We start from the raw sequence: 116,985 nt of genomic DNA, 5'->3' as shown, positions 1-116,985 counted from the left end.
TTGAATTGTAAACTAAACTATAAGTTTTTATTTTAGGGATTAAATTGAAATAAATTCGAAATTATGAAAATATGATAAAAATTAGATAGTTACATATGAGTTTGGCAAGAAATTGAGTAGCAAGAAGGTATGAATTGAGAAAGAAAAATATATAGATTTAGTTAGGATTAAATTGAAATTAAAGTAAAAGTTAGATAAAATTTTCAGCAAGTAAATTGTGTTGTGCTAATGATTATGAAAATTATCTTAATTTTTTTTTGTAGCTAATATCGCACCCGAGGCATCCACGAGGAAAGGAAAAGAAAAAGTGGACGAGGAATAGACACGGGAATTACGGTTTGTATCACTATAATTCAAATTTTATTATTATTAAGTGTTTAATTTGCTAATGATGTGTGGTAAGTATTTTAAGGTAAGTGTTTAATAAATCATAATTTATAACGTGGTATTGAAATTGAAACTAATACTGAACTGAGTTATGGAATATTGGATATTGTTTTGAGTACTGAGTGAATTGTGAAAATACTGAATATTGTTATGTATATTGCATTGAATTGTGAAATTACTGGAATAATAAATTACTGTAATACTGTGAAACTGATTGAAATAAGGATTTTATAATTGATACTGAACTAAAATGGAAATTGTACTGAAGAGTGAATTAAATACCCTATTAACTAGTCGGGCTAGTCGGATATAGTTGGCATGCCATAGGATATGGAATAGTACGGGGTATTTGCCGGCTTACTGATCAGGTACTTATGTGCCGACTCATCATTATCATATCGATTTGGCACTTTGTGTGTCGAATCATCATTATCATATCTTTATTAACTAACTCGGCACTTTGTGTGTCGAATCGTTATCACATTACTTACAGTGTTCAAGACTTTGTGTGTTGAATATCTTTATCATATATCGACATCGATATCTTGGTGTGTTTGGTTGGAATCCGTGTATCCGTCGAGTCCGAGTCAAGTTAATAGGGGTGAATGAAATAAGTTTACTTCTTGAATGATATAGTATAATGTATGTGAAAGGTGAAATTTGAAATAAAGAAATAAGAATGATGCTTATATATATATATATATATATAATTAATTGATAATATTAAATGATTGAATTGTTTATTAGTAGTGATAATTGTAATAAAAAGTATGTGTGTGATTTAATGTATTTAATTATAAATTGAATTATAGTGATACCATCGAGTATATGCATACTCAATGACGGTTGTTTCCGTCATGCAGTTGTAGAATTCAAATCTTGAACCAAAGATCCAAAGCCGGACCGACTCAAAGAAACATTTTGGTGATGTATATTTTCTTTTGGTAATGTGGCATGTACATAGGATGTGTATAAAGGTTATTATGTTTTAATATAAACGGTTGAAAATATTAGTATTATAAGTTTATGAATTATAATGAAAGAAGTTTATCTATATTTATTTAATTTAGTATATTGTTAAATTTAAATTGATATTATGTTGATTAAGTTGATTAGAAAGTAATTGGGATAGAAATCGAGAATGTGAAATGAATTGATTGAATTGGTTGAATTGGTTGTGATTTGAAAATGAAATGGTTTTTAATTGCAGGGGGTTTTATGTAAAAACAAGAAGAAATGTTGCCGAAATAAAAAAAAATGAATGAAGTCAATTACTAAAATATTATATGAATTTATGATTTTATCTTAATGTGTTTAATATTTATTTAAGAATTATTGTAAATTATCTGATATGTCCGGTAATGCCTCGTAACTCTATTTCGGCGACGGTTTGGGGTTAAGGGGTGTTACAGGATTAGCGTAAAAATTATTAGACGTTGTGAGAGAAGGATCTCGAAACTTTTCTATAAGTTTCCAGTTTCGACAAATCCCATCAAATTCACCGAAATGAAACTTGTAGACGATGAAGGTGTGGAGGCAATGATCGCTCTATATTGTGGGAATTAGAGTGACGAAAATGCACCAATTTAGTTATTTGCTGAGTTAGTTGGTGTGAAGCCAACTGAAGATCTCACTGCATCTAATGAAGAACATGGAGCTAAAGAACTATGTATGGTGGCTCCAATATCATACGTTGATAGTGAATTGACTATACACGGGATCAATATCGATCTTAATGTTGCACCCGATATTGATGTGATTGGTGATGATGGATAGGATGGTAGTGATCATTGTGATCAAGAGGTCGATAGTGATAGTGATCCCGATGTGGACGAGGTCCCCAATGATATTGACGACGAATGCGTGAATGACAATGAAAATGTTAACTCGTTTTCAATAGGGAACTAGATTCGACGTATTGTGATACACAATAATCATGGGCCACACATGTCGCTCATAGACCCCGACGCGGCACATGTAGCTGAGTTTTCAGAGTACCCTGGAATACTACCTGCTCACTGGCTAGCCGTAGATTCCGATCCTGAGGAGTTGTTTGTAGGCCAGAGATTCGAAAGTAAGGAAGAGTGCGTATTTGTTATTAAGCGTATAACATGAATATATCAGTAGACTATAAAGTCACAATGTCTAACTTGACATTATATATTGAGGAGTGTTGGAAGTCAGCGGAAGGCTGCAATTGGCGGGTACGAGCTGCATTTATTAAAAATTCGTAGATGTGGGATATACGAAAATTTATTGAGCCTTACACATGCACATCAACACATATGATAGAAAATCATCGAAAACTTATTCCAAAACTATCTGTACGTATATCATGCCAATGGTAAAGGACATGTTGACCACTAAAGTTTCAGTACTGATTGTGGAAATGCAGGCACAATTCCAGTATCGAGTATCATACCGAAAGGCGTGGAAAGCTAAATAGATGGTAATGGAGCAATTGTACGGGGATTTTGATACGTCATATAATGATTTACAGGGATGGATAGCCGCTATGCGAGAGTACGTATCGGGGACTGTCATTGAGTTATAGACACAACCTTATTACAGCCTGGATGACCAACTACAACCGGGAAAAAGAATTTTCCATCGGATGTTCTGGACGTCACTGCAAGCCATTTGTGCTAGTAGATGGGACCTGACTATACAGAAAATATACACATATCCTACTTCTTGCGGTTACTCAAGACGGTAACAAGAACGTGCTCCCGATAGCATTTTTCATCGTAGATAAAGAGAACATGGAATCGTGGGAATTCTTATTTACCAACCTACGGAAGTATGTTATTTGCATCATCTCCGATAGAGAGAAATGATTAATTGCTGCCATTAGGCGTTCTGGTGTGCCATGGAGATCCGTTTACTGTATCCGGCACATCACTGCTAACTTCCATCGAGATTATAAGAATGCAGACTAGTAGATATAAGTTGTGAGAATGGGTAAATGATAACCTTATCTTTTCAATATAAGTTTTAATGTTTTAGGTAAATACTGTAACTTATATTTTCTTAATACATATACATCGCACGAGCTAGAGCCACACATTTTCCGCCAAAGAATTACTCGACTTGAGATTGACATGGAGGGTCAAACGAACACATCTTTCCGGCAATGGTTGGGTACCATGAAGCCATGGGCTCAAAGTTTTAACGAAGGTTTTCGTTATGGTCAAATGACCACAAACTTGGTGGAGGGGATCAACGATGTGTTGTTGGAAACACAACATCTTCCGATTTCATCTGTCTTCTCGGCTACATTCTATAGGTTGGCTACCTTGATGCCAAGAATAAGTCATCAGCAACAAGTAAACCAGATGGATGCTGGACATGTGTTTGTCGAAGATGTCAGGGATGCAAATAAACTGTCAGATGGCGAGGTTGTTGAATGTAGAAGTATATTCACGATGCCTTGAAACGTTTCAAGTTACGAAGACCATCAATCGTCGACCCGGTATACCTCCTAGGTCCTATGGAGTTGATCTCCGAAACAGATGGTGCGATTGCAGGAGGTTCCAATGACTTTATTATCCATGTACGCATGTCATGGCAGCATGTGCTAAAGTCTCGCTCAATGTTGAACAATTTGTCAATGATGTGTACACCCTCAAGCGCACGTTGTGTGTCTGGGAGAATGAGTTCCCCGTCCTGCCTGACCTGTCAACATGGGAGGTGCTTCCGACGATTTTCGAGCTTATCTCAGACAAAGGGTTGCGTAGGAATCTGAAAGGTCGTCCGCAATCATCTAGCCATAATGAAATGAACACTAGTGAGAAATCTGACGGTAAGCGTTGTGGATTATGCAAATTAGCTGGTCATAATTAGAGTAAATGCCCACAACGAAACTACCATATTGGACAATCGTCACGATCGGGTAGGAATTGAGTTTATGTAATCCAATGTATCTAATTTACATTACAAAGTTTGTTCCAATTTTTAATATTGTAATGCATTTAATTTATATTACACAATTTTTATTACAAAGTTTATTCCAAGTTTTAATGTTGTAATGTTGCAATTAATCTAATTTATGACCACAAAGTTTGTTCCAAGTTTTAATGTTGAAATTAGTCTAATTAAATAAATACAATGATTATTTTGTTATTATTTATATTTCATTAGAATAAAAAAGTACAAACTTTGTAATATTTAAATTACAAGAAACCCTTAAAATTGATGGTTTGATGATGTGGTCCTAGGGGTATATTCCTGCGATGGTCGACGTTCATGTTGTGGGTGATCGCGGCGACCAACATCCTCTTCAGCCTCAGGTGAGGGTGTGCGAAACATGGAGGAAAATTTATATGCCCCGAAAGCCATCGATGAGCTAGAGCCGGGAGGAGTGCTGTACTGCGGTGGATACGACCCAGGAAGAGTGGAGCAATATGGTGGATATGGGCTGGGAGGAGTGCTGTACTGCAATTATATTAGAATAAAGATATCAAACCTGGAATGATATCCGTGTCCTGACGAGCCAGGGAAATAGTCATTAACCCACAACTCTGGATGATAAAAACTATTAACGGAATGTGTATACAACCGCTCGGGCTCGAACTCTGGCTGATGTTCTGACTCTGGCTCGGCCTTTATATCGGGCACTGGCTCGTATACCCTAAGTCGATACATGTGCGGGGGGACTATAGTCGACTGCTCACCAAGTAAATATGGTTTCCATTACTAGAGTACCATTGTATGTACGTTAACGATGGTTGCAAATCGGAAGAAATATCTATTTGAGGTCTTTGCACCATCCGATTATCTCACACTGCAATATATTTTTGGTGCACAACCCCCCAATTATTTCATTGTTTTCCTCTCTTGTTAATCCCGTGAATCTTCCCCAACTGCATTGGCGGAGCTGGGATATACTGGATGCAACCAAACTGTCAGAGCACTCGATCTCCGTGGTACCATTCGACCGTCTGAAAATTGATAATTTGTGTGTTAATGCACCACATGTGATAATGAATGTGGCCAGACGATGGTATAACAGTTGCAATTTATGGTATCCGATACGGCATCTAGATAAACTGCACGATTAATAAAATGGTTAAAATTTATCACGGTTCGAGTAAGATATACAAAGTAATTACATGTCACGAATATTGAAATAGCATACCCCTTCCCCGACATGTTGTTCAATCATCAAACGATATATCGGGACAGTGTACGACCTCCCAATACCCGGATAAAAACTCCATCTATGAAAACAAATTACATGTTAGAATAGTATCGTTAGATAGTATCGTTAGAAAAAAAAATGTCAATTAATTGATATAACAAGTTAAATTTTATCACTTGTTCACTAGTGGAAATATGTATGCTTGGTGCCTAACCGATGCCAAGAATGGCATCTGATAAAGAGCCCATGATTGTAGCAATAAAAGGCATCAGGCTTTGTCGCCCAACAAAGCTCACGATACAACATAGCCAGCACTGCAAAACCCCAACTATACGAGCGAACATTCTGCAAATCAGTTAATAGGGGTAAATACATCAAATGAACCTTGTTGTTGTTTCCATCCGGCATCAGTACATCCCTTATAATATGCATAATGTACGCTCGAGTTACACACATCACCTCATGCTCAGTGGCATTAATTGATAAATATTCAAAATTGGCTTTTCAGCCATGAAAATTTTAAACCCGTAAAATTGGACTCAGCATCGTTGGGCGAGATTCCTAGTAGGCTATAACAAAGGATAGTCGGCTCAGCTATCGTACTTACGCATGTTACGGCACTCCCGTCGATTGGGAGCCTAAGTTATAATGTAATATCCTCTAGAGTGACAGTGCACTCCCCACACGGCAAATGAAAAGTGTGGGTTTTCGGGCGCCAACGCTCGACCAATTCGGATATTAAATTGTACCGCAAATCAAACGTTTGGATCACCCGAATCTAGCTAACTCCAAGTACGACATCAGTCGTTCATCCGGGGAATATCCTATACCATTCACCCGACCCCTTAATACGCGGTACGGGCCCTGACACAATTAAATTACAGAAAATAGTTATAATAACATAATTTATTTCTGTAAATGACGTAGAACTTTTTTTAAGGGAACCCGTGATTAACAAATAACAATATATTACCATATTATTAACTGTGTTTGATATGTGACCATCGTTCTTAATCAATGAACCCATTGCAATACCTGCAATTCCAAAACAAATTTCAGTTATTAATTTCAAAGTTTGATACATTTTAAATATTTATCAAAATACCTAAATTTTATATATTGCTTTTAATTACAAAAAAAAAACCAAATAGTTTTGTCCACATCATATTTTTTGCTATACTACATTAACACAATAAATATATCTTAAAAATTGGAACTCAAATTCCAACTTAATGGTCCCATTCACAAATTCCATCTCAATGGATTAATCTTAGATTTTTCCTACATAAAAAACAAAAATTTATATTAAAATAATAAAAACGACATGCCAATGAAAAATATAACAAAAACATAACATAAACTATCTCAACATAATAAATACGAATATTATTATTATTATTTTAAAATGATAATAAGTAAAATGTATTGATTTAAAATATAATATATATAATAACATGCCAACTTAATTATTGTCAAAAATATAATTTTTTTTTGCATAGAGGATTCAAAAAATTTTCATTTATAATATTTACAAAAACATAAAATAAAATTTAAAAACATAAACTCTTAAAAATTAGAACATATAAACTAATTCCTAATTTATCTCATAAATTCCAACTTAATGGTTCTATTCACAAATTCCATGTACACATAATTTTGAAAGATACCATTTTGGTTTTTTAATATTATTTTAATTAAAACGCTTAATATAATAATATATGTGTATATATATTATTATATATTTGAAACTTACACAAACAAAACACTTACCCTTTTGTGGATATATAAATTTAACATGAGTTGAACCCAAAATTTTAACATATAAAATTCTAACAGTGTCATATTTACTTTAATTTAAGTATATCCATCATTATTTTATAAGTATTCTTTTATCATATTTAATATAAAAATTTTAATAATCCCTTATGTTAAAATAGATGTGTACAAGTCGACTTAAGCATAATATTAACATATTATAATTACACAATCTCAATTTGACTTGAAATATGAACTTAAATTTTTGTCATTCGATCATATTTATAAATGGCTACCCAAACCCATTTTAGGTTCAATCATTTTCTAATATATTATATTATTTTTAATTTAAATTGAATAATGATATTTTTCCATTTATTATAAATTTATATATAGATAATTTAACCTTTTTAATGTTTACATTATATAGTATTATATATAACTATAGATTTATTTTTTTTATTATGAATTATATAATTTATAAAAAATAATATAATATAATATATTATAAAATTAAAAAACGAGTCAAGCTTGGCTCGGGCATTAAGTGTTCAAATCTAAACTGGACCCATATTTTAAATGGGCCTAATTTTTTTGTTCAAACCTATTTTAGGTGCATATTTTTTTCTCCAAACGGTGTTATGTTATATTTTAGTTAACATAGATTTAATGTTATGTTTTAGTCACTTACATTATCGTATTGTAACATCGTAGTCATTGAGTGTGAATTGTTATTAATGGTGTAACGGTAAACTGGTGTGGCACATTAAATTATCATTTCAAACGAAAATTTTTGGTTAAATCATACAATTGGTCACTATATTTTTGGTTAAATTATCTTAATAGTTTACACTTATTTATTTCTTAAATTCTATATGTGAAGGATAATCAATACATAAGGGAAAATATTGAAATATAATTCTCTCTCAAAATTATTATCCTGTTAAAGAAGACCGCGTTAAGGCAGTGTCCTTAAGAGAGAACGAGAAGTAGCAAGACTTTGCTCACACGCTATTTATAATAGCGGCACTGTAATCATTGTCAAAGAACTTTGACCAAAGCATAACACCACCATACTTGCCTGAACTTTTGATCGTCGGAAGAATTTGAGAAGTTAATACATCCGGTGGAATATATCCACTTCCAGCCGCCTCCGGTGATGCCGGCAACCCTAAAAATATACTTCCTGCATTTATAGAAGTCCATTGGTTCCACGAATTCAAAATGTCTTTGGTGTTGCCCGAAGCGTATTGGCATTGAGCCAGGGGATTGTTATAAAACTGAATCCATACGTAGTCAAAGAGACCTGTATTAATGGCAGTTCCCAAGTGAGCATCAGGAAATGGACACTGAGGAGCTGCTGTTAAATACACCTTTCTTCCTTGGCTACTATAAGCTGATAAAGAACGAGCAAGGTCATCCCAATATTGACCTGACCCAGCCTCAATATCAAAATCAATTCCGTCCAACACAGCATCACCCAACGGACGAGAAGACGAGGTACCGCCCAAGAAGTTGTTCCATAGATAATCAGCTACGCTTTTGGCGTCTTCTTGAGAAGCGAGTGAGTAGCTTCCCGCGCCACCTCCAAGGGAGAGCATGACCTTGATTCCTTGGTTTTGACAACTTTTTATTTCACCGCTAAGAGAGGTGCAACCGTTGGATGCTGGACTACAGTGACCGGCCAAGTTGAGTCCAGGAGTGGCACCATTGCCGAAGGTGTTAAGGAAACCTATGTTAACGTATTTATATCTGCCGGTGGCACATGTATCACTCAGGGTACCCTCGTTACCATTTTGGCCCCAATAGATGGCGATGTCACCGGCGTAGGAAGTTTCGATTAGTGCCGAAACTAAAACAAAGAAGAAGAGAATTGGTTTGGCTTGAGATTTTCTCTCCATTTTTTTTTCTTCAAAAGATGAGCTTACTGAATGTGGTTTCTGAATGTACTAATGGGGTTCATATTTATAGTGACTTAAAATGCCGCCGCTCGGACCATTGGAACCAAAGTCTTCTCAAGTCTACGTAGAAACTTCAACGAAATATATTCATTATGGCCATGCCTGTCAAGTCTACCGTAATCTTAGCTCCTACGGCAGCGGGTCATGTGGGATATGGAATTTTTACGAGTTTACACTTTCCCCAAGATATTATTGGCAATTGTCAAATAAACATACCTCATCGCATTAGGGTTTGGATGACTGAATCATTGCAGACACCATAATTTCTGAGAAAAACCCGATCATATATATAGATGAAAAATTGAATTTGCATATTTGTTATGCAAATTATTACAATAAAGTGTATATATTACGTGGAAAAAAGTTAAATTTATAGATATTTTAAATTTATAAATTTCACCAAAAATCACTTACTTTTATTTTATTTTCACTTAAAAAATTGTACACTCTAGTTAAAAAAATGACTATTTTGTTTCGAGGAAGAAAGTTTTATTTAAAACTTCAGGTTAAAAAGAAACTTGGTTTCTTCCAATTTTGATATTAATTTAGTTATAGTTTAATAAATTTAGCCTAACATTGACATATTTGGTCAATATTTACACATATTATGTAAAGATTGATGGCTAAACTTATTATACTAATCAAAATTATATACAAAAACATTAACTGTATTGTTAATTATCTTTAATTTCCCACTTTTAAAATTAACAGGAATTAAATTATTCTGATTTTTTATAAACATCAATTTACTGAAATTGAAAGAGAACATAAAGGGTTTTTTTACCAAAACTTTATATATACATCTCACCAAGATTTTTGATAGTCTTTACTCTTTATGTATAGACTTCTCCACGGTTGAATTAGACCGCAATTCAAAACTTTTTGCCAGCCCATACTCAGTTTTGGGCCAAGTTAAGACCGGTCTGTAAATCTAATTTGCTATTCATTAAAAAAAAAAACTATGGATTTATAACTATTTTTAAAAAAATATTTGTGTATTTTTTATAACTAATTTTTAAAGAATTATTATTACATAATAATTCGACTTGATCGTACAAGTTTTCATTGGTTGTGCTAGATCGAGACATAAGAAAATTTTTTAGGTTTGACTTAGCTCACCTAAATAATCTATTTCACTGTTTAGAAAATAAGAAAATATTTAAAATATAATAATTATTTGATTCATTAACATTAAGAAATTTTAACTCCACAAGCGATATTAAGATTTTATCACGTCTTATAAAATTTTTTTAATTTTTAAACCGTGATTGTGACTCAAAAATTTCTAAACAAGATATTTGTCCAATTAATTATCATTCAAAATATATAATTTTATATTAATATTAATATTAATATAATTAAATTTAAATATGGGCCGGACGACATCTAATCTAAGGCCCAATTTAAAAGGTAGTTTTACTTCTTGTTTAAATCCTAATTCTAAATAGAATAATGAATGAGAAACAACATTAACACCAAATGAAACTGGTTCATGCTAAATTCCTTAATTATTTATTTGATAATCTTATTATCTCTTAGTTTTATCATATTATTTTATAGAAGACCAAGTTAAGCGTAGGCCTTTTTAAGAGAGTACAACAAGGACTTTGCTCACACACTACTTACAACGGACTTACTATAACCATTTTTATCATCAAAGAACTTAGACCAAAGCATAATCCCACCATACTTGGATGACCTCTTGATAACAGGAAGAATCTGAGAAGTCAACACATTAGGTGGAATATACCCACTACCGGCCGCCGCTGGTGCCGCCGGCAACCCTAAAAATATATTCCCTGCTTTTATAGATGAAGTCCACCGGTTCCATGAGTTGACAAGGTTGTTTATGTTCCCCGATGTGTATTGGCATGGTGGATTGTTATAAAACTGAACCCAAACGTAGTCAAAGAGACCTGTATTAAGGGCAGTCCCTAAGAAACTATCGGGAAATGGACACTGTGGAGCTGCTGTTAAATACACCTTTCGTCCATTATTACTGTAAGCTGATAGATAACGAGCAAGGTCATCCCAGTATTGAGTTGACCCCAGCTCTATATCAAAATCAATACCGTCCAACACAGCATTGCCGAGAGGACGGGAACGTGAATTGCCACCCAAGAAATTGTTCCATAGATAATCAGCTACGTTCTTAGCGTCTGCTTTAGAAGCTAAAGAGTAGCTTCCGACGCCGCCTCCGATAGAAAGCATGACCTTGATTCCTCGGCTTTGACAATTTCTTATGCCTTGGCTGACGGTAGTGCAACCGCTGGAAGCTGGATTACAGTGACCGGCCAAGTTGATTTCAGGGGTACGACCATTGCCGAACTTGTTAAGGAAAGCTATGTTAACGTAAGCATATCTTCCCGTGGCACAGGTTGCGGTTAGGGTGCCCTCGTTGCCGTTTTGGCCCCAATAAATGGCGATGCCACCAGCATGGGAAGTTTCAATCAGCGCTGAAACTAAAACGAGTAAGAAGAGCATTGGTTTGGCCTGAAATTTTCTTATCATTTTTGCTGTGCTTCTAAATGTGCTAATAAGCTTGAGCTTTATAGAGACTTAAAAGGCAGCTCCATCCAATAGAATCAAAGTCTTCTCTAAGCCAAAAAGAAAACAAATATCTGCAAAAATGGAATAAACAATAGCATAATTTTATGCATCTGTATTATTTTATGGATTTTATCATGATATTTAAATATATTAATGGCTTTTTTTTATTATAGATTCTATGTTATTGGTACCATATTCGTTTTATTATTTTATTTTATAACATAGTTTACGTATTTTTTTATTATATAGACGACAAATCTAGCATGGAGTAGAAAAAGAAATTTGACCAAAAAGCCTAACCAATTTCTGTTTAAAGCAAGCTTAGCTTGTGGGATTGAAGCTGATTTAGCTGACTACTTTTTTGGGTTTTATACTTGTATTGCTTTCATGGAATTTTTTTTTAATTTATAAAATAATAATTTTGAAGTAAGGAATTTTTAATTTCCTAAATATAATTAAAATTATGATGGAAAAAATAGGGACAAGTGAAAATCTGTCTTGAAGATAGGAAAAGAATGGTATGAAACAATAACGTCACGTTTTCTGTATTCTTTCTTCTAATAATTTTATGCCATATTAATATTTTCATCCTGAATTCCAGCGTTTTAATCTTGAAAAAATTAAATCCAAATTAAAATATTAAAATTCAGAATAAAATTATTAATGTAACATAAAATTATTGGAAACGATTCTATTAAAATTGTAAGAAAGATCGCTTAAGCAACATATACCCTGAAAACGAAAGAACTTAAACTTATGGTTATTGATATGCAAACCATGATATTGCAATAATCTTTCACTAATTTTTTTACGGTGCCTGCTTTCTGGGTTAAATCAATTTAAATCAAATTATTATTTTTATTCTTTTTATGATATATGAAGATCTATTATTTCGAAATTCGTGATTTTTTTTTCTGTCTTTTTTAGATTTGAAATCTAAATAACGTGTCAGCTCGTTAAAACGAGCTAAAGTCACTTGTTGATAAGCTCACCAAAAAGTTACAAAAGTTAATGCTCCACTATTTATTTATTTTTTCATTCAACTTTCATGATTATTGACTTACAGAGTCAACAAAATTAGATGGTCTAAGTCAATGGCCAATACGAAAATGTAGAGGTGGAGATTATTTAATAATAAAATTTTAAATTATTTGAGGAGAACTATAAAAGATTTAAGTTATATCGATTTTTACCAGAATGTGTAACATTTTCCCCCAAAAAATTATCTTTACACCCCACTAACAATGATATTTAGATGGATAAGTACTAAGTTAGCCTCTTACCTTTTTAAGGTTTTTCTTAAAGATTATAATTATAAGTAGAATTGTTATTTTAAATATAAATAATACACATATGAATTAGGTTGATCGATAAATTAAAATTTAAATTGGTTGAAGTGAAAACTATTGCAACAGTAACATTGGTCAATGAGTTTTCATCCCTAGGGTTGAAATATCTCCGGCCGATACAAAATGGCCTTTCACATTCTCTGTAAAGGTTTATTTTGCCATGATTATAAACAAAATTCAAGGTTAAACATTTGAAAATGTTGGGGAAAATTCTCTAACCAAAATTGCTTAAATAATTACAAAATTCTCTATAAAAGTCTGTTTTGCGATGACTATAAATACAAGTTATTTGCGATCACCATTACAATGAAGTACCGGAGGAAAATCCTCTATAAAAGTCCGTTTTGCAATGACTATAAACAAACGTCAACGTTAAACATTTGTAACGGCCGGTGATTCAATTGATATTACATTTTAGGTTTAGTTGTGTATCACATATACGATGAAATATTGGAGGAAAATTCTGAAACTATTGTTGTTATGGTCACATCAACTGCTATCAAACAATTTAAAATTTAGGGTTTAGGAATGTAACAAAGTAATAAATAAAGTAAAAAATTGTGATGAAGGACAAAATAAAATTAAAAAAAATTAAAGAGACGAAAGCTTTTTGTGTCTTCTTTTGTGGAACCCGCATTATTAAGCAAAACTTCTTATTTAAAACTAAATGAGTACCAAACAACATAACACCAAAGGTAACTCGTTCATGCTCAATTATTTGTTTCCTTCTTTAATTCATTATCAAAATCACTTCCATCCAAGCTCTCTATTCATTCGTAGAAATGCTCAATAATTTTAATATAATAAAATTCAATTTTTAGTTTTCTTTTCATGCTTTAAAAGAAACATATCGATAGAAGTCTGTGTATTAAAAGTTAAATTGTATTTTGTTCTTTTATTAAAAATAGATAAATTAGTCTTTTCATGTTAGATCAAAGAGCAAACTAGTTATTCCTTAAAATTTTCATCAATTTCTACCATGTAGTATGTCATGCTATCTTGTTTGGTTATTCCGTCACCTATGCCAACTTTATAATAGCACAAATAGATATTTTTTTTACAAAAAGACTGATTTATTTTTAATTTAGCGTGTACAGAGATCAATTTATCTATTTTTAAATAAAAAAGTAAAATGTAATTTGATACCCATATCAATATATTAAACTTAGAATATTTGTGTTGAGAAGAGCTCCGAATCCGGTAATTAATGGAAAATAATGGAACGAAATCCATATATATATATCGATTTTATTATTATTGTACATTTAACTTTTACAAGAATGAGGCTCCAACTTAGCAAAATTTTAATCAATTAAATTAAATGCTCCAAATTTCTCCACCCTCTTCCTATATCATACTCTTATGTTTAAGCGAGCTTGTTTGATTATTGACTTACATAGTCAACGAAAGCAGTCGGTCAAGTCAATGGACATAACCATTATGTATAACCAGAAGTAGAGATTATTAACACTCGAAAACCTTGAATTTTTAATTTCAATAATTAAAATCTTTTAAGTATTAAAACTTTTGAATAATTTTTTAGAGTGGTTTTTGGGTATATTTTTAAAATATTTATTGGTAAATTATTGAGAGGGAATTTAATAATAAAATATAATTTCACCCTTTTAATATCTCTATTGCTATAATTTTAAAAGATTAAATTAAATTATTATTATTTTTAAGAGAATTAAAGTGTAATTTTATTTTTATTAATTTAAATTTTATAAATTAAAAAGAACTAAATATAAATTTAGGGAAAAATTTCTATTTTTCAATAAGTAATTAGATATTTTATTGATTAAAATTTTGAATTAATATAAAATACATTAGTAAAATTTCTTAATAATCACCGATCTTCTAGAAATTCATTTGACAAAGTAGCAAACGTATATGTACGACCACAAAATTAGTCAGTGTTTCCAGCTGGTACTGATTACCAACTTAACTAAAGTTTAATAACTTCATTGCACGAATAATTAAAATACAAACTGGTGTAAAAATAATATAATTATGAAATAAATATGAATTTACTAAATTTTACATAAACATTGAAAATATATATATATATATTTTATTTCACAAATGTACTTTATTATTATTATTTTACTATACCTCTATAGACATTTGTCATTCCTTAACATTATTTATACAGTTTAAAAACTCCATTGACAAACAGTATCAAATATATTTTTAAAACTAATTAGTAATATGTAATCATTTTAAATAGATTTAAAAAATTTCAAATCCTTGGAAAAAAATGAAAACAACATAAAAATAAATTAGCACAATATGAAAATGTGAATGTGCGAAATATATCTAAAATCCTTACTTTTGTTTCGACAAAAAAGCTATTCACTTTCTCTCTTCTAACTTAAGTATCTAAGAGCATCCCAAAACACAAGCTCTGACACTCTTAATGGCCCTTTTTATTTTGCAGGTCATTCTCCTCTCAGCCCAAAACCATTCTAAAGTGATTGAAACAAACATTAAATCAAGTGACATTAATTCAACTAGAAAATGTAATAGAAAAAGGGTAAAATAACGGGTTTGGGTGAGTTTTTCTGACAATTTTCAAATTTGAATAATTTTAAATTTGGATTACCTTAATCTCAAATCAATTTAGGCTTAGATATTTTCAGATTAGGATTAACTAGAAATTGGATATTTCCATATTTTGAATAATTTTAGGCTTGAACTTTCTTCGACTTAGATCATTTTAAATTTGAGTTTTTGAGTTTAAATTATTTCAATTTAAACTGAATTGGTTATGTGTGCTTAAAAAATTCAAATAATTTTGAAGATTTATAAGTCATAAATATTTATAATTAATTACTCTTTTGCCTTAAATTTGAATATTTTTCAGTTTTGGATCAAATCTTTCTAGGGTTATGAACAAATCCATCTTAAGCTAATATATTTATTATATAATTATTAAGACTTATTTATTAATTTTAGATTAAAATATAGTGTTAAGTTCTATACAATAATTAAGCTTGAGATTTAATCTTTATACCTAAAATGTTAAAGATTATTATTATTATTATTATTGAACTTCAAAAGTCTAATAAAATTGTTGATGTTATTAGTAATTATTATTTTCCGTCGAAATTTATTAAAAGTAAAACATTTTTATAGAATGGAAATTTAATGGTATCTACTATTATATTAAAAATTAAAAAACGTATTTTTTAACTTTTAAGTACGAAATTAAATGTCAAACATGGCTACATATATTTTTATTTTTAGTAACAAAATAACCTCCAGCGTTGCCTTCTTTTCCTTTGTAAGTAGGGTGTAATCTAATAAAGTCGAAATTGAATATTGATAAGTTGAAGTTTAAGATTAATCTGAAATTGGGTATTTGATATTTAACTCGCATTTAGATTAAATATTTATTTTAAGTTTGAACTCAAGTTTGATTAAGTTGTTTATCAAATTTAATACTTTAGCTCATCAATTTTCATAGTTAAGCTCCAATTCGAGCTTAATTATGTTTATATGTATTCAAATTTGAGGTTATCTCGATAATTCAGTTTAAAGATAATAATATATATTAAGAGCAATAATACAATTTATTAATATATATCAAATGAAAAGCTTGCAAACCATTTGAGTTTAGTATTACAAAGCTCGAATTCAACTCGATTAATAGCTGAAGCTATTCGAGCTCGAACACGGCTCGATAATTATTAAATCGAATTCAAAAATAAAATTAATCGAACTCGAATAGCTTACGAGTATAAGTATCTCATTAATACACCGAAAAAAAACATACCAACAGTTTTTTGTCTCAACAAAAATGAAGTTGGTTCCCAACGAAGTTTATGAAACCCTTATTATAGTTCCCTCTACCACTACTCCATAACCGTACTTAACAAATTTTCAACTCTTAAAATTTGGTAATTTTTTTCTGTATAAATCTACCAATAACCTCTCTATATTCCCCCATCTTCCAAAATAAGAAATCAAAGAAAAAAGAGTTGAACAATGGCTACAATATTATCATGGTGCTTCGCATTGGCCCTATTCATGTCCATTCTAATGGAAAGTTTTAGTTCGAGTTTGGCTATGATGAATGTGATCGATAAATGCTGGAGAGGGAACCCTCTTTGGCGGAGTCAGCGACAACATTTGGCCAAATGCTCCGTCGGTTTTGCTGGCAAAATGATCAACAATATTGGCAAAGATATCGTGAAGTACAAGGTCACTGATCCTTTTGATGACCCTTTGAGTCCTAAACTGGGAACCCTTCGTTACGGAGCCACAATGATCAAAAGCAAAGTATGGATCACATTCAAAAATAGCATGAGCATTGCGCTCCAAAGGCCACTTCTCTTAAGTAGCTTCACAGCCATCGACGGTCGTGGCGTCGACGTCCACATAACAGGCGCTGGGTGCCTGTTGGTGTACCAAGCGACTGATATAATCATCCACGGGCTTCGCATCCACCACTGCAAGTCCCAACCACCTAGCACTGTCATGGGTCCAAATGCGAAGGTGATCCCTTTAGGCCAAATGGATGGAGATGCTATAAGATTGGTCACCGCAAGAAAAGTGTGGATCGATCATAATACGTTGTATGAGTGCCAAGATGGCCTCCTAGATGTCACTCGCGGTTCCACCGACGTCACCGTCTCGAACAACTGGTTCAGGAACCAAGACAAAGTTATGCTCCTCGGACACGATGATGGTCATTTGAGAGACAAAAACATGAAGGTCACCGTTATTTTCAACCATTTCGGACCTAACTACAACCAAAGAATGCCAAGGTAAATAATGATGATGGATCGATGAGCTTCATGTTTTTTTAATGCATATTTACATGAATTATCTAAAATTGTTATATATTAAATTACATTACAGAGTCCGCCATGGATATGCACATGTAGCAAACAATTTCTACCAAGGGTGGGAACAATACGCCATTGGTGGTAGCATGAGCCCCAGCATCAAGAGTGAAGCAAATTTTTTCGTCGCTCCGAATGATGCTGGAAACAAAGAGGTAACGTGGAGAAAAGGGGAGAAAGGTTTATGGAAATTTTATTCAATTGGGGATGCTTTCAAAAATGGAGCATCTTTTAGTAAGCAAACAGGTGTAGGTGGGGCGAAACCTAATTATGACCAGGAACAATATTTTAAGGTTGAAATTGCCGGGTCTGTTAAAGAATTGACAAGTGAATCCGGTATTTTACGATGCTCCAGGAGTTTAACATGCTAAAAGTTGTTGTCTGTATTGACCTTTTAAGATCCAAGATTTGAGTCTTGATCTTAATACCCTCTTTAAATTGTAATGTAAACTTTAATTAAAAAATTACTAAAAAACCTATATGAGAAGAAAAAAATTAATAATTACTTCAAACCGATTATTTGACTCAAATGAACAAAGAGATTCTTCGCTTATATTTTATTTTACGTAAAAACAAGATGGATATTTATACAAGAGAAAGGGAATATTATTATTCTAGATATAAACTTTTATTGTACAATAGATAATGTACCAAAAAAGGTTGGTAGAAGATTGTGTTTGGGCGGGCTTGAATCTAGTTATTTTTGAATTTGGATATTTTGGATTTCGGTTTGTAGATTTGTAATGTTTTATACAATAATAATTTTAACAATCCAGTAAGTTAAATGAAAACTTTCAAATAATTTAACGACCATTTTGTAACATTTTGAAGTTGAGTGACCATAATATAAATTTACTAATAGTTTAGTAACCTTGAGTGTAATTCATCCAAAACATTTTGTCAAAAAAATCCAATTATGTTACTACTCCTTATACTATGCATAAGTTTAAATTTTGAAATTGTTGACACAAACATTTAAATCCATTAGGTCTAATATTATTATTGGTCTCATAATATGTGTAAGTTATAGATTACCCAATTTAATCATTTTAGTCTTTATATTTTATAAATTTTAAATTTCAATTATGATTCAAACAAGAGTCGCTAAGTCCATTTGTGACATGTTTATGAGTATTATGTGAAAATAATAAATTGATATGACATTATACTTATGATAATCCATTTGTCACATAAAATTTTTAGAAATATAACTTAATGAATGTAACGTTTACCATTTGGTTCATAATTGAAATTTAAAATTCTAAAATCACATGACCAAATTAGAATGCACTCACTATAGGAATTAAATATGCAACTTATACATAGTATGATGACCACTAGTAAAATTTCACTAAAATAAACAAATGAACACTTTTTTGTCTTAACAAAAAAGTAGTTACTAACAAAAAACTATTGGCATCCTATAAAAACAACAATAACATTCACCTCGTAACATTATGAACAAATTTTTTAACTTTCAAATTTGGCAAAATTTTTGGCTGTATATATCCATCAATAATCTCTCCTCATTCTCCCATCTTCCAAACAAGAAAAAAAGAGTTGAACAATGGCTACAACATTATCATGGTGCTTCACATTGGCCCTTTTCATGGTCAGTCTAATGGCAAGTCCTAGTTCGAGTTTGGCTAATATGAATGTAATCGATAAATGTTGGAGAGGGAACCCTCTTTGGCGGAGTCAACGACAACAATTGGCCAAATGTTCCGTCGATTTTGCCGGCAAAATGATCAACAACATTGGCAAAGATGTCGTGAAGTACAAGGTTATTGATCTTTCTGACCACCCTTTGAGTCCTAAATCAGGGACCCTTCGTTACGGAACCACAATGATCAAAGGAAAAGTATGGATCACATTCAAAACAGCATGACCATCACACGTAGCAAACAATTTTTACCAAGGGTGGGAACAATACGCCATTGGTGGCAGCATGAGCCCCAGCATCAAGAGCGAAGCAAATTTTTTCATCGCTCCGAATGATGCTGGAAATAAAGAGGTAACATGGAGAAAAAGGGAGAAAGGTTTATGGAAATTTTATTCGGTGGGGGATGTTTTAAAAAATGGAGCATCTTTTATTAAGCAAACAGGAGTAGGTGGAGCGAAGCCTAATTATAACCAAGAACAAGATTTTAAGGTTGAAATTGTTGTGTTTGTTAAAGAATTGATAAGTGCATCTGGTATTTTACGATGCTCCAAAAGTTTAACATGCTAAAAATTGTTGTCTGTATTGACATTTTAAGATCCAAAATTTGAGTCTCGATGTTAATACCTTTTTTAAATTGTAATGTAAGGTTTAATTAAAAAATTGCTAAAAAGCCTATATGAGAAGGAAAAAATCAACAATTACTTCGATCTTGATTATTTGAATTAAGCTTGGCTTGTATTTTGTTTTATGTAAATGCAAGATGGATATTTATAGAAGAGAAGGGGAATATTATTATTCTAGATATCAACTTTTATTCTACAATAGAAAATGTACCCAAAAAAAGTTGGTAGAAATTGGGTTTCGGGGCTTGAATCTAGTTATTTTTGAATTTGGATATTTTGGATTTTGATTTATAGATTGTAATGTTTAAAGTCATACAACAATGATTTTAATAACCCAATAACTTAAATTGTAACTTTCAAATAGTTTAGTGATCATTTTGTGACATTTTGAAGTTGGGTGACCAAAACATAAACTTACTAATAGTTTAGTGACCTTGAGTGTAATTCATCCAAAACAATGTAAAAAATCCAATTATGTCACTACTCCTTATACTATGCATAAGTTACAAATTAGTCCTTATTTTGGTCAATTTTAATTCTATACTTTTTGAATTTTGAAATTTTAGTCCTAACACAAACGGTAACATTTAAATCCATTAGTTCTAATTTTGCTATTAGTCTCATACTATGTGTAAGTTGTGGATTTAGTCTTTATTATCCAATTTAATTATTTTAGTTTCTATACATTTTGAATTTTTAAATTTCAATCTTGATTCAAATGGTAGCCGTTAAGTCCATTAACTAAAATAATGTGGCATTTTTATGAGTATTATGTGAAAATAGCGAGTTGACATAATATTACACATGTGATAATATTTATTATCGCGTAAGATTTCTAAAATAGCAAAATATAACATAACAAATTTAGCGTCCAATGTTCGGTTCATGATTGAAACTAAGGTTGATAAAATGTTAAAAAAACCAATCAACAGAAAATTAATTTTAAATAGGTTTGATAACCCATAATGAAAACTAGTAGATAGATTTTCTTCCTACAAAAAGTATAGAAAATGATAAGTAGATAGGGACCTACTTATTAGTTAATAGAGAAATAAATTGAATGTTTTATTTTATTTTATATTATCATTTATCAAACAATTTAATTATATAAAATATTTAATTTTAAATAAAATACTAAACATATTTTATAACTTAAATTCAACACTTATTTTTCAACATTTAATTTTTTAGCACTTAATTTTTTCAACTTAGCTTAAGGGTATGTTTGATAAACCATTGAAAATGAAAATTTTAAATTTAATATTTTAATGTGTTTGATAATCATTTTAATTATTTAATTAATATAAAATTCTCAAAAAAATAAGTTTTGAATTAGATAAGTAGGTAGATATCTATCACTTAATATAGAAAATATTACGTTTATTTTATTTTATTAAAAACGACATATATTATTCTTTTAAAATATATATTTAAATTAGCATATTTATCTTTTATCCAAAAATATACAAAATATTATAAAATATTATATTAATAATATTAAAATTTAAAATTTAATATTTAGTAGTTATATTTACTAATTTACCAAACAATTTTCTAATATAAATTCAAAACTTATAAAATTTAACAGTAAAAAACCCAACACTTAATTTTTCAGCACTTAAATTTTTTAATTTATCAAACACACCTTAAATTAGAATACACTCAGTACAAGATTAAATATGCAATTTATGCAAAGTATAAGGATTAATAGCAGAATTTTACCAAAAATAAACAAACGAACACTTTTTTTGTCTCCATAAAAATGAAGTAAGTTACTAACAAAGCAGCCCAAACTATTGGTATCCGATAAAAACAGCAATGACATTCACCTTGTAACATTATGAACAAATTTTTTAACCTAAATTTGGCAATTTTTTTGCTGTATAAATCCATCAATAATTTCTCCTTATTCTCTCATCTTCCACTCAAGAAAAAAAAGAGTACAACAATGGCTACAACATTATCAAGGTGCTTCACATTGGCCCTTTTCATGGTCATTCTAATGGCAAGTATTAGTTCGAGTTTGGCTAATATGGCTAATATGAATGTAGTCGATAAATGCTGGGGAGGGAACCCTCTTTGGCGGAGTCAACGACAACAATTGGCCAAATGCTCCGTCGGTTTTGCCGGCAAAATGATCAACAACATTGGCAAAGATGTCGTGAAGTACAAGGTTACCGATCCTTCCGATGACCCTTTGAGTCCTAAATCAGGGACCCTTCGTTATGGAACCACAATGATCAAAGGAAAAGTATGGATCACATTCAAAAACAGCATGACCATCACACTCCAAAGACCACTTCTCTTAAGTAGCTTCACCGCCATCGACGGTCGTGGCGTCGACGTCCACATAACTGGCGCGGGGTGCCTGTTGGTGTACCAAGTGACCGGTATAATCATCCATGGGCTTCGCATCCACCATTGCAAGGCCCAACCACCTAGCACTCTGATGGGTCCAAACGCAAAGGTGATCCCCTTAGGCCAAATGGACGGAGATGCTATAAGATTAGTCACTGCGAGAAAAGTGTGGATCGATCATAACACATTGTACGAGTGTCAAGACGGTCTCCTTGATGTCACTCGTGGTTCCACCAATGTCACCGTGTCGAACAATTGGTTTAGGAACCAAGATAAAGTCATGCTCCTCGGACACGATGACGGTCATTTGAGAGACAGAAACATGATGGTCACCGTCATTTTCAACCATTTCGGACCTAATTGCAACCAAAGAATGCCAAGGTAAATAATAGTTCTGGATCCATGAGCTCCATATTTTTTAATGCATATTTACTTGAATTATCTGAAATTATTATATATTAAATTACACTGCAGAGTTCGTCATGGATATGCACACGTAGCGAACAATTTCTACCAAGGATGGGAGCAATACGCCATTGGTGGAAGCATGAGCCCCAGCATAAAGAGCGAAGCCAATTTTTTTGTCGCTCCGAATGATGTTGGGAACAAAGAGGTAACGTGGAGAAAAGGAGAGAAAGGTTTATGGAAATTTTATTCAGTAGGGGATGTATTAAAAAATGGAGCATCTTTCAACAAGCAAACTGGTGTAGATGGGGCGAAGCCTAACTATAGCCAAGAACAGAATTTTAAGGTTGTCAATGCTATGTTTGTTAAAGAATTGACGAGTGAATCTGGTGTTTTACAATGCTCTAGGGGTTTAATATGCTAAAAGTCGTCAATGTTGGTATCTCAAGATCCAAGATTTGAATTCTAATATTAACACCTTACCTCAAAATTGTAATGTAAATGCCAATGCTTTACTTATATTTTGTTTGACGTAAAAACAGGGTAAATATTTGTACAAGAGTAGGGGAATATTATTAACAATTTTAGCTAATAAATTAGCAAAAAAAAAGCCATTCAATTTTACATATTTATCAATAATTTTCAATTTTCGTAAAGTAAAAAAAATCAAATTATATCAAAATAAAGAGGATTGATTTCTCCATTTTAGTAAAATAAAATGATGAAATTCAATATTAGACCTAAAATAATATAGTTTATATGCTACAAACCTAATAGAAAAGCTTTTGGCAGAGCATTGCCTCATTAAAATTTTGTTAGACATCCTTCTTCAATTATTACCTTGCTTTCTTTATATCAAATTTGGTTTTACAAATTAAGTGAAATTAACTCAATTAGAGGAAGTAATAAAATTAAATAAAATAAAACTGTAGCTCAAACACACACACACACAGATATATATATATATATATATATATATTGAGTTCTACTGAATAACTCAGCTTTAGCTATTCAAAATTACATATTGTTTCAAAATGAAAAGACAAGGCAAAATTAACAATCATTGCCTTGAGAAACAAGGAATAATGATGCTAAAAGACCCATAATTGATCTCTTGAAATGTCATCTTCTCTTCTGCTTGCTCCAGCTTCCCCTTGTCTCGTATTGTGGTTCCTCTGAAACAAGAACTTACGCTCCCCCTAAAACCCAATAACATATTTGATCCACACATCCTACTTATTTTCCCTTCTTTCAACCAAGCAAAGGGAGGGAGGGGGTGAAAGCGAGTTTCGGTTACGGGGAAATTGCAAACTTCAATGCGACTCTGCAGAATGATAATGGGACCAGTATTCCTGCACGAGTTGCCCGAACAATGAGCCTTCTCTCTGTATCAATTTTGTTGGCTCGTCATATTCCACGAGTTTGCCTGAAATACAAAAAAGGAAAAAACATTCATTCGCTTAAAAGCCGATTCTCAGAGCTGCATGCAGTGCAAAGTAATTGATATGTAAAGGTCACTTCTCAGGTCAGCATTTTAATGAAACTCACCATCGCTGATCGCCAATACCATTGTGCAATCCATAACTGTCGGTATCCTGTGTGCAACTGTAATGACAGTACAATCTGCGAATTCGGTGCGAATGGTTTTCTGTAAAATCAAGTCCGTTGCGTTATCAATTGATGCAGTAGCTTCATCGAGCACCAATACTCGACTTCTCCTCAAGAGAGCACGCCCCAAACAAAATAATTGCCTTTGCCCCATGCTCCAATTCAATCCATCTTCCACAACTGAATGACCAATTGGTTTTTTTTTCAGTAAATAGTATCGCTATAAAGTGAATAAGCAAGCATACAAAAATAATCAGGTTTCAGATAGTTTACCTAAGGAGTCCAGTCCATCTTCTTTTTCCTGAACGGCTTCTCGAAGTTGGCACTTGTCAAGAACCTTCAAATGCAGCAGATGAAAAATCAGTTAATCTAGAATACTTTAGCATCAACAGGAAGGAATTCTTGACAAAAAAAAAAAAAAACGGGGGATGAAATTTACCTCCCATATCTCCTGGTCAGTATGTTGGGATAGAGGATCCAAATTGTATCTCACAGTTCCATTAAAAAGGGTAGGATCCTGAGGTATTATTCCGAAACGTGACCTCAGATCGTGTAGGCCAATAGTACAGATGTCAATGCCATCAACTAAAATCTTCCCTCTGGCAGGCTCAACCAGACGGAATAAAGCACTGATAAGAGTTGTCTTCCCACTGCCAGTTCGACCAACAATACCGATTTTGTGCCCTCCTTGAAATGTGCAACTGATTCCTCGAAGAACTAATGGTGCATCCGGTCGATATCTGATCTGTTCAAATGAATTTTTCTAAGTATTACTGATGCAAGTAGATGATGTTATGTATATGCAAAGAAAAATTATACCTGCAAATCACGGATCTCAACTTTACCCACAGCAGGCCAACTGGATGGAGGACGATTCTCCTCTATCACTTCAGGGGCTTCACTTGGTATATCCATGTATTGGTTAAGCCTTTCTACAGAAATGATATAATTCGCTATGGTGCACTGGTTTTGAATTGAAAACACAAGAGACATATTCAACGAAAGGCCATAAGAAAGAGCCATGCCGATGAATCCTGCAATAACACGAGTATTTTTCACTGATTTTTATGGAAAAACAGTAGCTTAATATTACTAAATGAATGTTTCTCCTAAAAGTATTTATCTATGTGAGATTCTTGAATCAGTATAAGCAAGTAAGAGTTCCTTATACTAACCGGAACTGAAAGTCCCAGGAGGAAGCAAAACCATGCAGAGTGCAGCAGAGGCCAGAACAAACGCACTAAGTGTCTCTAACCGCTGAATCAACCATTCATTTGCTGTAAAACTGTGGAAGAAAGGACTAGCATTAGTGTCAATGAGGTCAAGGCTCGTAGCAAAGAACCGTTCTTCCTCTTCAAAAGCCCTTATTGTGACGGCTCCTGCTATTGACTCAGCCAGATGGTTTGCAACCAAGGATTTAGTTGTGCCATTTATCCTCATCAACTCTTTTGCAGTGGAAAAGTAATAGTTCTGCATACAACCATGAAACTTTTTGAATTTAAGCAACAACGACTTGAATTTGTCATATTCCAACACAGATAATTGTCGAGTTACCTGTAAGCGAATCGTTAAATAGATCATTGGTACCGAAACAAATAGGACTTGCCAGGTAACAACAGCCAGGACTCCAAGATTGCTATAAGTATTTAAGGTAGCCACAAAAGCAAATATTAAGCTGAATGGTACATCAAGATCAACAATGCTCAGATCAACAGAAACCTGATTGAAAATCAAAAGGTATAAATATGAGTTACACCTATCATTTTCAGTTAACTGTTATATCAATATTCAGCAAGTGAGAAGCTTACCCGACTTAATATTCTTCCAAGAGGAGTGGAGTCATAAAATGACATAGGAGCACGGAAAAGGGAATTTAGTAGCTGCGAAAATAGAGATCTTGAAGATCTCATACCCAAGGTAACTGTGAAAAGAGATCTAGATAGCAACAATAGAGTTGAGAAAACTCCAATTGCCAAGTAAACCGTGATCAATTTCAACGAGCTAACATTAGGATTATCAACATTGGCAGCCATCCAAGAGTTCTGTGCTATTTGACCACACACAAACAAAAGGTGAAAGAAAGTAGAAAGGAAGAAGAACACAAAGCCTTTGTTTTGATTGAGGTACTGTAAGTACGGCTTAAGTCCCGTATCTCCTTTTTCCCTTTCTTCTTGCTTGATCAGTTGGTCGCCCACCGGTTCTTTAAACTCTTTTTCCACATAACTCTTCTTGATCTCTGTAGTGGATGTTCCATGTCCCTTGGCAGGGTTGACTTCAGCAGCTCTTCCACCCCCGGCAGTTTCTTTGTGTGCATGAACAAGGTCCTGAAATTCTTGACTAGAAGCTAATAAATGGTGATAAGAAGCTGCTTGAAGGATCTCCCCGTCTGACATTAACTGAGAATAAAATCAACATTAGAAGAAAAAAGATTGTTGAGAAAAAGAGATGATAGAATGTTCACAGAGAGCACAGAAAAGATAATCCTACATAGTCTAGGAATATATACTAACCAAAACAGAATCAAAAGCAGGTAGGAAATCAACTTGATGAGTCACAAGTAAAACTGCCTTTGACGCAAGTGCTTCCATAACATATTCCTGAAACAGTCTAAGTCAGCTTTGACATAAGTTGATAACAAAAAAGAATTGCTAGGTAATGGTAGATTTTGGTTACATTAAATAAACTTGTAGCAGTGTGAGCGTCCACAGCACTGAATGGATCATCCAAGAGATATATATCAGCATCCTGATAGAGAGCGCGAGCAAGTTGAATTCGTTGCTTCTGGCCACCACTAAGATTGACTCCTCTTTCACCAATTTCAGTTTGATCACCATACGGAAATAATTCAAGGTCCTTCACCAAGGAACACCTTTCAAGCGTTTCTTCATATCGTTGCTTATCCATGGCAGATCCAAATAATATGTTATCTTGTATCGTTCCTGTCTGGATCCAGGCTGTTTGAGAAACATAGGCAATCTTTCCAAATACTTGAATCTGTACGTTGGACAATGGAGAAAATTACAAGCAGAAAAACTATACACTCTTAAGCTACAATGAAAAGAAATGATATTCTACAAGAAAAGGCTAAAGTTTTATGACTTACAGATCCTTGGACGTTAGGAACTTCTCCAAGTATTGCGGCCAACAAGGTTGATTTACCGGAGCCAACTTCTCCACATACAGCCACTTTTTCCCCCATCCTAACCTCTAAAGTTATGTCCCTTAGAGTGGGTTTTGAAGCATTCTCTTCCCAGGAAAACCCTCCTGATTTAATAGAAATGGCTAAGTCGCCATTCTCCATATGGCGTTTTTTCCGGACATTTCCACTCTGCAGCTCTGGTGCCTCAAGGAACTTCAAAACACGAGCAAATGCCACCTTTGCTTGAATAACTATCCCAATAACATCAGGTATAGCTCTAATAGGATCCTGGACAAGACGAAGTGTGGCCACAAAAGTGAAGACATTACTAGCATGCAGAGGAATATTCAAGAAATAACATGCCCCAAAGGTAGCAGCAGAGACCAAAACAGGGGAAGACCAAAACAGAAAACTATTATATGCTTTTCGCAACTGCACTGCTTGTAACCACTTGTATTCCACAGCCCTAAATTTTTCTATAACTTTCTTAAAATGGCTCTCCCATGCATATAGCTTCAGCACCTTCATGTTTATAAGAGCCTCAGAACTAGCCTTAAGTCTCTCATCTTGTGAAACCATCAAGTTTCTTTGAAACTTGTGCTGTAACTTGGCCAGTGGAGCATTGCATATGACAGTGAGGATGATAACAATTAGGGCCGCAAACGTGGCTAGTCCCACTGCACGGAAGAGAATCACTAGAGCGATGCACAGCTGAAGGCTTGTTGTCCATGTCTGATGGAACCAGAAAGGAAATTCACCGATCCTATAAGCATCCACAGTAACATAATTTGTTATCTCACCACTCGAGTGCATTGACCTTGCAGCATTGGATAATCTCAGTTGCTTCTTATATATAGCTGCTGTGAGTAAAGACCTTATTTTTAGACCAATTAGTCTGACTCGAAAATACCACTGTCTTTGTGACAGGGATTCAATACATTTTGCACAGAAGAGTGATATGGCCAATAGATAGCCTTCATATTCAAAACTTTCATGTCCCTCAGCTACCAAAATGAAAGAGTTAAGGATCAGAGGACCTGCGGACAGCGTGAGTATCTTAAGAAAAGCAAAAAATCCAGACACAAGAATCTCTCTCCAGTGGCATATTATTATGGTCTTCAAAATGGATGGCTGTGATGATGGGTTGGCTTGCTTTTGCTTGTTCAATAGCTCCAAGAACAACAAGTAGCAGCTGTCAGCTCTCTCCGCCTCACTTAACTTGGGCATATCTTCTTCGGTCAAAGTTTTCTCCCTACCTTTCTTCATCAAAGGATTCAACCACCAAAAGGAGAATTTGCTAAAGCATCCAGCCGTAGCAAATGGGGTAACCTGCACGGTTTTATCATCTTTGGTACTACCATTGGCCTCTGCAACTAAATGGTCATAAAGGTCACTTTCATCTGTTTTCTGATCACCATCTCCATACTTATATCCCTTGTAAGCACAAAACAGCAACAATATGGCTCCAGGTAATGACAGAGCATCCAAAAATATTTTTGTCTTCACTATTCCGCTCAGAATAACAGCAAAAAGGGACAACACACAAACTATTACTGCATATATGATAGCGAGAATTGACAGTAATTGAATCGGTGTCCTACGAAACTGGTTACCCCTGAGGCTCACAGTTAAACCCACCAATAACCATGTGGAACCCTGAAACAGTGCCAGCACCCACCAATTCAAAGGCAAAACAGTTTGTGTTTTCCTCAACTTCTCTTCCAAAATCCAAATGCCAAAGCACAAGTACACCAATCCAATACCACCGTTAACAATAGCAGAAGCTATTTGCAAAGAACGGTTTCGAAAGCGCGCAGGGATGCCAACTGTTTTCGGTGATGGTTTCTGAACCATGTTGAACAAGAGCATTAGTAATAGGAGGATATCGAAACAAATTATCATGGACTGATTAATGCAGGAAAAAGGATTAATGAAATGCCACAAAGCCGAATCACAGGGCTTTCCATATCTATCTGAACAATCAGATTCCCCACAAAACATAGTCCATAAATCCTCCATCTTGCTCTTGTATTCAAACCTGAATATTGCTCAAAAACTCCATATGTTATTATCAGAACTATAACAATACATAAGATCATCAAAACATCAATCATATAAAAGGGAAAAAAAACTTTATTCCATATAAAAGGTTAATTACTTTGTCAAATAAAATTCTAAAAAGTTAAACAAGCAATTCAGTCCAACTGTCCCACTAAAGCAGAAAGTGAAGGTAAAAAAATAAAGGGTCTTTAAAGTTTCAAGAGAAAATGGAGCAATCTTTAGCAGTGGAAAGAGGTTTGAAGGACATTCAAACCCCATAAAATATAATTTAATTTAAAGTAAAAACCTACACGACCCTTTAGAAAAAAAAAACACCCAAGACATCGAAAAGAATATAAACTGTTCGTTAAAATAAATGTAAGGCAAATACTCAACGTGGGATAAGTAAAAGATGCATTAGAAACAAATGATGAATGAAGTAAATGCACCCAAAAAAACACCCATTTTTGTCTTCCCAATGATATAAACATAAAACATTAAAAAAAAACTAACCAGTGAACTGGTGAAGTGATCAGAAGAAACCCAGAATCGAGTCAGAAAAAATGCCTTGTCGAAATGCAAAACAAGTTTATTTAGGATTTGGTTTCTAAGCTTCGTTTTTCTCACTAGAAAAGTAAGAGGGAGAAGAAGAAGAAAAGAAAGATTAAAATTGTTGATTAGTTTATTTGCATATGACTTGCAGTTTGAAGGGTACGTGTTAGGAACGAACAAATAGCAAGCACAAAGAAGAAGAAGACATCATGTCAATATATATTGACACAGAAAAGTTGTTTCTGCGACTCCAGTTTATAAAAATTTTATGAAATTATTTCAGATAATTTAAACGAATTTCAGATCGCAACAAGTAATATTTAATGATTGAGTAAATAAAAAAGTATAATTTAGATATCAGTTTGAAAAATAATATAATTTAAGTACCACATAAAAATAATACAATTTACCAAAAGAGTTTATAACGTGAGCCATGAAAATTAATTTTCTTATTTCCTCCGTTGATAATATTATAATTCAAAATGAAACGTGGAATTAAAATAATCCCAATAGATTTTACGTCACTTCATATGTAATTCGATTGACTTGTAAAAATTATTAAAATAAATATATTATACAACAACATAAATACACAAAATGCAACGGCAAAGTTAAAAAAAAAATTGAAGGACTAAAATTAAATTGTAATTTTTATAATAATAAAAATATAATTTTTAAAAGATTAAATTATTTTTTTTTATTTTTATGAGCTAAAATATAATTTTAAACTTTAAAAAATTTGAAGGGTTAAAATGAATTTTAGGTGGGCCAGGGATCTTACTGGCCCCCTAGATTCGCTCCTGACAGAATAAACACTATATGATAACTTGATGATTCGGGCGTTCACCACCTCAGATGTGACTTAAGTTTAAGTCGAGTTAATCGTGTTTGTTGATCGAGATTTATCCTGTTATTGTAATTTATCAAAATAAATAAATACATATAATTTAGTTTTCATATGATGTATTTTTCAAATCTCATTATCTCATTTAAAGTTCATATGATTTTTTATAAATATTTTAATATGTTTATTTCTTTTTTCACGCGCATGGTAAGCTTTATGATATGATGATCGGTACGGGAGATAAATCGAATTTTGATGACGCCATGGCTCACGTCTCTTCGAAATTTGGGTGCGTGTGGCTTTGTCTTTCTATTACGTTCAGAAATTTGTACTATTTTATTGTTTACTTTTTTTTTTATAAACTATACAAATTCCAACTGTTCAAAATTTTTATTTTTGAAACTCAAAATAAAAAATTTGTATTTTAAGTAACCCCTTATCACTTTGGCAATTCCTATTAAAATCATAAATGAAAAGTTTACGTGAAAGTTAAAAATTTATATAATAATAAATTTGACTCGATTTAATCATAAATTTAAAATATTAATCCTTAAAATTTATAAATATTCTCAATCTAATCCTAATTCTAAAAATTCAAAAAATATATAAAATACATAAATATTTTTTAAAGTATATAAAATATATATTTTTCAAGAAAATATAATAATAAATTTTAAAATACTAGACTTAAACTTAAGATTTTAAAGTTCTCAATACCTCAAACTTGATATTGAACCAAGTCCTCCGTGGCTTCAAGATCTAAATCATGTTTATAAAAACATTTAATCATTAAACTTATCAACTTTTCCCAACTTGATCTCTGTTTCTTTTTCATGTTCATGTTCTTTTTAAAATTGACATTTTTTCTAATTTGGTCATTAAACTTAGATTCCATTAAAGTATGACGATATGATATAATCTTAGAGTATCATGTCATCCTCTAAAAATACACAAAATGACAATATATCACAATTTTAAAATATTACATTATTTTATCTTAACAAAATTCAAGTTCAAGAACTATCAAATTCGAAATTAATATGAGAAAAAATTAAAAGCAATATTTTTATTAATTTAATTTTAATTCGAAACATTGTTACTTACCTCTATATTTTGGTTACGTGTGTGGAACGTTTTTATAAGAAAAAACCCAGCAACTTTTTTATTTATTCTCTTGTCGAGTAGCTACGATTAGACAATTAGGTCTCTTAGACAAGTGAAACCCGCTTTTCGGCATATATTTTATTTTATTAAAATATTAATTAGGTAATTAACTATCATTACACCACATGCTTTTCAACGTTATAAAATTTACACTTTTTCGGAGTTTTTTTATTTAATCATTATTTTTCTATATCTCGAATTTAGAGTTTAATTTCGAAATTCAAGCAGTGGTGGATTTCAGAGGCGGATACAGGTGCTGGGAGGTGCTTATTTTTTTTAAAAAAAATTTAAATTAATAAAGATAAAATTATATTTTGACCCATTAAAATTATAAAATTTTAATTTAATCCTTTAAAAATTATAAATATATAGATTATAAAAAATTAAAATTTCACTCGACTCCTCTAAAAATTTGTTTTGACTTCGCCCCCGGATCTAGAAATACAACATAGAGAAATAAGGTAAAGTCATAATTTTTTTGGAGGCAGAATTAATTTATATATTTTTATAATAGTAAAAATATAATTACGTTATTTTAATAATCTATACCTTTATGATTTTTAAATAATTAAATTAATATTTTATTATTTTTAAGGAGACAAACATACAATTTTATTAATATTAATTTAAAATTTTATAAATTATAAATAATCTAAATAAAAAAAATTTTATTTTAAGGCACGAGCCCTGGTAGCCACCTAAATTCAAGGACCTGGAATTGACCTTGTTCTTTTCTAAATACAGTCTGGTCATGTAAATTATAATTTATATTATTTAATTAGCATAATTTAATATTTAATTATTTTAAATTTTAACATGAGTAATTGTCTTTATTATAGTGTTAATGTGGTAAGTTGGTTGAATCTAAGTTTTTGATTGATTAAGTTCCTTCTAAAAATATTATATTATCTCACATTATTTAAAATAATTAACTGTATTAATAAATTAAATTAACTAATAATATTTTAAAAACATTATGATAAAGTTATAATAAAATAAAGTATAGAAGTTAATTTGTAAATTTTAACAAATCAGATAATTCACAATAAATTAAAAAAATTAGACGCCCATAATATTTTAGCACTGGTGTGTGTTTTTCTTATCTCGACATCTATAACTCTTAAAGAATTAAAAAAATTAATAATTTTTAATAAATAATATTGAAAATCCTTATTTTGAGAAATTATATATATGATATTCAAATAAACACAGGATCTCTCCTACCTTAATTAGTGGTCAAGGGTTCAATCATCACCCTAGATATGGAGCAGCTTTAAAATTTGTGGCCAGTATCTATCATTTAATGCCCCTACAAAATGTGGATGATTAGTTAATAGGCTCGCTCAAGTAAATACCTTAACAAAAATAATTTATATGTGATTTTTTGAAAAAATAATATATATTTTTAAATTTTTTAAATATGCAAGGTGCCCTTTTACTACGATAAAATAATACCAGCTCCCATCTATGATTTCTTTTATCCTTTGCCTGTTTCGATTCCCTTCTGCTTTCATCAGAATATTTACAAATTATTCTGCTCTCAATTGGCTACATAAAGCACCCAAAAGCCACTGTATAATTCTAAAAAAGATAATATATTTTTATAAAAATATTTAAAAAATGTAAATAAAAAAAAACTATATGATTAAATGCTAAAGTTACATATTTTATGTAATTAATTTGGTTAATTTATGAGAATGCACCACTAATTTTGCCATATTTATTGAATTTTGTGCAGGAATACAATTTGGGGCTAAATAGAAGAAAAAGAAAACAATTGGGCTAGATTGAAGAAAGAAGCAAAAAAGGAGGGCCAAAGCAGAATTTTTCCAAGATTAATTAGCTGAAATTTTTGACTTAGTGGGGGAGATTATTTTGGGATTTATTTTATTATGGGATATTTTTTCCTTAATTTCCTATGACTAGTTGGCTCCTAATTTAGTAAATCCACTAGTATAAATAGAGCTCGTATTGTTCATTTATTCATCAATCAAAAATATCAAGTTCTTGTCTTTCAATACATTCTCTCTTTTCTCATGTAGCATTGTTGTTTCTTTAGTTTACTTTCCTTCAATTTTTAATTTCCAGTAGCTAATCACCAAATCAAGCCATTTGCAATTCCTTTTTCATTTTTTTTCCAAATAGTCAACCACCCCACTTTAATATATTCCAACCCGCATACTCAATCACATCACCCATCTTTTCACAATTTTTACCTTATTTAATTTATCAAATACCAACATGCTTTAAACCTTAGCCAACTAAACCCATTTTCAGCTTTAGGCCGAAATTATCCTCGTCAAAACCCGTGAGTTACGAACCCGAGCCATTTAACTCCTAAAATTCCAGTACTTATTACTTCTCCGGATTAAGAGTATGATTTTGTCAACTCATAAAGTCAGATCAACACTAAGTCAAAAAAGACGTCGTTTGATTTAGTGAGGTTAGACGTACAGTTGGAATTCCGAAAGGAACGTTTCTAATCGGTTTTCTGTGAACACATTGGCGTGCCAAGTGGAGATTGCTATTTGGTTCCGTCAAGGAAAGTAGTAACTGGATTTAAATGTCCCACGCGGTTGAGGGCATTGGTTCGAGCTAGGCTCTTCTAGAACGCAAAGCTACCGGAGTTCTAAATCACGAACGTTTCGTGGTTGTTCGGTCGGTAAGAATTAGTTATTGGACGTTCCATAACTAATTTACACAAGGAAGAGTTGGTGTCCGAGGCGTCCTTGGTAGCTATAACTAGCTTATTGGAAAAGAGGAGTTCATCCAATTTCGAGGATCGGTTCAAAGACGAGGAAAATTCGCGCCTAAAGCTGAGCTCATTCTAATTAATTATTCTTAATATTTATTTCACGATTTTTATTATTTTGTTTTCAACTTTTACTTTTGACGTTATTTTTCTGTTAATTTCAGGTTTTCAAATTTTTATCCCCCAGAACGTCTTGGGCACGACAGCTGGCCCGACATAAATCTGGTCAAGCGAGCAACAATTTACAGTAAACCAGTCTCTGAGGGATCGACCCTACTCCCTATACTGCATAATTTGCAAACTAAGGCGTAGGTTTATATTGGTGGATTCGACACCCATCACTATCCCATACTAATATTTTTATTTTATAAAATTAATCATCTTTGAATTGAGTTGATAATATTAATTCAATCATAAGTTTAAATATTAAAATACAAATTAAGGATGGAGTATTCACATTATTGAGAAAAAAAAACATGTACATTCTCGTCCATATCACTTCACCATAACTTACTAAATACTGAATCATTTCTGATCACTAATCTAATTATTTTAATTTAATTATAAATTTTTAAATAAAATTTTAACTTTTCATTTGGAATTTGAGAGAGCATCCAAATTCCTTTTCAATAATATTTCTAGTATCAAACATTAATTTTTGCCCTATTTTTGTGTATACTTCTATGGAGAAGAATATAAACTTTTAATTTTCATAAAATCAGATAAGGTGGAGTTTGGTTAGATTGGTAGGTTTGGAGGGCAATTATGATTTGATTGTTAATTTTATTTTACGGTAAACTCTACTTAAGGTCACTAAATTATTAATAAGTTTATGTTTTGGTTGGTCAATTTTAAAAAGTTACAAAATGATCGTTAAATTATTTAAAAGTTTTCATTCAAGTCACAAAACCATTGGAGAATTTTTACTTAAGTCATTGGGTTATTTTTATGTGGCTCAAATAGCGAGCTTCAAGCGACGATTCGATGATCAATATAGCAGATAAGTCGATTTGACGGTCATATCAGAGATAGGAGAAGAAATTAAAATATGGTTGACGTGAAGTAAAAGTAAGTGTTATAAACTCAGGTAATTGCTTCAATTAAATATTATATATTAACTTTGAAATAAATTGGCAAAAATAGATAAATTCATTTTTTATATGAATTATATTGAAAGAAATTAATCTGAAAGATTGCACAAGTAGGTCGACTCCATATATTTACTTACATATTTTACAACTCTTTTTATTTTAAATTTCATTTTTTTAAATGTCCATATATATTAACATTTTATAATATTTAAATAAGTTAATCAGTAGAGCCTAACACTAAAAACAGCAATGAAAGGTCAAATTGATTTTAATGTAGTATAAATATTCCTAAAATTTTAGTACATTTCGTTGTACTATTTCAACTTTGTTATGAATATAAAGAAACCACAAACTATCAACATCATTGTCCTTTTGTAAGCCGACAAAACATAGGTATTAAAACTTAATTAAATTAGCAGGTAGATCTAACGACAATGGATACCTTATAATTATAAAATGCAATATATATAAATATATATATATAATAAAAAGTACCGGAGGATAAAAAATTAAAAGGTAACTACACTTAATGTCATTAAATTGTTGATAAGTTTATGTTTTGATTACTTAATTTTAAAAAAGGTACAAAATAGTCATTAAATCATTCAAAAATTTTCATTTAAGTCACTAGATTGTTAAAATAGTTTATGTATTGTCTTTTCTGTTTGCATCTCCTACACCAACCGAAAGCTCTTCTTCCCATTCTCTTCTATAGTTTGGGTTTTTTTTCGTTAAACAACTTTGAACGTCATGAGTCTACGAACCAAAATTCAAACAGTTTTCTTCTCTGATCTCCAAACATTGATCGTTAGGTCAACTTGTTATTCTACTTGTCAATAGGTATTGATCCATTGTACCAATAGTCGAATTGTCTGCTTGAAGCTCACTAGTTGGACTTTGGGGGAAAAAAAACTTAATAGCCTAGTGACTTAAATGAAAACTTTCGAATAGTTCAGTGATCACTTTGTAACTTTTTGAAGTTGAGTGAACAAAAGATTAACTTACTAATAATTTAGTGATCTTGGGAGTAGTTTACCCGAAATTAAAATATACCATAAGTTCCTATATACTTTGTAAATTTAGAATTTAATCCTCGTACTTTTATTTCTAGGATTTTAGTCCATTTACTTTTCAGATTTCAAAATTCATGTCCAATTGTTAATGTTATTAAGATTATTTTGTTAAACTCATGTTCATTATAATATCCTTTTTTTGTTAAAATGCTACAAAGTGAGTTTTCTTTTTCAAAACGTTGCACCAACAAATCTAAAAAAAATTTAACAATGTTAATATTTGAACTTGAATTTTAAAAATTGAAAAGTAGAAAGACTAAATTATTAGAAACAAAAATATAGGGACTAAAATTTTAATTTGTGAAGAGTAAAGGAACCTATGACATATTTAACCATAGAAAATAACACTACCAAAAATATTTAAACAAGTTAAATAGAATTTGTGATATGAATTTTTTCTCACATATATAATATAAATAATTAATGTATAAAATATTTAATATATTTTTGAATAAAAAATATCTAATATCTTAAACATATATAAAAGTTCAAACTCGATTATTGGATTTAATAATATAACTATATTTTTATGCATATAAATTTTTATTTTTGATTTTATCAATAAAAATATTATTCTATATATTTAATGATAAAAGTTTTTTATATCAATTAATAATTAAATATTTTAATTTAATCAAAACTTGACATGCATATCTAGCTAAATTATAAAATTATTAATTTTATAAAAAATTTAAAAATATCAACAAATAAAGATCACTGTCATTGCTACCAAACACAACAGATGTGATTTGTTTGCACTGCTTCGTCACTGTTTACGACATTCCAAATTTTTTTTAATTTCTAATTTTCTATTATCTTTCAACGGTATTAGGATTTAATTTTTGTTTTACTGTCTATAAAATTTAATTCAAAACAATCTATCAAATACTAAAAATATTAAATATAAATTTTATAATATCATATAGACCAACTTAATTAAATGCTAGAATCATCAATACCAGTTGCTTATTAAAATATTATTTAAATCAAATCTATAAAGAAAATAATAGAAAAAAAGGGCACATACTCCTCTCTAAAATAATAAAAATGAAATACGTGACAATACTTAAAATTTAATTATGAGTTTAAAATTTTTAAAAATCTGATAATTTATCGATTTTATTTGCAAAACTAAAAAAAACTCAATAATTCATTAATGAAATAATTATTTCTAAAAAATACGTAATCATTGCTCTATCTTTCTAATGAAAATAATTATTAAAAGTTCCTTTTGAAAATAAATTAGTATTATAATATAACATAAATTCAATCCATAGTTGAATTTTAAATTCGATTTTAGAAATTAAAAATTACTAGTTGATCAACTATTTTATAAATTAAACTAATTGATGTGACCAGTCATGCTCTATTGTGTTTTTTTCTTAGATCGTAACAATAATTTAGAAATTAATTAAATATGACATGACACGTGGTTTACGGTCTGGCCAGTAGTATGAGTAGCTACCGTCCTCAGAATCTGATTACTGATTAGCCCACTTAATTTGATTAAAATTATAATTAAGCTAATTGAATTTTAATTTTTTTTGTTTATTAACGTAAATTACTTTAGGAAAAAACTTTAACGGGTCCAAAATATTTGGATTAATTTATTCTTACAATAAAATTATTCAAATTTTAATTGTTCTACCATGTTGTAAAACTTTAATTTCTAATTTTTTCATTAAACATAAAAGATAAATAAAATTGATTCTATAATAAAATAAAATTTAACCACACTAAAACTTAAAAAGTTTTGTAAACTCTGAAAAAAATGTTAAAAAAAAGGATGTGACAAACATGAATTTTTTTGGTTTAAATTAGACTCTGAATTTGATAATTGTTCCCACATTAAGGTCTAAGTTTTTTTTAATCCAAATTAAGATATAAACTTGGCGATTATTCTCACATTAGGGTTTAAACCTTCTCTTGTTCTAAAAACTCTAAAATTCAAGTCCCAACATTAGAAAAATTGTCAAGTTCGTACCCCAATATGATACCAATTGTCAAGTTTGAAGACTAACTTCAACAAAAAAGATTAAGTCCTAATGTGAGAACAATGATTTAGTTTAAGCTTCAATGTGAAAATATGGTTTAAAATTTACATATATATCATATCTTATTTTGTAAATACATATACATATACATATATCATTTAAATTGAAGTAATGGTTTCATGTCATGCATTAACATTTTTTTAAGAAAACATCTTGGTTTCGTTAAAGTGCCAAAATCATCATATTTTATAAATTTTCAAAATATTTGGCATTCTTGATTCTCGAGAAGGATAGTGTCCTAACTTACTGGATTGCGATTATTTTTCGATGAATTTAGAAAACCAAGTATTTATTTTGCAATAAATTCACACAAATTTCAAACAAAAACTTATTCTCGGGAATCAAAAAATGTCAGGTCCTAACTTATTGGTCATGACATTTTACTATCTCGAAATAAGAATTTCTAAAGCAAAAGGTCATATTCGGTAATTGGAATTTTGAGAAATTGTGCCTTAATTTACTGGACTTCGATTTTCTTCATTTGACCTAAATAACCGAATATTCTTAGATTTAACTGTGTGAGTTTTAAAATTAAAAGACAAGCTTAATTTTGAGGATTAAAAATGTTCGCACTAACTTACTAGGTGTGGAGTTTTATTTCTTTGAAATTAGAATGTCATATTTTTAAATTCATTCAAAGTAAAAAGGTTATCTTTTAAACATTTTTCAAATTTGTCGACACCAAGACATTAAACAATTAATTCGGTACTGATTTTGGGTGTTAAGAGGGTGCTAACCCTTCCTCGTGCGTAACTGACTCCCGAACCTGTTTTCTCAAATTTCGCAGACCAAAATCGTTTTTAAGGTGAGCCGATCACACCTCAATCAAGGATAGGTGGCGACTCCAATTTTTGTTTTTAAAGTCTACAACTAAATTTTTGTTTTTCAAAAAATGGTTTCGACAACTACAGTATCTAATCTGACCACCACCGCTATTTTTATACTAACCGCAGGTAAACGTACCGCTCATCCAAACTTATCCTAAGTTATAATTATGATTCTTATTTAAAATTGATCCTTAAATTTTAAAAAGTTTAATTATATCTCAAACAATCAATGTTATATTAATCAGGTCTTTCCATTACTGAAACCATTAAATGTCATGTAAAATCTTATGAAATATAATTTAAAATAAAAACTTTAAAGAAGAATAAAATGTTGCCACATAAATTTTAAAATTAAAGTAAAACTGAAAAAAAGAGTGAGAATGATAGTTTTTGTAAAAGCTTCAAGAACTTCATAGCCAAGACTTTCACTTTGAATCATGTCACATAAGATTTGGCATCTCAGTTAAATTAACGATTTTAATAACGAGAGGACCTTATTGACGTAACATCAATAATTTAAGGATATAATTAGAATATTTTAAAATCTAAGGACCAATTTAAAATAAAATCATAATTTGAAGTTATTTGGTGCAATTAACTCAATAAATTAAACCAAAGATCAAAGGTTCCTTCCAATCAAAATTTTTTAAGTATATGAAATTCTAATTTGTTTTCATTAATTTAAATATATAATATATTTTTATATTTGTAGGAAATTTAAAATTAATTTTAAATTAAGTTCAATCCAAATACTTGCAATTTTTAACTTATAAATTTAAAATAAAATGGAATAGAATAAATTTAAATAATAATCTAATCAAACTGAAATCAAATCAAAGATTATACTTTGAATCTATTTTTTATTTTCTCTGATTTTTTTTTTATATCAGCCCTAACTCAAATAATTTCTATTAGTATGTTCATCGTCAAATCCAGTCCTATGTTATGGCCAAAAGAACCCAATTTAAACATTGATGGGACTTGGGAGGCAAATGAATGATTAATTGGGCTCTATTCCCCATACATTCTTTTTGTTAAAAGGTAAAGCCGTAGGTGATTGAGGTATCTATGGGCCAAATTGGGCCGAGTTCATATATGGTATTAATAACGATAAGTTATAGTAGAGGTTATTTTACTATGATTTTTTTTATTAAATTATAAAAGGTTATAAAATAATTATTAAATTATGATTTTTTATTTTTAGTCAAAAGTTACAAAATAATTATTCAACTATTCAATTTTATCTTTTCGTCATCTGCTGGCTAATGTAAAATGTAAACATCTAAAGATTCAAGATACTTGAGTGGCTAAAAAATACAAAATTAAATAATTAAGTGATCATTTGAAATTTTTCATAGTTGGATGACCAAAAAAAAAACATAGTTAGGTCTCTACTAATGTAGTTTACTCTATTATATATTGTTATTCATATTTGGTTTGGTAAAAGAAAATTTTAAAATTTCTATTCAAACTCATCATTGTATATAAATGATTAATCCAAGCGCGTTTAATTCCGTCCATATATCTTTAAAATTGTTATAAAATATATTAGATTACGGCATGCTCGTAATGTGGGTAAATTTTTTAATAGTTATTATAAAAATATGGTTAAATTTAAAATTTTAATGATTTTATTTAATTTTATATTTAGAACGACACAGTTTAATAGTTATGATTTTTCATAATAATTAATTATTAATATTATTAATTAATTATAAATTTTCATTAAATTAATTTTAAAATACTTAAAAATAAATTAAACTATATAACTTAGAGAGGCCAACAAAGCAAAATAATAAATATTTAAGAGCAGGCGTGTAGGTGGTCGTGCTGTCATCTCAGCTGTGTCACCGTCGGCAAACTCATTGGGCATTGCCCGCGCTTAAATGGTTCCCGCATTGTCCGTTTTTAATAATAATAAATAATAAATAACAGGCATAGCCCACAACACCGAATCTTTAAAGTCAACGTCTATAACCTAGAGCGTGCCGCTAACGTCCCTTTCTCTAATAATTTTATATTATGTTTATTGTTAGGTCACCGGCGCGCGTGTGTTTTCAATTCCCACCTTCTGTCTTTATTTTTTTTCTTTGGGTAAATACCCTAATTAGTCACTAAACTTTTACCATATTTTTGTTTTTGGCTATCTATCTATGAAAATTTTCAATTTAATCACTAAATTATCCAAATTTGGCTTTTTAAGTTACTATGCCATTAAGTTTGAGATGGTTCAATGATGTGGCTGTTTATTTATCGGATAAGTTACATGAATAGTGACTGAACTATAAGAGTTTTTTTTTTGTTTGTTTTGGTCACTTGACTATACTTTTATGTCTCGAGACAAACCTTCCTTATTTTCCTATTTTAGTTTCGATATTTGGATGTCTTGAGATATAGGGTAGTTTATCCATGGAATAAATAGCCACATCATCAACCCGTTCCAAACATACTTGCATAGTGACTATAAAACCGAATTTAGATAATTTAATGATTAAATTAAAATTTTCATAATTATGTGACTAAAGTGGAATCACAATAAAAAATTATTAACTAGTTAGATTGTTTACTTATTTTTTTAGGTCTAATTTATGCCCATGTTTTCTATTTTAACATGTTATTTTCTATTTTATAATGTTATTATTATGAAATTAAAATTGTTAACACCGTTAGTTCAAAATTAAAGTAATAATATAAATTTTTTATCATTATTCAATCAAACAATAAGAAAATTCAATTAATAATAAATTTATGTTTGCTAAATGCTTAAATCTATTGTTGTTTAAACTAGGTTGACCTGATTGGTCAAATTGGGAACCAATTGGCATATGACATTAAGAGAAGGATTAGATTAATTGAACCACGAACCATTTTGAATTGTAGATTGAAAACTAGTTGAATCGATAAAAAAAGGAAAAATTTAATTTTTATTTTTTTATGTTGTTGGCCCAAGCTGAAAAGAAAAATCAACCCTAAACATACTAACCAACTTAACCAAGCCCATCCCAAATAAAAAAAAAATTGGTCAAAATCAATGTTTATGTCATTATTTTTATTTAAATGTGTTTATAATTTTTAATGCTTTATTGCTTTTTTCATTTTTTCCTGAAATGTTTATTTTAATATATTTATTTTTAACAATGAATACTGAAAATCGATGATTTCATCCATTTGACCATCGATTCGATTGTGAAAACAATGCTTAAAACTATTTTACGGAATTTTTTCAACTCCTCACTTTAATGACAACAAAATAAAATTAGAGGACTAAATTATATCAAATAAAAATAAAAATTAAATCCAAACTTTTAAAATAGTCAAGGGACTAAAACCGTAATTAAATGTTTTTAATTTTCCTCATAAAAAAGGCTTTCGTAAGAATTTACTAAAGTCAAGTTAAAAAGAGTTTCAAAGAATGGAATTAATTTGATTGATTTGCTCAAATTCACTAAGTTTATATCACATTCTTCACAATAAATTAAAAAGAAGAAGTCATCATCATCATTTGTCAAGAAAATAAAAGTAAATGGCAAATGGTCTAATATTTCATTTTTCTGAATCTATAGCCGTAACAATGAAAGGGGCAAAGCATGTTTTTTGTTGAAATCTTTGGCCACAAATGTAATCATTAATTTTCATAAATTTTAACTCACAATGACAACCTTATCACCGTCCCTCCAATTAATTCTTCCCTGACTTCTGTTCTTTAATTCATTTATTATTATTATTTTGTAATATTAATTCATTGATCATCCAAAAACCAGCTCCAGCTTCATAAAGCAATCATCAATGGCAGAAAAAAACAAGCAAAAAATCCCATGCATGGATTGGTACGTATTCTACCCCACACTCACAGCATCTCCTTTAATCTTTTTTTCTTCTTAGCTCAAATGAATACAAAAATTTAAAAATAAGCTTCTGTTTTGTATCAGATTTTCTTACCCTTTTTTTTGGCTTCACATGGTTTTTCCTGGTCCTGCGGTATTTATTTAAAAGAGTACTTAATATTTGCATGTGGGGACTGTGGTTTTTGTTTCTTTTTTCTTTTTTTCTTCTCGAATGATTATCTAATGGATGGTAGCTTATTTTATAATTATTATTATCATTTTTTTTGCATGTGATGCTGTTTTCTCAAGCAAGAACAGCTCATAATTCATAAATATCTCTCAAATGATTTTCTAATGGATTAGTTTCATTTGATTATTGTATAGTGTGCTTTGCTTCCTTTTAATTGTTTCACAGGGATTAATCTGCCAAATTCTTCAATTTTTCTGGGCTTTTCTCTGCAAGTAAGTTCTTGGTCTTTTTTTCTTCTTTGGTGTTTGCATATTAGCTGTTTGGTTGCCGAGAAAATTTTGAATGTTAGTATTGAACTTTCAGTCATGTTTGGGTTGCTAAGTGGACAACAGTTAATGGGTTTCAATTTCTTTTAAGTTTTAACTTTTAGATTGGCTAAATTAGATTCCTTATCTTGTTAGTTTTTTGTTTAAACATTTTTTTCTCAGTAACCAAACAGGGGAAAAAGTTAAAAAGAATGAAAAGTCAACAAATAAACAGACCTAACTCACCTAAAACTACTGCTTTTGAAGCAATTCCGCCTAAAATCAAGTGATTTAAGTCAATCTTCTTTTATACAAGTTTTGAAAACAAACGTCTCTATTGTTTAACTACTGATTATAGCCCACCAACAGATTCTTTAATGATTATACTTTTTGACTCTAGGTTAATTAATCAAGTTCATATAGATATATATACCCTTTTTTACAGAGAATCTTTTGGTTTGAATTATTGGGATTTTGAAGCAGCTGGGAAAAATGGGCAAGAAAATGAAAATGAACCCATTGTTCATATTCTTATTGGGGACAATTTTCACATCCATAGTTGCTGAACCAGTTAAAGACAAACAAGCATTGTTAGATTTCATTCAACATATTCATCATTCAAGGTCTCTCAAATGGAGCAAACAAGACTCTGTTTGCAACACTTGGGTTGGTGTGGCATGTAACAATGATCATTCCAGGGTTATAGGTCTGCATTTACCAGGAATGGGGTTTCATGGTCCTATCCCACGTAACACTTTGAGTAGGTTATCAGCTCTTGAGGTGTTGAGCCTTAGATCCAATGCTATTTCAGGTTCATTCCCTTCTGATTTTGCCCAACTCAAGAACTTAACCACACTTTACCTTCAATTCAACAATTTTTCTGGTCCATTACCTGATTTTTCCATTTGGAATAATCTTACAATTCTAAACCTTTCAAACAATGGCTTCAATGGAAGCATTAATCCTTCAGTGACAAAATCCAGTCACCTTACAGCTTTGGATCTTTCTTATAACTCACTTTCAGGTGATATTCCTGATATCAATATCCCTAGCTTACAACAGCTTGATTTATCCAATAATAATCTCACTGGGATCATCCCAAACTCCCTCGAAAGATTCCCAAGTTGGGCATTTTCTGGTAATACCAACCTTTCATCAGCAAATAGTACCCTTTCTCCTATTCCAAGCCAGCCACCTAATGGTCAACCATCAAAGAAAGGAAAAAACCTCAGTGAACCTGCATTGTTGGGGATAATAATAGGAAGTTGCTGTGTGCTGTTCATATTAGTTGCCCTTTTGATCATTTGTTGTCAATCCAAGAAACAAAAGGAACAAGGAGTCCCTGAAAATACCCCAAAGAAAGAAATCCCTTTGAAGAGAAAGGCTTCTGCGAATCACGATAACAACAACAGGCTTATCTTTTTTGAGGGTTGTAATCTTGCATTTGATCTTGAGGATTTGTTGAGTGCATCAGCTGAGGTGCTTGGGAAAGGTACATTTGGTGTAACATACAAAGCAGCCTTGGAGGATGCTACCACTGTGGCAGTGAAGAGGTTGAAAGAAGTAACCTCAGCTAAACGGGAGTTTGAGCAGCACATGGAGGTGATCGGTCATATTAGGCACGAGAATGTGTCTGCACTTAGAGCATATTATTATTCGAAAGACGAGAAGCTTGTGGTTCATGATTACTATGAACTTGGAAGTATCTCTGCTTTGCTACATGGTAATATGCTTACCTTGTATACAGTTGAGCTGCACAATGATGAATTTGGGTCCGTTTTGTTTACTGTAATTTGTTTTTTGATCCTCAATCTCAGGTAAAAGGGGCGAAGACCGGACACCGTTGGACTGGGAAACTAGGCTTAAAATTGCTATTGGTGCTGCTAGAGGCATTGCCTATATCCACAGACAAAACAATGGCAAGCTTGTTCATGGAAACATAAAAGCCTCCAACATTTTCCTTAACTCAGAACGGTACGGTTGTGTCTCAGATATCGGTTTAGCAGCAGTGATGAGCCCGATGCCTCTGCCTGTAATGCGTGCTGCAGGTTACCGTGCACCGGAGGTAACTGATACAAGGAAAGCAACTCAAGCATCCGATGTATACAGTTTCGGGGTCTTTTTACTCGAGCTATTAACCGGTAAATCTCCAATACATGCCACCGGTGGGGAGGAGATCGTTCATTTGGTGAGATGGGTGCATTCGGTAGTTCGAGAAGAGTGGACCGCCGAAGTGTTTGATGTAGAACTCCTACGGTATCCGAATATAGAGGAGGAAATGGTGGAGATGCTACAAATTGCAATGAGTTGTGTGGCAAGGGTAGCGGAGCAGAGACCGAAAATGGCCGGACTAGTGAAAATGGTGGAGGAAATTCGGCGAGTTAACAATGGAAACCAATTGTCTTTCGAAGCAAAATCGGAAACCTCTGCTTCAACATCAATCCCACATGCAGTAGCTGAAACAGCTTCCTCTTCTACTGTTCCACTGTGAGATTCTTTTGGCTTATGAATCACAATAAAGAAGAGAAATTATCATTTGCTTATGAAACAGGGAGAAGGGAAAAGGGGTTTTGATTATTTAAGTTAATGAATTAGTTTAGCTAGCCTCTGATATAGCTATGATCAAAGGCCAATACTTTGGCTACTGTATCATTTAAACAGTATGGTTTTGCTCACTGAATGTCTTATTAGATCTCTTTTATCTCTTGGTTTGTAGTTTCACACTGTTTTTACAGAACCCAAAATCAACCATTATGGGGTTTTGATGGTGCGGAACACCACACAAATCGAGTATTGTTCTCTTTGAATATCATTGCATTGAAAAACGATCATTGAGGAGTGGAGCACTCGCAGAGTTTTGTTCTCCGGCTCTAAAGAGAGCTTAAAGGCGCCTTTTGATGCCCGAATATAGAGCTTTGTGTATGGATATAGAGGTCATGTATTGTCCTACTTGCGCAAAGCACTTTTTAACGGTCATGGTTTAGTATGTTCATGTATCAAGAGGTGCCGTTTAGTGTCGAGAGACAACTTTGAGAGTGATGTTTTGCACTCAAATAGAATATTGTCCTCTTCCAAGTAGACTTGTTTAAGAGTTGGGCTACTTGTCCAAGCTTACCATCACTACAATGAATGTTATTTTGACTATCTGGCTTTGTGAGGAACTCCCACTGGATCATCATGACCCCTACGTTCCGGCTTCCAAAGGCGATCCTAAGGGAAGAATCATTTTGAAAAGGGATAAGGCTGCAAGAAGAACAACGAGAGGAAGCTCAGCCTAAAAATAGGATGGTTTAGGCAAAAATAAAAGTTTGAAAACTGGGTTTCAAGAAAAGAAATTAGGCTTTAGTTTACCCTCAAGCATTCAATGTGCAATTCTGACCCAATTCGACTTATTTTTTAAGTTTGTAATATATTATATTTTGTTATTAAACATATGTAATTTTAACATGTAAAAAAATAAATTTTTAGTAATATATAATACCATAATATAAACATAATAAAATGTTATATTTTAATATATAAAATGACTGAATATTAAATATAAATAAATTAAAATTAATATGGATAGGCTTAAAATCAGCCTAAATTAACTATTTATAAATATCAGTGAATTTTGATAAAATTTTAAACTTAGGTCTGCATTTGATTGCCAAGTAAAATGTTTTCCGTAAAATGATTTACGAAAAATGTTTTACTTTTACGTAAAATGATTTCTTGGAAAATATTTTACGGTGTTTGATTGAATCATGTAAAATATTTTCATTGTTTGATGATTTCTGAAAATATTTTTCGGAAAAGTTGTTTTACATATATTAATAAATTTTATATTTTAAATTATTTTTACATATATTGCAATGATTTATTTATAATAATATTCAATTATTAAGCTACAATATTAATCGTTATAAATTGAAAAAAACTAATATCAAATAAATTATTTGTAATTGTGTTAAAAAAAAGTATTGAATAATTAAAAAAACAAGTTACTGGAAAATTGATAAATAGAAGCAGTTTTCTACCGGAAATGAAGGAAGGAATGAAGGAGGCGATAGAGAGGAGAGCGCGGAAAATGTCTTACGGAAATTGAAAGGGTAAGACATTTTCCCTAAAACGTAACCCATTTTCCCTTGTTTTGGAGTTCATTTTCCAAATAGAAAATGTTTTCCGCCAATCAAACGCTAGAAAAGTTAGAAATGATTTTCCGGAAAATCAATTTCGTCAATCAAACAGACTCTTATATTTTAAATAAAATCAAGCTTAAACTAATATTATATATATATCATATTTAAACTTTGACTGAAACCTATAAACACCTCCACTCGAGAATTGCCATTACTTGGAAGATTTATTCCATGTACAACCGATGTACTAGAAAACATAACCAAATATAGGTTTCAGAATCTTATGGCCCGGCAAGAAGGCCAGCACAACACCATTTATTTTGCTTCTGAGTGTGTTTTCTCTCGCAAATGAACTTCAGCATCAAGCCGAATTGTCCTGCCGACTCTCTTAAAACTTGGACGCATTCCAATTTTTACAGGTATGTTCTCAACAAGAATAATCAAGTAATTGATGGGATTGTCAAATTAACTTTTAATATTAAGGAAGGTGTCCAGATTTTTTAGGAAATTTGTAAGGAGATCTTTTAAGATTTATATTCAAACAAAACACCTAATGTATTTTACTTCTACTAGTTTAATATAAGCACTTAAGAGTTTCTTATGAGCATTCCAGTTTTACCCCATTCAAATATTTTATCCTACATTTTATATTTCTGAAAAACAATACATAATAATAAAAATCATACCTTTAGGATGTTTGAATTTTAAAAAAATATTTGAATCTAATATTTGAATTTTTTAAAAATCATACCCTAACTGGTTCAATTTGATATTTATAATTTTTTATCCACTTTGGCCCTTAAACTTGACAATTAAATTCATTTTGGTCTCTAAATTTTTAAAATATATAAAATTGATTTTGTGACAATTTTTAAATTTCGGTGATGATGTGGTAAAATCTCAAAGTTACATTCAATGTTTTAATAACTAGATCAAAACATTAGAAATATAAAAAAATAAAAAAATATTTTTATTAAATGGTTCAAATGTTAATTTTATCTTCTTTTTAAAAATTTTCTTTTACTAGTTTTGAAGTAAATCAATTCCACCCTTTATTTGAACTATTATATAGATTAATTTTCAGTCCATCTGATCCGATCTTATTTTAGTAACACAGATTACATCATCAAATCTTAATAGAATCTAAATTTTGAGATAAAAAATGAATCTAATTACTAAATTCAAGGACTGAGGCAGACCAAAAATACAATTATAAAAATGACCCTAATTACCAAATTTAAGAGTTAAAAATTATATCATCCCTGTATTCGATATATTTGTTGAAAAATACAAAAAAATTTGCAAGTAGAATAATGAAATATTCTTAAATAATAATGCGTCTCGGAATTTTTTCAAATACTTTTTCGCACAAAAATTAATTTTAAATACCTTCCGGAGAAATAGTGGCGGAAAATGGATGATGTTGTTGGACATTTTCAGCCATGTGCTTTGACCAACAAAAAGAAAAAAGGCCGGCAATGATTTATTTTGTTTCATAGTAACAACCCTTTACTCTTCAAAGTTTTCTGCCTTTATTTTTTACGTTGACCAAGTCAAATATTAATATATTATTTGGTATTTAATTTTCTTTATTTAGTTATACTAGAGTTTTTTCTATTTGACACTTAATTTTTTTTGTGTATCTAGGTTTGACTTTAATTTTCAATTTAGTAGTTCAATTTTTTTTCTTCTAATTAAGTATCAATGTTTCTCTGAGAGTATAGGTATCAAATATTCATTGGATCACATTTTGCCATTTGGTCTGAATTTCAAATTGAACATTGAAACCAAACTCAGGTATCAAATTGAGAAAAAAAAAACTTAAATATCAAATTGAATATTGAAACTAAACTTAGGTACCAAATAATATATTGATAGGTGAAAGCGCCATGAAGGCCCCTATACTAGGGGTAAAATTGCCTTTTGCCCTCTATACTAAAAAAATTGGCAAATTAGTCCTTACATTAAATTAAAGAGAAAATTGGTTTTTTTCATTAAAATTTTCTTCTATATGTACTGTTAAAAATTGACACGACTAATGAAATAACCATATAGCGAGACGTGGCATGCCATGTGTACTTTAAGCTTATAGGACCAATTTTTAACAGGAAAAATAAATGAAATTTTAAACATAAACATTTATGAACTAATTTGTCTATCCTTTTAATAGAAAAGACAAAATACAATCCGAAATCTCCATAATACTTTTACTATATTAACCCCATAAAGTTATATATAATGTGGGAGTCAATAACATCAAGTGCTCATCATACTTGACCGCACACTTTAATTTAATGCCAAGTTTTTTATTAATCTTTCTTTAAACGTGGACGGCCATTTTTGCCGGTCTCTATAACAGTGGGATATATATATATATAGGTATAGGTACATATAGAGAGATAAGGAGCTGAGACGGATAAGGCAAATGGGAAACAAGAGGGATTTGCTGTTGTGCTTGCTGGTACTAATGGTAGCCATGGATGGGGCAATAGCAAGTCATAAATGGAGGCCATTTAACCGAAGCTGTTTTCCACCTGGTTTTATTTTCGGTGCCGGATCAGCTGCTTACCAGGTAGCTTACCTACTCCTATTAATATATACACTATATTTAAGATTTAGAATCGTATAAGATAATTTAGTCGGATTGATTGAATCGATAATTAGACTAGAAATTATTTGGATATCGGTTCAAGATAAGTTAGGTCAGGGGTTAATATTGTAATTAAACTATATGATTATTATTAATTTCTTGCTTGCAGATTGAAGGAGCAGCTCTTGAAGATGGAAAAGGAGCAAGTGTATGGGACATTCTCGTTAGACAACATCCAGGTTCACTATTTTTTCATATTACGACTTAAAAACTTAAAATAAATTATTAATTATTTGAAAATAATAAATTAATAAAATTCAATTGAAAAAATATATATGCGCAATGACATTGAAAACACTATCAAGATTTTCAATAATAATATCCCTTTCGTTACCAAACAATTATGTATAAAATATGCCCTTTGTTTTTACGGGAATAACATATGCGAAATAAATTTCATAAAATAAATGTCCATTATAATTAATTACAATTTATTTTATTGAAAATTCAAATTTGGCTAATTATGACAGAAAGAATTGTTGATAGAAGTACAGGAGATGTTGCAGTTGATTTCTATCATCGTTACAAGGTTTGTTGTCCAATAAAATTTTATTTAATTATTTAGATTCATAATAACATTTTTGATCATTATATAATCTAACAAAAATCACTTCATTTAATGTTCTACAGGAAGATATCATGCTTATGAAAAAAATTGGTTTGGATTCCTTCAGGTTCTCCATTTCATGGACTAGAATTTTACCCAGTAAGATCATTCCTTTTAATCTACCCATTTTAATTTTAATTATTTAATATTAAAATTGAAATTTATGGTCTTTATTTTGCAGAGGGGAAACTTAGTGGCGGGGTAAACCCATTGGGTGTCCAATTTTACAGCAATCTCATAGACGATCTTCTTGCCAATGGTTTAAAGCCCTTTGTCACTTTACTCCATTTTGATCATCCCCAAGCTCTTGAAGATGAATATGGTGGATTTTCAAGTCCCAAAATTGTGTAAGTAAAGTTGACTCTATCTGAAAAAGTTAAAGAAGTAGTTCACTGAGAATTGATAGATTTTTTAACAGATTGATATTATTCTCGATGGGGGTTTTGTCTCTTGTCTTTGATGAGGGCCTGAATGCTTCAAGAGGCAAGGCTTGAAGAGGTGATGGGTTTGTAGAATAGGAGTGTCTTGTCAAATGCTTGAATTGGCGGATTATGCATGTTTTGACTCGAACTCATACCCTAAAACTTATAAAGCATGGTAGGGTGGGTATGCTACCACATGAATTTTGTTTCTCATCTTTGTTGCTAAGAGCCCGAGTGCTTAAAGAGGAGGTAAGTTCATAGAGTGTGAGCGTCTCGTCGGATACTTAATAAGGTGAATACGCATAGGTTTAAATCCTACCAAGCACTAATATTATAAGAATTTTTTGGTGGGGAATGATGTGCAACACACATGGATCACCTTATTAGACACTCAACTAGGTGATCTCACTTTACAAACCCACCTCCTTTTCATGCTGCTTCTTCAAACACTCGAACTCTTAAGCTTTTGGCTGAGTTAGAAGACAAATTTCTCACTCTATGAACCCACCGTTTTTTCACACACTTGGGCTCTCAGGCTCTCTGTAAAGTCGAAAGACAAAACCCCTTACTGATAACAATATTGGACGTGTTAAAGGGTTTACCAACTTCATATAGACCACACTTCGCAAACGTCTATTGAAAGAGTAAAAATAAACCTAAAAAAAGGTTTAATTTATATTTTTCCTTGACAGGGATGACTTTGTAGATTATGCTGATTTTTGCTTTAAAACATTTGGGGATCGAGTCAAGCATTGGGTGACCATGAATGAACCTAATGGGTGGAGCTTAGGCTTCGGCCAGGGCTTACCTCCCTCTTCAACCCGGCCTTATATCTTAGCCCATCATTTTCTTCTTTCCCATGCAGCTGCCGTCAATCTCTACAGGAAGAAATACCAGGTTCGCATCCGATTTTAAATAAATAAACATGAAGGACAAAAGTGAATCATCAACAAATAATAGAACAACCCTAATAGTGATAGAAAGTGCAGGCATCTCAAAAGGGAAAAATTGGAATCACCTTAGTAACCACTTGGTTTGAACCAAAATTTGATACAACCGCGGACCACAAGGCAGCTTCCAGGGCTCGGGATTTCCTTTTTGGATGGTGAGTCGAAAAGAATACCAGACCCGTTATTCATGTTACTTTTCGTGTTATAATCGTATTTAAGGTGTTGCATATGAAAAATTCGACTCGCTGATAACTCTTGGCAAATTTTGTGTAGGTTTATGGATCCAATAATATATGGTGAGTATCCAAAGAGCATGCAACCATTGGTAGGAAACAGACTGCCCAAATTCACTGAAGCAGAGTCCAAGCTGTTAAAAGGGTCAATTGATTTCCTTGGTGCAAATTACTACACCACTAATTACGCAGAAAATGGTCCATCGAATACTCCCTTCCTACCCACTGATGCCAGAGTAAATCTCACAAGTATGCTAATGACTTTCCAATCCACAGCTTATTATCTTATTATATTTGAACCCTAAAATAAAACACTTCCATCATCATTAACATACCTTTTGGTTCTTGCAGCCGAGAAGAACGGAGTTCCCATCGGCACAACCGTAAGTTCTTGCAGCCGAGAAAAAAAACTTTCCCCCCTGTTTCTGCCTTCTTCAAACAGCCATTTTGATGACCAAAATATTGGTGTCAATAATTTTGCAGACTGATGTGAGCTGGCTTTTCAATTATCCAAAGGGTTTGAGAGACCTCCTGCTATATTTAAAGAAGAAATATAACAATCCGACCATTTACATTACAGAAAATGGTTAGCCACATTGCCTGAGTCTTCAATCTTGAGTTAAGATATGCTTTTTATACATTTGAAATTTAATCTTCCTTACTTTTTTTTTATTATTTTGAAAATGTAAGTCCAATTATTAAAATCATTAAAATTCTTATGTTAAATTCGTTGATATGATGTTTTGAAATAAAAAAAATATTATAATAAATATGAATTTAACAAAAGAATTTTAATGGTAGTAACAATTAGACCTAAATTTTGAAATCTGAAAAGAAAGAGAGACTAAATTCCAAATGTGAGTACAAGGACTTGGAGCATATTTTAATCTAATTTTTTTTCATGCATTTTAACCAATAACCTATTTTATTTTATTGATTATTTGGTGCAGGGGTGGCTGAAGCAAATAATGCTTCATTGACAGTAAAAGAAGCACTCAAAGATAGCACCAGGATTCGATACCTTGGCGGACACTTAAAGTACCTTCTAAAAGCAATCCAGTGAGTACTTGGAACAAAAGTTACTGAATTCATAGATCAACTTTAGCTTTTAGATTCAACTTAATGCTGAAATCAATGTTTTTTTTAACTCTTTGACAGGGAGGGTGTTAACATAAAGGGTTACTACATGTGGGCCTTTTTGGATGACTTCGAATGGAATTCTGGATATACACTTCGGTTCGGGTTCACATACATTGATTACAAGAACAACTTGAGAAGATACCTTAAGTATTCAGCTTATTGGTTCAAGAAATTCCTCCTTAATTAACAACAACAATGTCACAATGGATTACAACACAATAGAATAATAGTATTACTTCATTAATGTTACACAAAGGAGACCATCTTCTATTGTGACAATTTCTACCTAGTACGGAGATGTCACACATGCAAAGAGTTTTACAAACCATTTTCTCACATAAAATGTACAAAACATACATTAAAGTTTTAGGTGCCTCTTAACTTCTAAGGCATATATTGTTAATAGTTTATAATGTTGGTAGCAGACTTGATTATGGGTCGGGCTGATACAAAATTTTAGGCCCGTTTTTTAGGTTTAGTTCTGGCTCAACCCAAAAAATGGGCTTAAAATTTTGTCTAAACTCGTCTCAGATAAAAAAAATGTTAAACCCGAGCTCAACCCAGCCAATCCGTATTATTTTTTATATAAAAATAAATTTTAAAAAATATAATACATAAATTACATTAACAACATTAAAATAAATGTTTCTCAACAAATTAAAAATACATAAAAAAGAATCTTTATACTTAAATAGTTGCAACTTAGCAATTAAATAATAAAATGACATTAAAACAACAACAAAACAGTAGTAGAAAAACTTTTTAGCTAGATTCGAGCCGGGCGCAGACCAAAAAATCTTACTTGAGGCTTGACCCATTGAGAGATCAGGTCTTATTTTTTTTTATCTTTACTTATTTTTTGGGCCTATATTTTTGCTTAAACTCTCCCACTTTTCGAACTAGCCTTCAGGCCTGGACGAGTGGCTCAGCCCATGATCAGATCTCGTTGGTAGGTAATAATATTTTATTATCTACAAAGGCCTAATAAATTATAATTATTAATGAATAGTTGTGCTGTAAAGATGTAACTTTTGTACGTAAAATTGTTTTATAAAGACATAACTTTATGTAGAGTTATCTTGTAAAATAACAAAATATTATGAAAGAGTACCCCATCAAAAGATACGTCTCTATGAAAGGATATCTTATGAAAAGATGCAGTTATTGGATGCTTATGCAAAGAACTTTTCTATTAATTATTTTGATAGTTACGCTTAAAGTAATGTGAATTTTGTTTTTCTGTATCTTGAAATTATTTTAAAACCATATTTTAGTAATTTCATTTTTTTCTTGTTTTAATTTTATTATTTTATTTTTCTAACAGGCTTTAAAACGTGTCTTTCATATGATGATTTTATATATGGTGGACAAAGGAAGGATAATAATTTATCACCATGATGCTTGCTTTAAGATGACAGTTGAACCAAGAATTATTCTATAGCTACAAAAAGTGTTGTTTGGTCTTTGATTACGACATAAGGAAGTAAACTAATTGTTTAATTTTGATTTTTATATTATTTGGAATATAATTTATAAATTGATAATTCCACGAAATTAGTTAAATTAATGCATAATTTTTTTATAATTTTAAAATGTAAAATTTAGATTTTCTATCATAAATTTTAGGATAAAAAGTACATCGGTCAATGATTGTCACGGTAAAGAAATCATCGGTAAAAGGTATTAAAATAATGAATAAAAATTGTCGGCAAAAGTTTTACTAACCAAAAGGCCGTTAGTATAAATCAGAAGATGTATACTGGTGAAAATTTACCGTTGCTAAAATTTTATATCGGCACACTACTATAGCATTGATGTATACTTCGTCACAATATCCCATTTGACAATATATGTTTTTTTTTGTTTTATATCGACGATTTTTATATTTACAGTGATAATATTTTACCCATTAATAAATATTTTTTATTTTGTAAAGTAATTTTTATAAAATAAAATAAATTTGAAAATGCAAGTTATATGATAAAATAACTCTCAAACTAAAATTTTAAATTGTTCGTAAGTTATGTCTTTAAAGATAAGAGAGGTAATTACCATAAGATGTGATTATATTAGAGAATTCATCTCTAGTAAGGTAATTACTATTACTTATGTCAAATCATTTAGTAATTTGACAAATCCTTTAATCATTTAGTTATAAATAAAGATTATGTGTGGTGTATCTTCAATTTTAATACACGAAATTAAAATTCTAAGTTAACATCAGATGGTTTTTCTATTAACCATTTTCACTTGTTCTGTTTGGAATGTTGAGGGTTTTATTCTACACGCCTTAAAAGAAAAAGTGTTCTACACGCTTCAAAAGTAACTTTGTTTTTATTTTTTTTAATTCTAACAACTTCAACCAAGACAGTAACAATTTCAGTTTTGCGAGTACCAGCCATTCAACGTTTCAAAACCATTATATTTTAGTAAGTTCAGCCAAGATGGTAACCATCATAATCGTGAAAAAATTATCACTTAGTTCTCTCAAACATGTCTTATCTACCGTTGCTAAAGCTATCCAACGATTAGGTGTAATTTAAATATATTTATCATTCGCTTCTTATTTGACTAAAAAGGAAAATCCATTCAATATAAAAAATAGTTAAATATTTAAATTTTGCAAGTAATAACACTTAATTCTTTTATACAACTATTCATAATTTCTTCCACCATCAAAATCCGTAAATCAAAGCATAACATGCACTTAAGCATACTCGAATTTACGTTTTCTTTATTAGTACCGTAATATCAGTATTGAGAATAATAAATTATTCTTAAATAATGGGTTATAATTCAAATAACTCATTTGGTTGGACCATGCACTTTGACTGGCAAAAAGCAAGGGGTATTTTTCTTATCAAATAGCAAAAAAATAATAGATTAATTTTGTTTTATAGTAACAACACTTTACTCTTCAAAGTTTTCTTATCGAATATCAAAGCGGTCCTCATAATTGATTCCACACATTAATTTAATGCCAAATCCTTTTTTATTTAACGCAAAGGACGGCCATTTTTGGCCATCCCACTAGGGATGTTTATATTTTATATTTTGATATAAAATAATTTTTAATTTTTTTAAAATATTTAGAATAATTTATATTAATGTTACTTAATTTTAAAATATTTAATATATTTCAATATTAATATATTATAATTTAAATAATATTATTAATAATTTATTACATGTTTTTTATTTTATATATATTTTAAATTAATTTATTTTAATGTTAGTACTGCTAATATTATATATTTTAGTAATTTTATATTTATTTTTGCTCTACTTTAATCAATGAATATAATTAATTTTTATTATATTCGAAATTTATAAATTTAATTTGATAAATGTTATTAATATGTGTGTTTTGACTATACTTTAAGCTTAACAATTTAATATTGATTAATTTTAATATTATAACATTAAAAGTTGATTCAATTAAGTAAAATATTAAAATAAAAAGATAATTTATTTAAAATCAACTTTATATTTAACATATAAAAATTTATAAAGGAAAATTTTAAACAAAATGCATGAATAACATAAAATTAAAAGACAAGGAGTAAAAGAGTAATTTATTTAAATTATCAATAATTACTTCAAATGTATAGTACCATGTGTCAAAAAATTATAATGGGAACATTATTATTTATTTCCTTTTTTAATTAACACCATGTTGCTATATATATATATATATATATATATATATATATGATTAGTAGCATTTAGTAGTTGAGAGGGGTAAGACAAATGGGAAAGAAGGGGGCTTTGTTGCTGTGCTTGCTGGTGTTAATGGTAGTCATGGATGGTGCAATAGCAAGTCATAAATGGAGGCCATTTAACCGAAGCTGTTTTCCACCTGGTTTTATTTTCGGTGCTGGATCGGCTGCTTACCAGGTGCCTTTCCTACTCCTATTAGTTAATTAGTTATATATATTAAGATTAACAATCGAACTGGATCAGTGGATTGGAATGGTTAGATCGAAAATCAATTGACGTATAGGTTCAAAATAAGGGGTTGAACTAGTTGAATAGATGGCTTTCTATATATTTTTAAATAATTTATTTAATTAAACTGGACAGACCAATCAGATTGAGAATTGATATTTTGACCGGTTTGATCATCAATCTGGTTTTGAAAACCTTGATTTTAGTCTTTAATTGAGTTCGTATAACAAGTTAATCATATGGTTATTAGAACCGAGCTCACTGGTTGAATTGAGGATTTTAAAGGGAGAATAAACCGGTACAAAATCGATTGAACCAAGTAAAAAGCCAGTTAAAAACACTTTGAACTAAATTTATGGTAATTTAAATATTTAATTTTGTTATAATTTGTAAAACTAATGTTTATAAATGAGATGAAATTGATGATTTAAAGAAAATTAGATACCTAAGTTGAAAAAGTGGTACAGGGGTTATTATTATTAATTCCTTGCTCATTTCGTTATTGCAGATTGAAGGAGCAGCTCTTGAAGATGGAAAAGGAGCAAGTGTATGGGACATTCTCGTTAGACAACATCCAGGTTCACTATTTTTTCATGTTACGACTTAAAAACTTAAAATAAATTATTAATTATTTGAAAATAATAAATTAATAAAATTCAATTGAAAAAATATATATGCGCAATGACATTGAAAACACTATCAAGATTTTCAATAATAATATCCCTTTCGTTACCAAAAAACTATCTATAAAATATGTCCTTTGTTTTACGGGAATAATATATGCCAAATAAATGTCCACTATAATTAATTACAATTTATTTTATTGAAAATTCTAAATTTGGCTAATTATGACAGAAAGAATTGTTGATAGAAGTACAGGAGATGTTGCAGTTGATTTCTATCATCGTTACAAGGTTTGTTGTCCAATAAAATTTTATTTAATTATTTAGATTCATAATAACATTTTTGATCATTATATAATCTAACAAAAATCACTTCATTTAATGTTCTACAGGAAGATATTATGCTTATGAAAAAAATTGGTTTGGATTCCTTCAGGTTCTCCATTTCATGGACTAGAATTTTACCCAGTAAGATCATTCCTTTTAACCTACCCATTTTAATTTTAATTATTTTAATATTAAAATTGAAATTTATGGTCTTTATTTTGCAGAGGCGAAACTTAGTGGCGGGGTAAACCCATTGGGTGTCCAATTTTACAACAATCTCATAGATGATCTTCTTGCCAATGGTTTAAAGCCCTTTGTCACTTTACTCCATTTTGATCATCCCCAAGCTCTTGAAGATGAATATGGTGGATTTTCAAGTCCAAAAATTATGTAAGTTCTTTAATCTCCTTCAAAATATATCGAGAATTGATGGATTTTTTTTTTGAGTCCACAAAGCACAAATATTGTGTTTTTTTGTGGGTAACCATGAGTAAGTAACACACTGTTCGTCTTATCTCATACTTAACAAGGTGCTCTCACATTTTAAATCTGCCACCTCTTTAGGCTACTTTTTTATACACTTGGGCTCTCAAATTCTCAGCAAAGTTGAAAGACAACTCCTACCGAAAACAATCTCATATATCTTAAGTAGCCTATTGGCTCCAAACAATCAACAGTTTTTTGAAGTCAAAATCCCTTAACAAAATGCATTCTCTTAATCATTTCAAATAAAATGGTGGATATTTCATTTAGTCTAAAATATTTTAGTTCAACATCTATATATTAAAAAGAGAGATTACTTTGTTTTTTTTTCCTTTGACAGGGATGACTTTGTAGATTATGCTGATTTTTGCTTTAAAACATTTGGGGATCGAGTCAAGCACTGGGTGACTATGAATGAACCCAATGGGTGGAGCTTAGGCCTTGCCACTGGCTTGCCTCCCTCTTCAACCCAGTCTTATATCTTAACCCATCATTTTCTTCTTTCCCATGCAGCTGCCGTCAATCTCTATAGAAAGAAATACCAGGTTCGAATCCGATTTTAAATAAATAAAAATGAAGGGCAAAAGTGAATCATCAACATATAATAGAACAACCCTAATAGTGATAGAAAGTGCAGGCATCTCAAAAGGGAAAAATTGGAATCACCTTAGTAACCACTTGGTTTGAACCAAAATTTGATACAACCGCGGACCGCAAGGCAGCTTCCAGGGCTCGGGATTTCCTTTTTGGATGGTGAGTCGAAAAGAATACTAGACCCGTTATTCATGTTACTTTTCGTGTTATAATCGTATTTAAGGTGTTGCATATGAAAATTTCGACTCGCTGATAACTCGTGCCAAATTTTGTGTAGGTTTATGGATCCAGTAATATATGGTGAGTATCCAAAGAGCATGCAATCATTGGTAGGAAATAGACTGCCCAAATTCACTGAAGCAGAGTCCAAGCTGTTAAAAGGGTCAATTGATTTCCTTGGTGCAAATTACTACACCACTAACTATGCAGAAAATGGTCCATCGAATACTCCCTTCCTACCCACTGATGCCAGAGTAAATCTCACAAGTATGCTAATGACTTTCCAATCCACAGCTTATTATCTTATTATATTTGAACCCTAAAAGAAAACACTTCCATCATCATTAACATACCTTTTGGTTCTTGCAGCTGAGAAGAATGGAGTTCCGATCGGCACACCCGTAAGTTCTTGCAGCTGAGAAAAAAAAAAAAACTTTTCCCCCTGTTTCTGCCTTCTTCAAACAGCCATTTTGATGACCAAAATATTGGTGTCAATAATTTTGCAGACCGATGTGAGCTGGCTTTTCAATTATCCAAAGGGTTTGAGAGACCTTCTGCTATATTTAAAGAAGAAATATAACAGTCCGACCATTTACATTACAGAGAATGGTTAGCCACATTGCCTGAGTCTTTAATCTTGAGTTAAGATATACTCTAAGTCCCTATACTTTTATACATTTGGAATTTAATCCCTCTACTTTTTGGATTTTAAAATGCAAGTTTGATTATTAACATCATTAAAATTCTTATGTTAAATTCGTTGGTATGATGTTTTGAAATAAAAAAAGACATTACAATGAACATGAATTTAACAAAAGAATTTTAACAGTGTTAACAATTGAACCCAAATTTTGAAATCTGAAAAGAAGAGGGACTAAATTCCAAATGTTTGAGTACAGGGACTTGGAGTACATTTTAACCTAATTGTTTTTCATGCATTTGAACCAATAAGCTATTTTATTTATTGATTATTCGGTGCAGGGGTGGCTGAAGCAAATAATGCTTCATTGACGGTAAAAGAGGCACTCAAAGATAGCACCAGGATTAGATACCTTGACGGCCACTTAAAGTACCTTCTAAAAGCAATTCAGTGAGTACTTAGAACAAAAGTTACTCAATTCATAAATCAACTTTAGCTTTACCTTAACTTATTGCTGAATCCAATGTTTTTTTAACTTTTTGGCAGGGAGGGTGTGAACATAAAGGGTCACTACATGTGGGCGTTTTTGGATGACTTCGAATGGACTTCTGGATATACTCTTAGGTTCGGGTTCACATACATTGATTACAAGAACAACTTGAGAAGATACCTTAAATATTCAGCTTATTGGTTCAAGAAGTTTCTCCTTAATTAACAACAAAAATGTCACAATGGATTGCAACACAACAGAATAATAGTATTACTTCATTAATGTTACGCAGCAAAGGAGACCATCTTCTATTGTGACAATTTCTACCTAGTATAGAGATATCACACATGCAAAGAGTTTATACAACCATTTTTCTCACATAAAAATTACAAAACAATACATTAAAGTGGACAAGAATATGGTACATACTTTTGGGGGTGACCTCCATGCTGAGCAGAACCTGCCACAAAGTGCGATGAGTCCATTTCACCTTTAGATTTTGACGAGTGCAATTTCTACTTATTTCTTCACAATTCTTGTCCTAACACTCCCTGAGATTTGCATAAATGTGCATGTTTCAGTGACACATAAAACCAGTATACTACAAGTGTTAAGTGCATCATGTCACGTACCTTCGGCTTCCTCAAACTGAACTTCCTTAACGAGGTCAGCTGAAGCACTATATTCAAACCTAACAAAAGAATATAACATTTAATAAAACCAGGGAAATGTTACCTTCAAATGGAAGATTAAAAGATCCAATTGCAAAAAAGAAAAGATTCCCCTTCTTAACAAGTAAACCAACTATTATTATGCAGGATATTTTTCGCCAACTAGAAGCCTGATGTAAATGAAATTTAGGCCACTAACTCATGCTATCTATAAATTGCATCTATAAGCAAAAATATAGCAGATATCTAACAACTATAAAGGGTCTTAGGCTAAATTATATCTTGTAGAGGTAAAACATCCCTCTCTTTGTTAGTAAAGTTCTGGGTGCCTCTTTGCTTCTAAAGCAGATATGCTCTATCTTCTCTATTTCCTCTTCAACAAGAACATTGATTCTTGTCAGTGAATGATCTCAACAACTAATATTTAACCATTTTCAACATGATTCATAGACATGGAAGCTTTGGAGATACCAATGCACATATCAAGAAATGAATGAAATAACAAATAAAAGACCCCGAATTGAAAGCCCCAATCAACCAGTTATACTAGAATACAAAGGTGTTTGCATAATGTTAATAAAATTTATCTACATTGGGCACAATCATGTTAGTTCAAAACAAAGCTTAACGATTGAATCAAAGCAACAAACAAACTGAAACATGCCAATGGCAGTTGAATCGATAACTAATACCTATTTGAAAAATCCACCTCGAGTTCATATTCAGAAGCATTCTTGGTAGCATCGACCAAGACGGTAACAATTTCAGTTTTGCGAGTACTAGCCATTAGCAAATCATACTCCGTCGGAACGATAATTGCAAAGAAATTATCGCTTAGTTCACTCAAACATATCTTATCTACAGCGGCTAAAGCTATCCGGCGCTTAAGCGTACCAGTGTCAGGGTCAACCAAGTAAACCGCAAAATCAGTCACCATAAGAATCCGCCGTTTCATCTTTCCCGTTGAAGTGAACTTCAGAACTTTATCAGCAAAGAAAACTTGCTTGTCACCTGCAGGTTTTATATCATTTTATTATTAGATCGAAGCGCTAAAATCAAATAAGAATAAGAAACAGCCTTCCTCAAATTATGATCTAGATTTTAAGTTGATTCGAACTTCAACACAGTCCAATAAAATCCTAAAAGATCCTATCAAATCAGTCAAGCTATTAGACTAAATTCTTGTGTGCCTTAGCTTAGATCTTACATATTTAAAAAAAAAAAGTATTAACAATGTGTTTCAAGCAAGAACAGGCATTTACAATCTGATCATATCAAATCCGAACTGAGATTTAACGTTTAAATTGAACAATAGCACCTGACTGATATGAGATTTAACGCTGCAAATAACAAAATGAGTTAAATAACCTTGTTTTTGCAAAATCTTCATTAAGTAAGGACGGGAGGGGATATCCATGTAGTCTCCTTTATATTCATGCCGGCGGGAGGCTTTCCGTCGGACTTTAACTCCCATAAAGGGCTCCTGATCTTCAGTCACGTTGCTATCCGACGGCCTCAATCGCATCCTCATGTCTTCTTGTCGTTCATCGTTGTCGAACTTGGGGGCATCGGAATCGTTCATTTGGACTCGCCGTTGCAGGTTGTGGTGATTCTTTTTCGGTCAGGTCGAGTCCAAATCCGGAGCGATGTTTGGCTTTTGGGAAAGGGAGAGAAGTGGTGGCGGTCCTGGCGGAGCTAGAGGCTAGCTTTGTTCGGGTGTGCTTATTACCGATTCCGCATTTGAGGGAATGTCTCGGTAGAAATGGCATTGAATCAGAGCCGTCAGATGTTCAGATTCTTTATTATCGACGGTCTAATTTACTTTTAATGAATAAATCTTAAAATTATTAGTCCTACGTTGGTAAAAATACTTAATTATCTGATTGTATTTTATTTATTTTATTAAAAAATAAATTAATCCCCATAAATTACATTAAAAAATAAATTGATCATTTATCTATATCCCTGTTTGTTTACTTTACTCAGAAATAACCAATTTACTCACTCTACAATACTTATGTGTTCAGTAAAATTATGTTCATGGATTTAGATTTTATTTATTACGTAAATTGTAGAAATAAAATGCATAAGTTGTAGATAAAATTCTTGAGATTCAATATAATATATATCAGAAAAAGTATAAAAACATGGATTTACCAAATCTAATTTCTTTTAAGAACTTCAAATTTGTTATTAAATAGATATCTAATAAATCCTTGGATTTGAGAAATTATCATTGTGGCATTTTCAACTAGTTCACTATTTAAGGTGGGTTTAGATGGGCGGTGCGTTTACCTGCGTTTAGTGTAAAAACAGCGATGGCGGTGAGATTAGATACTGTAGCGATATTGTAGCGTGAGACAAAAAGTAAGCTAAACGCACCGCACCGCACTCAATCGCCCATCCAAACTCACCCTCAATTTACACTATTTTTAAAAACCAAATTCAAATTCTAGAATCTTACTTCTCAAACATTGCCTTAAAAAATTCATTTAATTATACTATTAAAAATTGGCATGTCTAAAGGAATAATCAAACAGTGACACGTGGGATGCCACATATATTTCATGCTATTGTATAGAGACAAATTTTTAATTATAGAAATGAATACTTTTTTTAACAAAATAACCAATTTGCTATCTAATCTAACGTGTATGGACTAATTTATCTATTTTTTTAGTAAAAGAGACTAAATGCAATCCAACTTCTAGTATAAGGATCTCTACGATATTTTTATTGTCTATAACATGCACTGACATTTGGGTGCAATAAAGAATATAATAAAAATATTTAAGAAATAAATTTATCTTAAAAATTATAAATAATTTTATTAATTAAGACAAAAATAATATCAATCCAAGACAAAAACAAAACATATTAACTATTTTGATATGAACCGATAGTCTGTTCACGAGGTCGTTTTGATCATACGATAGATGCTACCATGAGGCTTTATTCTCTCATCGCTCACTTTCTTGGCATTATGACATCGACTTTTGAATTATCCATTTTGTTTCGTCAAGGAAAATCTTGATTTCATCGTGATTATGCTCGTGATGCTCCTAATTCGTCTTTTTATCGTGTGATCCCCGTGATTTGTAGATGGTTTTGTCCCTTCAGCTCTGTATGTTCAGTCTTCATATTTGTTCTTTAGGAGTGAGTTTATGATTAGGGGCGGGATTAGGGTGAACTCAAAATTTTTTAATTGAGTTTGAAATTAAATTATGAAATTTTGAGAGACATTTCTTAATTTACGATCTCAAGAGTTTAGACTTTTTATTTTCATTTTAAGGATTAAAATATAATTTTACTTTATACTAATTTATAATTTCATTATTTATTTAAATTTAAAATTTTCCACTTTCCCGGCTGGCCCTTGAATTCGTCTGGTGGGACTTGTATTGTGCTAGAAGATCTTTTGTAATTTCTATCAAGCATTTTCAACGGAAAAAAATGATTCCAAGTTCCTAATGGTCCAATATCTCCACTCTCTAAATAAAAACGGTCCAATATAAATACATGCATATATTCTTCTTCTTTTTTAAGTCGAAATCCAATATTCTTCCAATTCTACTTTTGGTATTTTCTTTGCTATAAAAAATGCTTTTCTTTTTATTTTTTTAAACAAAAATATGTTGAATTGAGTAATTTAACTCAGTACTTTCAAACTCGGTTAGTGATTTTGTAAATAGTAAAGTAATATAAATAACTTTAAAAAGCATAAAGAGTTCAATAAATTTATTAAATAAATAAAAATATAATGAATAGAAATAGCAAAGTTGATTAAATCTTGGCTAAGTTCATGTTGTTGTAATTGTAATAAATTATAAGAATGTGGTTTAAACGTGTTTGTTTAAGCTTGTATTTTTCTAGATTTAAATAATTAGAGAGTTATTTATAAAAGTAAGCATTGTATAAATAAAAAGGGTAAATTACATTTAATGTCACTAAACTATTAGTAAGTTTATATTTTGATCATCGAACTTAAAAAAGTTATAAAATAGTTATTGGACTATTCGAAAGTTTTTATTTAAGTTACTATGTTGTAATTTTTTTAAAAAAAGTTTGGCTAACGAGCTCCAAGTAATGATTCGATTATTGATACAACGGATTAGTGTTTATTGATGAGTAGAAGAACATATCTTAGATCCAAGTCGATGGAACGGTCAATGTCGGAGATTAGAAAAGAAAGTTGTTTGGATTTTGGTTCAAAAATTCGTAACATTCAAAGTTATTTCATGAAAAAAAAATAAACTATAGAAGAGGAGGGGAATGAGAGCTTTCGATTAGTGGAGACGATGTGAATAGAGAATGCTATACAATAACGATTTTTACAACACAATAACTTAAATAAAAACTTTTGGATAGTTTAATAATCATTTTGTAATTTTTTAAAAATAAGTGACCAAAACATAAACTTACTAATTGTCTAGTGACCTTGGATGTAGTTTACCCATAAAAATAATAATCATTTTGGAAAATTATTGACTTCATTGATAATTATCCTTTGAGCCACAGGGTCTTACTCTTTCCCACACAATACTCACGGGTTTTGACCCAGACGGCCAGACCAAGCCAACTCAATCGACAAAACGCGTTCGAGACCGGATCCAATCACAAATCGAGGAACCCGAAAGCCACACTCAAGTTTAAAAACGACTCGTGCCTGTTTCGTATTTTCCCCGAACGACCACGGGCAACGCGTTTAGTCAGTTTAAAGAATCTCATTTTCCAACGTAAAAAAAAAAAAAAGAGAGAGAAAAAAGAATAAAAGAAAAAGGAAACAGAGAAAACCAGAATAATAAATAAACGGACTTAATTCACTGGCAACTTTCGGCGAAGATGGTGTGATATTTCATTTTTCTTACATATTAAAAGTATGGGACCCACGCATAAAGCCAATCAGAGACTATCAATAGAGGTCGGTCCACCCGTTTAAAATATACCGCCACTACACCTTATTATAAATTCTCCTCTCATTTGTTTTTGTTTTTCTGTTCTTCCCCACATTAAAAGCCTGCCTTCTTCTTCTTCGATTAATATTTCTCTTCTCTAATCCACCTATAGCTCCTTCAAGTTTTTGAAAAACGCAATATATTAAAAAAAGGATAACTAAAAACACCTTTTTGAGGTTCGATCTGTTCGATTTCTTGCTTTTGATTGTTTATTTTTTGCGTTGTTTTGATTTTTAATTTTTTTGTCTATGGTGAATGGACCGTAGGTTTTGCGATGGCATCGAAGCGGATCTTGAAGGAATTGAAGGATTTGCAGAAGGACCCTCCTACATCATGCAGTGCTGGTATAACATATATATACGCCAATAAACTCATTCTTTTCGTTGTGGCTTTTAATTATCTTTTTTCTTGTATTGATGTGTTTAATCTTTGTGTAAGACGACAGATTTCTAGAGGTATATATGTTTTTTTATTTGAATGGATGATTAAAAATGACCGGTTTGATATAATTATCAGTTATTTTTACAGCGGAAAATGATAGATTATTAGTAATGTTTGTTTGTGATTATATTGAAAGGATCTAATTTTGATGTCTTCTTGTTATAATTCTCGTGTTAGAAGACAGTTCTTGGTATTTATGTTTCGGGATTTAAATCGAGGATTCAAATTCTATAATTATCAGTAATTTTTTACTCAAAAGATGTTAAATTATCTATAATGTTTATTTGTGATTATTGGAACTGATTGTAATTTCATGTTTTTGATATAATTTTTAGTGATTTTCTTTTTGCAACAAAAATGTTATATTATTAGTTATGTTTATTGGTGATTATTTAGAACATGGTTGTAACTTTGTCAGCCAACATATGGATTTGGACGGCCGAGTTAAGTTTGTATTCTGCCTCGTAGTGGCTTCTATTCGTCAAATTGTGTTCTTTTTAGAACCAATAAATTGTAGCATCGAAAAAGAACCAAAATAGTTGTAAAATTTTAAGCATTTATAAGAATAGTTTACATTAAAGTATGCTCAAATGAAACTTTTCATGAATTAAATGTGTGTTGAACTTGGAATTGCTCATTTTTCATATTCGGTCTTAAGAGTCATTGTTTATAACATGTCTAATCTATGGTTGTGTTCTAAACTTGTATAAAGATAGCACTTCATCATGCGGCGGCATTATCAATTGAAGTCTTTTACTTTGGAGTTCAGTAGTGGAAGGAAGGAAAAAGACTTCATTCGGATTTTCCATGTTTGGTATTTTTCCCCTTTTGGTATATTAAGAGATTAAGAGGAAAGAACATGAAAACCATAATATTCATTATTGTGTCAGCTAATTCTTGACCGTATCTGTGCAAGATAGGCATGACGGGGTAAACTATGAAGGAGACCCTTACTTCATTTAAATGTAGTATATGATCATATTCGAGTGCAAATGTTTTAATTTTTGGAGTGTAAATCAATTTGATGAACTGTAGTTCCAAAACCAGGTCTGTTGTCTAATTGATTGGGACTATCCTTCCTGAGGAATCCCAAGGTTTTTTTGACTGTTTTGTTACGTGCCTTCAAAGTAGCATAAATATTTTTTTTTCTGATTTTATGAATTTATACAGTTTTCTAGGTATGCACTTATCACCATTTTGCTTGTAATTACATATTCGACATTGAGTCCCTTATCTGCATGTTCATGATATTTCTTATTGCTCTCGTATGCTCTGCTTATGCTGATGTTTTTCGGTAATTGGTTGTAGTATCTACAAGATCTACAAGTGCTCAAGGAGTATCATTGAGCTTTATTACTTATATATCGATCATTGTTTATATGACAATTTGCAGGTCCTGTTGCTGAAGACATGTTTCATTGGCAGGCAACAATCATGGGTCCACCAGACAGTCCATATTCTGGGGGTGTTTTCCTAGTGACTATTCATTTTCCTCCAGATTATCCCTTTAAGCCTCCCAAGGTACTTTTTATATGTAATTTTTGTTTACCATAGATGCAGGTGTTTACTCTTGACATTTGCAAGGGCACGTAATTTCTCTGTTGTTTCAGTGCTTTAAAACACTGATCATTCACTTCTATTCTGTGTTGGGTAGCAACCTTTACGGTCCAGTTTATTTAAAATATCCTCCCCACCTTCATCTCTCATCTCATTTTTATCAATATTTGAAGAAATTAACGATTGCTTTTTTGTAGATACTCCTTGCATTACTTGTTTCATACTAGATTAAATTGCACATGGAGGCATAATAGAAATCTTCATTGTCATGTTACTTGCCAAATGCTGGTCTGCCTAATGGCTTGACTGCAGAGAACAAAAAATACAATACATAACAAAATTGGAGTGCTGTTGAGAGGCCATAAATATTCCCATAAGCTTGAAACGGTAGAAAATATATGTAAAATGAAAATTGATGTTGCTCTCCATTGGTAGAATCCCTTTTTTATTTGTCTGACCGTTCTTAATGTAAGAAGTGCTTTAACCCAAAATTATCAAGGCTATTTTAATACAGGTTGTTTATTGCTTCCTTTTCTCTCTTATTTCCATCTCTCTTAAAGGGTTTTTCCAAAATGATAATGAATTTGCAGGTGGCATTTAGGACAAAGGTATTCCACCCCAATATTAACAGCAACGGAAGCATTTGCCTAGACATCTTGAAGGAGCAATGGAGTCCTGCACTAACAATTTCCAAGGTAATTTATTTTCTAAACACCTCATATTCATGTTCGGTTTATCAAACCGTTGATAAAAACAGTTCCAACCTCAGTGATGATCAAATCATAATACCTACCGAATTGAAAAGTAACTGCCCAAACACAAACCCGGTCGTTTGGCACACAATTTATTAGTCTGAGTATTATGTTTCATCTTTTCAACTGGTTAAACAATTTTCCTTCATTATTATGTTCTCTTAGGTATTGCTATCAATCTGCTCTTTGCTTACGGACCCAAATCCCGATGATCCATTGGTGCCGGAGATTGCTCACATGTACAAGACCGACAAAAGCAAGTACGAGACAACTGCAAGGAGCTGGACCCAGAAGTATGCTATGGGCTGAAACAAGCTCACCGTACGTGGGCTTAGGCCCTATGTTTTTCTTATATAGTATATATATTTATTTTGGTTTATCAGTTCTATCTGGAAAAAAAAATCTGTTTTGTCACTTCAATTTCTAAGGCTAAAAATTGGACTAAGCTTGTCCATAAAGCGGCCTTAGTTAAAGAAGAAAACGCAAAAAAGCTGCTTTTGCTATTGTTGTATGGATAATGCAACCTTGGAACGAAGAAGCTTGTTGTGCCCCTGAATCTGAAAATGTCCATTGTTCTCCCATAAAATCGACATTCAAAACCCTAATATTGGCATTTACAATACAATTAAATAATGTTATACCAATTTTTTATTTAGTTTATATATTCAAATGTGACTTGAATAAAAATAGAATGTAAAGGGCCACCTTAGTCGACTGAAGATGGCTGCTTCAAGCCTATATAAATTTTATTTCTGCCAATTTTTTTTTGTGTTCAGATTTTCTTTGCCATTTATAATATACGGGGTCGTGAATTGCGATACATTTTTCTCTACTTGTAAGCCCATTAACCAGTACACTATGAGAAGTTTCATGACTGATTAAATTTTGCCTGGTTTAGTTCATTAGTTTTTAAATTTTTTTAAAAAAATTGTAATTATATGTAGTATTTTTTAAAAAAATTACTAAAATAAAAAATTAAAGAAAAAGTTAAATTTTGAATCCACTATCTAACATAAATTGAATTCAATAAAATCAAATTCAACATCATGATTTAAATTAGTTTTCGATTTTCTATGATTTCCTTTTTTCCGGTCTAGTTAAATATCATTTGGATTTTTTTCCTTCAAACAGGCCAATTTTGTAAGGTAGAGGTGGTTGAAGATTTTGACTAAATCCAAAATAGATAATAGGCTTTGGTTACTTGATTACCTGTCTTGCCAATAAGCACAGCCCATTGTAGGGCCGATTCCTCCGTCCACTGTTCATTGTGCAATTCTCGTTGCAATATTTGCATTGTTGTATTGAGTGCTCTGTAGGTATTGGCCATACACTGTATATACGTGCATTGAAGGGAGTCCACGTACAAATCAAACTGATTGACAATTATATTTATACATCTGAATTATCTATCCCAATGAATATGTTTTAGGTTGAATTTTTATACTTTGATCCCAATATGGAAAACTTAATTTAGACATAGTTTATCTTATTTTAGAATATTTTTAAAAAAAATTACATATGTCGTAATTGAAGTTAGACATAAATTGGACATAATATACGTATAATTCATGCAAGTTAAGACATAAATTTAACACTTAAAATCATAATGTTTCTTTTTTATTTTACTTCATTTGAGTTCTTTCTTTGATTTTTTCATGTCCGTTTTATAATTCTTGTTTAAAGTTTATGACTGCTCTTCTTAATAATATCATTTCGAAAATTTAAAGCTTATTTTCTCTTATATTCAAGACTTATTAATTAATAAAATACCATATCTTTCTCGCAATTAAATCATGTAATAAATAGAAACCGATCCAATTTCATTTGTTATGTCGTACACCATCCACAAATACCATACTACTACGGAATTAACGTGGGAATAAAATAAAATACTAGTGTGGTGGGTGTAGTGTAGTAGCAAGGGACCATCGGAACGACAAAAAACCAAGTCAAATATATCGGCAGAGCATTAATGAAGCTGCCTTTGTCTATTGAACACCTCATGCAATGACTCAGCCTTTAAAATTCCCACCCCTCTTCCTCCTTCCTCCAAGTTTAAAGTAACACCGCATCGGCACAAACATGTCCCATGCTATCCCCACTTTTTGCATTCATGAAACGTTCCACAAGTTTGCTAATCCTAACACCTAAAATTAGAGTTTTTACATAAAATTTTGGATTCTAGTTTTGTAGATAAAAACGAAGAACGTTGAAAAGGTTTTATTTTCTATTTCAAAGCTCAACTTAATTTTCGATATTAATAAAAATTCAATGTGATTACATGAGGTTCGTTAAAGTTACTGGCATTAATATTATTGGTAAAAACTGAGGTGTTGAGATGTTTGAACATTCACATTTAAGTTCAATCGTTCAGTATATATTACATGTGTTCTCTCTTAAATTATTTTGAATACATTTCGTATTGAACTTATTGTGTTTTAACGACAATTAAAATTAAAAATCAAAAATCAAAAATAATTTAGTATGTATTCTTTCATTTTAAAAATTAAAAGTGTTACTATTTTATCTATTATTGTCTTTTAGTTAATAGACTCACCATTATTTTATATAGAATTAATTTATTGACTCTAATTTATACTTATTAATGATAAAATATGTATTGAAAATAATGAAAAGGTGGCCTAGCCTATTTATTGAGTGGAGTGAACATTTTCAATAACGGTTCTATCACCATTCACCGAGTCAGTGAGCCAAAAGATTCTAAGTAACCTTGGGGAAAGTAGTGTTGCCTAGGAATGCACACATCTTTTAATATTAAAAATAATTTTTAAAAAATAACATTTCTTATTCAAAATTTAAAAATAAAAATCAATTCATTGAACTTTACGTGCATGGTTTAAAAATCTTAGGGTCGGATTTGATTACATTAAAATTGTGATTTGTTCTCTCATTCAAATTTTGTAGTGTATATAAAATTATGGATTTGATTCTATCATTTAACAATTCCATCAAATATTTGGGAAATAAATATTATTTGAATCGGATTGGCTTAAGTAATTAAATTGATTGAATTGAGAGCTGGTTAGGGTATCGGTCTGAAAATATTTTAAATCGATTGAATTGAAAATAAGTTTAACTAGATTAAAATTTTTATTTTAATTTATTTATTTAATTAAATCATCCTGATTGATCAAAATGAGTAGGCTGATTGGACCGAAGAATTAATGGCTTGACTGGTTCAACAACTAATACGATTCTAACAAACTTGTAGAACTTTCATATGAAGGGAATGTATTATACTAAAAAAGATGAAAGAAAATAAAAAATTCATCTGAACTCACTTTTTCCGATCAACCTGTTTTGGAGATCATTGAACCAATGATCACTGAGGACAATGGTGGATATTGACATTAAGATCTTGAGTGGCTTAAGTAAAATTGTTAAAATTTTTGAGGATTTTAATAAATTTTCAAAAGTTAACCTCAATGGTACTAATATAGTTCTTATCCTAAATCTGAGATGTTTAACACAAGTGCAGCTATTCCATTGCGTCCAATAAGTGGTGCGTTTACTTGCGGTTAGTGTAAAAACAACAATGTTGATAAAACAAAAAGTAAACTAAATGCACCACACCATACCTAATCGCTCATTCAAATCTACCCTTAATCAACATTTTATGAGGACTTGGAAGGGAATGCAATCATAAATTAATTTTAATGTGATAAAATATTTTATTATAAATTAATTTATATTTTTAAAAAGAATTGAACTGAATTTTCTTCTTTTTTTTTTTGAAAACCAAGGCATTGATCTCTTTCTGCATGTTGCCCTCAACAAATCGTTTTACATATTGGGTAGCTAAAGCCACTCGACTTATAATCTGCCCGATTGATTAAATGTTCTTTACCTTTAAACTTATCCCACTCTTGTAATCAACTTTTTTATGGATTTAAATTAAAAAAAAAAGTTATTATAGAATCAATAATATAAATTAATCACACAATCAACTATATTGATTGAAGTCCTTATCGAAATTTCTTAACATTGGACCGATATTTTCTATCTACTATTATTTAAATCAACACATGTCTAACCCATCAACTTGACACAAAATCTCAGTCTAAATTCACTCTTAATTACAAAAACATTAAATATAAATGTAGTTGCTAGTTGCCTAGCAGTGGCAGATGGGTCGTGACCAGGAGTGGAGGCCAGCATGGTCCCTGAAAATCAGCTTCAATTATTTCTTTTTTAAAAAATTAACTCAAAAAAAGAAAAGAAAATCTTAGTTTGAATGAAGTCCGCATTGTCTTCACTGGAGACAATGACACAAAAGACTAATTAAGAATCAGAAACTGGCGACTTCCCCAAAAACACTCACATTTCTACTACACTATCATTAATTTATATTAACTATAATTATCCAACAAATATGTCTTAATTTATAAATCATATGTCAAAATTTTCAATAATATAAAACTTTAAACATTTAAAATATTATATTTTGGTGTGTATTCATTATTTTTCGGGTTTTTAACTAATGTTTTATCAATCTTCTGCCTATAACTAAATTCAAATTTTATTGGTTATTTTAAATTGGATGATGAATGAATTTCGTTCACCTGATTGTCAGAGTGTTTATCGTTCTAAGTACGATTTGAGTTCGAATTGCGCTAGTCGTATTACTGGTAGGACTTTACCCTACACTAGCTCACCAAAAAAAAAAAATCAAATAATGACTTGATACACTACTATATAATAAAATCATATATTTCAAAATTTTATTTTTTTCATTAAAAATTATTTTTTAATAAATCATGAGTTTTATCAATGTCATTTAGGGTATTGGTACAACAAATTATGATTTACATATTGATCATCGGTTCATCACTTTGTTAATACCTATTTTTTTACCCTACCTTGTTCTACTATATGGTATTCAAATATTTTCTTTTTCCTTTTCAAGTTGTAAAACCCATTTGTTCTCCCACCTCATAACATTAATTAATAGGAAATGTTAAGGTAAAAGTATCATGAGGTGTTTGTATTACGAATTAAATTGTATTTTATTATTTTTATTTATAAATTTGACAAATTAGTCCATATATGTTAAATTAAAGAGTAAAACAATTATTTTTTATTAAAAATTTCATCTATTTGTACTATTAAAAACAACGTGGCCGATGAAATAACCAGACAGTGACACATGGCGTACACGCGTGTACCTCATGTTGATGTATAGGGATCAACTTTTAATAGTAGAAATGGATGAATCTTTTAATAGAAGAATAAGTTTGCTCTTTGATGCTAGCTACCTGTTTGCAAGCATGTTCTCGCCATTAAAAGAAGAAGAAGAAGAAGATATTTTGGTTTTGTATTTTTTTTTTTTGAATTGCTAGTATTTATTTAGAAATTGTAAACGAAAAAAAAAGTAGTAATTCTTACAAAAAGGATGTAATAATATATATTTTTCATTTTTAATATGTGTAAGAGAATTAGTAAATAATTAAAAATGTGAATGCATTAATTATGATTTGTTATTCTAATTGATCAACACAAGTTCTGAAGCTTGTGGAACTAGCCATTGTTCAAAGCACTGAATATATGGATTAAAAAAATGAATACGGACAATCTGTTTAATTTCTGTCTCTGCAGCAGGATAATAAAAACAATTAATTAATTAATTAATTATTAATTAAAGAATGCAACTAATTGTAATGGAAAATTAATGACCTTAATTAGTTATCTCTATTGATCTCATAAGATGATTTACGTTGTTCAAGTTTTTCATACAATCAGCATACTACATGCACTATACTTTGAACGAAAAAATCGGATCAAATCTTAAAGATAATATTATTGGAAGGAACAGTAGCGAATCTCAAATATAGACATGTTGAGTAATATTTTCTCGTACATTATTGATAGGAGTGTTCGAGTATTTACACATGTTGTTACAGATGCTATTACAGCTCATGATAGGGTCCCACTATTCTGTCTTGACTCCACTGTCTCTGGTACTAACATTCTCTGTAAACTCCAGGTTTGTTGGGCATGTTTCTACAGAGCACGTGGCCCTTTCTGTGAGCTCCCTGGGTGTATGCGAGCTGAGACAATAGCGTTCCCTAGATCTCTGCAAGCTAGATTTGTGGCCTTGCGTTACGAGCTGGCTCTGCGAACTTGCCTTGCTGCCCTCTCGTGACTCGCTTCACACTTAATCTTCTAGTAGGACCTATCCGGATCATGGGTCAGAGACCCAGATCTCTAGTAGGGCTCGAATAGGTGATTCCTGATGTATAACAAGACCATAAAACAAATATGAAACGTACCAAAAAACAAAGCATACTCCATCAACAAATATAAGTTATCTAAAACCCTAAACCGCAACAATAAAAAACTAGACATACCTAATGTTAATTTTTTCCCTTTTTTTAAAAATTAATATTAATTTCTAATGGTTTAAGCATGAAAGCAAGTATCAAGGTTTTCAGAACCAAACTAGTGGTCAAATTAATTAGATTACCAGTTTATCGAATTTAATTGAATAAATTATTAAAATAAAAAAATTAGTTTCATTAATAAATTCAACCAATTTATGAATCAATCGATCCAACCTCTTATTTCAAAATAATATCTAATCGATTTTTAAACCCACCAATATAACCGACCAATGAGCTATGATTGAAAACATACAGAAATGGAGTTGGTGGTGCAAACAATAAGGAGGGGTCAATGAGTAGGTTAAGTTGGTAACGCTGGAACCTATGGCATGATCCTGTAATGACTTTTCCCCCACCTTAAGTCTCTAAACAAAAATGCCCCCCAACATATTATGTCAGGAAACACTACACAAGAAACACAAACAAACAACATTTTGGTCTGATATTGCTGAAATTGCTGCTCATGTCTCGATTATGGTGTCTGTGTATTAGCCATTTTTTGGGGGTTGGTTCAATTGAAATGTGTGGGGAGAAACGAGGGGGCAAACCCAAGGAATCAGCTCCATTTTTGCTTCTTCTTTTTTTTGAATGATGTCTTTGCTAATCCATAAATATACGTGTGAGATTTTGTGTGATCTCGATTGCTCTAAAAACATGGGATCTTTAAACAAGTCTTCTTCTCTCTCGGCCGAGAAAAAATTATATTTAACAACTTCATCAAAATATATGTATTTTTCTATAAAAATACCATGGTGGCTCATGTCTTAAAAATTAGATTACATTTTACTCTCTTTATTTAAAAATATTAAATTAGTCTATGTATATTAAATTAAAATTTTCACTATTAAAATTGACGTTGCTGACAAAATAATCAAACAGTTGCATGTGATGTCCAAAGACCAATTTTTAATAATAAAAGTGAATAATTTTTTTAACAGAATGTCTAGTTTATTTTTTGATCTAATATACAATTTCTTAAGTAAAAAAGACAAAATTTAATCTAACTCTTAATACAAAAGTTCCATAATAATTCTACTTATATTTTTCATTTTCGTCATATCTTGGAATTAAAAAAAGAATGGTTGAAGATATATATATTAAAAAATTGAATTTCAATGTTGTGTGGGAGCGTCCTCCCTGTTGCAGTGGTGGGGGTCCTATGGGTTTGGTCGGGGTGAGTATGGCTCAAATCGTTATTGGAATCATGGATTTCAGTGATAGAAAACTTGTTTATACCTACCTATATATAAAAAATTTTAATTTTGAATAAATTGTATTTATTTAAAAAACGAATATATATCTTCATATCATTATCATGTTAACGTAATTATTTTTGCATATAACACATTAATGTAAAATCAAATTAATTTCTTAATTTTATTAATAGTTTGAAAAAATGAATGTCTTGAATCAAAGTTTATATGCATAACATTGACGTGAATAATAAAACGTTCATTTATAGGGAGACGGCTTTTAAATGAAAAACCAACGTACTTACCCTTGGATTAACTCAAAGTTTTTGGTACTGTAAATACGTAAAATAACGAAATAAAGACATCAATTTCATTTTATTTTTATTTAGAGCAAATTTTCATTTCACCCATCACATTAGCAATAAGTATGAATATATAGGATGTTACCAAAGTTTCATGTGACAAGCAATGGTAACATTAATTGTGTACTTTGAAACAAACATTATCACCCACCTTCCTATATCATGACCTCCATTAATTCTCTCAGGTTTTTTTCTTTTTCTTGTCCCTTTCTTCCATACGCGTGAAAATATCCATAGATTTTTACTACATTGACTGACAACCCCCCAAAAAATAAAAAATAAAATCATAGCTAATCTCTTACAATATTACAAATTATATATATCTAACCACAAACAGATAATATATATTCCAAAAAAATACTCACGTATATATATATATATATCTATATATCTATTTAAGCAAAGCGGCAAATTCCATAATTAATCTAAAATAATAATTTACATATGATTTTCTTTGAATTTCATGAATTAAAATGGTATTAGAATATTTATATTAGAAAAAGAAAGACAGAAGAAAAGCCATGCGAGAAAAGTTTTGGATAAAACATAAAACAAAAAACAAAACACAGTCGGCTTTTTTGTTGCATGTAATATATAACGGTCGGTGTGGGATTGTTTTTTAAATTTTACAATAATAGTATTTTGCTTCAATTTGAAGGCTTAGACGGTCCATCACTTTATCATATTTATTTGAAGGTCAAATTTTAGAGCAGTTTTCAATAGTAAAACATCTTAGTCTTCTTTATATTTAATACTAAGACAAGAATAATATCGAAACTTATGTTTTTTGCATTTGGTATTTAATTTTAGTTACGTACTTCCTCAATATTTGGAGGGTTTTTTTTTGGATTTTAATTAAATGTTAAATTGATGGTGACAAATTGCTGGAATTATGGGAACAATCGATCCATTTTGATGTAATGTAACAGTAACAAGCATTCAATCAAATTCAAGAACATGTTCCTTCAATCGCAATTTTATGTTTTTATTTTTTTAAATGTGATGAATAATTATTCTGCATTTTCTGTCTTTAAATTTAGCTGTTTTATTTTTCTAGCTCTCGCAGAATATTGCAAGTTTTTAATTTATTGTTGTCTAAAATTATGAAATTAGATTATTCTGGTTTTATTTTGTTTGTACTTTACAGTAGTTTAATTCTATATCTATTATTATTGTATTTGTAAGCTCTTAAAAAATCGATATTTTGCGAATGAAGCCTTACTCTTGGGACTTTTAAGTGTTTAAATTCGAGTTTCGGCTTTCAGTTTAGTGCATGTAAGGATCGAATTTGATTAAGTAAGAAGTTAATTTGTTAGAATATTTTTGTCCTTGTTAAATTACTAAATAAGTCCCTCTAACTTTTTTGATTTCTTTAGTAAGCTTATATGTTAATGATAAAACTTTAGAAGCTCATATTCAAACCTAGGGTTGATTTTATCACAATCAACATTACTTCGTCTGTGCATTGCATGGGACAAGGTCCACGCATATTGAATTGGAATGTGATAATGCACTTATGGTCGAGTTGCTTTTAACTGGATGGCACCCTGATAGTAGGTTGGTGGAGTTACGCTTATTGAAAAGTAAGGATTTGTCACATTCCGAGATCTTTGAGTGAAGTGGTTGATCATATGGCAAAAGGTACTGTAAGTGGGCTCGTGCTTCTACAGCGGTTTGAGGAGCCACCATCCTCTATGGTTAGTTTATTGTTGACTAATTGCAACGCTTCCATGCAATTATACCCTTTTCAAAATTAAATCATCTTGAATCCAGTAGATATAAATGATAGTAAACAAATTTAGAAAGAAAATATTAACGTGGTCAACAAATTGACTACTTTTTCTTTAATGGCAAAATGTAAGACAAATTAATTTTTTTTAACCTAGACTAGATCTCAAACTTTACAATTGTACATGGACTGGAAACAAATTTTGACTTTTTATCCCTTGCAACATCCTACTTTGTTGACTTTTTTTAGCAGCAACTAGGAAAATAGTTTTACCAAACCAAATTTATTTTAGGGTTTCAATCATCTGTAAATTCTGCTTTTTAAGTGCATAATTTTTATCCAAATTTATTTAAATTTTAATCCGTTATATTTTTTAACTATTTAATCCATTGTATTTTATATTAATATTAGATATATTATTTGTTATTTGAACCGTGGTTAAAACTTCTTTTGTAAAACACTAATTAAAATATATTTTCTTTTTAGAAGGTTTTAGAATTAGATCATAAGGGGAATAATTTTAATTTTAGCAAAAATAGATTAAACTATTTAAAATTTTCAAGTTTAGCTTAAATGGGTTGGTTTTCATCTTAGTTTAATTGGTTAATTTGATCAATAATTTATTTTTGAATTCAGAATCGATCCAACCGAAAACCACCTAATTGTATATTATTTTTAAATTATTTGAAATATATTTATATTTATATTTTATAATACATATTAAATATAAAGTCATATAAACCCAACCCAATAACTCAATATCAGTTAACCAGAAAAAACAATCGAAACAACCGAATCAAAGTCAATTTGGTTTGGTCAGTTTTGTCAACTAAAGTCAACCAAGTCAGTTTTCTCATGTTAAAATTAGTTTGAAAATAAAACGACTGATTAAACTAAGCACTTTTCCTTGTTAAATTAATAGTCAAACCAATCAGGTTATGAGTTTATTAATCTAATGATTTAATCAAATAAATCATTAAAAATCCATTCATTGTCCCATACCAATTCGCGACAAAACTAGCATAAAACTTTTTCTGAACCAATAGTCCAACTTATTCCCGATTTAACCTAACCGATCCATTCGTGGTCAAATATCCATGGTAAATGTTGAGTTGATGAAGAGAGGGGCATTCGGTGAGAACTAGAGGTAACTTGGAAGCTGTATTTTTATTTAGTCACAAAAATAAGACTAAAAATGTGAAACCAACATTTATTACTTTATGTTCGCTTTTTTAATTATTATAACGAACATTTTTTCCTCACAAAAATATTGTCAACCGTCTTATGTAGACAAAAAAAAAAAAAAACAGAAAACATTGTAAGAATGATATTAATCGATTTAAAATATATATATTTGAATATTTTGAAATATTTTATGTTAAAGAAGTAGAATGCTGCCAAAAAAAAGAAAAGAAAAGGAAAAGTAGACTTACTTTGCTGCTCCTAATATTATTCCAAAGAGAATATATACGATTCTTTGTGTTTCAGTTTCATTTTTCACGTTATAATTATATCCAGTAATAACAGAAGAAAACAAAAAATGAAAATGAAAATGTTTAAAAGGGAAAGCTAAAAAATGAAAATAAACTTTGATATTTTTTCTATACGTACTCTTCTTTCAAGAATTGTGTTCAATCAAATCCTCGTGCCGGTTTAATTTTACGTGAAGGAAAGAATTGCATTCGGATTGAATATAAAAAGAAAATTAATTTAAATGAGTTAACCCTTACATTTCAGGTCAGACTCTTTAATTTAAATTTTAATGTTTTTAAAATTGAATTTGTGGTTGGACTACTAGTTCATTAGTCCAATAAGGGCCTGTTTAGTAGTGCTTAAAAAAAAACTTCCGACTCTCAACTCTAAAAGCACTTTTGGAAGAAAAATGGTACTAAACAAGCTGCTTTTGACTGAATTTTTTTACTTTTCATAAGTGCTTTCGAAAAGAAGAAAGCTAAAATTTTTAGTTTTTCCTGGTGCTTAATTATTTTTTTTACTGTACCCAATAATATAATACTTTTTTTTCTTGGTGCTTACTTACAAATGTGTTAAAATCATTAATTAAAAATAAAAAAAATTAAAATACTAATTATAAATATTTAATGGTTATATCTAAATATTTAAAATATAATTTAAAATTTATATTTCATATATTAAAATATTAACAACAAGTTATAATAATTTTTATATTCTTACTAAAATATAATAACATTAACTAATTTAAATATTATTTAAATGTATATTTATTACTTGATAATAGCATGTCTAAAATGAACATTTTATTTCTCAAAAGTACCTTTTGACAAAGAATGCTAAACACTCAAATTTTAAACTAAACTTTTAAAAACACTTTTCAAAAGTACTTTTTAAAAGTATTATCAAACTAGCCCTAAGTCGATCATTTCATCGATTAAATTAAATAAATCATTAAAAATTGATTTAATTGAATTCTTTTGTTTGATTCAAGCAGCTTGTATTAGTTTTGGTATGATTCAAATAATATTGGTGTGAATCTTTTCTTGCCAGGTGTGTTTTTAGTATGATAAATTAATTTTAATTTGTATTAGTTTGATTCTAATTTTAAATTGCTTGAAATGTATTTATTATTAAATTTAAAAAATTATAGCAAATGAAAAGAATATAGACTTAGGGAAATTTTAGTAAAAAGAGAAAAAAATATCTTCTATAAAAAATTAACCTTTTTTTTTGTGGTTGTCCGTTAATTTTATTTTGAGAATTCAAACTCAAAAAATTACCGTTCTACCTTTTGGTAAGTAATTTTAGCGCGTGAGACACACCTGCCGTAGAAACGTGTGAGAATCCCATGTCTTTATAGTAGAAACAAAGAGAACAGGAAAAAGAACCCAGAGACGTACAACACCGATTTTTATAAAATGGCGGCGAATTCTAGGTTGCCCGCCACGTTCATTCTAGCTGTTAAATAGTAAATTTTTTACTATAATTTAAAAAATAAAAATAAAAAAAAATACCCTCCAGTTGAAACTTTTTGTACATAGTTAAAAAATTAACTCTAAGGAAGTGTTGTTACATAAGTGAAAATGACCAGGCTACCCTCACTTCATTGACTTGCTAAACTAAGATTAATTAGTAATTAAGGTGACAGATCAGGGTTAGAAAGCGCAATTAACAGCGTGTTGGGAGGCTTTTAAATGGTCAGAATAGGAGGAATAGGTGTTTTTTGGCCCTAATCAAAACAATTTGACCGACTAAAAATGATTTAACTCGGCCGGGTATCTTGGGCCTCACGTGACCGGCATCACGCTGATCGAGAGTGTAAAGTCCCACGCTGAGTCAGCAGCATTCCCTGTTATCCCATTGGCTGGAACTCCACATCTGGGACCCACTTCTCCACGTGTCCGTATCGAACTGCATTTTCGTTACACCTACCGTCTTAATTTGCATGTGATAATAAAAATAAAAGAGATACATGCTTAAAAAAACAAAAACAAAAAGAGGGAGTTACAAAATTTACATTAAGGGGTCGGGAACAAAGTTATAAAATTTATTGAGGGGCATTGTAAAAAAAATTGTATTAAAAATTTTCCAATTAAGTGAAAGAGTAGAAATCATATATTTTTTTAATAATATATATTTTAATATTTGAGCATGTATTCTCCCCCATTAGAGTATAATGCTTATTTTTGTTCGGGTTCATGGTTGTTTCAACAATGTTATCTCCTCATATAATCTCATTAGAGTACAACGATATTTCTATTCTACTCAACACTTTTCAAGATTTTTTTCATTTTGGAAAACTTAAGTAGCTCCTTCATTTTGGTATTAAATTTTGATAAATAAAAAATGGATAATTACCAAATTTGATCCAACGTGTAATTTGATACATGAACTTTGATTTGGTATAATTATACATATGAAACTTGAACTTTGATTCACACGTATACATGAAACTTCTATTTCAATTCAATTGTATACATTTAAAGAAATGAAAACATATATTTATTTTCGTATTGGATTAATATAAGTGTTTGTTTATACATTAATATATTGACGTTAAATGGTGATAATTTAATAATATTGTTAGTTATTTATAAAATTAAATAAAATCGATTATTCATATATAAAGTCGCATCGAAAATAAAAATCCATACATAACATTGCATATTAAATCAAAGTTCAAGTAACTTTTAAATTTTCATAAAGCAAAAGGATGAAATCGAAAATTAAACCAATAAATAAACAAAAAAACATTGTATAGTATAGTATATATTGAAGATTTTTTTCCAATTCCGGCTATTGGGATCCTATAAAACAGCAAAATCAGTGTACGGGACTCCACCGCGACCAAAAAAAAGAACTCGTAACATTTTTTCACTAACGTTACTACACACTTGTTTCTTTTTCCCTTGCCTACTCTTGTTGAAATATTTTCCCTCTCCGTACAGTTCGTTCAAAAGAAAAAAAAAATTCAGCCTTTTTGGGGTTTTTTTTGCTTTTTCCATTTTTCTCAAGTGTGAAAGACCCAGATTTTCCTCGCTTAATTTTCCCAGTGGTACTTAGTTGTCCTCCAAAAAAATTTACTGAACTTGTGTTTTTCAGACAAGGCAATAGCAGTGTCGTCCTTTTCCATCCTATGCCAAGTTCAAGATTTCAATAGTGTTTTTCTTTTTAAGACCTTTGATACCCTTTTCGAGTTGATTCAAGCTTCATTTTTACGTTTTTTTTTTTTGGCTTTTTTTTGTTCAACTTTATTCTGGGTCGATGCTTATTGGTAGAATCTGAGTCCACAGAAAGAGAAAAAAAAAGAATGGAGCATAGTATCCTATGTCCGATCAAATATACAGAGCACAAAAACTTGACTCGGAAATTTCGAAAACCGGCGGTGAAATCGAAGAAGGTGAGTTCCGATTACGACCGTACATACGGTGGGGAAGGTGGTGATGTACGGAGGATAGTTCGGGTTTCCGTTACTGATCCTGACGCGACAGATTCTTCTAGTGATGAGGATGCTGATTTCTTTGGTCGACAGAGAGTGAAGCGTTATGTCAATGAGATTAATATCGAAGTCGTCGCCGCGGCGGCTACTACTACGAGCGGTGCTGTTAACGGTAACCGGAAAAGGACGGCTGCTGAAGCTGCGACGGGGTGTCGGAGACCGGTTAAGCTCTCTTCGACTAACGGGAGTGGGAGGAAGTTTAGGGGTGTACGGCAGAGACCGTGGGGGAAATGGGCGGCGGAGATTCGTGATCCTGCTCGACGTGTACGCCTGTGGTTGGGGACTTATGATACTGCGGAAGAAGCGGCTATGGTTTATGATAATGCAGCGATCAAACTCCGAGGTCCCGATGCTTTGACCAACTTCGTTACCCCTCCGGCCAAAGAAAACAACGAGAAACCCGAAAACCTTAACGTCAGTTCGGTTTCCGGGTACGAGTCCGGTGATGAGTCTGCTCACAATCTTTCTTCCCCAACTTCAGTTCTCAACTTCCGAACTCAATCAAGTGAAGAAACGGCGGTGGAACCCAAAAAACAGCCCCACGAATCCCAAGAAGAAGAGAGTAAACCGCTGCCGCTTAAGGAGGAGGAGCATCTGGTTCCAACCGAAAGTCAAGGCGAAACCGAAACGAACTTGCCCGACATTTCAATGTACGATTTGCCGCTCGATTTTCCTTCGGTCGACGAGTTTTTCAACACCTCGGTGTCGGGATTATCGGTTTTCGATGATACCGACATGGTTTTACCAGACAGTAGTGTTTTCAGTGATGGTTTTGGTGATTTATTAGTTCATAGTCCTCCGGATTTTGGCTGCTCCTCATCGTCCACTATTTGTCAAGTCGACGATTATTTCGAAGATATCGACGATTTGTTCTTTTCAGATCCTTTAGTTGCATTATGAAAAGAGGCTAATGTCGTCGCCGTTTGCTTGCTGATTTTCCGGCAGATTTTGGATCGGCGACGACCATAGTTTTTTTGTTTTAACGTTAAGTACTTAGTATTTGTTTAATTAATATCTCCGTTGAAATAAACGGAGATTTGAGTGGAGTTTTGCTGAGATTTTTTCTTCTTTTTAATTTTAAATAATTAGATAAGACTGTTGTGAAAGAGTGTACTTATAATTTTCAGGAGAAAATAAAAAAAAATGTTTAAAAGATTTTGTATTTTTTTTTAACTTAATGCAATTGATTATGACGTGGCAAATCTTGCAGTGCGTCACGTGTGCAATTTTGAAAGTGCCACGCTGGCATTCTTTTTGCCTCCCCCATGCGCTCTGCCGCAATTTACGGTTATGGCCGGTCCAATGTGACTCCGAGTCGGGCCGCTCATTTCTGAAAACCACCACCGTCGACTTTTCATATGTTTTTTTTTATTGAAATATATGTTTTCTTTAAACTTTCCCTTTATATTTCAATTAATCTTAAACATATTTTTTACATGTTTTTAATAAATTAAAAGAGAAGGATGAAACTTTAACAACAACGCAACTAATGTGACTTAAACTCAGATCATATCTGAAATAATGAACACCCTAATTATCGAACCAGTACATAAAATTCTTTTTTATGATTTTTTATACGGTTAGGTTCCCGCAAAGTACAGCCTACAAAGCAAAATAAATAAAATAAAAGTTGTTATTTGAATTTTGGGGGCAAATTTCATTTACTATATAGTATTAATTAGATATGGTCTAAAGTTGCAAAAACTTTATTGTTAAATTAATTGCCTGATTTTTGAGTTGTTGAGATTGTATCTTTTGCCACAACAGCAATAATGCATCATGCCAAATTTAGCACCTATATTTATTAACTTCCCTATTATTTTTATTTTTTTTTAATCTTTTTCCAATAATGTAATCATCCCCATTTCTTGTTCAACCATACTTGATAGATATACCTATTGATAAAATAGTTATTTGGAAAATTAGACTCTTTAATTTTGATTTACCAAAATTTACTAGTATCTAGTAGATATATGTTTGTATAGGTATTGTTGTCAACATAGGAGAACATGAATTTGAATGCGTTGAAGAAAATTTACCAAAACTAGACTTAATTACTGCGAATTGCTAACATATTCATAAATATGCAAATGACTGGTGTGCATGTATCATAGGATAAGATAAGCATGTGCTAAATCTGGATAAAAACCAAACTAATATTGTAATGTACATTTAATCAAAAAATATATTGTAATCTACATGTATATAAAATGTATTTATTATACAAATAAGTGTCACGTAGAGAGATTGCATGTTTGAACATTGAAAACGATATTATTAAAAGGAGAAATCATGAATTGCGAACATAAATCGTGAAATAAATATGAAAGATATAAAGAAAAGTATTATTATAGACCAAAATTTAAAATGCTTTAAACTTAAAAGGCTTAAATAACATGAATCTTTTAGGTATATTTAGGAAGTCAACATAAAATAATATAAATAGAATTTGTTTTAAAATCATGTTGAGAATTGAGAAATTGACTAATTAAATTTTTAGTATTTTTAAAGTTTCATACAAGTATAAATATATGTTCAACCAACTACGATATTGTAATGGCCCAAATTCAAAATTATCGGAATAGTGGTTTCAGAACCACAAATCTAATTTAAAGAGAAATTTATTTTAATATTTTTGCATGAATATTGATATGATAGGAAAAATCGTATGAAAATATCGATAGAAAAATTTTACTGATTAAGCGGTTAGTTAGAAAAAGAAATTATTGAAGAAATTAGGTAAAAATAAGATATCGAGACTTCGATCTCGTAAAACCGAGTCAAAAATATTTTTATAAATATTTATGAAGTGTTAGTAATATGGTATTAAAATTTCGTTAGAAAATTTTAATGTTTGGGTAGTCAATTAAGTAAAAAGGACTAAATTGAAAAATGTGTAAAAGTTACTAGAGGAATTAAATAGCTCAATTGTGAAATGAGGAGGGACATAAATTGCAAATAACCCCAAAAGGAGATATTTTGGGCGGCATACGCTGAGAAAAATCAGGAGAATTGAAGAAATAAGGGTAAAATTGGAATATTACAAAATTTGCTTTAAAAGTTAGGACTAAAGTGGAATTATCTAGATTCCTCTTTATTTTTCTGCACTCTCATCAGCCAAAAAACGTCCTAAGGGTTTCTTCAAGCTGGTTTTTCATAATTTTTGCACCAAGTGAGTTAATTCTTGCCTTTTTCTTGTAATTTTTGTGTTTCTAAGACTTTTACAACTAGGTCCTATTACTAAATTCATTAGTTTTTGATTTTATGAATGATATTGAAAGTTGATATGAATATGTGCTGGAAGTTTATGAGGAAATAGGATGAAATTGATGCTTTAATTTGTTTATGAGATGATTTTATTAGGTAATTCCAATAGAAATTGATTTGTAGGACCTAATTGTGAAAAAGTTTGGAATTAAAGTTTAGTGCTGAAATTCTGATTTCCAAAGGTTATAAGGTAGTTTAAAGTGATATAATAAAGTGTTGATTGAGAAAAATCAGCTCAATTGAGAGGTTAATTGAGCAGGGACGAAATTATCATTGTTGAAAGTTTAAGGGAAAAATGGTAATTAATACCATGCACTAAAACAGTTTTGGACAGCAGCAGTACTCTAACTTTGAAAATTCACCAAAAAATTGTAGAGATCGAATTAGAGGATGAATAAAATATGAAATTAAATCTTATTGAGTCTAGTTTCTTATAAAAGAAACGGTGTAAGCAATGGAATTGTAAATCATGAGATGTAATAGATTTTGTGAGACAAGGTCAGAATGAATTTGGGTTCCCCTGTTCTGACTTTGGAAAATCATTAAAAATTGTACAAAAATGATTATGAGTTATAATTTATATGCTTAGAATCCTTAATGAGTCTATTTTCTTAAGAAATAAAGGGAAGCATCATCCTAATTCTGTACAGTGAGATAATTAATTTTTAGTGAAGAGGGGTCAGAACTGTCATACAGTGAAACAGGGGAAACTTTAAAGAATAAAATGTACTTATTGGGTAAACCAAAAATTCTGAAATTTTTATGGTAAGAAGATATGTGAGTCTAGTTTCATGGAAAATTAACGGATCTTAATTTGGAATTCCGTAGCTCAAGATATAAATAATTTAGTGACTGTGACTCAGTGAGGCAGCTTTGAATGCACTATAAATAATAATGGAATTGTAGAGAAAGTTACATATGAACATGAAATGTATTAGATTAATGATTAAATTTATTTATTTAGATCCGGAAAATTCAAATACGAAGCAAGATCGAGGAAAAGAAAAAGTTCGGGATTAGTAGATTTTTTGTTACGAACAAGTGTCGAGGTAAGTTCGTGTAACTTGAATTATATTCTTAAATGCTTGAAATGTTTGTTATTGATGTGAAAATGATTTGGATGTTAATTGTATGAAAATTGATGAAACATTGATATATTTGATAAAAATGGGAGAAATCCCGGTTGAATGAAAGGAACATTCGATGGATCTCTGAAAAGGAATTGACGGTAAAAAGGATCTAGCCCGGACGGGTGATCCTATCCTAATATAGCCCTCCCGAAGAATATGTGGAAAATGGATTTAGCCCGGACGGGTAATCCGAATTAGGGTCTGAATTTAGCCTGGACTGGTAATTCAGATCCAAGCTCATTAGAGTAATTGTCATTGCAGGATTTAGCTCGGACCGGTAATCCCGACAATACTCTATGAGTTTATATTACAGGGGATTTAGCCTGGACTGGTAATCCCGTTGTAAGGATGAGGTTCGCGGGAGTGTGCTCTCTGAAATGGAAATGTGCGCACATGAATATGAATTGATGGACCCGGATTTGTACACTTAGGTGTACCCCTGAATATCCATCAAAATTCCAAGTAGTTCAACGGGATAAATATGGAAAAATAACAAGGAAATGGAAATCATGGAATTGATGAGCTCATCAATCATTTATCTTTGTAATGAATTTGTATGAGGTTGAGTTTGTATGTGATAGGTATATGTTTATGTGAATTGGATGTGTGCTTGTGTTATTAAATGATGGATGTATAAGTATGGTAAGTATAATTCTTGTTGCATGAACTTACTAAGCACAAAGTGCTTACCCTGTTTCTTTTTCCCCTGTTTGTAGAGTTAAGAGCTCGGAGGTCGGATTTGGTCGGAGACACATCACACTATCAATCTCGAGATCTCGGTACATAAATGAACTTTATTTTGGAAATCAATGGCATGTATAAGCTAGTAAATTAGATGTTGATGTGAAATGAATGTATGGTTAGCCATTGGTATGGCTAACAAATTTTGGTTTTGGTATGTGATGAAATTATCTTATGAATATGATAAATCTATCTTGAAAAAAAAAATTCGGTAAAATCTGGTAATGCCTCATACTCTATTTCGGCGACGAATACGGGTAGGGGGTATTACAGATATATAATAAAACTAGTGAAAAGCACAATGAATAAAGAATCGAAAAAAAAAATTAAACCGAACAAAACTCACACATAAAATATGCAAATGATGGGATTGAAAACCTATATAATAATTGCATATGAAAAGACTCGAACCTAGATATTGAAAAACCCAAAACCTTGGCTTTAACTAATAAACACAATACGAAAATTACATTGACGATTTTCGATATTTTTATTTGGTACATTACAATTCATGAAAAGAGGAATTAAACTCCCATAAATAAAATGCTAAATAAGGTACTAAATAATGTAAAATGATTTGCAGCATCTTATGAATTCTCAATTAGACTATTAAAAAATAAACCTCAATTTGGTAATTATTTATTATTTATTATTATATTGTAGAAAATAATATTTGGTCGTTTTTATTAAATTTTGCCATGGAAGTCAATTCCATGTTGTCCAATAATAAAAGAATCATAAAATAATCTTATCAATTATTTAAAGGTTGCTTGAACTGTAGGAAATTATAGACAATAATGCAGAAATATTTTTTTCTAATTTGTGAGAATTAATGTCGTAGAAAATTTGTGAGTCTTTAACGTAAATTGGATGCTTAAAACATTAACATAGGATGTTTGACTATGTATCAATGTCGGAATTATTGTTATTGACCTCTTCTAAAATATATTGAATTTTCTTACATATACCCTTTTTCGACAAAATAAATTATTTCCTTTTTCGTCCACAAACTATGGATTTTATATATATAAAAAATCATCTTTATTGGCAGCTTCAAGCAACTGTTTAGTTACAATTATCTTGAACTCTTTTGATTTCCATTAGCTATTGTTGTTTTACACTTATATTTTAATGCTACTTAATCTATGCTTTAGTGGATAATACCTGTGTTATTATTATTATTATTATTGTTTATAATTTAATAGGAATTAAGTTGAAATTTCTACTAAAACCCTCCATTTTTTTTATTTTCCGAATATGGTAAATTGTTGCTGCCAATGCTTCATGAATTCATCATGAGTTAATGATGGTAAAATCCTATTTATTTTCAACTAATTTTGTTGGGTATATTAGTACCCTTCATGATGTATTTCATATTTTGATGTCAATTATTAATTTTCTCATCGCATTAATATTTTTTTTTAAAAATATTTAGAAAAATAATTATGCAATTTCTAAAGTAATTTAGAAAATAGAAATTACAAGACATAGCATGAGAGTGAGGGCAGGAATAATCTTAAGAAAGGAGGAGATGAAATAATTGTAGAGTGGTGGCTAACTAGTTTTGCTTCACTATTACTCAAAGAGGGATGGCAATGGAAAATGCATAAAGTTCTAATAATTATGTCTATATATCCCTAATAAAACATTATGATAGCAATATTTATTTCTTTATTTTGCAAGTGATAATAAAGAGCCGTGGACCAATGAAAATTTTAACAATACCCACCACGCGCCTTTAACATACCAGAGGTCGACCGCTAACCTAAATTTTACAATAATTATGTTTATACAATAACTGAATCGGATTGGATTTGTGTCGAATCTATATATAAAATGGTTAATTCAGTCTTATTTTAAGTATATTATTTTATTTTTCTTTTATGGGATAAATATCAAAATTATATATAAACTTTGATTTTGTATAATTTTATATATGAAATTTTAGTTGATTCAGCTTTTTAAAAGTAATGACAATAATGTCGAATTAGCACAATTTTTGTTGGATATTACATGCACAAACAATTATATTAATCCAAGATGAACATGAATATATGTTTCCATTTCTTTAAATGTGTACAATTGAATGGAAATAAAATTTCGTTTATAAATTTGATATTTATCCTTTCTTTTATTAAAATTTTAGTTCAGACAACATTTTTAATGTTTTTAAATAGTATTGTATAGTTATATATTTACTTATGTGATATAAATGATATAATACCTTAAAATAAACTACAAAAGTATAAAACGAGTCGTGCAAGACCGAGGTTAGTTCTTGAATGTTGAATCCAAGCTTGGTCCATGTTTTGAATAGACTAATTTTTCCAAGTTTGTTTTTGTAGCCACGAACTTTTGTTTAAACCCTTCCATGTTCGGGGCATGCCTTTAAGCTTGTGAGAGTAGTTCAAACCATGAAAAGGTCTGTTTTTACAATAAAATTATATATACATTAAATTTTTTATATTCAACATTTATATCTAATATATATTCGAGTATGAGTGTAAATATATGCTTAGTTAGATATATGGAAATTTAAAAATTTAATATTCATGGTTCGAGTAGGGATTGGACAAGGAATATTTCACCTCGGTCCTATCATTATTCACTATAAATAGTTTAAAAAAATCGTTTCAATTTAATTAAAATAAAACATGTTTGTTTGATTTATAGCTATAAGCTAATTTAGGGGACCTAAATGCAAAAAACAAAGAAAATGTGGTGAGACAAATTATAAAAGGGGAAAATAAATAGACCTTTTGAAAAATGGTGAACAATGAAAAACATGTTGAGAAATTTGATGGGAAAATGACAGAACGTGAAAGAGATCAATGAATGGTAGTGAATTTGGGATTGATAGTCAAATAATTAACTGTAATTAAAGTAAATTCCCTCAACTGGAAAGTTTCCATTTTTAGATCCACCTTTTAATTTACATAAATAAAATATACACTGTGGAGTTTTTATTTTAGTGTCTGAAGTTATCGAATCGATTAAATTGTTAATTTTTAAAGAATTAAATTAAAATTTTATCATTTTTAAAGAGTTAAAGAATAATTTTACCTTTACTAATTTTAAATTTTAAAAACTTTTAAGGGCCTAAATAGAAAATTTTCCATTTTAGAGGGGGGCCGGGGCCCTTGCCAGCCCCCTAACTACGCCCCTACCGGTCCAATAACAACATTCAGAGACTTAATTTACTATTTTTGGACTCAATTTCAACCTTTCAAATTTATAAATAATTAATCATTCTCATTAATTCATCATAAATTCGTATACATAACTTAAAAAATATTCCAAATCACAAACAAATCATAACCAATCTAACTTATTAATTTCAAATTTCTATTATTTAATTTTGTACATAATTATGTAACAAATATTTTATGAAATCAAGTATCTAATTAGTATGCCCAATTTTATGACTAAATATTTCAAAATTGACAAAACAATCCCTATTCCTCAAATTTTACAGTTTTACAAAATAGTCTGTGAAATTTTGGTTTTATAATATTTGTGATTTAGTTCCTAAAATCTAAATTTTCACTGTTCTACAATTTAATTCCATAAAAAGATTTTTCTTATTCTACAGTTTAGTCCTAAATCCTGTTTTTATAGTTTTGCAAAACAGTTCCTTTTCAAAAATTCTAAATTTTACAATTCAGTCCCTACAACTAAAATTGTCAAATTTTCCACAAACTAGTCCCTAATTTTCAAACCACTAAACTTTCATATTATGTTTTCAGAATTGTAAATTCTCAAATCATATAAACTAGTCCTAAAACTCACGTTTGAAATTTTTACAATTTAGCTCCTATAGTTTCAAACTTTACTATCATTATTCAATTTATAATCTCTTACTTTTGGGGAAAATTTGCTATTTATCTTTTGAAATACTACTATTAGTGGCATTGATATATTTTGGGTGTTATCAATTCCAATAGCTTTAGGCACCGATGATGAAAAGTGCAAAAAAACAAAGAACACACAATGTGTTTACGCAATCTGGCTTCCCTGTATCTATAGGGTCTTGCCCATATAGAATTTTCACTATCTTAGCACCTCGTATAACAAGTGTTTTGAAGCTCTAACAATCACAAGTTTAGACTTGTCATCTCTGTACCTAAGATCTAATACCTCCCCACTAAGTTTTTCCCTTGAAAACTTAGGACATTAACCGAGTCACTCACTTGATTATAACACTCACCGCACTCGAATAAACATTCCAAAACGAATAAGATAAACTGCTCTCAATTTTGCACAAAACCAATATATAAGTATTTGAGACTTACTAACATACTATATCTTCAAACAACACAATATAAGTCACTGTACGTTCAAAAAAACACACATTTTTGGATCTCCCTAACTAAAATTAGGGTTTTGGCATTGGATACTAAGACGTAGGTACTGTTTGAGATTTAGGGAGCCTAAGAAACAACATGTAGGTCTACATTTCAAGAAAAAGTGGTAGCAAACAGACAATTTAATTGTTTGTTTTTTTTCCCCCCCTTAATATAGAATATATATTTTAGGTGTAGTAGAGTGAGTCCAAGTCAATGGTTTTAAGAGGAAACTTGTAGCTGCTCCAATTTTTTCTTATAATTAATACTGGGATTTCCACCTAATCGACTACCTTTTGTACATAATTAATTTATATTTAACAGTGACTGAAAAAAATTTGTGTTAAATATACTCTTAAAATTTATATAGGAATTTATGATGTAATTTGAATTAGATTAGACAGTCAGATCGAAAATCAGGTTGGATATCGATTCAGGATTCAGGAATGGTATCAAGAGTTAGTATGATCAATTGAACCCTTTTTTTTTTTTTAATTAATGTTTTCAATTTGTATTATAGTAATATTTTATAAAAGAAATAGCATTTTATATAAAAATATGCTTATATTAACATTTATTATTTTGTAAAAAGAAGAAGGAATTTTAGTTATTTTCAATTAAGTTAGTGCCTATAAACTCGTGGACGTCAACTCAATTAACTTAAATAATAGTATAGATTTACGTCTATTTTATTACGAGTAAATTGTAGTTCATAGAATCTCATTTCAATTGATACAAGTATCTCATCTTATTGATTAGATATCGGTTCAATTGGCGTATTGTTATTATAGTTTCGGGTTCAAATTCCATTTTTATTAATTTTAATCAATTAAATGTTTTAGGATTTGACAATAGTGTAAGAAATGTATAAAAAAGATTTAAATGTAATTCTTTTGGATTGCTCTATCAATGATTCAATCGATAAAAGGGTCATTTTAAAATAATGTAAGATCATTTGACATAACAATTTTTCTCTTCAACTTTTGAAAAATTATTCTACTTTTCCAAACAATTTATTGAGAAATTGAAGAACCCATACGAAAAGCACATGATAAAAAAAGAAAAAAGAAAAGCTAGGCAGTGGGTGTTTCACCCCACATGGACTTCAGTAAGTGCATAATACACAGACATTGGGGATTGAAATTTATTTACTCTTTGGGACAGAGCAAGTAGATTAATCATGCTTTTCCATCATTTTGTCTATTCCAAACTTTTTTACAATCTCACAATGTCTTGGAGGGCAAGGTTAGAGTCACAGCTGAAACATACATACTGTGAAAGAAATCATCACAAAATGATTGCCCAAATCATGGGCTTCTTTTTTCTCTTTAATTTCTACTATATTAATTAAGATGATATTTATGATTAATTAAGGTATTTTTTAATTCAATAAGAATCAACTTTAATGGAATATATTGGTATCGTTCACGTGAGATGTTAATTTACTTTAATTTTTTTCTGCTTTCTATAGATATACTTCAAATTCATGGTTGGTCTAATAATAGCCTTTGAACACGAGATTATCTAATAATAAAAAACTATGAGTTATCTTCTTTCTATTTTCTATTTTATTTTAATTTAAACAAGAAGAATAGTGTAATAATTAAATGACATATATGCCCTTCCACCAATATTTTAGATTATTTTCTAATGATAGCTGTTCATAGATGGCATATAATATCGCTCAAAATTTAAGAGAATCTATAGGTTACCCTATATTAACAAAATAATGAAAATATTAATTAGTCTCCAATATCATTTAATTTGAAGAGTTTATGCATGGTAAATTTTTGAGTATGGGCGTATCACCTTTAGCATATATATACCGTTTAGTCCTCAACGTTTACATTTGTTAATTTTAGCATATTATACCTTTAAAATGTTAATTTACTTTTTCTTAATAAAATTTTGATTAAAATATTAATTTTTTAACCATGTTAGTGTGGCAACTCATGTCACATGTGGTAGTCCATGTTCACTTCGTGCTAACTTGATACTATTTATCTTATATGTCACATCAACAAATAATTTAAAAGCTATAAAAAGATTCAAAAAATAAAAATAAATCAAATTATAATACGCTCATGAAAAATCAAAAGAATTATCATAAAATACACATGGATTGCCATTCGGGACATGTTAAAAATTTAACATTTTAGTCAATATTTTAGTTTAAAAGATCAATTCGACTCTTTTCAAAAGGTTAATGATGAAATTTGATTATTTTAAAAGGTCGAGAGCCAAATTTAAGTAAAAGAAAAAAATCAAATTAACAAAAAATGTAAACATTAAGAGCTAAATTTGATATTATAAAAGAAAAAAAACAGGAGGAAGAAAACTAAAGGCAAAACTTGACACTACCATTGCTTATTATAGTAAACCTATTAGATGAGGGAGGCCAACGTACTAACCATCATAAAAATTAAATTGAAGTTGCTAATAAGCTTCATTGGCCAAGACCCACCACCCTTTTAATATCCATTATTGAAGCTACTCTCTCTATAAAGATTTATGTATGTAACTATCATGTTACATAATGTTGGTGGTCCATTGGCAGCAAAATTAATGAAAGCTATAACATTAGATTAAATAAGCAAGAGTAACTAGAAATAGAGCCACTTGTGGTGATGCATGAGATAGGGGGCTAACGTTGAGCAGAGCTCACTTGCATGCCTATCGTATCACACCAAAAACAGCTATATATGTATATATATATATATATATATATATGAATGTAGTTGTGATAATATATTGTAGGGCTGCAGTAATAAATATTTATGAGTTAACGAACAGCGACAACACCGCCTGTGCTTGTGCAAGTTGCGTCCGTACGGGCATCTTTGTTTTTGCCTATTCATAAATCTGCCCTCTTTTTAAGCCATCTTTGGTCCCCCTTCCTCACCTTTACATTGGGGTATCGATTTAGAGAAAGACATTAGACCGTTGATTTGAGAATCAGCATGAAACAGTTGAATCAGATTTTTTTATAAATTTTTAGTGATTTGTTTAATTGAATCGAACAGATTGATGAATTAATGACTTGGTCGGTTCAACTACCGGTCTACTTCTGAAAATTTTGGGACTTGATTGAGTTAAAGTCTGGATTTAATAGTAGAGGGCCAAAATAAAATTTTAAAAGTTTGAAGATGAAAGGTAAAAAAAAATGTTTTAGAAGTATCTAATTTGAATATGTTGTAATTGAAAGGAATTAAAGTTAATATTATAGCGTGAATTGTATCTTGATTTTTCGTTTAAAATTAAGAATAAAAAATTTTATGTATTTTAGAAAAAAAAAACAAATTGGTGAATTTTATAACAACCGGAAAAGGAAATTATTAATTTAACGCTAAACTATCAAAATAGTCACTTTTGTTTACATCAAGTTATATTTTAGTCACTTATGTTTGAATATTGTTGCGTTTTAGTCACTTATGTTAACATGTTGTAATATTTTAGTCACTGAGCTATTAATTGCCGTTAACGGTGTAAGGTAAGTTGACGTGGCACGTTAAATCATCATTTCACACAAAAAATTTAGATTAAATTATACAATTGGTCCTCATATTTTATAAAATTTTAAATATTTTAAATCTTTGTCTTTTATTTTCCATTTTTCTTTTATGTGGCGCAGGCAAGGAGATTTTAATTTCAGAACACATGTCCACTTATTAGAAAAAAAATATACAATTTTCTTCCACACTCAAATTGTATCTTAATTTTAAGTTCTCAAAAATTAAAATTAAAGAAAGAAAATATGGTATCCAAGGACGAAATTTCGATCTTTTAGGTTCTCTTCTACAGGAACAATTGATTGATTAATTTCTTAAAAAAGGAAAAAAGGACTAGAATGAGGGTCCCGAACAAGAAATCTAGGCCCATCATGGAGCTTTAATGTTTGGATTATCAATTCTTTTGTGAGTGTTTATGGTACTAGATTTGAGGATTGAAGTTGTGATATTGTTTGCATTGCAAGTGAGGGGTGAGGTGGGATGGGGTAGGGATGAGCTCGAAACGGTGGAAATCCCTAGCTCCTATTTATCGGACTTTGGAGACTGTTTGGGACACTGATGAAGATGTGCCTGGTCCCAGATGTGGTCACACCCTTACAGCCATCACTGCCACCAAGACCCAGGGTCCTAGGCTTACTCTCTTCGGTGGTGCCACCGCCATTGAGGGTGGTGCTTCCTCTTCTTCTCCTGGAATCAGTTAATATATCTCCCCATATTCTATAAGCATAAAAAAGTTTTAACAAATAGAAAACATAGGAAAATTACGCTAAAAGAGATGGAGAATAGAGGAAAACAGAGAGAGAAGCAGAAAAGAAAGAAAAAAAGGAAGTTAAAAAAACATAAAAGAAAAAAATTTGCTAAAAACGAAAAAAATATATAGGAACCAATTGTATAATTTAACCTAAAATTTTTGTTTGAAATGATAATTTAACGTGTCACGTTAGTTTACCGTTATATTGTTAATGATAATTAACGGCTCAGTGACTAAAATATTACAACATGTTAATGTAAGTGACTAAAATATAGCCTGAGGTAAATAAAAGTGACTGTTTTGATAGTTTACCTTTAAGTTAATGAACTACTCTTGATGAAATAATGTGACATTAATTTAAATATGATATGATATTTTTAAGTGATGTATCATATTTACTTAACTCATTGTAATATAATTCAAATTTTGTAATTTAATCGGTGAATAGGGTATGTAATCAAGTCGAATTAAATACACAATATGAGTTAAATTATAACGGGTTAAGTGGACTTATTATATTATTTAAAATATCATATCATATTTTAAAGTAATCACAAATCATTTAATTAAGTTCATAAATTAACAATTTTTCTCAACTAATAAAAATGGTTATTTTACTATTTTTATATTTTTTAATGCAATATCAAATTATACTTTGATTCATGAACTTGTATATTTTGATATCGAGACATTTTTTTTTTGATGTAATAATGTTAGAATAAGTTCTAATCATATTTGTTCTTTTTAAGATAAGAGCGATAAAAATCAAAATGCTGAAAATCCCGAGCATGGATGAACCACAAGTAAAGTGGTTGACAGCCGTCCAATCTAACCCTATGGGTCCACAAAATCAAGTTGATGGACTGAGCCCATTCACATGTATATGTATGACCTAACAGTAGGTCCAGACACTATAAGAATTTTTCAAAAAAGAGGGGGCCCAGTAGACAATCAGGTGATAGACACGTGAAATTTGTATGGAGACTCCTGTACCCAATTAGAGTCCCAGTCAAACTCGTCTTGTGTTTTTATAAATCCACGTGGCTATCATGATCAAGATCCCAACAGGTTTAATCATGAGACACGTGGATTAGACATGTTCATTGGTAGGTAATATTTACCTGTTGCGGAGCACATGGCAAGGAAGAAAAATAAAAAGCAAAGACTGAATTTGTGATTTCTATTGAACATAAATAGCATTTTTAGAGGCCTGTTTCTTGGCTGTCGGATGCAATTAAAAACACAATCTTCAATTTTCGCAATTTTTAATGAAAGCTGTGTGACCTTTCGTAATACATATATTTGGTTCCATCTTATTAAAGTCAAAAGGGAAGAAAATCATATATTTTAGCTCGATTAATATCGGTTTTGTTGTCAGTGTAAGAGGACGTAGGTTCGAGTGTATATCAGCGCATTATCCTCTTATTTAAGGGTAGGGGAAGAGTTATGAATAGTTCTAGACACTGTATCAAAAAAACGTATATGATAAGAACCTATAATAAGATTAAATTTTAAAATATATATATATACTATATGCATAATTATAGATTTAATTATTTTAAATTTATAATATTCTTTTTTTAAAGAAGGAAATTGATAATATCTACATTATATTTAAAATTGATTATAAAATAATATGTTTTATTGTGCTGTTTTATAAATATTAAACTTTAGTTTTAGTCGATTTTCACGTATCATTAATATTATACGGTTACTTTCATGTGTTTAATAACTTATTTCTTATTGAAAACGAATGGTTATATCTACTTAATATGAAAACGGTTGGATTTATTGTTATATCATGTAAACTCAAATCATAATTAAATCAAAGTCATATCATATATTAAATGGAAATTAAAATATCTATACCCTAATGTAAAAGTTGTCTCTCAAAATTTTCTCTGATGACCTAATTTTATGACAATACAACAATGTCTTAAGAATTTATTTAGGAAAGGTGGGTTGGAATCATAGAGTATGATTCGTCTTTGGGTTTATTGAAGTAATTGTTCCTAAATTATTTTTAAATTTTAAATTGGTTCCTAAATTTCAAAAATATTTTATTTGAATCCTCAAAGTATTATTGTTGTATCAATCATGCCATTATGTTTGCTTAGCTATTAATTTGGACATTGAAGGCTAGTTTGAATCCAACATGAAGCATATATAAAATACATGTGTACTTATTACATAAATGGAATGGTATCAAAAACATTTAGAAGGATCTTTTCTAAAAGAAAAAATCAAATCCAAGTTATTCATACGCAATTAAAAATGATGTCGTATAAATTTAAATACATAGTGTGGTTTTGGTGTTATCAAATGTGTTAATTAATTTTATTTTTTCTATATAATTTTTTATTTTTAATTTTAAATTCACTATATTATTTGATTTTTGGAAACAAAGTGAACCCGTGTTTTAGAAAGATAGAAATTGAACCCCGTTATAAACAATAATGTGGATTGTTATTGAGGATATAAAAGAAAAAGTAGATCTTGGGCCAGGAATTAGTGTAAGTGATTGCAAGTGGTTGACCTCACAAATTTACTCCATCACCCATGAATGAGTTATAAGAGTGACGCAACACAAGCTCTGACACTGGAAATTACATGATAATCAATGAGATATTGGTGCCCCTAAATGTTTCAACTTCCATTCCATATACAAGCATTATACTATTTATTAGTACACAACTCACAATCTTAATCCAACGTTTCATTTTTTTTATATTATATAGAAAAGGTGAAGTCGACTTGAGCTTAAAGTCGAGTCCAAGCTTAAGTAAAAATTTGAGACTGTTGGGCCCAACAAGAACTCAAAATATCTCAGGCTAGGAGTTCTTCTCGAAATTGGGATGATCTCAGGTAGCTGGGCCTAAGAAAATATTTATATTTTTCCAAACCCCCAAAACAACAGGCATTAAAGACTGTTGGGCCCAACAACAAACGACTTCGATGTTTTTGCATCTTAAAACTCCAAAACAGGCATTTGATGATTGCTTTGAATTTTAAGATTTTTTCAAAAAAAAAAAAAAAACCTATATTGGATTGATAAAAACCTTTTTTTTTAAGTATTTGTTTTTTTAAACAAATTTTTTAATTAATAAGATTTGAAACTTTATTCTTTTTAATTTTATATTAAAAACAATATCATCAAATTAACCTGAATCAGTTGGATCAAACTTCAAATTTCAACAGTTCTACCACCAGTCTCAAATTTTTAACACTGTTTTGGGCGCTATTCTTTATAAAAGTACCATGGAACGGAAGTTCCAATACTAGGAGTCAATCTTTACTAAAAAAATAAATAAATTAATCTTTGCACGTTATATCAAAGAGCAAACTCATTTTGTTAAAAATTTTATCCATTTCTATTCTTAAAAACTGTCGTAGTTGACCAAATCACCAAACAGATACACATGACATACCATGTAAAAAGACCAATTTTTAATAGTAAAAACGAATAGAAGGACAAGTTTGCTTTTTAATTTAACATACATGGACTAATTTGTCCATTTTTTTTAGTGGAAGGGGCAAAATGCAATTGAACTACTAATACAAGTGCCTTACTTTTCCCAACTACTTATTTTAAAGGATAGATTTAAGAAAATCCACTCAACATTATATATTATAGAAATTTCAAGACACTTGAGATGAGACAGAGCCATAGCCATAGCCACATCCAGCTCCCATATGGCTCTGCCATTGTGTGAGCTAAGGAAAAGAACATACTTTGCAAACCGAGATCAGCTTCTTCAGCTTCACATTCACTATCAAATTTAACAATGAATCTACTACCTCAACAACCAATACCAGCAACAGCAATCACCATTTTCACAACAGCTCAAACTATAGGACAATAGATTAGAAGCAAAAAAATTAAAAAGAAAAAGGATAGTATTCTTTGCTAACCTGCTCAGCCAAAATCTTGAAACTCCTATTGGGAGAATATGAGAGATAGCAAAGCTTCTTCGAATTTGAAAAAACAGCATGGCCTCCTATCCTTAAATAAACTTCTAACCACCGTTTTTTTAATGTCTTTACCTTAACCGCGGGCCAAATACACATCCAAGTGGCTCGAATGATCATACGATGAAGGCCCTTCAAGTTGAGAATTCTTTCTCGGGTTCCTTCGGTTGTTGATGTTTTCTTCTGGTCTCCCATCAGTGAAAGCAATCTGATGCAGATGCATCATTGCTATCATGCTAACTGCGAATATAGCTGCATTGCTTAGTATCCCACCCATATGGTCAAATTTCAGGGATTTCTTTGCATAGTTGAAGCTAGAAACAATAAGTTTGATTAGCATATTAGTGTGCTTCCCTTCATGCGATGCAAGATTCTCTCCAGATGGACTAATCGGTGAACAGTAAAGGTTTTTAGGTGAGATGTAACGGCTGGCATCGTGTACATCTCCCACGAAAGCTAGAGCTTCATCAATTACTTTGTATTTCTTACCATGATGATCAGCCAATCTCAATGCAAGAATTATCCGGCTTTGTTCTAATCGTGCAATGGCAGCATCTCTCTCAACACGCTGCTGTATTTGTACTGTCTGTAAAAGGAACAAAAATATATACATAAGAGATCCATTTGCTAGGCCAATTATTTGTTCCTGGAGTCACAAACATAAAATGCAAAAGCAAACATGTAAGATCAGAAACAGAGAAGTTTGGGAAAAGAATGAACACCACAGCACCTCAAACAACCAACAAATCCAAGCCCGGTCTTTTTCAGTTGGGGTGAAATTTTGTACAGTTCCTAGCATTAACTCATATAAAATTCCTTCTATTACGTTTTGCAGTTATAAAACCATCTCCCCATTTTCTACAGGCTACAGAATCCACGAAACTAAAGCAACTTCATTTCAGATAAAGCCCATTTCTATACAAGCTATGTTACACATATCATAAAACGTCCTCATATATCTCCTTACAAAACGTCCATGAAACCAAAGCAATTTTGTTTCAGATAAAGCTCATTTCTGTTCAAGCTATATTACACATATCGCAAAAATAGTAACATATCTCCTCACAACATTCTTTTAAGATTCATCCACAAAACCAATGTAAATTTGTTTCAGATGAAGTACGTTTCTGTGCAAGCTATATAAAACATACCGTACGCTCCCTCAAGAGAATCTCAATGTAGCACTAAGCTACTAAGACTAGGGTTTTAAGTGCTAGACACGGCTATGTTAATTTTTTTTCTTCATGCATTAAGAGGGTCACGCCATATCAGTGTTCAGCTATGCATCTGAGATGGGTGTCAAACATGGCAGACAATTCATGTAAAAAGTAATGTAAAAGCAACGTACATGTAGCAGAACTTGACCTTCAAACTATTGAATAATTGCCTAACTGACTGCATTTCCGCCCAGAGTTACATGCATATCATCTTATCAAATACAATCAGTAGGCTCTCAGGTCCCTATATAACATTTTTCAGTGCTTGCTTTTCAACAGCCCGTTCGGTGCAATAGGGCTTGGTTAATAAGATTTTCAAATCTACAAACACATCGATGCAATGGTAACGAAATCAACACACAGACACACACAAAAAGAAACTGCAAATCAAATTTTCTTTCCTTTTTCCATATTTCACTTCAAGTCCTCAACAACCAAACAGAACTTTAAGTAAATTTTGCAGAACTAGAAGGAAACATTTAGAAATTCGGTTCCAACAAAAGAATTACAGCTCCTTTCAGTTCGTTCTATCGAGCCATTGTCACAATCACCCGTACATTGACATTTTCAGAAATTAATTTAACGCTAAGCAACCAAATCCAGTACATTTAAAAAAAAAACGCAATCGAAAACGAAAGGATTTAAACTCACGTGGAAAAATTCGAGCTGGTCCTCGAGATTCTCGAGAGCAGTTCTTATAGCATTAAGACTCTTGGCCTCTTGAATTGCGGAGTCACCATCGTCGATTCTAAATTCCTTGACGTACACGAAGCCAGTCCTGTTATCGTCCGCGCCGACGACGACATCGTTGTAGAGCTTCTTCTTGTCGGATTCTTTTAGGGCTTTGATGGAGTTAAGGAAGTGAGCTCGCGAAATGGAGTGAATGGCGTCGCTGAGCTTGTCGTGTAAGTCCCAGATTTTCTCGAGAACTGCTTCGATTTCCTCGATCTCCATATCCCATTTCATTTCGACCATTTCGGGAAGAACGAAATGTGAATTATGATTTTTTTTTCTTTTGCTAGGGTTTGGTTGACCGTAATTTCTGTTACTCTAGACGTTCGCAATTTTGACTTGATCGGTTCCGGTCCCTCCACACTAGCCCTGTCCATGCGCCGGGCAATTCAACGCGGCCCGAACAGCCCGAAAACCTGCTCAAAAATTAGGAGAATTTTAATAAAAATAAAAATTCGAAAAATAGATTTGGATAAAAAAAAAAAGACTCGTTTATAAAATGAGTTGGGCCTCAAGTAAGGTTTTTTTGGCTCCAAACTCAACCCGACCCGAATATACAAAAAAAATTGCTTTTTTTTGCTATTTTCTTGGTATTTTTTACTATTTTTTGCTATTTTATTTTTTTATTATTTTACTATAATATTACTATTTTATTGTTATTGTTTGGATATTGTATGAATCTTGTTTTATTGTTAATTTTGTTACTATTTTATAGGCATTTACTTGTTAAGTTGCACATATCTTAGTGTTATTTGAGTATACATATTCTTTTAAGTTATTTTCAATTTGTTGGGAAACATTTATTTTAATATTTTTAATATTTTTGATGTATTATATTTAAAAAAATTATATCAAAAAGTAAATATAAGCAGGTCAGGCCGGGCTTGGGCAAAATTTTAGGTCCACTTTTCAAAATGGGCCCGGGCATAGTAAACGGGCCTAAAATTTTGATTGGGCCTAGCACATGGACACCACTACTCCACACGCGGTAAATGATAAAGTAAAATTTTACTATTAGTCCATGTAGTCTAATTCAATCAATTTTAATTTTGTAAATTCTAGGATAAACTACTTAGTTGGTTATTCAATTTTTTCGGACCCTTTCATTTTGGTCACTCAAAAAAAATCCTTTCAATTTAGTCACTACTGTTAGAAAATTTTATCATTTGGTCACCAAAATAAAAGTGGCTGAAAAGTTGGATGATCAACTAGGTAATTCAACCTAGATTTAGTCAATATTTTTCAATTTGATCTTTTTTATTCTCCATACTTTTCGAGTTTGAAAATTTAATCTTAACTCAAATATTAATCATTAATTATTTTTTTGTGAGTATTATGTAAAACTGCATGTTGACATGCCATTTTACATATTATTATAGGTTTGATGCATAGTATTTTAAAAATAATAGAATTTAATGAATTTAACCATTACCGTTTAGTTAGGATTGTAATTTCAATATACAAAAGTTAAAGGAGCTAAAATAATTAATTTAAAGTACTACTTATGCCTATTATAAAACTTAATTGACAAAATTTAACCTAACAACGATGAAGGTGAAGGAAGGAGTGCAAGTAGGAGCCCAACCCCAAAAGGTTTGAAAATTATGCTTTATATCCTTCAAATTTTATAAAATTTTAAGTTAGAAAATAGCAAAATTATAGTTTGTCCTCCGAAATTAATAAAATCTCGATTTAATCCTCCAAAAGATTAAAAACTATAAATATATAAGTCAATATAAGAATGAAATTGCATTTTAATTCTTATAAAATTATATAACTTAATCCAACCCCAAATAAATTCATGGGTTCGCCACTTATAATGAGGCTTACGAGTTAAAAAATTCCTATATTTTTTTCCAAATAAGTTATGTAACACCCCTAACCTATATCCGTCGCCGGAATAGGGTTTCAAAACATTACCAAAGTTTATCGATCAAACAGGTAGAATTCTCAAACATTTCATATAATCAAGACAAGTTATCAAAGCATCATTTTAATCCAATTTATAAACATACCAAATCCAAATCAATTTGCCTAGTTCATGAGCACTTAAACATAGAATTAAATTCACATTCACCTATCTAGATTTAGTTCAATTTGCCATGCCATAATATGACTTCAAAAACAAACACATATTTATATATATAAAACCAACAAATATTAAACTTATAATTTCATTTACATTCAATCCACCAAAATAACTATTATTTAGACACCCTAGGTACATGCCGATACAAAAGATAGACATCACCACATTTGAGTTCGGGAGCGTTGTTGGATTTTGAATCGGCGATCAAAATTGAAGTACCTAATCTGCGCACGAAAAACAAAACCGTACGCTGAGTAAAACTCAGTGGTATTTCTATAATCTAAATATTTAAATACAATATAATATAATATTCATATTTTAATTATAAGCACATTTGAATATTTAAGACCACATTCATTCATACAATGGCACTTGTAACAGTCTGTTTTTAGTGAAATCAGAACAATAGTTTTGGGACCACAAATCCAAAGTTAAAAATTTTATTTAATATTATTTTAATATCTAAATCATGATATAATTATAGTATAAAAATTTTGTTAAGAAATTTTAACGTTTACATGTTCAATTTGGTGAAAAGGACTAAATCGCGTATAATGCGAAAGTTGTGTTCTATTAGCTAAAGGTGTTAATAGCTATAGAACTTTAAAGTGGAGGTCATTATATGGTAATTAGACCATTAAATGTGAGAGTGGATGTGCATGGCTTGGTAATTGAGTGCTTTTTAAAGTTAAGTAAGGGTAAAATGGTAATTAGATAAATTAATGATAAAAAATAAAATAAAACAAAAAGTCATCTTCTCCATTCATGCATGAACCAATTTTTACAGCAAAGAGGGGAGATTGGAGAGTTTGAAACTTTTGGCTAAGAAATATCTTGCATGTAAGTGAAAATCAATCCTGTTTTTAATGATTTTTATATTTTCGGGATCGTTGTAACTTAACCTAACTAATTAGGGGGCTAATTTGCAAAACTATTGAATAGTTTGAGTTTATCCATTGATGAATATAATAGGGTTTTGAAGTTTAATTGATGAAAATGAATATTTGTTGTTAGTTAAACAACTTTTGTTTAAGTGATTTTTAATGAAATTGTCAAATAGGGATTAAATTGCAAAATATGAAAAGTATGTGTTAAATATGTGAAATTGTAAAATTTATGGGGTGCTATGAGCACATAGGATATTCGGCTAGGCTTGGATGTGGAGAAATTGCATAAATTTCATTTTTACTAGCTTAGGGACTAAATTGTAAATAAGTCAAAAGTATAGGGGCAAAATAGTAATTTTGCAAAAATATAAATTTTGGATTGAATTGAATATATTAAAGATTAAATTAGTTAATTTTGATTATATAGATCAAGAAAAGCAACATTCGGAATTAAATCAGGGAAAGGATAAAGTCGTGGACTAAACAATCGTATTTTTGTCGTACGAGTTCGAGGTAAGTTTGTGTAATTAAATTGCGTATTGATATGCTTTAATTGAATTATATGTATGTGAATGGTTTAATTATTATGTATAATTATCGAGCACATAACCAACGATGTACGAAGAATATCGAGTCCCGTTTGAACCTTAGGAATTCGTAGGATACAAATGACATGTCATTAGGGTTACCGATTTGGTTGAGGTTCTGCATGTGTTGCGGATACACCACAGTTCGTATGAGCTTACCATTATTTAGCTTAGAGGAGCTTACCGTTTATCGCTCATATAAGCATACATGTACAAGAATTGATGGATTACAGTTCAATACACCTCGTGTGTACTACCCACGTATCTAACGATATTCTAAGTGGTTCAACGGGCGTAGTGTTATTATGACAAGTTCATTACGAACTAGTACATGTATTTACATGGAAATGATTTATGATATACGGATACACGGTATATATGGCACATGTACATGGAATTTAATAATTGTTGAATTCATACATGATTCTTGGTTTTATATGGATACATGGCTAACTTGGTTAATGGTTGTGTGATAGGCTTTGGCCAAATTAAATTATGTTATGCTTTGAGTTACTTACCTAAATTTGTGGTTAAATGGTAAGTTTAATTATGTATTATACGAACTTACTAAGCTTAATTGCTTACTCTGTTTATTTTTTCGTGTTTTATAGTGATTTGGAAGCTCGTCAGGATTGGAAGTTGTCGAAGACCGCATCACACTATCAAACGCTTATTTTTGTACTTTGGACTTATATATTTTGGTTAAATGGCATGTATAGGTCATTTTGGCTAATTATAGCCTATATGTTTTGTTGTGTATTTAGCCATTTTGAGTTGGCTTGAAAATGGTTTATGTTTTGATATGTAAATAGATGTAAATGACCTTATGATATGCAGGGTATAATTGCTATGTGAAAGTCTTGTTTGTGAATTGGTATTTGGGATACCAAATGGTTGAAATTGAAATGTGGTATGCATGCTAAGTTAGGCACAATGTCTCATATATAAGTTTGACCATTTAGGTATATTTTGGAAGTATATTTGACATGTTTTAAAGTGGTCAATTGATGTGCTTATAAATATCATGTTGTATGTGTGGATATTACATGTTATAAACTTGATATTTGTTGGCTTTGAATGCCTATTTATGCCAAGGTTGTATGCACATTGTGGTGTCAAGGTTGGTACTTATTTGGGTGAGAAATGTGGCTTGGAAAATGACCTATTTTTGTCCACATGGTCAGGTGACACGGTCGTGTGTCCCCTGATAATTCTATAGAAATCAAGTCAGTAGCTTCACACGGCCTAGCACACAGGCATGTGGCTTGGTCATGTGGCACAAGTTAGTATACCCTCCAGTTTTCGCACAGCCTAGCATACGGCCTGGCACACTGGCGTGTGGGTTGGCCGTGTGACCTAAGTCAGTAAACTACAAGGGGTCAGACACGGGCGAGGGCACGATCGTGTATTCCTATTTCGAATGCCCACACGGCTTGAGACACGAGCGTGCCTCTTGACTGTGTGAGACACACAACCTGGCCACACGGGCGTGTGTCCCTTGCATATTGAAAAATTTCAAAGTTTTTCTAAAAATTTATTGAGTACTCGATTTAGTCCTGAACTATTTTTAATGTATATTTTGGGCATCGATGGCTCGTATTTGGGACCATATGAATGTTTACGAATGATTTTTGAATTGAATGAGAAATGTACATGAAATGTTTGATTGATTGAGTTATAAGTCCAGTAATGCTCTGTAACCCTGTTCCTGTGTCAGATATGGGTTAAAGGTGTTTCAGAATTAGCCATTCAATATTCAATTCATAAATACATCATTTCATACCAGTCTCAAATCTCATCACTCTCTATATAAATAGCTTTTCACAATTTAATATATATCATTTAAACAATTATATTATTCAATCCATATCCAATTCATGAATACGTAATTCATGTGTCTCATTTTCATGTTTCAATTCACTATCCCATTTTCATTCACATACAATATCATCCAATTTCAATCATCATGCTATTTTATTTAATTACCCCTATTAACAAGACTCGGACTCGGACGGATACACGGATCCAACCAACACACCAGTTTGGCACCCAGTGCCTCATTAGATAAATTCAATGTAATAACTGCGCCCAATGCTATATAATTTTTACACCCAATGTCTCGTAGGTTAAACCGAAGTAAATTGGCACCCAGTGCCTCATCGACTCAAAGTAGAATAAATCCCTGAACTCTTCCAATCCTATGGCATGCCATCTATATCCGACTCAGCCCGATACAGTTAATAAGGTTTAATTTCACTTTCCAAATACAACCAATATTCAATTATCATATTTGCACATATATATCAATTCAATCCATTCAATCAACTTTTAATTTAATTCAATGTCAAAGTGCCAAATATTCACCTCAATACTTACCATGCATTAAATAAAAAAATACAACAATTAATAACTAGTTTCGGATTATAGAAGTACAAATTAGAAATTCCGAGTCATTCCACGTCAACTTTATCTTTCCCTTTTCTAGATGAGGATTCCGGTACGACGTTAGCTACAGAATTAAAATAATTAAATTTCATCAATACAACACAATTCAATTTCATATTGAGTATTTAAATTTTTATTCAATATTTTCCTAAATTCTAATTTAGTCCCTAAATCGAGACTAATTTTTATTCTTCACAATTAATTCTATATTTTCATACAATTTCCACTTTAAACTCAATTTAACTCCCTATTTTCACTTAAATCTCTAAATTTTGAATTTTTTCACAATTTAGTCCATATTACTCAAAATTCACAATTCATTCTACAATTTAATCATTTTTCATTTCTAACTTAAAATCTATCAATTTAATCCCTAATACTAAAATTATTCAACATTAACAACATTTAAAAACTCAATAATTGCTAAAATTTTGACATGGGTCGGGTAGTACTTAACACCTGGATTCCAAAAACATAAATATTACAAGAAAAGGGGACTAAATTAACTAACCAATTGAACTTAAAACTTTGAAACCCCTAAGCCGTGGGTTCTTCTTTCTTTCTCTTTTTCTTTCCGTTTGGTTTTGCTTTTGTCTTTCTTTTTTTTCTTTTATTACTATAATACATATATTTACTTAAATATTAAGTAAATCATATTATAATATATATATTTTAACTTTAATTTATTAATAATATATATAATAAATTTACATTTTATATCGCATCATTAAAGAACAATGATATAATTACTTCTTTAGTCCCTTTAATTATTCTTTAATTTATAATTCAACTTTCATCTTATATGCAATTTAGTCTTTATACCTAATTATTATTAATTCATGCAAATTCACTTAACTAAAGCCTAATTAACTACACAACTAACTTTGTAACTAAAGCCTAATTCATGCAAATGCACTTTCCGACACCCCTGACTATCGGGTCGTTACAAGTCAATTGTGTATGTTCACAAAATACACACTCTATTAAGCTTGTTGCTGTAAATATTAAGCACTTGTTTAAATTAGTATCACAAATTAACTGCGCATCAATTCAATTGTGTAATGTTTAAAATATCACTTCGATACAAAGTAAATTATTTAATTTTGAGGGTGTGCTTGTTATTTTATATATTTTAAATTGGTCCTCAAACTTCAAAAAATTCTAACAACATTCCTAAACTACCGATGTTATATCCATCAAGTCCTTTCCTCATTAGATTTGTTATTTAACCATTAATCGACACGTCAAATCTTATGCGACGTAATTTGAAATGAAATTTTAAAAGAAAGTTAAAATGTTGTCACATAATTTTAAAAGTAAAAACTAAAAATAGAGTAACACATGAAAAAAAAAAGAGAAGAGTTTCAATGTTCGATAAAGCTTCTATAAAAATTTCGAAACCTTAAAATCAATATATTTTTATAGCATCCGTTTTTACAATATTAATTTCCTTTAAAATTTTCATTTTAAATCACGGTACATAAAATATAACTTCAATAGTTGAAGAATGTAATTAGAATATTTTAAAGTTTAAGGATTAATTTATAATAAAGGTCATAGTTTAGTTGTAACAGCCCGATTTTCAATGGTGTCAAAAATAGTGGTTCGAGGCCACTAAATCCGATGAGTAAGTTCATAAATATTATTATTTAATATTTACGAGTCAAATGTGATTTTTTTAAAAAAGGTTTTGTTTTGATAATTCATATAAGTGGTTTATTAAGTTCAAGTGGTTTTAGAAAATAAAGTATTGGAACCTTATTTTTATAAATTGAGCCGTAAATATTTTTATAAATATTTACGGAGTGTTATTGAGATGATATTAAAGTTTCGTTAAGAAATTTTAACGTTTCGATGGTTAACTGAAACAAAAATTCATTCCCGGGACTCTATTCCGGTAAATCGGATTCGTAAATATTTTTAATAAATATTTACAAATCTAGTTGTGCAGTTAGTTAGGTTTTGATTATTTGAGTTTGACTTAATTAAGGTTAATTAGATAAAAGGACTAAATTGAATTGATTGTGAAAGTTTAATTATGAAATAGAAAAAAATTAAGGAACTAAATTAGTAAATAAACCAAAATGTGACTTGTGTGGTAATAATAAAATACATGTGTAATAAAATATATACATACATTTGTAATAATATGTATAATTTACTTATTATTTAAGTATAAGATATTTTAGATTAAAATATTATTATATTATATTATTATATTACATTAATTAATCAAAACAAAATAAAGAAATGAAATAAAAATAACAAAAAGAAACAGAAAGCTTAAAACGAATCAGAGAAGGAAAGAAGGAAAGAAAGAAAAGAAAGAAAAAAAAAGGGAAAATTGGGGTTTTGAAGTTCCAAGCTCAATTGGTAAGATAATTTAGTTCTTATTCTTGTAATTTTTGAGTTTTGGAGTTCTAGAACAAAACATGTCATGATTTATGTTGAAAATTTGAAAGATAGTAGATTTTAGACATGAGTTATGTTGAATTAATTGATGAATTAGGGTTAAATTGATTGAATTTCAAGTTAGGAGTTAGTAAAGGATTGATTTGTAAAATAAAACATAAGTTTTAAATAGTAGGGACTAAGCTAAGAGAATTTTACAATTAGGGTTTTATGGTGAAATTTATGGAGATAAAATTTAGTTTTAAGTAGATTTGAGTAAAAATAAAAGAATAAATAGTCATGAAAGTAAAGGTAATTTTCGTTAAGGATTAGATTGGAATTTATGCAAAAGTTGAATAGAAATTAAAATATTTGATGTGAATTAATATTGTATTGGTGATTGTAAATTATTTTAATTTTTCGTAGCTAATATCGTGCCGGAGACATCGGCCAAGAGAGGAAAAGAAAAAAAATGGACGAGGAGTGATTCGAGAAAATTTCGATTTGTATTACTATAATTCAAATCTATTAATTATTAATTATTAATTATTGTGTTTTAATTGAAATGCATGGTAAATAAATAAGGTAAGAAATTTGGTATGAAAATATTGTTTTGAATGGAGTTGATTTCAAGAGAATATGATTATTGAAATTGAGTATTGATATTGAATTGAATGAAATTAGATTGAATTGTGATTATATGTGAGTAATTGAGATGAATATTTAATTAAGGAAGTGAAATTGAAATGTGATTATTGAATAGAAATTGAAATGGTTTGAATTGAATTATTGAACTATTATGGTATTGAACTGAAATATTGAAATTGGTGATTGATATGGATTTTATTGGAATTGAATTGAGAAAATGGAAATTGATATGTGATACTGATGTTGGAAGTGAATTTGCTTATCGAAATTGAATGAAATATCGATTGAAATGTGAAATTGAATCAAATGGAAAATATGAGATATCGTGATTGAAATGGCATTAATTGAAATTGAATCGAGAAATATATATATTGAATACCCTATTAACTAGTCGGGTTAAGTCGGATATAGTTGGCATGCTATAGGATTGGAAGTGTTCAGGGATACTTCGACCTTGAGTCGATGAGACACTGGGTGTCATACTGTTACTTCGGTTAGATTCGATGAGTTACTGGGTACCAACTTACTTCGGCTTCGCCGATGAGACACTGGGTGTCAACTATTGCTTCGAACTATCCGATGAGGCACTGGGTGCCGTACTGGTGTGTTTGGGTTAGATCCGTGTATTCGCCAGAGTCCGAGTCATGTTAATAGGGGAAAATAAAATAATTGAGATAAGAAATGATATTGCATTATGAATTATGTGAATATTTGAAGGTATACTGATTGGAAATTAAAAGTGAATTGAATTGAATTGTAATGAGACAATAAAAAATGAGAAGTGAAAATAAAATGATTTGAAATAGCGAAATAATACTTGAATTTAATTGAATACAAGTTATTGAAATTTATTTATGGATTTAATGTATGAATTGAGTATTAAAATACTATAACTGTAAATTCATTATTAAAAAAACAAATTGACAATGGAATTGATGATGGATGAGTTATTAAAATGGAATGGGAAATTGAAATGAATTTGAGATAGTTAATACTATTAATGAAACAAATTGTTTTATGCATGAAATGGTTATTAAAGATTATAAGTTGTTAATAGGGTAATGAACAATTTGATTATCGAATTGACATTGTATGAATTGTTGAATTGAATGAATTATTGGAATGAGATATATGAACAAAAGATTCTATGTAAAATGGATAATGATACAGTAGTTTGAAGTACAAGTTGAAATGAATAAAGCTAATTAAGCTAGTTGGTAGTATGAAATTAAAAGATGAACAAATAAGTGATTCATTGAGAGAGAATGCCTTATGATTGAAAATACAAGTTTAATATTTTACTTTAAGTATTTGAATTATAGTAATACCACTGAGTAAATATATTCAGCGTACGGTTTGTTTCCGTGCGCAGGTTTGGTAAAGACAAGTTTCTGGTCCAGCATTCAAAAGCTAATCCCGAACTCATTGTGGTGAAGTACATTTTTTTAGTAATGACATGTACCTAGGATATGTATTTTGGTCATTGGATAGTTGGGTGTAATATATATATATATATATATATATATATATATATATTGTAACAGCCTAATTTTTAGTGGTGTCGGAAACAGTGATTGGAGATCACTAAATGTGACTAGTGAGTCTTAAAATTTAATAAATTAATAATTATGAGTCAAATGTGAATTTAGAAGAATTTTTGAATTAGTGAATTTTGTGATTTAGTGAATTTTTGCGATTTAAAAAAAAATTAATAGGTAAATTGGGTCTAAAACGAGGTTTCGAGACCTCGAATTCATAAACAAGCCATAAATATTTTTAAAAATATTTATGGAGTGTCATTGAGTTAGTATAAAAGTTTCGTTAGAAAATTATAACGTTTGGATAGTCAATTAATTAAAAAGAACTAAATTGAGAATAGTGCAAAATTTGTTAAAATTGTGATTAAATAGCTTAAGTGACTAATAAGGAGGGATTTAAAAGGCAATTAGGCCCAAATTATATTGGCTGGACGGCTGGGCAAGAAAAATCAGCAGAAAGTAAGGAGAAATAAGGGCAAAATTGGAAATTTTACAAATTAAATATATAAAACAAAGATAAAAGTGAAAAATCTAGAGATCTCTTCATAATTTATCAGCAAAAACGCCATAGGAGGTCTGAAACAAGCTGGTTTTTCATATTTTTACACCATGTGAGTTCAATTCTTGCTTTTTCTTTGAAATTTTCATATTTTGTGACTTTTACAACTAGGCCCAACTATTGAATTCATTAGTTTTTGATTCCATGGGTGATTTTGTAAGCTACTACGAATAAGTTATGGAAGTTTATGACGAATTAATATATATTTAAAGTTTTAATTTCATTATATTATGATTTTATTAAGTGATTTTAGTAGAAAATGATTTTTAGGACGTAATTGTGAAAAAGTTAGGAATTGGGGTTTTGTACTAAAATTATGAATATCAAAGGCTGTTCAGTAGTCTAAAATGGTTGGATAAGGTGTTAATTGAGAAAATTTTGATCAATTGAAGGGTTAATTGAGTAGGGACCAAATTGTAAAAATTGTAAATTTTGGAGGTAAAAGTGTAATTTCGAAAATTGAAAGGCATAAATTGTGAAGTAAATTAGTATTGAAGTAGATGCCAATGAATGGAAAAATTTATATTATAGATCGGGAATTCGAAGATAAACGCGGAAAAGAGAAAGTATCGAACTAGTTTCTGAACTTTTACAACTTCTACAAATCGGCCCAGGTAAGTTCATATGGCTGAATTTTTATGATTAATTATTAATGTGGAAATGATATATTGTATAAATTTGTATATTGTTACTGAATTATGATTATGGTAAAAATGAGAAGAAGATGAGATTGTTAGTTCAAAATAAGGGATACGCAGGATTAAGTACACATGTTTGGCAACCAATGACGAATTGACGGATAAGTCCATGGTGGATCCATGGCAAAGTGTGAAAAGTAGGTATGGTGTTTCGGTGAAGAAAACCATACTGAGTTGTGAAAAGTAGGTATGGTGTTTCGGTGAAGAAAACCATACTGAGTTGTGAAAAGTAGGTATGGTGTTTCGGTGAAGAAAACCATACTGAGTTATGAAAAGTAGGTATGGTGTTTCAGCGAAGAAAACCATATTGAGTTGTGAAAAGTAGGTATGGTATTTCCGTGAAGAAAACCATACTGAGTTATAGCAATGTGAAATATTCAAGCAAATTGTGGCACCGGGCAAACGATGTACTCAATTCCGTAAGGCGATCCTTAATTTGATAGGTATTTGTAAGTGCAATTGAAGCTAAATGTCGGAATAGAAGTTGATATCTGATATTGAGC

General features: G+C 30.7%; 11 protein-coding genes and 1 long non-coding RNA gene across 19 annotated transcripts; 7 read left to right on the top strand and 5 right to left on the bottom strand.

Moving 5' to 3' along the window:
• Positions 1–8,104: 8,104 nt before the first annotated feature.
• On the bottom strand, positions 8,105–9,236 carry LOC105765484 (hevamine-A). Its single transcript, XM_012584607.2, has one exon. The coding sequence runs from the start codon at positions 9,181–9,183 to the stop codon at positions 8,287–8,289; it is 897 nt and encodes a 298-aa protein (XP_012440061.1). The 5' UTR covers positions 9,184–9,236; the 3' UTR covers positions 8,105–8,286.
• Positions 9,237–10,736: 1,500 nt separating this feature from the next.
• On the bottom strand, positions 10,737–11,780 carry LOC105765483 (hevamine-A). The gene has a single exon (XM_012584606.2). It carries the CDS (start codon positions 11,752–11,754, stop codon positions 10,855–10,857), a length of 900 nt encoding a protein of 299 aa, XP_012440060.1. The 5' UTR covers positions 11,755–11,780; the 3' UTR covers positions 10,737–10,854.
• A 5,349-nt stretch (positions 11,781–17,129) lies between these two features.
• Positions 17,130–18,360, top strand: LOC105762284 (pectate lyase 1). The gene is made up of 2 exons (XM_012580158.1): positions 17,130–17,911; positions 18,006–18,360. The coding sequence occupies exons 1-2, from the start codon at positions 17,130–17,132 to the stop codon at positions 18,358–18,360; spliced, it is 1,137 nt and encodes a 378-aa protein (XP_012435612.1).
• A 3,863-nt stretch (positions 18,361–22,223) lies between these two features.
• On the top strand, positions 22,224–23,462 carry LOC105762283 (probable pectate lyase 4). Its single transcript, XM_012580157.2, has 2 exons — positions 22,224–23,014; positions 23,108–23,462. The coding sequence occupies exons 1-2, from the start codon at positions 22,224–22,226 to the stop codon at positions 23,460–23,462; spliced, it is 1,146 nt and encodes a 381-aa protein (XP_012435611.1).
• A 532-nt stretch (positions 23,463–23,994) lies between these two features.
• LOC105765482 (ABC transporter C family member 10) lies at positions 23,995–30,620 on the bottom strand. Its single transcript, XM_012584605.2, has 12 exons — positions 30,339–30,620; positions 27,750–29,823; positions 27,320–27,640; positions 27,157–27,243; positions 26,455–27,042; positions 26,201–26,365; positions 25,822–26,116; positions 25,466–25,680; positions 25,086–25,391; positions 24,920–24,983; positions 24,587–24,826; positions 23,995–24,464 (listed from the first exon to the last, which is right to left on the bottom strand). Exons 2-12 carry the CDS (start codon positions 29,802–29,804, stop codon positions 24,352–24,354), a joined length of 4,449 nt encoding a protein of 1,482 aa, XP_012440059.1. The 5' UTR covers positions 29,805–29,823; positions 30,339–30,620; the 3' UTR covers positions 23,995–24,351.
• Positions 30,621–43,730: 13,110 nt separating this feature from the next.
• Positions 43,731–47,204, top strand: LOC105765481 (probable inactive receptor kinase At4g23740). Of its 4 annotated transcripts, XM_012584601.2 has the most exons (4): positions 43,732–44,009; positions 44,422–44,468; positions 44,947–46,224; positions 46,319–47,204. In XM_012584601.2, the coding sequence occupies exons 3-4, from the start codon at positions 44,994–44,996 to the stop codon at positions 46,990–46,992; spliced, it is 1,905 nt and encodes a 634-aa protein (XP_012440055.1). In that variant the 5' UTR covers positions 43,732–44,009; positions 44,422–44,468; positions 44,947–44,993; the 3' UTR covers positions 46,993–47,204. The 4 variants fall into 4 exon arrangements, with proteins under 4 accessions (XP_052481384.1, XP_012440055.1, XP_052481382.1 ...); XM_052625424.1 differs by having other exon boundaries at positions 43,731–44,468; positions 44,985–46,224; XM_052625422.1 differs by having other exon boundaries at positions 43,732–44,468.
• Positions 47,205–50,925: 3,721 nt separating this feature from the next.
• LOC105765478 (beta-glucosidase 12) lies at positions 50,926–62,244 on the top strand. Of its 4 annotated transcripts, none has more exons than XM_052625394.1 (12): positions 50,926–51,194; positions 59,081–59,150; positions 59,428–59,486; positions 59,588–59,663; positions 59,747–59,912; positions 60,346–60,550; positions 60,643–60,758; positions 60,877–61,085; positions 61,188–61,219; positions 61,325–61,427; positions 61,800–61,908; positions 62,005–62,244. In XM_052625394.1, exons 1-12 carry the CDS (start codon positions 51,048–51,050, stop codon positions 62,171–62,173), a joined length of 1,461 nt encoding a protein of 486 aa, XP_052481354.1. In that variant the 5' UTR covers positions 50,926–51,047; the 3' UTR covers positions 62,174–62,244. The 4 variants fall into 4 exon arrangements, 3 of the variants coding, with proteins under 3 accessions (XP_052481354.1, XP_012440043.1, XP_012440041.1); XM_012584589.2 differs by lacking the exons at positions 59,081–59,150; positions 59,428–59,486; positions 59,588–59,663; ... (6 more) ...; positions 61,800–61,908; positions 62,005–62,244 and adding exons at positions 51,382–51,451; positions 51,743–51,801; positions 51,903–51,978; ... (6 more) ...; positions 54,435–54,543; positions 54,643–55,012 and having other exon boundaries at positions 50,959–51,194; XR_008191950.1 differs by lacking the exons at positions 59,081–59,150; positions 59,428–59,486; positions 59,588–59,663; ... (6 more) ...; positions 61,800–61,908; positions 62,005–62,244 and adding exons at positions 51,382–51,451; positions 51,743–51,801; positions 51,903–51,978; ... (6 more) ...; positions 54,435–54,543; positions 54,643–54,659 and having other exon boundaries at positions 50,962–51,194.
• On the bottom strand, positions 62,195–64,382 carry LOC105765480 (uncharacterized). 2 transcript variants are annotated; one of them, XM_012584595.2, is made up of 4 exons: positions 63,988–64,382; positions 63,514–63,630; positions 62,581–62,639; positions 62,195–62,499 (listed from the first exon to the last, which is right to left on the bottom strand). In XM_012584595.2, exons 1-4 carry the CDS (start codon positions 64,199–64,201, stop codon positions 62,476–62,478), a joined length of 414 nt encoding a protein of 137 aa, XP_012440049.1. In that variant the 5' UTR covers positions 64,202–64,382; the 3' UTR covers positions 62,195–62,475. The 2 variants fall into 2 exon arrangements, with proteins under 2 accessions (XP_012440049.1, XP_012440048.1); XM_012584594.2 differs by having other exon boundaries at positions 63,312–63,630; positions 63,988–64,378.
• A 3,202-nt stretch (positions 64,383–67,584) lies between these two features.
• On the top strand, positions 67,585–70,968 carry LOC105765477 (ubiquitin-conjugating enzyme E2 28). Its single transcript, XM_012584585.2, has 5 exons — positions 67,585–67,750; positions 67,841–67,918; positions 69,409–69,536; positions 70,163–70,267; positions 70,490–70,968. The coding sequence occupies exons 2-5, from the start codon at positions 67,849–67,851 to the stop codon at positions 70,631–70,633; spliced, it is 447 nt and encodes a 148-aa protein (XP_012440039.1). The 5' UTR covers positions 67,585–67,750; positions 67,841–67,848; the 3' UTR covers positions 70,634–70,968.
• A 13,340-nt stretch (positions 70,969–84,308) lies between these two features.
• LOC105765476 (ethylene-responsive transcription factor CRF4) lies at positions 84,309–86,136 on the top strand. The gene has a single exon (XM_012584584.2). The coding sequence runs from the start codon at positions 84,793–84,795 to the stop codon at positions 85,879–85,881; it is 1,089 nt and encodes a 362-aa protein (XP_012440038.1). The 5' UTR covers positions 84,309–84,792; the 3' UTR covers positions 85,882–86,136.
• Positions 86,137–88,092: 1,956 nt separating this feature from the next.
• On the top strand, positions 88,093–90,201 carry LOC128035296 (uncharacterized). Its single transcript, XR_008191659.1, has 3 exons — positions 88,093–88,153; positions 89,213–89,297; positions 90,095–90,201. It is a non-coding gene; the product is annotated as an uncharacterized LOC128035296 (long non-coding RNA).
• A 12,121-nt stretch (positions 90,202–102,322) lies between these two features.
• LOC105765475 (plastid division protein PDV1) lies at positions 102,323–105,022 on the bottom strand. Its single transcript, XM_012584583.2, has 2 exons — positions 104,560–105,022; positions 102,323–103,277 (listed from the first exon to the last, which is right to left on the bottom strand). Exons 1-2 carry the CDS (start codon positions 104,881–104,883, stop codon positions 102,768–102,770), a joined length of 834 nt encoding a protein of 277 aa, XP_012440037.1. The 5' UTR covers positions 104,884–105,022; the 3' UTR covers positions 102,323–102,767.
• Between the last annotated feature and the right edge of the window lie 11,963 nt (positions 105,023–116,985).

This window comes from Gossypium raimondii, chromosome 12 (assembly GCF_025698545.1).
Source record: "Gossypium raimondii isolate GPD5lz chromosome 12, ASM2569854v1, whole genome shotgun sequence".
Classification (NCBI taxonomy): domain Eukaryota; kingdom Viridiplantae; phylum Streptophyta; class Magnoliopsida; order Malvales; family Malvaceae; genus Gossypium; species Gossypium raimondii.
Note: the sequence above shows the minus strand (reverse complement) of the source record. Positions and strands in the feature narration are given on the sequence as shown.

Excerpts from the sequence above, each read along its gene's own strand:
- LOC105765484 (XM_012584607.2), bottom strand. The coding sequence starts at position 9,183 with ATGGAGAGAAAATCTCAAGCCAAACCAATTCTCTTCTTCTTTGTTTTA.
- LOC105765483 (XM_012584606.2), bottom strand. The coding sequence starts at position 11,754 with ATGATAAGAAAATTTCAGGCCAAACCAATGCTCTTCTTACTCGTTTTA.
- LOC105762284 (XM_012580158.1), top strand. The coding sequence starts at position 17,130 with ATGGCTACAATATTATCATGGTGCTTCGCATTGGCCCTATTCATGTCC. Across the intron at positions 17,912-18,005 it reads TACAACCAAAGAATGCCAAG|AGTCCGCCATGGATATGCAC; the intron begins GTAAATAATGAT and ends ATTACATTACAG.
- LOC105762283 (XM_012580157.2), top strand. The coding sequence starts at position 22,224 with ATGGCTACAACATTATCAAGGTGCTTCACATTGGCCCTTTTCATGGTC. Across the intron at positions 23,015-23,107 it reads TGCAACCAAAGAATGCCAAG|AGTTCGTCATGGATATGCAC; the intron begins GTAAATAATAGT and ends ATTACACTGCAG.
- LOC105765482 (XM_012584605.2), bottom strand. The coding sequence starts at position 29,804 with ATGGAGGATTTATGGACTATGTTTTGTGGGGAATCTGATTGTTCAGAT. Across the intron at positions 26,366-26,454 it reads TTGGAAGAATATTAAGTCGG|GTTTCTGTTGATCTGAGCAT; the intron begins GTAAGCTTCTCA and ends ATTTTCAATCAG. Across the intron at positions 25,681-25,821 it reads TCCTGGGACTTTCAGTTCCG|GATTCATCGGCATGGCTCTT; the intron begins GTTAGTATAAGG and ends GTGTTATTGCAG.
- LOC105765481 (XM_052625424.1), top strand. The coding sequence starts at position 44,994 with ATGGGCAAGAAAATGAAAATGAACCCATTGTTCATATTCTTATTGGGG. Across the intron at positions 46,225-46,318 it reads TATCTCTGCTTTGCTACATG|GTAAAAGGGGCGAAGACCGG; the intron begins GTAATATGCTTA and ends CCTCAATCTCAG.
- LOC105765478 (XM_052625394.1), top strand. The coding sequence starts at position 51,048 with ATGGGAAACAAGAGGGATTTGCTGTTGTGCTTGCTGGTACTAATGGTA. Across the intron at positions 59,151-59,427 it reads TCTCGTTAGACAACATCCAG|AAAGAATTGTTGATAGAAGT; the intron begins GTTCACTATTTT and ends TAATTATGACAG. Across the intron at positions 60,551-60,642 it reads TCTATAGAAAGAAATACCAG|GCATCTCAAAAGGGAAAAAT; the intron begins GTTCGAATCCGA and ends TAGAAAGTGCAG.
- LOC105765480 (XM_012584594.2), bottom strand. The coding sequence starts at position 64,201 with ATGAACGATTCCGATGCCCCCAAGTTCGACAACGATGAACGACAAGAA. Across the intron at positions 63,631-63,987 it reads GAAGATTTTGCAAAAACAAG|GTGACAAGCAAGTTTTCTTT; the intron begins GTTATTTAACTC and ends TAAAACCTGCAG. Across the intron at positions 62,640-63,311 it reads GAGGTGGATTTTTCAAATAG|GTTTGAATATAGTGCTTCAG; the intron begins GTATTAGTTATC and ends TTCTTTTGTTAG.
- LOC105765477 (XM_012584585.2), top strand. The coding sequence starts at position 67,849 with ATGGCATCGAAGCGGATCTTGAAGGAATTGAAGGATTTGCAGAAGGAC. Across the intron at positions 67,919-69,408 it reads TCCTACATCATGCAGTGCTG|GTCCTGTTGCTGAAGACATG; the intron begins GTATAACATATA and ends GACAATTTGCAG. Across the intron at positions 70,268-70,489 it reads CTGCACTAACAATTTCCAAG|GTATTGCTATCAATCTGCTC; the intron begins GTAATTTATTTT and ends ATGTTCTCTTAG.
- LOC105765476 (XM_012584584.2), top strand. The coding sequence starts at position 84,793 with ATGGAGCATAGTATCCTATGTCCGATCAAATATACAGAGCACAAAAAC.
- LOC105765475 (XM_012584583.2), bottom strand. The coding sequence starts at position 104,883 with ATGGTCGAAATGAAATGGGATATGGAGATCGAGGAAATCGAAGCAGTT. Across the intron at positions 103,278-104,559 it reads ACCAGCTCGAATTTTTCCAC|ACAGTACAAATACAGCAGCG; the intron begins GTGAGTTTAAAT and ends TTCCTTTTACAG.